Source organism: Vulpes vulpes, chromosome 1 (assembly GCF_048418805.1).
Source record: "Vulpes vulpes isolate BD-2025 chromosome 1, VulVul3, whole genome shotgun sequence".
Classification (NCBI taxonomy): Eukaryota; Metazoa; Chordata; class Mammalia; order Carnivora; family Canidae; genus Vulpes; species Vulpes vulpes.
In genome coordinates, this window is record NC_132780.1 from 146,169,391 (window position 1) to 146,313,569 (window position 144,179).

At 37.2% G+C, this 144,179-nt stretch overlaps 4 protein-coding genes and 1 pseudogene across 4 annotated transcripts; 3 read left to right on the top strand and 2 right to left on the bottom strand.

The window, feature by feature from the left end:
* Positions 1-5,155: 5,155 nt before the first annotated feature.
* Positions 5,156-18,242, top strand: GLYATL3 (glycine-N-acyltransferase like 3). Its single transcript, XM_025991217.2, has 5 exons — positions 5,156-5,354; positions 9,459-9,566; positions 10,487-10,613; positions 14,737-14,863; positions 16,644-18,242. The coding sequence occupies exons 1-5, from the start codon at positions 5,244-5,246 to the stop codon at positions 17,056-17,058; spliced, it is 888 nt and encodes a 295-aa protein (XP_025847002.2). The 5' UTR covers positions 5,156-5,243; the 3' UTR covers positions 17,059-18,242.
* Positions 18,243-32,578: 14,336 nt separating this feature from the next.
* C1H6orf141 (chromosome 1 C6orf141 homolog) lies at positions 32,579-78,854 on the top strand. The gene is made up of 5 exons (XM_072733676.1): positions 32,579-35,095; positions 72,368-72,439; positions 74,266-74,328; positions 74,587-74,711; positions 75,805-78,854. The coding sequence occupies exon 1, from the start codon at positions 32,616-32,618 to the stop codon at positions 33,162-33,164; it is 549 nt and encodes a 182-aa protein (XP_072589777.1). The 5' UTR covers positions 32,579-32,615; the 3' UTR covers positions 33,165-35,095; positions 72,368-72,439; positions 74,266-74,328; positions 74,587-74,711; positions 75,805-78,854.
* Positions 43,073-59,903, bottom strand: LOC112914181 (cytochrome P450 2K6-like). Its single transcript, XM_025991188.2, has 9 exons — positions 59,796-59,903; positions 57,703-57,865; positions 53,591-53,740; positions 51,958-52,118; positions 50,030-50,203; positions 49,237-49,378; positions 48,679-48,863; positions 46,627-46,768; positions 43,073-43,310 (listed from the first exon to the last, which is right to left on the bottom strand). Exons 1-9 carry the CDS (start codon positions 59,901-59,903, stop codon positions 43,123-43,125), a joined length of 1,413 nt encoding a protein of 470 aa, XP_025846973.2. The 3' UTR covers positions 43,073-43,122.
* Positions 69,461-89,202, bottom strand: RHAG (Rh associated glycoprotein). The gene is made up of 10 exons (XM_072733672.1): positions 89,046-89,202; positions 80,354-80,537; positions 79,588-79,738; positions 77,411-77,558; positions 77,140-77,306; positions 75,342-75,479; positions 74,654-74,775; positions 70,784-70,857; positions 70,376-70,449; positions 69,461-69,660 (listed from the first exon to the last, which is right to left on the bottom strand). The coding sequence occupies exons 1-10, from the start codon at positions 89,200-89,202 to the stop codon at positions 69,652-69,654; spliced, it is 1,224 nt and encodes a 407-aa protein (XP_072589773.1). The 3' UTR covers positions 69,461-69,651.
* Positions 89,203-115,720: 26,518 nt separating this feature from the next.
* Positions 115,721-116,436, top strand: LOC112914183 (mediator of RNA polymerase II transcription subunit 7-like; annotated as a pseudogene).
* Positions 116,437-144,179: the final 27,743 nt, after the last annotated feature.

Here is a 144,179-nt window from a genome sequence, read left to right on the forward strand (position 1 = left end):
CACAATATTTTCTTCAAAGGCTAAGTTTGTTATACTCTTTGTGAAGAATTTAAGAGTTAATTACAGACCCAAATAAAATTAAAATTCAACTGCACATGATCCCAACAATTCAGATGGCTATCCTCCTATGTAGTAGCTTCACTCACCTATGTTCTCATACAAGTCATGCCAACTATAGTATAACTTCTCACCACAACAAGTGGAGAGTGCCACTTGCCACAAACTTTCAAGTCTAAAACATACAAATTTTGGAAGATATATAGTATAAATACATAGTGTAAAAGAAAGAAGGTAAGTTATGACTTGGGAGGCAAATAGGTGTCTTGTACAGACAAATGGAAGAACTTAGTGTGCTGTCAGTATTTGAAATTCTTATTTTATAGGAACCCTTCCATTTTCCCCAATTTTAATTTGGGCATGTGTTTAACAAAACTGGTTTTGCTTAAATATTAGACACCTAAACTGGAACCTAAAATTAAAGAATTTACTTTCCTTTATTTGTTTGGATAGAATTTCCTGGCATTCTCCACCAAAACTAAATGCAGGTGCGCCTTTCAAACTTATTATGTAAATCAGGTTGGCTTAGTTTACAAACATAAGTCTTCTAAATCCTCTCATGTTTCATTCATTGTCAAGAAATACTTCACTTTGAGGAAGGGAGAAGAAAGAAGCAAAGGCAGAGAGAAATTTAGAATAAATAAAATTTAAAAAAAATAAGATTTGCTGCCACAGAATGTATTTCTTTGCTACTAAACCCCACCTTGAAGTTGGCTTTGAGATTCTCTCTGCCCCTCCCCCCACTCACTCTCAAATAAATAAATTTCTTGAAGATTTTATTTATTTATTTATTTATTTAAATAAATAAATATTTATTTATTCATTCCTGAGAAACAGGCAGAGACATAGAGGGAGAAGCAGGCTCCCCAAAGGGAGCCTAATGCGGGACTCCATATCAGGACTCTGGGATCACGACTTGAACCAAAGGCAGATAGTCAACCACTGAGCCACCCAGGTGCCCCTAAATAAATATATATTGTTTTTAATTATCAATATACTAGGATCAAAAAAACCAGTCTGCTTTTGACATTCAGTAATTGGCATCTAATACCTTTTCTCCAGTCACTTTCAGCTATCAGCTACCCACTGTGTTACTTAAACAAGCACCTTCAAGTAAAGAATGCCCCAGGGACACCTGGGTGGCTCAGTTGATTAAGGATCAGACTACTGATTTCAACTCCGGTCATAATCTCAGGGTCATGAGTTCAAGCCCAGCCTGGGCTCTGCCTTCAGCAGGGATTCTGCTTGAGGTTCTCTCCTGTCCCTCCCCTACTGCCCCCCCTCAAATAAATAAATATTTTTAAAAGGGGGGGAATGCATTGAGTTTCCCCATCATTCGATCTTGACTTTAAGAGACATAAAGATGACAAACAGTATCCTCCCATGTGACCACATTCAAATTGAAGCACTCTTCATATGTCATTGAGACATTCATACTGTTTATTATCCCAAAGTTCAGGTATTGTGTTGGGGGCCAAGATGCCTATGTAAGTGTTGGCTTATCGTTTAAAATTGCAGCCATTTGAGGGAAGCAAATAAACTGATGTTACATTTAAAAGAATAGAGTAAGAGAATTAAAATGATCAAAAATACTCTCAATTCCACAAGTATACTTTATTCTTTAGACATTACTCCTTTGTCAGCTTTGGAAATTTAGGATAGCAAAATCATTTCCTTCAAAATAGATAAAAAAGATATAAGAAGTCAGTACCTCTTTGTCATTTCTTTATTGTACCCCATCCACCTGTGTCCCATTCCTTTCTGTTCTCTTTCATGAGATCTTAACAGATAGTTGGTTTGGGGTCCAGAAAATGTCCATCTTTAAATCAAGGTTAGTATTCACTGTTTTTTACACCATAAGTCTAAATGTGATAGAAAGAAGAGGTGGAGTGAAAATACTAGTGCTGTATGCATGATGATTTTCACCTGACACCATAAACTCCTCCCTACTACAGGTGTGGACACTTTTTTTCCCCTTTCCTTTTTCCACTAAGGACTAATTAGGGACGTAGGCTTGAAGAATAAAGTCACCATTTATGAAGAAGGAACCACTACCCTGATACAAACTGAACTTTCAACAGCAGGTAAGCATTTATTCATTAAAATAACATTTCAAATCATTGATTATAATTGCAAGAAGAAATGAGAGAAATAGGGGAGATGAATTTCAGTATTACACAGGAAGAATATATCATCAGGTTTATAGGAAAAGATGTTTGCTTTTTGTTTTACTGTTTTAAATTTTAATATGAGGAAAAGAAGCATTACAGAATATAAAATTATTTGCACTGATAGGGGCACAACTAGAGAAACCGATAAAAGAGGCATCTCTAAAGAGAAAGCCTATCAGCTGAAAAATAATTACTAGCATTGGATCAGAGGTGCTTTAAAAAACTCGATTTCCTCATTAACAAATGTTCACCATTGTACTGTAAGTGCTATATTATCTTTATAAAAACAGAGATTTTATACTTTATTTATTTATAAGAAAGGCCTCCCAGGAGACTGTTGTTTTCACTGTCCAATTAATGTTAAAATATTTTAGGTGCCTGTTGTGTGCTGAGGGACATTTCAGTGCCCCAAATAAACTTAATCCCTAAAACTTAAATGAGTATAATTACATTCTTTGACAAAGATTTCAGTTAGTCTGTTGTTGATAACAGTTGAGCCAGAGGAATTACAAGTCTTCATCTTCCAATTCTAGAACAGATATGAATTATGGGGAATTTATAATTGATTGGTGGTATTATGACCCTCTGATCTTATAGCTTTCAGAATTAATGGTTGTCATTAAGACTTTTTAATGTAATTCAAAAATCTGTAAAATATATTTTCTGTCTCTATGAGAATTCCTGCATTCTGTTTTGTGGCCTTCAAAAAATATATATTTCATAAAAGAAAGGTCCTTATGAAATTCATCATTGTTTACTGAAAGATCATTGTCCAATGGTGTTCATTAATTATAATGCCCTCTCTGTTTGAACCCATGGGAGAAATGATTCTCTGATTTTAATGTCATCAGTGTTTGTCTCCTTGCATAATTCGTGAATTGAAAGAGCTTCTTAATCTAGAAAGGAATATTGAAGCCAGATCAAGGAGGGTTTTGATTTTTTAGAAGTTAGAGAATTTCATTTAGCGATAGTACAAGTGAAAAGTCAAGCAAATGCTATATGGTAAAGAGCATAAGAATAATGTTTTAAAGATTTATTTATTGTACTTAAAAACATTTTTTTAAGATTTTATTTATTTCTGACAGAGCGAGAGAGAGCACGAGCAGAGGGGGCGTGAGGGTGGTGGAGTGGGAGAAGCAGACTCCCAGCCGAGTTGGGAGCTGGACATGGGGGTCCATCCCAGGACCCTGAGATCATGACCTAAGCCGAAATCAAGAGCCGTGCCCCAAGAGCATAAGACTAATTGTATGGACAAGCTGAACCATGTAACTAATCATGTTTGTTTCTCTTGTTGTTGGCTGCTAGAAAGCTTATAGTACAAAATGTGCTCTACCTACTGCTAATACACTTGATTCTCATTGTGGTAGTTATGTTGCATAATGCCACAGGGATCACCGTTGGTAGGGAAAACATAAGATTAGGTTTCTGCAAGTCTTTAATCACAACATTTTCATCAGAATATCAACACATAACCTTGTTTATTTGTATTTCTGTTTAAAGACACATTATTTAATACATACTGTTGATTTTTTTATCATTGAATTCAGAGGCAAGGGCATTATAATTCACATTTGAAGGAAGTTTATGTAACACATGTATCTTCTTGGTAAGACACATCACAGTCTGCACATAAGAACGCTAGACAGCTGTTGAGTACTATGCTTGGGGCCATTTTAAAATAGTGAAATCACCAACAGAAATCAAATAAATATTTAGAGTACAAGAGCTGGAACAGGAAGTCAGCTTCTGCAACTTCAACTGATAATGTTGGCACTGGAGATTCACATACATCCATAAATAACTGAAAGCACTGTGAGTATTGATTTAAAGGGCTCCAGGTAAATTTTAGCAAGTAGGTGAATTCACAAATATGGAATCCACAAATAAAGAGTATTAACTTGGGCAGCCCAGGTGGCTCAGCGATTTAGCACCGCCGTCAGCCCAGGGCGTGATCCTGGAGACCCTGCATGGAGTCATACATCAGGCTCCCTGCATGGAGCCTGCTTCTCCCTCTGCCTGTGTCTCTGCTTCTCTCTTTCTCTCTCTCTGTCTCTCATGAATACATAAATAAATCTTTAAAAAAATAAAGAGTATTAACTTTATATGTAAGACTATAGTCCATTTGCTTTACCTGCTGGCATGTACGTTTATTTCTACCTTGCCTGAATTTTAATTTAAACTTAATTTTTCTTAATATATTTTACCCTGTTGCAAATATAGAGGGAAAAAATATGTTTTAAATCAGTCAAGACTTGATTGGAACTTTGGGGGAAAAATGTTTTCTTAGGAACAAAAAGCAGGAGATACATAGCCCCCAAATCTAGAAAATATAATTATATATCAACGGTTGAATTATATACATTTTATTAAGTCCCTTTTTCATTCCTTGGTTTTATCTAACTAAAATGAGCCTCAGCCTTTGCTCACATCTGATTTTTCATCTTCAATCTAGGTGTTTCTCTGCAAGTTGTTCACCTGACCCACTCACGTCGTTTTCTGGTCTTTGCCCCACATTGTGAAAAGGAGTATCTCTACCTAACCCTAAGACTCTTACTCTGAGTTTCCTATCATCCATTCAGCAACTACTTAGAATGCCTTTTACTATGTGCCAGGCCCTGTAGATGCTGGGGATACAGTGGAGCACAAAGCAGATGTATCCTTCCTTCTTTTACCTCCCAATCTGAGACATACTTAATGAAAACACAAATAAATGTGTCATTACAACTACTACTATGTCCTAAAGGAAGAGTTTAGCGTACAGTGAATGTGTATCATAGAAAGACTTAACCCAGTATGGATACTCACTTCTATCCAGGATTCGGTCATTAACATTCCTTATTTCCACATGTTCTCTGCTTTACCCACTCCAGTGCCTCTCTTCTTCCTTCTTCTCCCCTCTTCAGAGGGAGCAGCTGCATTTCAAATTGCATCCAGTGAAAACAGGACTTCAAGGATATTCCTCAGGAGATTCAAATGTTAACAAGCAAAAACTAAACATATACTTTCAGGTTTTTAATGAGGTGTGGAATTGCTAGAGCTCTGGAGAAGATGCAAGTGCTAAACTGTTCTACCAAATTACTGATACTGGAAAAAATGTTGAAGAGTCACTTTCCTGAATCACTAAAGGTATTCTACATTTAAGAGCTTTCTTTAATTTCTTTCTTTTATTAATCTATGAAGTAATATTAGACTTGTGGCTGTTTCCCAATTTTTTTCGATGTCAGGACTTTCTTGGAGCACTTATTAAACAGTTTCCCAGTCCCCTCCTGCTAGACTGATTCCATCCATGCATTGTAGATACAGCCCTGATTTTTTGTCACTTTAAATTACTTTTAGGAAAACTTGGGTGGTGATGGACTAGATTATTTCTAAGGTAAACTCGAGTTTTAAATTTTTTTTTTAATGGCAGAAGGGTATGGATTAAGTGTCATTGCTCATAAGAACATAACCTAGGTTTATGATGGAGCTCAGGGGTCATTATAAAATTTTTCTGACTATTTTCAACATCTTAATTATTGAAGTTTTTTTCAATGGTTTTGTTGGTCATTAAGCCTCTATCTGTCGAAGTTGGCTCAATGTCCATGAGGGCCTGCTGACAACTCAGAGCTACTGTGGAAGAGGAAATTGATCAGAGATTACAAATTAATGTGAGATTAAAAATATTTTAAGCACTTGGAGAAAAAATGCAGAATGCAAAGAAATTGTCTTTAAAGGCTGAGATTCTTGATCAAAGAGATAGCCGTACAACAGTGATTTTTAAATATGAGTGGCAGGTCGAAAATAGTTCAGTATTAAGAGTATTTGACTGCAAATGTGAGTGGCCTGCTATTAATCCAGAAGAGATATAATGAATCATAATTGCTAAAGACGGAGACCAGAAACCTGTGTTTTTGGCACACACCCTGCATAATCCTTATTTACACTAAACTTTAACAAGTGATCTAGAGCACTGTACTGGGTTGATTAAATCTAATCATCTTGCCTTATGGATCATGTTTAACCTATGTGTGCTAGAGAAAAACTGATTGATAATCTGGAATTGTATGGCTAAAAGAATACCAAATGGACAATCTGGCTGGAAATTTCCCATTTTTGAATGCATACACTGTGGCAAATCAATGTTTGGCCCACTCTTTTGCCAGAAAGAACTAAAAAGCTTTTGGTGACCTTCACAGGTAACCTTCTAAGATATAATCATCAAGATAAATGATGGGCACCTACATTATAAATATTATATTTGGATAGTAATTTAGCAGACAGATAATTTTAATTTGTTTTATCCTTCCAACAACTTTGTAAGATGTCCATTAACCCATTTTAGAAATGAATAAGTTGGAATCCAAAAAAGAAAAAAGCAAGTAAAGAATTGGTTAAATCTCAGTTTCTTTGTTTTCATATTTACTACTTTTCACATAACAGCTTAGCTACCAGATGCCCAGGTGTAGATATTGACTTTTTTTTGACACCTCCCATACTGTTTGCCATGGGGCTTTGCTCATAATATTTCTCAATAAACTGTTGTTGGTCACTGGCAATGTTATAAAATAATTACTTATTAACCCTCACCTGTTCCAATCTTATTTTTTAAGGATCTCTGTATTCAAATTAGTTGAGTTGATCCAAATAGTATGTATCATGTTTTTAAAAATATCTTTCACATTATCTCAGTTGAGCTTTATAAAACCTATTAATCCCTGTGTAATATTAATACCTCTAAATAGGCAGGTATTAACATAATTTTACAGGTGATATTACTAAATCTCCTCCCGTATGTAAGTGCAAGAGTTCAGATTTAAATCCAAGTTATCAGATTACAAACTGCATGGTTGGTTGGTTGGGGTTTTTTTTGTTTTTTGTTTTTTTTTTAAAGGTTTGCTTCTCATAACACCATTTGAAATAAGAGATAAATAAACGTGTAGGCTAGGCACAAATCAATGGCTTACTTGTATAATCTTCTCTTTAATAGCTGCTTAGCTTATCTTTGAGTCTCTTTGTCTTACTTCAATTATTGCATTGTTGTATAATGCCTAGCTTGGGTTCTCTGACCATACTTTCAAAATACCTCTTCTATTTACACTATGCCCTTTAGAGAATAAAAACGATAAAGAATAAAATGTTTTGTTGGTCACACTGCCTCCATTTTTTGAGGCTATGGGTATGTATTTTATAATCTTTTTTTTTTCTTTTTTAAAATTTTTAAGTTCCAGTTAACTTACAATCTAATATTAGTTTCAGGTATACAATTTAGTGATTCAACACTTCCATACAACACCCGGTGCTCATTACAAGTGCACTCCTTAATCCCCATCACCTATTTCACCATCCCCCCACCTACCTCATGTTAGTATTTCAGTAATTAAATATCTCTCCAAATTTCTTTCACAAACTCCAACTGCTCATTCCTCCAGCAAGCATCCTTACTTCCCCTAGCTACTTCCCATCTCCTCACAGCACTCACCTTTTGAATAAATAGCTGTCAAAAGCATTTGTTTTGTTATTCTCAACTAATGCCAAATCTTTCAGTCAGCTGAAAATCTCTTACAAACAGGTCATGTTTTTTTTTTCTTTCACAATCAGAATATTGGAAAGAACATTTTTAAACCTTCTAAACATTCCACTCATATACTAAGCTCCATCTTTGAAAAGAGATATATGGTTTCCTTATGGGAATAAACATTTTAATAAACTTATGATTATGTATAATTAAGCCCCAGAATTTAAAGAGCCCCAGAATTTAAAGAGAAAAAGCATGACCCTTCCATGTTAATTTGATTCTCAGATTTTCACTAAGTATTAGCCCAAATAAATTTGAAAAGATACGTTCTATGAAAGATTTGAGTGAGGTCCCAGACTGGGCCAGACAGAAGAGAGTTGAATAATGTTCTAGGTATTGAGGTAAGTGATTTGAATCAAGATGTGATAAAAGAGGTAAGATGTAGGTTCCAATGCCCTTAATTTAGTTTTCACTGAAGTATAACACATTCTAAAGGTGCACACAACGTAATTATGTAACTCTCTGAATTTTCATAGACTAAATATCTGTACAACCTGCAATCCAATAAAGAAAGCATTACTTCAGACGTGGTTTCTCCCTATCCCACCCCCCAGTGCTCTTTTCCAAACATTATCTTTCCTTGCTCCCCAAAAGTAACCACCATCCTGACTTCTAAAGCCATAATTTGGTTTTATCTGTTTCTTAATATAATATAAATTGGAGCACATAGGATATCTTTTTGTATCTACATTCTTTTGCTCAACATTAAGTTTCTGTTTTATAATCCATAGTATGAATATACTGCAATGTATTCCTTTTGTCCACTGCTTATGGAGACTTACGCTGTTTTCACTTTCGATTTATTATGAAAATACTGCTAGGAACACTAGCCTGGAGCTCATCTCTCCTTGTTACAACCACAATTATCAGTACTCTGTAAGCACCCATAGCATATGAAAGTGGTTTTGTAGGGCAAGCATCTATGATTCTTAGTGGAGAAAAAAAATATGAAAGCCCATAGAACAGAATTCTATTTTTTTAAAGATTTTTGTTCATTTATTCACGAGAGACACACAGAGAGAGGCAGAGACAGGCAGAGGGAGAAATAGGCTCCCTGCAGGGGAGTCCCATGCGGGATTCAACTCAAGGGCCCTGGGATCACACCCTGAGCTGAAGGCAGATGCTTAACCACTGAGCCACCCAGGTGTTCCCAGAATCCTAACATTCAGTATTGTTTAGTCAACAACCAGTTGATCCACTGTGTCAGACTCCATGTATGTAATAATGAATAAGACATAAACAACCCTCAGGGAATGTTTATAGAGCCTCGCTCCATGAAATCTGAAAAGCAGGGGGCTTTTTTGGGAAGGGGGATTACCCTCAATGATTATTAGCCCTAAATCCATATATCAGATTCTGATTCATTCTGTAAGTATGTATTATTGATCTGTGTGCCATTTACTCAGCATGTTGTTTCGGTACCTCTCACTGCTGTACAGTAAAAACCTAAGTTTGGGGAGAATTTTCTTAGGCTTTCCTAGACTTTTACAGTTTTCATGTATAGTAATGAAAAAGCAAGAGAAAGGTTTGTATGTGTGCATGTTGTATATATAGGTGTATATAATTTCCCCTCTCATGGCCACAATTATACCATAGAAGAAGAAGTGGAAACGGTAATATGAAACTGAAAGAATTAGTAATGTGATTGGCTTGTCTCTCTGGGTTCTCTGGCTCAGGTTTATGGAGCAGTGATGAACATAAATCGTGGGAATCCCTTTCAAAAAGAAGTGGTAGTGGATTCATGGCCAGACTTCAAAGCTGTTATCACCCGGCGACAGAAAGAGGTACAGGTTTAAAAGGCTAAAACAAAACAAACCCCCAAAACCGGAGTTGGTATCAACTAAAAAGAAAAGATTAGGTAAAGGCAATATTACAATCATCACAGCCATATATATTAGCATAAGAAGCTACATATTTCACCATTAGTTCTTTTTTAAGACTTTATTTATTTGAGAGAGAGAACGTGTTCACAAGCAGTGGGAACGGGCAGACGGAGAAACAGACTCCTCGTTGAGTAGGGAGCCTGATGTGGGGCTTGATTTCAGGACCCTGAGATCATGATCTGAGCCAAAAACATGCTTAACCACTAAGCCACCCAGGTGCCCTTCACCATTAGTTTCTAATTTGATTGTCTTTGGAGTATCAGGCATATGAAAAACGTGTTCAATAGTGTTTCTTCAGTTTCACAATTTCTAGAAGAATGAAGCATACATACTTCTGCATACTCATTTTTCCTCTGGTTTGATGATTGCTGAGGACCAATGACTTTGGTCATGTGGGTAAATACATAAGAAGATTGAAAAGGATGACATCTACCCCATTCTTTGAGGACAAGGGGAAGCTCACATGATCAAATGTGCTACACTGACCACATAGGAAAGTTCTGAGAGTTCTATTTAAGGTGTCTCCATTAAGTTATACACTTTCCATTTTTATAAATAAATAAAATACCAGAAAAATATGAAATAAATATCTTAAAATTTCCCAAATACCAGAAATATAATCAAGCAAAAGTTCCAAAATTTCTGTTATTTCCCTCACTATAGTATATTAGCCACATTCCCATCTAGCCATTGTTAATAGGTGGCTAATTTTGGTAACAGGAATTATCTAGATATATGTAGTCAATGGTATCTAATCTATCTGGGATTTGAGTTACCTAGAGAATATATGTATGTTTTTATGATTATGTCTTCTGTCCCAGGCTGAGACAGACAACCTGGACCATTATACTAATGCCTATGCTGTGTTCTACAAGGATGTCAGGGCTTACCAACAGCTATTGGAAGAACATGATGTCATCAACTGGGATCAAGTTTTTCAAATACAAGGTGACATCAAGTGCAAGACATTAGGCAGTCTTTTTATTTTTCTCATTTTTGTCATACATGTCAGATAGATATATTTCACATATATGATAATATATATGATGTCCACACAAGTGGACAAATTCATATATATACATTTTATGTACTTAAAATTTACATATTGTTTTGTAAGAACACTTGTTTTACTCCTAATGAGGCTTGGCCTTTCAGGTAAGTAGAGGACGTTTAAATGGGGCTGCTTTCAAGTGATATTTCCCCCCCACTGTTACTGTAATATGGATATCACTAAGTATCACAGCATATGTTTCTTTATTACTCTTAATCATTTCCTGTCACAATCTTTTAAAGCGACTCTAACTTAACTATAAGCCAATAGGTAGGTCTTTTCTTCTTTCTGAAGCAGGTGATTCTGGAAAGAGATAATTAACTGATTTGCATATGATATATGACATGATTTAGTAAGATAAGAGTATATTTGAGATCCAAGGAGATAGCTGCATGGTTGTCAATGCTAGTGGAAGAATTTTGGCCAAGTCCGAATTAGATTTAGAGTTTCTGATAGTGTGCATGGACAATTTCAGCTTCAGTGTATCACTTTTTCAACTTTTCATAACAATTGGGGGGTGATACAGTCAATGAAGTTACTGTTTTTAACTTTTCCATTGAAAGTGAATTCCTTGGTCATTTGATAGCGAGGGAGGATTCCTCGTGCTAGAAATACAAAGTCTGATAATTTTTTTTCAGCAGCAAACAACTGAGGCCCTCTCACAAGGAAAAAGTTCCTAGCTACCTGTAAATAATGACCAATGCATATTCATAACCTAAAGATTTGGAATGTTTTATTACATCCATTTGGAAATGATCAAAAAGGTGTTATAGTAGAAGTTCTAAACTATCTCTCACTTGTACATATTTACCTCAGTTACACTGGTTAGACATGAGACATGGTTCTACCACTCATTTAGCCAAACTAGGAAAATGTTTTCACCATTATTACTTTAATGTGGAAATGAGTATATCTTTTCCTTGGTGTGAAAAATCATGGCAGTAATCGGATAGATGGTGGTGCTATAGGCCCACTCTCCTTAAATCACCTGCAGCCATCATTAGGAAGAGAACATCTCTATAATTGCCAGTATTTTTTCCCCCAGCAGGCTGAACTGCTAGTCATGAGTCAGGTATCGTCATTTAAATTGACACAGTCATCCTTCCTGAAGTTTAATGGGGACAGATGTAAGTTAATAGCACCTAAAATAGCTGGAGTGTTAAAGGCCTTTCATTTAGCATGTAATCAGTGTAGGGTATTACCTTTGGCCACTGATGTGGCCTCTTGGCTATGGGCTTCTATGGTAAGAACTACAGTTTCCTTGAAATACTGAGTAGCTTCAAAGAAATCATCAGTATCTTCACTATTTTTAACCAGAACACCTAAAGAATGCTATTTCCAAAACATACCCAAATCATGAACAACTCCAAAGACCTACTACCGCCATAGTAGTGGCCAATCTTTTATCTTGCGCCACACAGCTACTGGTTGGGCTGCCTGGATAGATTAAAAATTAGGCAATGGAGGGGCAGGTGGGTGGCTCAGTGGTTGAGCATCTGCCTTTGGCTCAGGTCATGATCCTGGAGCCCTGGGATCGAGTCCCGCATCAAGCTCCAGGGAGCCTGCTTCTCCCTCTGTCTATGTCTCTGCCTTTCTCTGTGTGACTCTGAAAAAGTAAGATTTTACTGAAAAAGTAAGTAAAATCTTAAAAAAAAAAAAATAGGCAATGGAGCAACTTCAGTGCCCGGTGTTCAGAGTAACAGCACACTCTACACAGGAATGCCTGTGTCATTTTTAATCTAAGAGCCACCCATAAACAATATTAAATCAGGGTTAACCCACTGACTACTAGGAGTCAAACTCTTTGTGTTGGCCATGGGAGGATAGGTAATGAAAAAGTATACAGTTACCCAGACAGGCCAGGCTCTTTTGTTCACTAGTAGTTGCATGGACATAAGAGAGCTCATTTACATGAGCACTAAACTAAAAGTTTCAGAAGCCTGCTTGCTGGTACTATGGTCCAATAAACTATGATTCAATAAATGGCCTGAGTTCTGTCTTTTCCAATTAGTAAGTCCTGTCTGAGGAGGTAGGGTAGACAAAGACAGGACAGTCGATGCAAGTTCCTTCTGTGAGCAAGGAGAAAATAATTTGTTAAAATGGTAATCTACACAAAGGACAGAAGGACATGGTCAGCAACACCATGGAGAGATAATCAGCAAAATCCAAACTATGGAAATTCTACCCAAAAAACTAGATTCTTCAACAAATAAATTGAAAGGATTTTTAAAGAGAGGCGGGGAGAAGATACAGATATTGAAAGAAAACCTGTAGATGAAAAGATTTACCAGACAAAAAGTGGACAAAATCTAGTAATAGTGCTTATGGACTCACACTTGCAAAATAAAACTTAAAACAAGGACATTATTTAGAGGACAGTGAGAGAATTGTGATTGGGAGAATGATAAGTAGAACGTGGTTAATACATTAATAAGGGCACGTAATGTCATGAGCACGTGTGTTATATAAGACTGTTGAATCACTGAACTCTACCTCTGAAGCTAATAATACACTTTATGTTAAGTAATTTAATTTAAATAAAAGTTTAAAAAAAGATGATTAATGAACTTTTATTTTGTGGCCTTAGTCGTAGTTACAATATATAATAATTAAGTTATGAATTTGTCTTATGCAGTTTTCTCTGCTACATCTTATAATTTTAAAAAGTTTTATTAAAGAAATGTTAGTCTGGGGAGCCCGGGTGGCTCAGTGGTTTAGCGCCTGCCTTCATCCCAGGGCTGACCCTGGAGACCCCCGGAACGAGTCCCACATCGGGCTCCCTGCATGGAGCCTGCTTCTCCCTCCACCTGTGCCTCTACCTCTCTCTTTGTCTCCTCTCTGTGTATTCCCATGAATAAATAATAAAATCTTTAAAAAAAAAAAAAAAGAAATGTTAGTCTGACTTTTAGAAAAAAGTATTTCAGTCTAATTTAGAAAAAAGAAATTTTATTTGAACTACTATCCATACCCTTGGTTAGGATGAACTATATTTTCTCATAGTCTCTTGAATTACTTCAATGTAATTCCAGGTTATAATATGGAATTCTAGCCACAGCATCTATAATTTTTAATAGCAATAACTTGAATACCTACTTATCTCTTCGTAGATTTAACTCCCTGAGGGAGGAACCAAAGTTTAAATATCAGATTGTGTTCAACATGTCTTCCTATTCATGTAGTCCTGTATTCTCAAGAGGAAGTGACTTACTGGAAGGAGGAAAAAGCCTTTAGATATGGATGGAAGTTGGAAAGTCAATTTCCAGAGGATAAAATTAATCAGGACCCAGAATGGAAAAGATAGAGCTGATAAGATTTTGGAGAAGCAGAGCAAGGCAGTTCTAAGTAACAGAAGCTAACATGCCAAGCAGTGAGCTCTATCAGAACAGAAACTGTAATTCTTGTGTTTCACTGTGATGCATTGCCCAGCATAGTGCTTTACATGCAAGTACTGAATGAAAATTTATGCATAACATAGTATAGCTATGATAAACAAGTAGGATCCAAGTGAGTTAAGTTTAGGATAAATCTCACCAACTAAATTTATACCTTGATATTTCTGTAATGGACATCTAGGCAAAAGGCTGGAAGACTCTAAGTCAGAATGCCATGCCAAATAAATCTGAGTTCTTTTATGCTTCTAGCTATATGGTAGATTATAGACTTTTAGAGTTATAAAATTTCTCTTACCTTTAGGAGTTTAAGATCAGTCTGAGAAGTCAGAAAAATCAAGAAAATCCCACAAGCAATTCCAAATTCCTAAGGGATATTCCCATCAGAAAGGTTCATGGAAGATCACGATTATGTGAAACAACGTGATGGGGATTTGAAAATCCCACACACTGTTTGAAAATCAGGCAGAGAGTAGCTGTAATAATTTATATATAAATATGTAATGGTTAGGATAATACAAGGTGGCAAACTGGTGGTATTGATGATACTTAGCATAAAAATACTGCAATGGATTTCCTTTTTTGTGTTTTCAAATAAAGTATATTTTTCATTATATCTTTCCATGTACAGGGCTGCAGAGTGAATTATATGATGTTTCCAAAGCTGTTGCCAACTCAAAGCAGTTAGGTGTAAAGCTTACTTCCTTCAAAGCTGTTCATTTTTCTCCTCATTCAACTCTGCCGGACACCAGTTCTCTGTATGTAGATCAAGTTTCTACGTGTGGGATGGGACTTAACTATATAGAAGTACAAATAGCAGTACCTGAAATACTTAGTATTATTAAGGAGTATTTGGGTACCCTGGAATAGGGACACACAGTCTAGATATGTCTGTGTGTCTATATGTCTCTGGGTCTGTGTGTCTGTTTTATTCTGCTGTGCTTGGCTGCTCATAAGTTCTTGAAATAATCAAATCAGCATCTTTGTGCATAATGATGAATGAATCCAGAAGTCCTATATTTTCACTCTATACACAGAAAAATTATTGCTTGGTATGCTCCTCCTCCAAATAATTCCAAATAACCTCTGTTGTCTGAGCCCAAAGTGTTTATTGTTTTTTTCATGGTTCAGGGATAAGGATAAGTAACTGACTTATATGGGTCTATTCTATGCCAAGCACTGAATGCTTTAAATATATTACCTCTCGAACTCTATTCATAACCCCATAAAGTATGGTATAATTCCCTGTTTGAACAGTCATTTCCCAAATTTGTATACTCTTTATTTTGGATACCCTGCCCTTCAGGTACAAGGTCTTAGTCACTGATATAACTACTCCTGAAATACAGGTCTTAGCAATATTCTTATTTGCAGTGACATTTCTACCTGCGGCTTCTTTGCCTCAGGCTTCTCAGCCTTTGTTTTAACTTCATTTTCAAAAATTAAATTAAAACTTCTTCTAAGCCAGTAATTGCTTATATTTATTTATTGTTTACCCCTGCTTAGTGATTAGATTATTGGTCCAATGCCAGAGCCCATAGTATGCCTAGAATGTGAGCTAACACTGCTGAACCACTTACAAAAAGAAAACACAGGGGCACCTGGGTGGCTCAGTAGTTGAGCATCAGCCTTCGGTTCAGGGCGTGTCCCAGAGTCCTGGAATCAAGTCCCACATTGGGCTTCCTGCAGGGAGCCTGCGTCTCCCTTCTGCCTATGTCTCTGCCTCTGTGTGTGTGTGTGTGTGTGTGTGTGTCTCATGAATAAATAAATAAAATCTTAAGAAAACACAAACTGTTACTTTATAAAGACCGTAGCACAAATGGCATTAGAAGTCATGGGAGATGGTCTTATGACATGGATCATTTCAAGAATAAAAGCAAATTCTGAAGCAAAACCAGTACCATAGGTTTTTAAGTAATCCATCTCAGGTCTTAGAAATTGCAGCAATTCGTATCTTTGTCTTTATCTCAATACTATGAGCTTTTAGACCTGTTTCCAGACCTTTAGGGGAAGGCCTAGAAAGATTAGTATTACTTGAGCATCTCTATATGCCTAGAAATGTTAAGCAATTTGTATTTCTTTTCTGACCATGGATGCATACAAATAGAAGTTCTATTCTAATACTTTTTTTTTTTTTTTTTTTTTTTTTTACCCAAGGAGAAGATTAGTGACCCAAGAATCTGGACTTACTCAAGGTTTCAGAGAGGGTGTCAACAGACTTAGACTTAACAAGTCTGAGAACTGTTTTACAGAAAAATGAAATACCCTAATCTATATGAAGGCAATAAGAAATGGGGGTAAAATTAGAAGGAAAGATTTAAATCCCATATAATGAGTATTTTGTCCTATCAGAAATGAAACCCTGAGAGATGTTCATAAGTGGGAAGTGATAGATTCTAATCCATTGAAAAAATTTTGGTATTTGCTAAGTACATCTCTGGGATTGTTTTTCAGTTTGAATCAGTATAAAAAGACAAGTAGCTGTTTGTAGTCATATGATCCCAAGTTTACATTTCTTCTCATTTTGTTTTCTTCTAGAATGAGTTCTCCCCCACAGCTAACATACCTGAGCGTTACTGATGCTGATCTACTCAACAGGACTTGGTCACGAGGAGGCAATGAACAGTGTCTCCAGTACATCAAAAACCTCATCTCTTGCTTCCCCAGTGTATGTGTCCGTGATGACAAGGGAAACCCAGTCTCTTGGTCTCTCACAGACCAGTTTGCCACTATGTGCCATGGCTATACCCTGCCAGAGTATCGCAGGAAAGGTTATAGCCGGCTGGTGGCCCTCACGCTGGCCAGGAAGTTGCAAAGCCGGGGATTCCCCTCTCAGGGCAATGTCCTGGATGACAACCTGGCATCCATAAGCCTCCTGAAGAGTGTCCATGCTGAGTTCTTGCCCTGTCGTTTTCACAGACTTATTCTTACCCCTGCAGCTTTCTCTGGCTAAGTTTAGCTCTAGCCTATTGAAACTTCAGGCATTTTCTTCCTTTCCCTGATGATACATATACTCCTTAACTGGCAACGAGGAGAATATTCAAACTGGAGTCAGAAGAATCTCAGGTTGCTGAAAGCAGCCTGGAAAATACATGCAGGATCAGCCTGAGAAGCCTTCGCTCTCTCTGTGTCAGGTTTCTATGGTAAATAACTAGAGGTCAGAGATATCAGTGGCTGAGAAGAAGATAATTATCTTCCTTTGGGATCCACCGCAAGAAAAAGGTTCTAAATCCAGCAGTTCTCAGCAAAGTTATAGAAATGAAAGCCTGAAAACAGTGACTTAAAAGAAGCATGTGGCTACTGCTTTATTATTGCTGCTTGGGCTTAGCTCTGTATTTTCACAACCACAGCTCCTCCCCACTACCATACATACACTCCCCTGTGCCTGCTGTTGCTACGTCTCTCTAAACTCTTCCTACCACTTTTGATCCAGGTGCTCTGTAGAATAATCCTCCTTTTTTCCCCTTTAATTATTGGTTTTCCATTTCTGCTTACAACTCTAGCCTATAGTTCTTTTCTGGGAATGTTCAAATGCGGTGGTTCTCACATTTTAGGGTACTTCTAAACCACCTGGAGGGCAGATCTGCAACACAGTGGTGGAGCCTCTTCCCCACAATCCCTGATTCAGTAAGTCTTAGGGTCTGAGAATTTGCATTTTTATATAATTCCCACTGCTCGGTGGTCTTGAATGGAGGAATGAAGATATGGGCATTTTAAAAGCTAGAAACAGATGATACCAGCATAGGACTGGACCTTACCTATCACCTATTCCAGTTCCTTGTTTATAATCTGCTTTCTCATAAGAAATTATATACATGTGAATGTGTGGTATGCAGATGCACATATAAATGTGCTTTCATAGATACACAAATATAAATACATTCATTTTGTATTTTATATATGCATATTATAAACTCATAGAATTTTGATAACATAATAAACTTTAATTCTTTGTATGTGAAAAATTTAAGGATCAGGGAAAATAAATGATTTTTTAAGACAATATAGATAATTGCTGTTAGATGTCAAGCCAGAATGCTGTCATTTTTATTTCAATCTATTTTTTTCACTAAATCATCTATCTTTTTTGTAAATTTAAATGCTTAAATGATTAAATAAATACTTTCATCAGTCTTATATCCTGAGGGTTTTTTGTGTTTTGTTTTGTTTTGTTTTGTTTTGTTTTAGTTTGGGTTTCGATTGCTTTTGTGTGCATATTTATCTTTCAAGGACTGCAAAGGAAGAGGAGATAAGCATCACAAGCTGTGTTCCTCCATTTGCAATAAAAGCAGGCACAAACACAATGGTCAGATTTGTCTAGTTTGTATAAAGTTGACTTCGCCATAGAAAAAAGTATTTTCTTATCTCAATAGAAGTCATAAAATCCCAGCTACAAAGATAAGGGAAGATCCAACTTTAGATGTTTATTCTGACAGAAGTAAATAAACTGAGAGAATCATTTTAATTAAAAAAAAAAAAACACACACACACACAAAAAAACAAGACTCCTTGAGAATGATATATGCTTAGGTCATCCTGAGCTACTGGTTACCTGGAAACTTATCCTTGTGCCAGAGGGAAGAACACCAAGTAATCCAAGTCCATAAAGCTCTTGGGAGAATATGGCCTAGTTTCTGCCCCAGGGATGCTCATTATCTTTAGCATTGATTAAACATGGTTATTCCTGCCTGGTAGGTGGCAATAATATTATAGCCTTACTTTTTTCTTAATAATAATATGCTAACCGCTTATTTAAAATTTAACTATGTGCTGGTAATTGTGCCAAAGAGTAGATATATATAACTTAATCCTTGTGAAGGATAGGAATTATCTTATCTCGAGAATTCTGGCTCAGAGGTGTCATGACTCACCAAAAGTTATGCAGGTTTTAAGTGGCCACATCATGGTCAGAACCAGGTTTTTCAGATTCTGAAGCCAGTGCTGTTACTCATTACACTAATTGGTCTCTTAAGCAGCTTGAAACTCTGGGGGCAGTTATTCCTTTATCTCATTGCTTTCTGAATGTTTCACCGCCACCACTACCCCAAAGTGGGCTGGATATTTTGAAAGAGACTTTTTTTCTATCCAATTTCACTGTAACTTTACATATATATATATTATTTTTTACTTTTATCTTCCAGATAACCATGTTGGATATAATTGTTCAAATTTCAACCGTTTCTGACCCTTTTAAAGAAAGTGTGGAGCAATTTCTGGAAAAAGGAAAGAACTGCAAGAAGAGAGGGGGAGGGATTGGGTCCTTAATGCTGCCTTAAGGAACTTATTCAGTATAATATACAAACTGTTGAAGAGTTTGAAGCAGAATATTCACTTGTTTGGAAATTAGTTTGGAGACTATGACAATTGTCTAAGCAAGAGATGATCCTGTTTAGCCTGGATTTGAATGCTGATAATGATATTGGTGAGAAGTGAACCATTACTAGAGGTGAACATTACTAGAAGTGAACATTACTAGAGGTATTTAGGAGGAAAAGCTGTCAGGATTTCATGGCTGAATGGTATACTGAAAGAGAAATCTCAAGAATGACTTCTAGGTTTCTATATTATGAACCCCATGGCTGGTGGTATTTTTTCACTGAGATGAACACTGAAACAGCACCAGGTATGGAGCAATTGGAAGTAGAAGGGATTGTTTGTTCTGTTTGGGGATGTGGTGTTTTGAGACCTATTAAGTGATGGAGTCAACTTGGATATCTGAGTCTCAGAGAAATTGTCTGTGATAGAAGTTTAAATTCAGAAGTCGTAGGAATATAGATGGTAACAGAAGCCATGTATTTGTCTGGGATTGCCTAAGATTTCCTTGAGGACATCAATGATTTAAGGTCGAGTGAAGGGGAAGACTCTGGAACAGGAAGAGTAGCAGAAGATCAGGAGGAAAGGGAAGAGATAATGTCATGGAACAGAAAGGAGAAAAATGTGAAAATGAGGATGGTCAATGGCGACAAATTACAGTAAGAGGCCAAGAATATGTAAGGAATAGAAACTTTACATTGTACTATCAAATATTTTAAATACATATCCAAAAAGAAGCCAGAAGGAAGAATACATGTTGTACGATTCTGCTTATATAAAGTTCAAAAGAGGCAAAACAAATTTAGAGAAATCAGGAAGCAGTTACCCTTCGGGATAGTAGCCAGAGGAGGATGGAAGTGCTTCTAGTTTTTGGTAATATTCTGATTCTTGACCTGGGTAGATTATATAAGTATGTTCACTTTGGGAAATCCTAGTAAGTTATAGAATTATGATTTATGCACTCTTCTGTAAGTACCTTACACTGCAATATGAAATATCTATCAATGGAAAAAAGGCCTGGAATCTGGGGGAAGCATAGTCCCTTGACCTAAGAACTCCACTTCTAAAAATGTATCTTACTAGTATAATAGCAAGTATACAGAGATTTCTATAAAAGGATTTCATTACACATTGTTCATAAAGATTAAAAAATAAACTAAATATTTAAGTAACTCACTGATTAAATGCAGGGCAACCATTCAATGAATCTCTAAAGAACACCAGAACACTGCCTGCTGATATGGAAAAGATACACATGCTAATACTAAATGCAAAGCAATGCAAAGCAACTACAGTGAAGTCTGTATCACCTATTTAAAATTCAACTGCAAAGAGAGTAAGCATATAGGTAAATAGTTCTGAACGCAGTATAAAGGCTTTCATTGGGAAGAGAGGAGTCTTTGGTAAATGGCAGCAAGGATTTCATTTTCTGCCTATAGCGAATCATAATAAGGGAGTCGGCATAAGTAATATGCTCAGCTCACCTGAGACAGGTACTTGTCTTGCTTTGCAAGTGTCTGTGTATTTCTGCATGAATGAATATTCACTCTGCCTAAGCCCAATGAGGGGGAAATATAGAAGAACAACTGAAATTCAATGTGCTCAAATTTGGGGAGCAAAATAAGGCAATGCAATTTGGGGGGACATGTACACATCCACTATAACAATCTCATTTAATATGATGAGTTTCAATTATTCAATTTGCATTTTAAATCACTAATTTTTGTTGGGTGCTTTGAATTTTGAGAAAGTACATGAAGTAACTGAATTAAATGTCCTTAGGTTGTCTATGACTAAACTTTGATATCAAAAGTTTGATATCCACTATCACTACCCTCAGTAAACACTAGGGACAGAGAAAAAAATAAAACTGAATGTAAGATGGGATAGCACAGCTTCAACTACAAAAATGACTCCTTTCTTTCAGGCTGGCATGTTTGCATTAAGATTATTTCAGTGTGGAAAATGAAAATAGTAGAAGTATCAAATATAGATGGAAGGGTTTTGCTATCTCAGTACAGCTAGAATTAACAGCATTATTCTCTTTTCCTGAGTCTCTAATAGCCCACATTTCTCAACCTCTCATAGAAACCTTAGCTCTAACTGTAAAACCCAATTGCTGATATCCCTCTGCTTTTTCTCATCGAGGCCCTTACTACACCTGAAGAATGAGAGAAAAGAGGGAAAGTTATCGCTCTAGGCTTCTGTTCTTTTTTTCAACCCCTCCTACATCTGCAGCGCTGCTATCACGGATGTCATCAGACCTGTTCCAATTTCGTTCACTTCTTAAGTGAACTTTTTGTTTCTCTTAAATGAATCTTTTTTTCACTTCCTCTTATTCCTGCCCTTGTGTGGGAAAAGTTTACAGAAAAAGAACAGCTAACATCTGGGTATTCTTCTTACTGATTTATGTTCAGCTTTCTCTTTTGCTTACAGAGTGACATTTTTCCAAGGCAAAATATGCTCTAGGTTTTAAACACAGTTAAAAAGCATTGCTTGTAATGTAATAGGAATATCAGACATTGGGTTAGTACCATGCAGTGATTTCAGTGAACACTAGATGTCAGAGTTTAGTTCTAGATGATTTCCCAGAGAGCAAGCCCTTGAATTGTTTCTAGTTGTTTCATTAGAATTTTTGCTGCATTTGCTCTATTTCATCTCAGTAGGTTCCCTGCGACAATTTTTCTAGGGCTTATGTGTAAAACAAATACATAAGAAGAGCAATACAAATCCCGAAAAGACAGAGTTAAAGGGTAGATTAACCCCACCAATATTATAACACTATAAAGATTATATAGTATAGTAATGGTATGTGATTACATAGAACAGTAAGGCGAAAAAAAATAAAGGTCCAGAAATAACCACACATACCTAGGAAAGTTTAAAACAAGACCAAAAATAGCATTTCAAATCACTGAGGTAAAGATGGAATTTTAAATAAATGACAATTTATTTAAAGGAACAACTGGATAGCAATTTGAAAAAAATCTAAAATAAAACTGGATTCATACCTCACACCTTATACCAGAATAAATTCCAAACCAATCTGAAATAAATAAATAAATAAATAAATAAATGGACTTTTAAAAAGAAAAGTCATACAAATACTAGAAGAAAATATGGTTTAGCTTTTTTATGACCTGGATGTGAGAAAAACCTTGTGAAATTCAGAAACTCCAATTCAGAAGTAATAAAAGAAAAATTTTTTAATCTGAAAAATAGTCAAAATACAAATGACAAACTAGGGAGACTATTTACAACTTATATCACACAAGCAGGAAAGAATAAGAAAAGTAGTATATATCAACAAAGACCTCTGCTTATTTTGCCAACAGAAACATAGGAAAATTAAACCAGAAATTTTTTTTTAATTGACCTATAACTTATGGAATGGAGACAAGGCTTCTCTGAATATAGCCCATGTATATACTTTTGCCTTTTTAAACAATGTATAAACCTGAGATGTGTAAAAAAAAAAATCTAGCTCAGAGAGAGATCAACTGTGATAAAAGATTATTAGTGAATCGAGATGAAGAGTAAAGCTGCTGTTTATTAAACTGTTCTTTCAACTATTTTTGTGTTAGAATCAAAACTACTGGTAAAAAGTGGCAGATTTACCAGAGCTCAAACTGTACAAATGACAAACACAAGTCACCACAAATTTAAATATAATATTTTAATGTAAAATATTACACTGAAGATGTTATATTATTCTCATTTTTTCTTGAGGAAGGATTTCTTCTTTACCTTCTCATTGGTACATCCATGACTAGTAATTATTAAGAAATATTGAATTTGCAATGTTTTAGTCTACTCAAAAACCTTGAACCCAGACATAGTTGACAATTTAGGTCAGCAGTAGATGATAGAAACCTGAGAGGCGAAGAATGTGGAAGTAGAAATAGAGTCCTCAATGAGGAAAGAAAGAGGAAGCAGGGCTCCAAGGAGGGGGAAGGAGAGAAGGATAAATGTGATAGAAATAGAAAACTAGTTAATTCAACAATGGTATCAGGCACCATTCTTGTAGTGGGGATATAGCAATGATAGTTAAATTTCAGTGAACAAAATAAAGGAAAATCCCTACCTGCATTCATTCTTGAGGAAATAGTGGTAGGCTCTGTTCCAGGGACTTTACATATGCTAATCAAATCCCAGCAACAACCCCAGGGGGTTGGTGCTATTCCTATCTCACTTTTCAGGTAAGAAAGGCAAAAGAAGGGTAAGTATGCTGCCTAAAGCCCTGCAGCTAATATGTGGTAGGGATAGGAACTAATCCAAAGAGGTAACTCCACCACTCACACTCTTCAATTCTGCTCTATATCACATTAGAAAGTCAAGAAGGAGCTGCATAAAAGACAAAAACAAGCAAACAAACAAAAGGAAATAAAAAAGGAAGAGAAAGTTCAGAGAAAAGGTAGAAAAGACTCAAAGCATGGTCAGAGGAAAGGATAGCTGTCAGGAGTATTAAACTGAAAAAGGGTCAGGGCACCTGGGTGGCACAGCTGGTTGAGGTTGAGCAGCTGACTCTTGGTTTCAGCTCAGGTCAGGATCTCAGGGTCATGACCTCAGGGTCCCGAGATGGAGCCCCACATCAGGCTCCATAGTCAGCATGGAATATGCTTGGGGATCTCTCTACTTCTCCCTCTGCATCCCATGAGTGCTCTTTCTCTCAAATAAATAAATCTTTATAAATAAATTAATTACTTTAATGTAAAAAAAAAAACTGAAGGAGGGCTAAAATTCATGTCTTCTTAATGAATTTATGACACTGAAAATAAAACATGAGATTATCCTTAATGTAAGAGCTGAAGAAGAGCTACTTCACCATTTTATGCAAGCCTTACCCTTGAGAGGTGAACTATGAAGTATGTATAACAGAAAAAGAGAAATTATTACTAACAGTTTTTTTTAGTTCATGAACATTCCAGATCAATTTGTTTGCAGACCTGCTAAGCAAGAGACTCAATATTTTCTACCCACTCATTGCTTTGTTGATATAACGTAGCACATTATGACAGCTAGATATTTGAAGAATAAAATCTTTCTGGATGTAAAATACTTAGGATTTCCACAGCTGTCATACCCTTACCCAGATCACATGTACATTAGTTAATATAATAATGTAATGGGAAGAAAAACTCCCTTCCCCTTAAGTTTTGATTTTTACCTAATCAAGATTGGGTGTTAAGATCATGGCCTTTAATCTAGTAACCCAAGTGATAATTTTATTTGAAATAATTCATAAATATTAATTCACACATGTTGAGTCAAAGATTAAATTATCTCTGGAAGAAACTACTTGTTACTATCTAACAGGTCAACTTTTGTTTATGCTCAAGATGGATATATGCCAAAGAACATGAGTTCTTCATTATCATCATTAAATGCTGACTCATTCACTAATGATTCAATTTCCTGTTTAATAAGTTACTTACTCATACTCAATGAGAGGGCTAAGTCTTATATCTTGATCTCTGACAGGAGAGAATGACGATGAATATACTTTAAAACTGTGGTTGATGCAGGCAGATGACACTGAATTGCAATTTCAAAATCTCTTTTAAACAGCTACTGCTCAGAGCTACATGAGTCAGCTTGCAGTTAACTGACAAACCTGGTATGCTTCATCTTTTAACTCCAAATTTCAAAGTACCTGGCCAACAACATCATTTAGGGGTCAACACCTCTCTACAGAGTGAAAAGATGATATGCATAAATGTTTTATTTAAGTATATACATAATATAAAATTTTAAAATATATATAGCAAATTAGTCTCTGGGTTACATATTAAGCAAATTTAAGTCTCTTTCTTCTTTTTCCAGGAACACAAATATTGATAACTCAAAATTTAAAACAAATATCTCATTTTTAAAACTTTGCCTCAGTTTCCATTTTATCTCAGCCCCCTGGGCTAAGCGGCTTGATATTCACACAATTGCCACATTTTCATTCTGTCTCTTTCCCATCCCCACGACCCCCCATTTATTTTTTTTTTCGACCCCCCATTTATAACTACCAACATTTGCTCCTCTATTCCAGGATAACAAGTCTGGTTCTCATTCCCTAGCTCCAGTCCTTGACTTTTGCATCTTTTCCTGCAGACCTCATTAAAAACTTTGCTGTAGGTTCCCAGTTCTAAAAAACAAAAATGAACTTTAAAAATTTAAATTAAAAATATTTTTCAGACCTAAATCCGATATCTGAAACCATACAAATCCTGGAAGAGAGCATAGGCAATAATTTCTCTGAAATTGGCCATAGTAACATTTTTCTAGATATGTCTTCTGAGGCAACGGAAACAAAAGCAAAAATAAACTATTGGGACCATATCAAAATAAAAAGCTTTTGCACAGCGAAGGAAAGAATCAACAAAACTAAAGGACAATCTACTGAATGGGAGATTATTTGCACACGATATATCTGATAAAAAGGTTAGTATCCAAAATATATACAGAAATTATACAACTTAATGTTAAAAAAAAAAATCCAATTAAAAATAGGCAGAAGACATGAACAGTCATTTCTCCAAAGAAGACATACAGATGGTCAACAGACACATGAAAAGATGTTCCACATCACTCTTCATCAGGGAAATGCAAAGCAACCAGAATGAGATACCACTTCACACTGTCAAAATGGTTAAAATCAACAACACAAGAAACAAGTGTTTGGTGAGGATGTGGAGAAAAGGTAACTCTCATCTACTGTCAGTGGGAATGCAACCTGGTACAGCAACTGCAAAAGACAGTATGGATGATCCTCAAAAATTTAAAAATAGAATTACCATATGATTCAGTAATTCCATTAATGGGTATTTACACAAAGAATACAAAAACACTAATTGGAAAACATATATTCTCCCCTATGTTTATTGCAGCATTATTTACAATAGCCAAGATCTGGATACAGCCCAAGTGTTCATCCATATTTGAATGGATGAACTTGTGGTATATATAGATGATAGACTATTACTCAGCCATAAAAAAAAAAAAAAAATGAGATCTTGCCATTTGCAGCAACATGGATGGATCTAAAGAGTATAATGCTAAGCAAAATATGTCAGTCAGAGAAAGACAAATACCATATTTCATTCATATGTAGAATTTAAGAAACAAATGACCAAAAAAAAAAAAAAGAGAGAGAGAGAGAAACCAAGAAATAGACTCTTAACTATAGAGAACAAACTGATGGTTATCAGAGGAAGGGTGGGTGGGGGATGGGTGAAATAAGTGATGGGGATTAAAGAACACATTTATCTTAACGAGCACTGAATAATGTACAGAATTATTGGACCACTATATTGTACACCAAAAGTAATACATTATGTTAACTATACCGGAATTAATTTTTTAAAATATATTTCTCAGGCTTCATAATTTTCAGAATGTTACCAGAAGAATCCTTTGATTTGACCTCCACAACAGCCTTGAGAAGCAGTGGGATGAAGCTTATTTATACCTTCAAATGAGAACATAGGATTGGAGACATTGGGAGACTCACCAAAGTCTCCTGACTCAGTCCAGTGTGATCTTCTTTGCATTGTCTAAGTTCACCAGGTCATGAAAATTTAAGCTTTCAAAGGAAGTAGCATTGAAGTCTCTTTTTAAAAAAAGGCTGATAGTTTTCAGGGTCCAGGCTGGATTTTATTTATATAGAATAACCTCACATTATTCTCAAACCTATGCTTTGTGTTCATTTGAGCAGCTTGCTTGTTCGTTCTTTTTTTATTCACTCAACTGTATACAGTGATAGGCCAGGTAGGATTATGAAGATCTTTTATGCCACGCCTAAGAGTCTGACTTCATTTTTGTAGCTTCAGGGATTGGAGAGGAAGAAACAGAAAGAAAAAAAGTGGCATCTGCAACACTAGGTTAAATATTAGGTATGAGGGGCCAGGGGGTAGCTTCTGAGGGAAAATGAAGATAATAGAATCACCAGTCTTACTAATCTTTGAAATAAGGAACAGAGAGGGACGCCTGGGTGGCTCAGCGGTTGGGCCTCTGCCTCCAGCTCAGGGTGGGATCCTGGAGTCCTGGGATCAAGTCCCACATCGGGCTCCCTGCATGGAGCCTGCCTTTCTCTGTGTCTCTCATAAATAAATAAATAAATAAATAAATAAATAAATAAATAAAGAACAGAGAAAAGGAGCTGATTTAAGAGAATAAACGAGGGGTTCAATTTTAGATATTTTGGAACCATGGAATATTCAGAAGGTACATCCAATAGAAAACTGAAGAGAAACATATTTCACTCGGTTAGACTGTGTTAAGAAACAAACCCCCATTTTTTTCTTATATATAACAAAAGTTTGTTTCTTGCTTAGAATACATATCAGCTGAATCTCTGTCACGTTGGTTGTCTTCATTCTTTGATCATACCTGAGACAGCAGCCCTCATCAGGGGCATGCCCAGAGCCAGCCTTGCAGTGACTCCAAGTTTTTGCTCAGATGCATCCGACACCACATCAGCTTATATTCCATACAAGTCACATGGCCTAAGTCAGCATCAGTGGGGTAGGAAAGAGTACTCCCACAGAGGGAGCATTGCAAGTCCTATGGCAAATAAGCCAGGAAATAAGATCCTCTTTCAGGAAAAAGAAGTAAATAATTTGAGGCAATAATACAATCTACCACAAGTTTGGAAGTGTCATGGCGTATAAAAGAGATATAAATTTGAGAATCGCTAGTGTACAAGTTGCAGTTGAAGCCATGGGAATAAAGTCACAGAGTATTTTAGACTTGTGAGAAATGTCAAGAAGAAAACTATTCTCTACATACACGGCCATATATACCATTGCACCATTGCTCATAATGTTGTCTTATCCAGAGTGCCCTAGTGGTCACTCTCACATCCAAATTCTGTTTATAATAGTGTGGTAGATGTTAGTGCGATATTTTTTTTTACCTCTTCTTAACAACACCCTGACTTCTTTATAGGAGTATTAGCTCTCCCTACTGTACAGTTTTGTTAGGTGGTAAGACTAGCTGTTTGCTTTTCCACTGTAGGAGCTGAAAGGGCCCCCAAAATCTTCTTTGACTGTATCTTTCCTTTTACTGTCCTACATTGTCAAGGGGTAAGTTGCATAAACTCAGCCAGTTGGATGCTTGTGAGAATTTGACTCCTGAATAAATGCCACAAGGACAATTGAGAGAGTTGTCCATTCAATCCAGCAATGGAATCTGCTCTTACAGTGTCAACTTCCTATCCCTCTGCAACAGCTTGGATCCATATCCATTTCAAAGTGGGTTCTCCTGCTTTCCCAGCAAATCTGTGAGCTCTTCGTAATAACAGTATCCTTGTGATAAAGCTTATTACCTTTAAATCATTTAAAGTTGGTATATTAGTTCAGATTACCATAACAAAATACCATAGACTGAGTGGCTTAACTACAGAAATTTAATTTCTCAGTCCTGGAGGCTGAAAGTCCAAGATTGGGGTGCCAGCATGGTCAGGTTCTGAGTCAGAGCTCTCTTCCTGACTTGCAGATGGCCACGTCTTGCTGTGTCCTCACATGCGAAGTGGGGAGGGTGGCAGTCCTATCAGACCCCACCCTTATGACTTTATTTAACTCTACTTACTTCCTAAAGACCCTATCTCCTGACACAGACACATTAGGGGTCAGGCCTGAGAATGAGGGCATACTTTCTAAAGGCAGAGGTACTAGAATATTGACAGTGATACTAAATCATTAGTATTTAAAATAACTTCTGAATCCAATCAGCCAAATGAGAGCAGCTGGTCCCTGGGAGACTGGGCTATTAGTGACAAGCTTTTGACCTTACTAGGATATAGAATCTGAATCACTTTTCAGACCCCAGGTAAATAAATTGTTTCACTACCCCTTAATGGCTGCATATTTGCAAGTGTTGTAGGCAATTCAGAGAGGAAGTAAATGGGTTCACTTTAGTCTTTTAGGCACTTTGAGATTTTAAAGCAGACCAAGCACCACTATCCTGGAGGCACAATGGCTGTTTCTCTGTTTTATAAACTTGGATTTGATCTCTTTGAAGTTTATTTTATTCTGCACTTCCGGTGCATTTCTTTTATGCATTAATATACAACTTTTTGACATCTAGAAATTCAGGTGCTACATGATGGGTGAGCAGTTTCATTTCTTAGCACATAGGTTTTCCTCATTCCACAGTCTCACTCGAGTCCTTCACCCAATCTCCAGAGGCAAAATAATCATAATCATAATAAAATAAAAATTTAAAGTAATAAATTTTATGGTTTACATTACACTTCCCTCAGAATACAGACACCTTTTTTGAAATTCTCTCAATATTTCTGCAAGGAAGGAAAATGCAGTGTTACTGCCACTTTGAAAGCAGTAAAAAAAAAAAAAAAAAAAAAAAAAAGGCTAGAGTTTATCTATGTAGATTTTTGGTAATATTTCTCCTAATACTGTCCATGGACCACTAGCATCAGAATTACTGGGGGGCTTGCTCAAAATCCATATTCTGAGTGCAACCCCAATTCTATAAGAACAGACTCTTTTAGCAGTTTAAGGCATCGATCCTCAGGTGATTTTAGTGTACATTAAAGCTATTTTATCCTACTTTTGGACATAGGGTTTGAAAAATGAAAACCTCAAGAGGACGAGCAATTTGGTTCATTCCCCCAGATGTCCCCATCACCTAGAACATTGGCTGACATTTACCACATACTCAGATATTACTGGTTAAGTAAATGAACAGAAAAGAACATGAAGTCATAAGCTTAAAATAGGAATAACTAGAAATAAGAGGAAGCATTGAAACATGTTAGAATTCTGGCTCCATTGTTTATCAGTGCTTGACCTTGGACAAAAACTTAACCTCTCTGTTCCTCAAAGTTCTCAAGGAGACCATAGTAATAGTATTACTGGCTTAGCTTGTTGTGAAGAAAAAAATGAATTTAAATATACAGAGTGTTTAGAACAATTATCGTCTAAAACACTAAAAAATTTTGTTATTTAGCAGTAATCAGCCCGAGGTCAGGCATCTCACCTCAGCCAGATCTGACCTGGATTTTCTCACTCCTTCAACACTAATACATATTTGTGTGGGTTTTTTTTTTTTTTTTTTTTTTTATTATTCATTCATGAGACACAGAGAGAGAGGCAGAGACATAGGCAGAGGGAGAAGCAGGCTCCATGCAGGGAGCCTGATGTGGGACTCAATCCCGGGACTCCAGGATCATGCCCTGAGCTGAAGGCAGACACTCAACCACCGAGCCACCCAGCTGTCCTTAATATATATTTGAATGACTTGGCGTACATCAGAAGGTCTCCTCTTTCCAAAATAACACTTTCACCACACTATTTGGTCTTTCATATATGGGTAGAAATTTCCACCATTGCAGTCATTTTTCTAAAGTAGATAGGGAAACAGCGACTGTTTTCTAGTAAAACAAGCACCTGTTACTAAGGATGGGGTGGCAAACACAAACGAAGCTCTCCTTTTTTTTTTTTTTTTAATTTTTATCTATTTATGATAGTCACACACAGAGAGAGAGAGAGGCAGAGACATAAGCAGGCTCCATGCACTGGGAGCCCGACATGGGACTCGATCTCGGGTCTCCAGGATCGCGCCCTGGGCCAAAGGCAGGCGCCAAACCACTGCGCCACCCAGGGATCCCTCCTTTTTTTTTCCATTAGCTACTTTTCTCCTTTCACCCCGGCCAAAGATTAGTTGTGTCAGTGTGCCCACCAAGGAGTAGATTCTGGAGGTCCACACAGAGATACACGCTCCTCCAGCCTCAAATTTGGAATACATACTTTTTTTTTTTTTAAAGAGAAAGGGGGTGAAGGAGTGAAGGGGCAAATTTTTTTTAAGATTTTATTTACGTATTCATGAGACACACACACACACACACACACACACACATAGGCAGAGGGAGAAGCAGGCTTCCTGCCTGGAGCCCGATGGGTGATTGATCCAGGACCCCAGGATCAGGACCTGAGCCCAAGACAGAGGCACAACCACTGAGCCACCAAGTGGCCCTGAGGGGGTACATTTAAAAAAAAACTAGGTGAATACAGAATTTTAAATCCTGAAGACATTCATTTAACAACCTCTTTTTGTTTTGTTTCTGTTCAATCTAAAGCACTAAACCCCTTCCTGGGGTCAGCATTGATTTTAAACCAATATGAAGACAGAAACGACCACCGTCCCACAGATCCTGGCATCTCAAAGGGAGAACAAACAAACTAAAAGCTGTTTTCTCAAAGTCTGCTCCCTAGATCTACATTGGATAATTTTGGCAGCACGGTGGGGGTAGATGTGGACCGGACACGAAACCCTTTTCACAAGAACTGATTAAATCAGATAATTAAAACAAAACCAGAAAACTTCCTTGTTCCTTCACCCGGGAGGCGCACCCCAGGAAAGGAGAGGGCACTTCAGGGGGGACGCTTGTGTGAGGGCGGCTTTTGCCGGGGGATGGGGGCATGTGGGGGGACAGGTGGTAACTAGAGCTGAGATGTAAGAGGGCACATAGCATGAGAAACAGGACAAAAGCAGCAAGCCTAGGGGCGAGGGTGAGAAGGAGAAACAGGAGTGATGGGGGGGGGAGAGGACACTTTAAATGGCTAGAAAGGGGCAGCCCGGCGGGGAGGGGGGGCAGCGGTTTAGCGCCTGCCGTTGGCCCAGGGCATGATCCTGGAGACCCCAGATCCCAGATCGAGTCCCTCATGGGACTCCCTGCAGGGAGCCTGCTTCTCCCTCTGCCTGTGTCTCTGCCTCTCTCGCTGTGTCTCTCATGAATAAATAAATCTTTTAAACAAAATAAAAATAAGTAAGTCAAAGGCCAGGAAGAGGGACACCTGGCTCAGCAGTTGAGGATCCGCTTTAGGCTCAGGTCCTGATTCTCCGTCTGGGGATCGAGTCCCCCATAGGGGTCCCCGCAGGGGGCCTGCTTCTCCCTCTGCCTGTGTCCCTGCCTCTCTGGGTGTCTCTCATGAATAAATAAATAAATAAAATCTTAAAAAAGAAAAATAAATAAAAAGGCAAAAAAAAAAAAAAAAAGAAGAAGAAGAAGAAGAAGGCGGAGGTGGAGGGCCCCGGGGCGCCCGGGGCAGGGGGCGGGGCCGGCAGGGCGCCGGCGGGGTGGGGCGGGGTCGGCAGGGCGCCCGGGAGCCACACCCCCCGCCCCCGGGTCGGGCGCTTTCCCGAGCTCAGCGGGCGTCTGCTGCGTGGACCGCTGGAAGGAGCCGGATGAGCGAGCCGCCTGCCGGGCAGGGGGCCCCGTGGCCCCGCCGCGCCGCGAATGCCGCCGCCGCTCCGTGCATCCCGGGGCGCGACGGGTCGTCTCCGGGCGCGGGGGGTCCGGCGGGGGCGGGGGCGGGCGGAGGCCTGGGCGGCTTCCCCGGCGGCTCCCCCGAGACCCTCCCGGCCGCAGGCGGGCTGGACTGTGAGCCCTGGATCCGAGAGAAGGTGCTGTTTCTCCTGCACCCAGAGAGGTGGCTGGGGACTCCAGGGGACTCTGCAGGGGGAGGACTGGCGGGTGGGGAGGACCTTTCCCCGGCGGCCGCAGCCGCCCGGGACCCCGCCTGCCCCTCTCTCTCTCCGCGAGCAGAGCGGGTTTCCCGCGGCCGCGTAGGCGCGCCCCGCCCCGGAGCGCCCCCCAGGCCGGTGCTCGTGAGGATCGTGGACTACGAGGCGACCGAGGAAGTCCTGTGGGCCGCGCGGACCAAGGGCCTCACGGCCGCCCGCACCCGGGAGCGCTGCGTGACCGCGATCACTTTCCGCACCGGCAGGGAGTGAGGCGCAGGGCTGCGGGGGCGCGGGCTGCCGGGGCGCGGGGCTGCGGGGCGGCGCCCGGCCACGCGCGCAGAGGTCCCCTCCCAGCCCCTGGACTGGACTGGCCGAGGATCGGAGGCCGGAAAGAGGAACCGGAGGAGTGTTGCGGGCTGCTGGGCTGCTGGACGAGCGAGGATCCTGGGGAGGACGCTGCTCCTGGAGCACCAGCCGGTGTCGGGAACAGCGAGGACCTTTTACGAGGCCGGGGCAGCGCTGCAGGGGGCGGATGACCCCCCACACCGAGGCAGAACTGTGAGCCGCACCGTACCTCCTTGTGCCTTGAATACGCTGTGACGGCCTGGGGCCCTGAGTCATGGGAAGAGGGGAAGGAAAGGGGTTTTCACGTTGGTAGAATGTGGGCCTTTTGAAATACGAAAAATCTATTGTTGATTCTCACTTTGAAGTACATCTCAGTGCATCTCTTTCCTGCCTCCCCCGCGCTCTTTAAGACCTAAAATCAGGAAGTCAAGTTTGAGGGCTGCTCTCTGCAAAGGGGGTGGGCTTGTTTTAAAGCTGAAAAAGAAAGTAAAAAGAAATGAGAAAATTAAGGCATCAAGTAAAGAAAACCTTTCCTTTTTACTTTCCCCTGATGTGCACATTTTCCTTTTTTTTTTTTAATTAAGTTTTAGAAAGAAAAAAAAAGTGGAAAAAGAAGAGGGAGAGAACAGAAGACCCAGCTTAGAAGGTTAAATGCCTTAATTTAAAGGGGCTTCACCACCCCCAAAGTATATAGTTTAGTAAAAATGCTTTTTACCTGGTTTTTATTTATTTTAATGTTTTAAATATGGCAGATAAATCTGATCTAAAGGTAGATAATGTAGAGTTTGCCATAAAATATTTGTATATGTTATTGCTGTTTCTTATTAGTAACATTTGTATTCAAAACTGGATTGAAAATACAAGTCTCTTCTGGTGCTATTGAAATAAATCTATTTGTTCCTCTTTTTTATTAAACATCACTTTTATTAATTCTTGAGTAGTGTGGTCTGATTTGGAGATAATGTGAGGAGCAAACCATTCCCTATAGAGACGAACTGCTTGACCTAAGCACTGTTGAAGAAGTATTTGGTTACTTTGAGAATTAACAAAACAAATGGATGCTGGCTTTTGAAGAGTAGACTGTTGAACAGTGCCTGCCCCCTACCTCACTCCTCCCTCTTGGATCTTTATTTTCAGTTGAGAGCTTGAAATGCCCTCAAATATCATCTGATCCATCTCTTACCTCCTGGCAGACAGATAGGTAAGATACATACCTATTTTACAGATGAGCCAACCTAGGTATAGAGGTCATGTGGCTTGGGTAAGTCACATAGGTAGTAATTGCATAGGCTTACTGAGTAGAAAAGAATACTATATTCTTCCTCCTAAAGGTTTGAGAATGGCCTTTAGTGGGACTTGCTTGTAAGTCAAAAGATGACAGAGTGTCCTGGATTGTCTGACTCATGTTTATGGGAAGTGCTAGAATTATCTTGATGCCCCCTTAGTCCTGCAGGGCCTGTTGGCTAGAGGATCACCACCAGCAGTTCTTAGGACTAAGAGATCCACACCTGAGGGAGGAATGCAGCACCTGACCTCATCTGTGTTCAAAGCTACTTGGGAGTAGAAAAGGTAATACAGGTCCCATAAAGTGAATTATCTTTACTTCCAACAACCCTGTCCGCCCCTATGTGAGGTTAAACTTCTTGGCAGACCGTTTTCAGGCCTGACTTAATGAATTAGTTCTGAGTCATAGTATATGCCCCAGGTGATTGAGCATTGAATATATAGTCAGCAAGAAAAGCTGCCCTAACATCAACCAAAACATCATTTGGTTGCCTTCTTTATGGAGGCCAACTCTAAGTTCAGCTTCTTGGGTTCAGAACTGCCGCACTTCTTACTTCTAACGGTGACTCTGGGTAAGTGATTAATCTATGTGTTTCTGTGTCCTTATTTGTTAAGTAGGGTTAATATATAGTATTAACCTCATAAGGTTTTTTTCCTAGGGTTAAGTTAAATGAAAAATACTTAATGCTTTGCATATCATAAATGCTCAAAAGTTAGCTGTTACTATGAGTGTTGTGATTGTTCACTTTCATCTGAAGCAGGCTTTTAGTCTTTTATTTAATAAAAAAAAAAAAAAAAAAAAAAGCTGAAGGCATACAGCACAAGGAATCCATACAACCCAAACTGGTGATTTTTATTGACTCTCTTCTGCATTCCTGAAAGAAAAAACTTCTCTCTAGCTTTTCCCAGAATGTATTTAATGGATCAATAAATACATCCTTAAATTTGTTAGAAATAACCTCCACAGCTTGTGATAAATATGTATCCTAAGATTCAAAGGCCAAAGGTGTACATTGTTTGACAGGGTCTTTGAGGAGGTTCACTCTGCTTAGTTCCCCTTGGGCAGTAGGAGTTTTGAATACTTTCTTTAGGTATCAGGTTAGTTTTCCCTCTGGCATTTGTAAATCTGATGCCCTACTGTCTCAGAAAAACAGAGTAGACACAGTTTTTATTTTATCACCTTTCTGTCAAAAATGTATTTACTCAAATCAGCTTAATAACTCTTTTAGTTCAAATATGTTTAGGTTGATTTTATCTCAAAAATTGTTTTTAAAGCACTCACCAGCCTCCTCGTTAACTGCCTGCAAATGCCCTTACAGATTTCCTTCAAACCGATGTCTCCCAGATATGAAGTAACATGTTGAAGTGCTATTGAGTTTGCTTCACAGTTTTTCCTGATCCCTATTGTGTGAGGAGCCTGAGGGGTCTTTTCCCATTCACAGTGTCCTGGGAGTGAATCCAAAGTGAAACCCGATTGTCCTGTGTTAAGAAATCTCCAAGAATGTCTGGGTCTTTGCTCTTTGGTCTTACTGCTGCTTTGTGGGGGAAAATAGGATCATCTCCAATTGTCCTAGGTGGATTATTTCATAGCAAGGACTTCTGGAAGCCATCTGGCCACTCAAGTGACCATAATGCAAATATCACAACCACCATTAGACAAGTGTTGGCCTCTCTGAAAACTTTTTTCCACACCTTTGAGATTTATTACATTTGACTTGCTGCTCTTATTCTTGTTGGTTATCCCCAATATGTAATGTGCCTTTTCGCTTATAAAAAAGGAGAAAGACAAATCTTCCTGTTAAAAGATAAAGCTGGCTGTATCTGGGTGGTTCTGTGGTTGAGCATTTGCCTTTGGCGGAGGTTGGGGTCCTGGTATTGAGTCCCACATCCTGCATGGAGCCTGCTTCTCCCCTTTGGCTGTGTCTCTGCCTCTCTCTCTCTCTGTCTCTCATGAATAAATAAAATCTTTTAAACAATAATACTAAACATAAAGAAAGAAAAGAAAAAGTTATACTCCTTATAGGAAAGTTTGAGGAATATTTTGTGAGAAAAAAAGAAAATTAGGTGTAAAAGAAGAATTCACCCACGATTTCTTAATATTTGGTACGTTTCCAGTCTTGTTTTATGTATTTCATTCCATTTTTTATGTGTATATACATGCCTATACATATACACACACTTTTCTTGGCATAAGCTATATATAAAACCTGAGTATTGTCAGTTACATAAAGTAAGGTACACTGATGCTATTCAAGGTGAACCAGGAACAAGGGCATCTGTAAGAATTTTTTTTTTTTTAATGCAGACTCTCAGGCTGCAGTCCAACCAAATCTATTGAAACATAATTTGCATTCCGACAAGATCCCTGGGTGGTTCACAGTACAGTCTGAGCAGCATGGATACATCAATGCCATATTTAGTTCTATCTATATCCTACTTGGTCACTTACAAACACTAGAAAGTTTTCATTTTCTCTCTGTTCTCCAGTAATAAATCATTAACAACGTCCTGGAAAGAATACATTGTAGAACAGCGAAAGCATTTAGAGATTACAAAAGACTGAAATATAGATTGATTTGTGAATTGGCAAGGAGATCTCTAAAAATCTTTGTGATTTTTCTTGGAGTCTTCACTGTTCTAAAGTTTTTCCGTAATGAAACATTGATTGTTGGAGCTCAGATTATTTCTGAAGTGTTCTATTATTATGTCAGAATGTGAGACAATGCTTACCTAAAAACCCCTTAAGGGAAGAAGGGCAGGAAGTCATTAAAGAAAGCACAGTTGCTTCATTTCTGCCGGCTGAGTCAGGACTTGTCAGCCTCCAGCACTCCCCTAATGAATTGTGAGGGGGTGGGGAGAAAGGTGGAGCCTGACTGTGAATAAACTGCCTCAGATGAGAAAACAAAGGCCCTGTGACTCTGGAACACCCTGATATGTTTATAACTCTAGTCGTACTTTGCTCTTTAATTAGGGAGAGCAAATCTTTCTAACTTGCTGGATGAAGAGGAGAGTAGACACAGTGCAGTTTACTTTGGAAAGAGTAAGAAATGACAATCAGTTCTTGGCACTGTGCTGCCAATGTTTACTGACAAACGGTAGACTTGGTCAGCTTCCAAGGCGTGGAATTAACTTTAAATTCAAATTCAGATTCTAAGTGTTTAAGATCGAATGAATACTTTTGGGGAGACAGCAGCCTTCACAAACTTGGACAGGCATAGGAAGGGAGTCAGTCAGCATCACATGGCACCTGGCAGGGAAAACAAGGCAGGCAGGGCAGTGGGAAAGCTTGATAGCCACCAGGATGACCTTAACATTATCCTCAGTTTGACAAGTTTTTTTTTCCCCCCTGAGGTAGCTTCTGACCTCTTTTCTTGGAGCATTTACTTTAGAAACTTTGCTTGTAAAGTCATTCCTTGCCTGTTTGACATAGAATTCTTTCAACTTCTTGTCTGTTTCCCATCAGAGGAATGTCTTTCTTAAGGATCTGGGAGCCATCTCTTGGAAATGTAGTCAATAAAGAGTGGGCTCCTGACTTCCAGTCTCCGGGAGAAGGTGAGAGCCTACCTTAATATCAATTAGCAAACAAGCTGGTTGAAGAATTGAATAGGCCAGCCTCCCCACCATGTCCTCCTGTGTTTTTCCACTAACCTACCCCAGTGCTTAAAAACTCTCCCACCTTTTATTTCAGAGGAGTTGAGTTCAGTCTCTCCTATTGCAGTAAATTCTTTTTTTTTTTTTTTTTTTTTTTTTTAAGATTGTATTTATTTATGAGAGACACACAGAGAGAGGCAGAGACACAGGCAGAGGGAGAAGCAGGACTCTGGGATCATGCCCTGAGCCAAAGGCAGACACTCGACCACTGAGCCATCCATTGCAATAAATTCTTAAATTTATTTATAAAGTCTTTAATAAATTCTTCCTTGCCTATTCAATTCTGTCTGGTACAATTTTCCTTTGACAGTAGTGAAAAAAGAATGGGTTCATATATGCTCTGATTGGAAGCTATTATCATGGAGAAGCTAGAGGTGGGCTATCTAGAGAAGCTTCTTCTGTGATCGGCTTAGGGCTTTCTCTAGTGTTTCGAGAAGCTGGCAGTCACTGACCAAGTTCTGATCTTTCTGGACTGATTGCAGCGGAGGCTGTGGGTTCCAAGCTACTTGCTCCACAAATTGTAGGACAGAGTTCTACAACCAGATAATATCAGCCCCAGAGGATTTTTTTCTAAGAGTAAGTTAAAAATACTTGGAAAAGCAATAATATTCAAAAATAGCTATATTATATTATTATCCGTGCTGTTGTTTAGTTCACTTTTTTTTTTTAAAGATTTTATTTATTTATTCATGATAGACATAGAGTGAGAGGCAGAGACACAGGTAGAGGGAGAAACAGGCTCCATGCCAGGAGCCCGACGCGGTACTCGATCCCCGGACTCCAGGATCGCGCCCAGGGCCAAAGGCAGGCGCTAAACCTCTGAGCCACCCAGGGACCCCCGGCTTCAGTCTTTAATAGCAAAGCACAGAACATGTACAACAGAAGAAATTCTATCAAAAGCAAACCAATAGCTTTTATAAAGATGCTTTTCTGTCTTTTTTCCATATATATCATACATGGCCTGGCCATTGTCCATTTTTATGTTGTCTTTCGTTAATTTTAGGAGCATCTTGAAGACAGAATTAGAAAGCAGAAGTCCTAGTCACAGAATTCTGGAAGATCCAGTCACAGAATTCTTTTTTGGAGATTAATCACATTATATTTATTTCTTAGAAACCTTCAGAGTGCAACACTGCAAGTAGTTTCCTTATGGAGGTGAAATATGCCCTAATTGTTGGGACCCCAAATACTATACAATGGATTAATGCCACCTTACTAAAGTAAGGGCTGTGTAGGATCTACCTAGGCATGGATATTACCCACTGGTCACTGAGGTTTTCGGGTGCATAAGCCTAATCTTAAAGCTGGTTTGTTATATAGCATGCCCCTGGTCCAAAACCCTGAGTATGAAAGCTGGTTCTAACCCCACTGGATTTTCCTTAAGCATGTGTCCATCTTCCAAAAAAAAAATCTGCGACTTTGAGGCTATTTGGGGATTTTTTTTTCTTAAGGATTTTTATTTTGTTTAGTATTTTAGAGAGAGAGAGAATGAGTGGAGGGAGAGGCAGTGGGACAGACTCTCCAGCAGACTCCCTGCAGAGCCCAGAGCCTAATGCTTGATCTTATGACCCTGACATCATGACCTGAGCCAAAATCAAGAGTCATATGCTCAACCAACGGAGCCACCCAGGCATCCCAACTTTGAGGTTATGTTGAAAACTGACTAGGTCTGTGGAAATATGGGTATAATTGAATTCCCAAATTCAACTTACTTAGGAGAAAGGTAGGGGGAGTATAATGGGTACCAGATAATTTCTACCAAACCAAGAGAACTTCCAGGATGGGCTTCTGTATATACTCAACTTCTGTAAAGATTGATTCTGTGACAGTTGGTCTCCATGTCCCGGAGCATGCCTGTGGACTTCCCAGGCTAGCCTCGATATTAATCCAGATCCCTGAGGTTATAAGTTTCAGGATACACAGTCCTTCTTTTCTTTTCTTTTTTTTGTTTTGTTTTCTTTCCTTTCTTTTCTTTCCTTACTTTTTTTTTTAATTGAAGTATAATTAGCATAAAGTATTACATCAGGTTATGCAATCTTTCATCCCCAAATAACTGAGTGGGAAAATGTACAAATGTAGTAGTGAAATAATCTTATAATCAAAGTGTTGGAGTGGAAGAAAGGAAATTCTGTGACCTGTATTGAATGGCATGCCAAGGACTAGGCAATGGTCAGAGTTTGTCGCAAGAGGAAAATTTAAGCTGTGTGTCACCTTTAAAGATCTTAAAACAGTGATAAAGCTGGACTAGAAGTTTGCTTTTATCATCCCCAGTGGTTTAGTGATAGAATACTCCTTTCTGAAAAAAATCTATTGTTGATCTAAGTTCTAAAAACGTCCTGTTACTGTTTGAATTTTAATAATACAGATGTAAGCCTGAAATAAACAGGTTAAAATTTTTCTTTTCTATTTTTTATAGGGAAGATTTTTATTATTATTATTATTATTTTAATTTTAGAGAAGGGGGTGGGGTAGGGGCAGAGGGAGAGAGAGAGAGAGAATCCCAGGCAGGCTCCACACTCATTGCAGAGCCCAATGGGAGGCTCAAGCTCACACCCGTGAGATCATAACCTGAGCTCAAGAGTGGACAGTAAACCAGACTGAGCCACCCAGGTGCCCCTATGGGGAAGATAATTTAACGATCTCTTCAGTGTTGTCTCCCTAATATCTCTCTCACACACATGCACAATCAACTACATGTATTCATTTTGAGAATAGATTACTAAGAGTTTAGTATCATTTGAACTCACTCAGGATATGTTGTGTCTCCAACCTCTATCTATTCCTGCATTTCAGGAATCAATATAAGCATTAATACAGGTATTATAGTGATTAAGAAAAGAACTTGAGTTCCTTTAATTCTGACATTGTAGGTGACATGTGTAAAATTTAAAATTAGGAAACAGCAAAATATAATATTTTTTGTTTGAAAAGTCAAATTTAGTTCACACATTAACTGTTTTACTGGATTCGGATAGTATATTTAACATTAAATTTATTTTTTATTCATCAAAAGTGAATCAAGAAAATAAAACATTACATGAATAGTATAATTTAGTAGTTCTCTTTCTGTTGCAGACACTTCAATTTTATTAAAATTTACTTTCTAGTTACTGGACAATTATTTACCGAAATTATTATTATATCAGATGAACCAAAGAATTAAAGTTAGTTGTTTTACTTTATGATTATTACTGAATATTCTTTTCTCGTTCTGTTTTTAAAAATCATCTTTTTGGTACCAGGTTCACCAAGTATGCCACTGCAAGCATGTAGTCATGAAGTCTCAAACACGGGGGATGAAGAGTGTTGGAATTAAAACTTGAGATTTCCTGCTCTCTAATGAAAACTGTTTCTGTTCCCCTAATGAGAAAAAGCAGCCCACAAATTCATTTTGACTTTGGACTGACAATTAATTGATATATGATGCAATACCAATTAGGTTCTAAGTGCAGCTCAGAAAGTGCAGCTACCTGCATTTGAATATGTTCAACAATAAATTAAAATTAGCAGGTCCTGTTTCTTTATCTTTGATGGTTTTGTTTAGTTCAACAAAGTCAGGGAACCTCAGTATCCCCCACCTGACTTATTCTAAAAAGGCTCGGTGGAAAATGTTGCATTGGGGATGACCAGGAAGGACTTAACATTCCTTTCAGTTTGACTACACTTTAGACAGGCTTCTTTCTGCCTCTAAGCCCTGACTTCCATTTTTTTAGGGCATTTACTTAAGAAAACTTTCACTTATACATTCTTTCTCTGCCCCTCTGACTTGTAAATCTTAAAAAAAAAATACATCTCTTGCCAGTTTTACAACCCAAGAATGTCTTTCTCAAGGACATGTGACCCATCCCTTTGAAAAGCAGTCATCAAGGAAGACAGCACCCCTATCTACTTGTCTCTGTGGAAGGGTAGGAGCCTAAGTTCAATGGATGCTAATTAGCAAACACAAATGGTCTAATCCTTAAGGAAAAAATGTGCACATTGAGATCTAATTCAGTGTAGAGGTTATATGCCATTGATCAGCCTCCCTACTAACATCGCTAGTGCTTTTCTATGAACTCAACATTCAAAACCCTTCCCCCTGTGTTTCAGCAGAGGTGAGTTCAGATTAAGTTCTGGCATCTTTCCTCTATTACAAGAGCCTTAAAGTCTTGCTTTGATAGAGTCACTTTATCCAGTGCCAGTTTTGCTATGACAGGGATGAGATAAGATCAGGAGAGGAACATCTATGTTTATGATGGGGAGATACATTTGACTTCATAAAGGCTGAAGATGCTTTGCATCTCAGGGGAACTGACCGTGATTTTGTTATTCTACAGCTTGTGTGTCTTGCCTATGCCTTCCCTGGGGCTTCAGAGCACCAGGCACACGGTTGTGGTTGTGAGGTCCACAAGTTCCAGTTATTTGAGGAGCAGGAGCTTTCACTCTCTGACCTCAGCAAACTGGCAATACTTATATGCAATTATTCGTTGTTAACCACCCTTTTTTGATTATTCAGAAAATGAAACTCATGTCTTACATGTCTTCTATATAGTGTGATCCTCACTTAAAAGTTGAATTTTCAAAAAAAAAAGAAAAGTTGAATTTTTTTCATTGCAGTTTTGAAGTTGTTCATGAGTGTGTTAGAACAAACCATTAAATAGTCATCCTGCCCAAACCAATTAAAACTACTGATTGGTGATACTCAGATGCTTTGGAGGAAAAGGATAGTTTGGATTTGAAAGAAAGACCTTAGAGCAGGAGTGAAAGTTCTAGTTGTCACATGTTCTGTCTTAGAAAATGACAGTAGAGAGGCTTCCACTACACTGATTAGCCAAGGAACTCAGTCTGACCTGACTTGAGAACTCTCTGCAATGATGTGGCTGAAGTGCTTGAGCTGGCAAAATGCAGAAAAGGGGAGCTGGTGCTAAGGACCAAATCAAGAGCTGAGGCTGAGCTTGCAGTGCAGAGCCTAGGCCCGGAGCAGGGCACATATCTTATGAGGCATTGGTCGAGTGGTGAAGCCAATGTCGGGAGTTAGGTCCAGGTCCAGATGGGAGACCCCAGGGGGTGGCTGGAAGGTGAACTTCTGCATGAGGCTGGTGAAGAACAAGAAAAGTTCCATCTTGGCCAGTGACTCACCAGCACACATCCGGCGACCTGGAATGATGGATATGATGGACGGTTATAAGATGTGTGAACAGAAAAACCTAAAATGCAACCTGGACAAAGACGAAAGCTGTCCACATGGGATTTCTCCTATTTTAGAATGTGTGAATTAGTCACTTTAACCTCTTCTGAGTCCTGTGGGCTCTGCAGAAGCCCTAGAAATGCAAAAATTAAGTACATATGCTAACTATCCCTGTGAGCTCCCACAAGGGAAACAAGCAACAAACATTAACATTTTAACCTGAAAAATGTTAGGACAGGTAAAACCAAGTGTGTCATGAGAACAGATAGTAAAGGTGCCCAATGTGATTTGAAGGGTCAGGGAGACCTCTTCCTTTGTATGAGAGCTTTCTATCTCAGCTCCTGTGTAAACGGTGAGAAGTCATCCAGGCAAAATTGTGGTGAGATGTAGAAGGGGTCATGATGTATTTTGGGGCTAAAAAAAACTTGATTCTGACCAGAACATGGATCATGAGTTAGGGAGTCCAAGACCTGAGGCCAGAGGATAAGTAGACACTAGGTTATGCTGAAGTATTTTAAGAACAGAGATTTGGTTAGTATTACTTTTAGAACATGACTTATTTGGGAAAATGTCAAGATTTTGAAAAATGGAGTCAGTTAAAGTTGAGGAAATCTTCAGGACGCCTGGGTGGCTCAGTGGTTGAGCATCTGCCTTTGGCTCAGGGTGTGATCCTGGGTTCCTAGGATCGAGTCCCACATCAGACTCTCTGTGAGGAGCCTGCTCCTCCTTCTCCCTATGTCTCTGCCTCTCTCTGTGTCTCTCATGAATAAATAAATAAAATCTTAAAGAAAATTGAGGAAGTCTTCTAGGTAAGTCTTTATTGACATAAGCGGGGACTTAATGGTTATATGTATTTCTTAAGATACACTGAATTGAGAATGGTGCATTTTTTTCTGGCTCAAATTTTTTTAAAGTTTTTTTTTTTTTTTAAGATTTTATTTGTTTATTCATGAGAGACCTAGAGAGAGAGGCAGAGACATAGGTAGAGGGAGAATCAGGCTCCATGCAGGGAGCCCGAAGAGGAACCTGATCCCAGGACCTGAGCTAAAGGCAGATTCTCAACCACTGAGCCACCCAGGGGCCCCTCTGGCTCAAATTTAATGAGTTTTGTGGTTACATTGTAGGACAAAGATAATATATTTGATTGAGATATGGCATTATGAAAAGTTTCTGCTTCCAGTCCTGTAGAAGACCCAGCCAGATCTTTTCATTCCTCTTTCCAGGGTCTGTAAATCCTAAGCCTGCTGCTTTGCTTTCCTGCCAATGAAATATTGTAGACAGTCCAGTTAGATTTCTTTTGTTGTTGTTTGTTTATTTAATTTGGAAGATAACTCTCAAGTATACTGAGTCACAAAAGACTTCAAAGTTAAGAAAAGTATTTAAATGTGGTTATTTTTCAACTCATGGAAAGTAGCACTTTGGTTTATGTAGGACATCAGGGAAACAGATTAACTCCACAAATGGGGTGGTGGGGGGCAGTTTTTCACTATGCCTAGTAGCAAGGCAGGATTTTTAGGAGTGAAAGGCAATGTCTACTACCTCTCTCTGTCTGAAAATATTTATTAAATAAAAGCTAACAATTCAATGTTTAATTTAGCTTGTCTTTGAGACTACTGCTCCCAAAGGGCTTACTGCCCAGTAGGTGAGCCCAACAAGGAAAGAGGTAAATATTATACAGATTCACAAGCTTCAACAGAGTGTTATGGGAGACCATGGAAGGAAGACCTAATCTAGTTTTGGGGATTAGACCTTCCCACCTGCCCAGAATGAAATGTATGATTGAGTAGTGTCATCTAAATGAACGATAAATAATGCAATTTAGGGTGAGAATTATCTAACCTATATTTAGGTTTATTTGGTTTAAGGTAAGAGTCTAGCTGCCTAGCAAGAGAAAGCACGAATCAGTTTAGTTTACTTTTATGGGTACCTTGATGAAAACATAGCAAATTATCTTATCTTTTTAAAAAATGCTCTATGCAGAATTAGGAGTGATCATGACCAAAGATCAAATAAGCTCTCCAGAGAGCAAAATCTCTTTCTTAATGCAGTAAGTAAGAAGTGAGAAGAACTGGGGAAGAATGACTTCAACACAATTAAAGGAATGAAGACTTCACACTCAACACTGGTTTTATGATATTTTTTCTTGTGATAGTTTTGTGGTGGTTATATTTTAAGAATATTTCCATTTGTTTATCTATGATAAAAAAGAGTATCACTGCTTCTAGATTTCCTACAGCAGGAAACACACACACACACAGTATAGCTGGAGATTTTTAGAATTTCCGAGGTAAGGTTTGGTAAAATTGTTCGAAGATGGGCCACTGTTCAAAAAATCTGGACTGTTTGCTGCTTGTCTCATTTCCTTTAACTCTGGTTCCAGATGCAATACTACATTTTTATTTCAAGTAGGAGTCATTAATACATGTACTGTTTTCTTGTATATCAACCTATGTGTGTGTTTGTGTGTAAAAATTAGGAGAATGCATTGTACTTTGTGTCTCTCTCTATCCCTTAGTTAGCAGTAGGTAAGGAAAGTCTATCCTTTGGGTGACTGCTGTTTACCTATCACTGAATGGGTACCTGGAGTGAATGCTAACCTACTCTTTGTGTAAGTAGAAAGGCACAACATAACAAACTGCTTATGGTACAGTTTTGCTAAGATGCTTTCCTAGGAATGGAGAATTCACTTTAGGTTCTCAGGAATCCATACAATTATAGAGTAAATCCATTTAGTTCCCTGGATTCCAAAATGTACTCTAGTGGAAAGCTCTTCTCTCTTCCCTATCTCTAAGCCCCCTCCCTCTCTACCCTACCCAAGAAATCCTAAGAAAAACACTGGCATTTGTATATATTAAAGCAAAGCTTTTTAGAGGTGCCTGGGTCACTTAGTTGGTTAGCGCACCAACTCTTGGTCCTCAGGGTCCTGAGTTAAAGCCTCGAGTTGGGCTTCATGCTGAGAGTGGAGCCTACTTAAAAAAATAAATAAGGCAAAGCTTTTCTGGTTACAGTGAAGGTGGCTGCTCATTGTCACCTGTTTAACTTTCTCCGCAAATTCCATAGCTTCATCTGTAAGGAATCTTCAAGGTTTCCCTAAGAAAATGCCATTGCAGTGCCTAATGTCTTACAGCCAATTTACAGCCTGGGAGGAAAGGCCTCTTCCACTCTCACATCTTTCTGACATTTAGTGCCACATGGAAACAATTACAAAACCCAAGCACAGTCCTCAGACAAGGCCCAATCTCTCTAGATTTTTCAAAGCACCTTTCTCAAAATAGGATATCTTACCCAGTGAAAAGGGCATGAACGCTTCTTTCTTGATAAACTTTCCAGTAGAACTGAGGAAATGGTTGGGATTAAATGTGTCTGGCTTTTCCCACTGTGTTTGGTCCCGAAGTACAGAGGTCAGCAAAGTGATGACCTCAGTGCCCTAGAAATAGAAGCGCTATTAATGACAGACATTACATTCCTTCTGAAAAAAGTGGATCTTTAAAAAAGTGTGAAGGTCTGGGTTGCTCATTTTCCAGAAACAGTATGTTCTTGAAGAATATGGAAGGAGAGGAAGTAGAGGGGCGGCAGGCAGGACTTGAGATTGAGTGTGAAACATGCACTTACTCAACCACATTTTTGTTCAGTACCTACTAAAAAACACAAGCCTTGGTCTCAGGACTGGAAATTGTTTCTTACTTAGTCATGTGTTTGCTATGTGATAATGGCATGTTTTTAGCTTTTGCTATATCCCAGTTTCTAAACTTATATAAAGGGAGTTAAATAATTCTTATGTGGTGGTTTGTGAGCCTCAGAGGCAGTGATATGCAAGACAGAACCTGGTGCGGTTCCTGGCAGGTCTGAGGCTCAGGGAAGTTTTGCTCCTTTGCCTCCAGGGACGTAAGAGTGGACAAGCTAGATCTCACAAGCCCATCAAAACAAATCCTCAAAAGTCAGCTACCCCCCTTCCACAGCTTGCTACATGCTCTGAGACAACTGAGGACATCAAGGAAAGGACCTCTAATTGTGATACAGGAAAGAGTATTCTGAAGACTAAAAATAAAATAAGAGTAGGAAGAAAAGACTGCCTCTCAGTTAAGGACAGTGTTTACTATTTCACCATAGTTAATCATAGCTTCCTGTCCAAGAAATCTTTGGGATACTATCATTGTGGTTAGCTGGCTTAGCACGTGAATCGGTATAGTTTTTGAGTCATGAAAAGCAAACAACTGCTTTAAAGTGTTTTATTTTAAAATTACCTTTGTTGCTTTCTTTTTTATTTGTTAAGTATATGTAACGTGGACATTGTGGATTTTTCCTCCTCCTAAGAACTGTGCTAGATATTTCCATTGGAGCTCAGTGAAACCATGGGACCCAGCCGCCAGTAGCATGGTAGGCGTGTTAGACCCCTTGTACCTGTGAAGCTCTGATACAGTGCTCTACGTAGCTTGTAGCCAGATAGATAATTAGAACTAAAATCCTGCCATTATTTGCCATATTTTATTTCTAAAATCCTGCCATATTTGTTTTCATGAGCTAATAATCTGATAAATTCAGAACTAAAATCCTGCCATTATTTGCCATATTTTATTTCTAAAATCCTGCCATATTTGTTTTCATGAGCTAATAATCTGATAAATTTAGTCGAACAGTGTGTTTCATGCATGCTGAGAAGAGAAACTCCAAACATGAATGTTGCCCCCTTGTTTGCAGGGTACGCACAGGGGGTAGCAAGTGATAGTGTGGGCAGGGGGTCCACATAACCAGTGGCCCCTGTGCATTCATGTAGAGATGGCTCAGAAGCAGTGACCAGACTAAACTTTAAGGAAAAGAATTAGTGCTGTGGGCAGACACTGGTCCTCTGCAAATTCCCGCCTTCAGTATACTTTTAGCAAAGATCTATTCTTTCCACTGGCAAAGCAAAGAATGCATCTAGATGCTGTAAGGTTGAGAAGCAGAGGGCCTGAGCATGTTTCTGTGTGAGGAGGGAAGTGGGGCTGGAGGTGCTGCTCTCAGGGGCCCTGTGTGGAGTGAACCGCTCTCTAAATGGTGGCACCCCTTTCCGGGGATCTGGCGGTGATCTGGCCCCCCTACCTACCCATCTTGCTCTGTGAACCCCAATTTCCTCAACTACCATGTAAAAAATAATAATACCTTTTAAGGTTGCGCAGAGTAATTAGCACCTGTTCTGTCTACACACAAACTGACATGCTCAGTTCACCTTTATTGGCTGGTAGGAAGGGAGCAGGAGGCTGAGATCGCCTTTGGCAGTTTATTGCAGTGCGTCTGTGATTTTTGAGCAGCTGACATTTTTTTTCCCTCTTCCCTCACTTCCCCTTCTTAAACCCTTACCTTGGGGATATAGTAATTTTTAAACATAACGTTTGTGGTTGTTGCATGAGGTAAGCCCGTGGGCAGGATATTAGCAAATCTCTGTACTTCGTGAATGACAGCATCTGTGTATGGCATTTGAGTTCGATGTGTAATCCGAGGCTGAGCTGACCCCACAACTTTGGTGATCTCATCACAGACCTTTTCTGGATAAAATACAGAATGATTAGAGTGGGGGTAGGGTGGGGGATATTGGAACAGTCTTCTCAATTTTCCTTCCATGTGAAAATCAAACCTAAGCGCTGAGTTCTGACTCATCTTTTCTCTGATCTGCTTCCACTCTTAGACCTCTATTCCTGAGGCTCCTCTGGGGACCTACATGGAGTGACACCTGCAGACCATCTCCAGAAGCTTGAAGAGCAAAATCTCCTTTCTTATGTCAAAAGGAAACTAAAGATACACACTGTCCTTGAGGGTATAAATTAAAGGTATCCAGTGTGGCCATAGAATTCTGCTTTTCCACCCAAGAGATTTCTGAGTCCTTCCTTCAGGCAATGCTCTGAATCTTAGGAGACCTACTCTGGACCTCAGGATATCGCATCATGAGCAGAAGTGCCCAGCACAGCGTGGTGGCCGTGGTCTCTGTACCAGCCGCAAAGAGGTTACTAACAAGTGCCACCAGATTTTCATCACTGAAATAGGTTGTAGATGTATCTTTCTCCTGAAAAGGGAAAAGGAATCATTAGTGATGAAATATTTTTATACTGGTCAGTCATGGCAAATAACCCAACATGAATTTAAAAAACTAAGCCTGGCATTCTTTCAATAGAGTGGATTTTTTTTTATTATGAAGATGTGCAGAATTTTGGGGTAAAGTACATTCCAAGTGCTAATCATGATAAATAATTCTAACAATGGGAAAGGCTCTTTGACATTTGGAAATTAGTTTTTAACTGAGTGATTAGAATATGCCCAACATTGTTTCTTTTTTAAAAATTGCATTAAATCTTTGTGTTAATGAAACACATTTCCTTTTTTTTTTTTTTAATGAAACACATTTCCAATGCAATAAAAGGAATACTGTACTAATTCTAAAAGCTAACATTGGAGGTCATATATATGTCTTGTTTTTTTTTTTTGTTTTTTTGTTTTTGTTTTCTTTAAAGAGAGTGATGTGAAAAGCAGTAGAAAATACTCAAGAATGGAAAATGTAGTAAATACCATTCTTTGTAGAGTACATATTTGCCATCATTAACTTAATTGAATCCAGTGATCTTTCTGCTTTGAAAGAAATATTTTTCCTCAAGATGCTATTAATTAAGCAAAATAATAAACAATAGGCTAAGGTAACCCCTGAGCAAAACACTATTACCTCCTGCTGTCTGACCAAAAAGGCATCAATGAAACTTCTTGGATCATTTTTGTCAAATTTATGCTGATGATCTAGGAAAGTCATCCTTATAAAAGCAAATAATTCATCTCTATTCCTGAGTACTGTCTTATGACTTTTTAGGAGGAACCCCAAAACTGGAAACATATTGAAAAGCTGAAAGAATAGAAAACAACATAGTTAAATATATATGTGTAATGCCTGCAATCCTGGGAATGACACCATTATTTCTAGAAGCATTATAGAAATAATATCTCATTTAGACTTCCATTATTTTTAAAGATTTTATTTATCTATTCATGAGAGACACAGAGAAAGAGAGAGAGAGAGAGAGACAGAGACAAAGGCAGAAGGAGAAGCAGGCTCCCTGCAGGGAGCCCAATGTGGGACTCAATCCGGAATCACTCCCTGAGCAGAAGGCAGACACTCAACCACTGAGCCACCCAGGCATCCCTAACTAAAATCTTAAAAAAAAAAAAAAATTTTTTTTTAAAGATTGAACTATTTATTTACTTATTTTTAATTTATTTAAGTTCAAATAATTAACATAGTGTGCATTATTAGTTTCAGAGGTAGAGTTCAGCAATTCATTGGTCTTATATAATACCTAGTGCTCATTACATCATCTGCCCTCCTTAATGACCATCACGCAGTTAACCCATCCTTCCACCCACTTCCCCTCCAGCCACCTTCAGTTTGTTTCCTGTTATTAAGAGTCTCTTATGGTTTGTCTCCTTCTCTGGTTTTGTCTTTAGTTTTCCCTCCCTTCCCCTACGCTCCTCTGTTTTGTTTCTTAAATTCCACATGAGTGAAATCATATGATAATTGTCATTCTCTGATTGAGTTAAAAATAAAATTAGACATAGTCACCTGTTCCAGTCTTCTCTCATACCTGTATTTAGAGTAAATCTGTACTTATCATAAGAGAACCCAAATTCGGGCAGCCCGGGTGGCTCAGGGGTTTAGCGCCACCTTTGGCCCAAGGCGTGATCCTAGGGACTCGGGGTCGAGTCCCACATCGGGCTCCCTGCATGGAGTCTGCTCCTCCCTCTGCGTGTGTCTCTACCTCTCTGTCTCTCTGTTTCTCATGAGTAAATAAATAAAATCTTAATAAAAAAAATAGAACCCAAATTAACAATAACTACCAATAACATTGTTAGTTGTCAGTTGTGCTATTGAAAATGGGAACTATTTGACAAGGCTCTTAGTCCCAACATTCTAGAAGATAGTAACTTTATTGCTCATGAATATAAAAAAATTGGATTGTAGCACTATTTTGAACTTCCATGAATCAGAATAAATGTTAAAGTTTTATTTAATACTTTTTCTAGTACTTGATACTTCTTTAAATTCACTCTTCTAAGTGAATTCTACTGAGTATTTCTTATTCATTCGTGGTTTACCCCATAGTCGATTCATAACTAGTGGTATAGGTAAAAAATGAATGGCCAAGATTGTAAAAATTTACTGAACTCATATATTGCACTATTTATTGATATGATTCACAATCCATGCATCATAAGGTATTTGATGCAGTAATTTGGTTTTTTTTTTTTTTTTAAATTTTTATTTATTTATGATAGTCACAGAGAGAGAGAGAGAGGCAGAGACACAGGCAGAGGGAGAAGCAGGCTCCATGCACCGGGAGCCCGACGTGGGATTCGATCCCAGGTCTCCAGGATCGCGCCCTGGGCCAAAGGCAGGCGCCAAACCGCTGCGCCACCCAGGGATCCCTGATGCAGTAATTTGTGATGGAAGAATTATCAGATGTGTTAACCAACCAGGCTTGTAACATCTCTGTATTCAGAATGTTCCAGAAAGTGTACATTTTTGAAATGGCAAATACTTTTTCATGGTCTCTTGAATAATACTCTAGAGGAAGTAAAATTGAATAGGGAAGATACAGTTACCGCAATCCTAGGACCTCCAATGAGCTTCACATTTTCACCAATCAAGGTTAAGAGTCTCAGGAATTGGGTGTCTTGGTAATCAAACCGTTTTCCGAGCAACACTGACACGATGACATTAGCAACAGAAGCATTCATTACTGTTTTGACCTCAAAGGGTTTTCCTACAAGAGAATTCATTAATCAGATTAGGAATGCTCACATAAACAGTATTAAACCAGTCCTGGAATGATTGGGACAGACTGTCAAGAAAAGATTTCATGGAGGAATGGATTATCGGTGACCATGCCTTTTAAGAAGAGGTGAGAGTAGATGGGCCTTGAAAAATATCCAGAATTTGATTAAAATACTGAAAGTATATGTTAGCAAAAATCTACATGTGTCTCATTTAAAGGAATTAAAATGTGCCAGGTGAGGGACATTTCCGTGTGTGTGTAGCAAATGTTAAAGCATAACATCTGAGAAAATATCAACCTAGATGGCTTCAATCAAATTCAAAAATTTAAAATAGGATATTTATAATATTAAGATGATTTTACTTGAAAGAACTTCATCCAGAGCCTCTTATTTTTAGCCTCTTCTGTTACTGGGACCTGTTTTCCTCAGCATCATTGAAAACTATTTAGATTATTAAATATGTATCAGTGGAAGTACACTTATTTTTGGCCACTGGAATGCTAAGACTTACTCTTAACATCAGCACCTATCTTAAATGTGGAGGCTAAAGACCTGGGGTAATTTCTATAGAGAATATATTTACTTCTTAATATATACATGTGAGGTATGTGAGATGCTATGTTCACAAAGTCCTGAGAAATTGTTAGAAGCTTAACCATGGAGAAGGAATAGATGTTTTCCTATAGATACTCTCTCCAAAGTGCTGACAGGCTTTCTATGTATACAGGGACTGCTAATTTAGCACGTGGAGCCCTGACCCTTGTCTCTTTTCTGTATTCATCTCAGGCTTGTCTACCTTTGACCATTTTTCTTCATATTACTACCTGCGTCAGTGAAGATAATATTCAAAGGAGCATATTTTTAGTAAGGAATGAACTCAGTTTATTAAAGAAATGAGAAAACTTTTAACATGAAGATAATTAAATATTAAAATAACATGGAATTAACTCTCTATCATTTAAAGAGATCAGATACCATATCTATTATGGAAGAACTGTTCCAAATTAAAGGAGGCAAAAGAGACGTGACAACTGAATGTAATGCATGTGTCAAGATTTTCTCCTGCTATTTAAGACATTAATGGCACAACAGCAAAATCTGGCAAACTAAGTTCTGTGGATTACTGAGTCAATACTAATTTCCTGAGTTTTGAAAAATGTACTTTGGGGATGGGAGAGAATATTTTTGTTTATTTTTAAGAAATACATTGAGGTGTTTAGGAATAAAGGGAGAGCATGTCTCCAAAGTACTTTCAAACAGGTTAGAAAAAGAGAGAAAGAGAGATGGCAAATGTAAAATGTTGACATTTGGGGTATGTTACAGAAGAGTATGATTTGGGGAATTATTTGTAAATTCTTGGAATTTTCCTGTGAGACTGAAATTATGTGTAAATAATAAAATATAGCTTTTGGGTTCTTTCTCATGAAAAATAAGACATGGTTTAATTCATTCTACGCACCTCTGTGAGACTCAAAGCTCCATATGAGATGTTGGCATTCCTCTATAATGGTATCTTCTATGATCCGCTTGCCCATTCCAAAATTCCGTAAGGTGGCCAAACTGAATCTTCTCATAGTTTTCCAGGTTTCACCGTGAGAGAAAACAATTCCTTATAATGAGGAGAGTGTTTTAAAATTATTTCCTCAAAGCTTTTATCATTTAATTTGCGAGGACAAATAAAAAGTAAAAGAAGCTTTATCCTTCCTGTTGAAAATAAGAGACTCCCCTCTCAAAGCATTTACTTTAGAAGACTTGTAAGTAATATATAATCATATCATATATATGTATGACTTATACATAAGTCATTCTGACTTATTTCAGATATGTCAGACTTATTTCAGGACTCATTTCAGTCCTTCTGAAAATTAGAATAGGTCTTTGGTCAGCTTTATGACCTAGCAATGGCTTTCTCAGGGACTTTGGGGCCACCTGTTTTTCAGAATACAGACATCCAGGAAGAAAGTGCCCCTTTCAGGGCAGCCCGGGTGGCTCAGTGGTCTAGCACCGCCTCCAGCTCAGGGTGTGATCCTGGAGACCTGGGATATCGAGTCCCACGTCAGGCTCCCTGCATGGAGCCTGCTTCTCCCTCTGCCTGTGTCTCTGCCTCTCTCTCTCTCTGTGTATCTCATGAACAAATAAAAGAAAAAAAAAGAAAAAAAAAAGATAATTTTAAAAAGAAAAAAGAAAAAAAGAAAGTGCCCATTTCTCCCAGATTCTGTGGGAGGGCCGAGCCTTACTTTGGTGAGTACCTTGCCCCAAGTTCAAAACTACCTCTTATCATGAAGATATAGGAATCCTATTATTCTTTTTTATCCAATTAACACAGATGGTCACTCCAATTACCGGGTGAATCAAGGATGCACTATGTATAACAAATGGTGCTGCCAAGCTCTCTTGGTTATTGAGGACTAGTTATTGTTTCTCTTAAGGACATTTTTGTAATGGGTTGTATCTGCTTGGTTATATAAAAGAGTGGCATTTCTTTATGTTTTTGCAATTTCTTAGTAGATTGTGAAAGATATCACATTTTGGTTTGATGCTTATTCAATAATAAAATTATCTTCTTTTTCTATTACCTTTGTGGAGAGGAGGATTTCTGGGCTGGGAGAAGATTTTGGTTTTAGTTCTATATCTCTGACAAATTTATTAAGCAATTCTTGAGTTTCTACTATATGCTTACATCATGTAGGTGTGGTTAATGGATACATGAACGATAAAAACAAAGTCTCTTTTGATAGGGAAGAATGTAGACTATAGACACAAGAGTACCCAAGAAAAAAGTTACAGTAAATAACTACCAAGAGGTGTAACCAAGCTTCCACATTAGTGCTATATGTACTAATTTCTAGGCACACATATTGTTGTAGCATATAGTAGGTGCTCCATAAATATTTATTGAATAAAACTGCTAGATGAATTTGTGTGTGGCTACAGGAAATAATAATAATCAAATAAGGTTTAGAAGAGTTGGGACATATACTAACTTACAGAAAAATAAGGAGAGAGAAGGTTGCCAAAGTGGCCCACCTCTTTCCATGGTGGGATTTGTGGTAGTAGTGGCATTCTTCTTGTGTTTCAGTCCCTAGTCCCCGCCCTTCCTCCATTTGATTTGAGGTACAAGAGACAGGGGAGGACTTTCTGAGTTTGACTGATAACCAGAAATAGGAAACTAGAATAAATAAGGCAACCAAGGTGTTGGAAACGGGGCAGCGCCATCCTTGTTAGTGTCAACATGAAATCCAGAACAAGATAGATGTCTCCTGCATGGTTGTGGCCACTTTGTGTGAGGTTAAGCCTTCCTTTCAAAGGAAGGTTAGATTCTGCCCACATTCAGTTCTTATATTAATATAATATTATTTGTCTATGGATCCTGTGTGCATAAAACTCTTTTACAACAAATATGTGATTCTTTGAACTATCTCATTTTTATATTTAAAAATTCATATTTGAGAACACAGTAGTATAATATGAAGGGCCCACAGAAATCATTGTATCTTTCAGGGAATAGCAATAGCTCAGCCATGTAATTGTGGAGAACATTAATTTAGCATTATAAGGAATGGAACTTCTCTTAAATGCTGGGACCGAAGTTTGAAATATATTTAGGTTACATGGCAAAATAACTTATTAAGGTGAAGTTATACTCCAAAATGGTTTAATGGTAACAAAAATATTAAATTGTTTTTCTGTTTATACAAAATTGGTTTAAAGAATGCCTGTACCAATTTGGGTGGATTACTAGACAGGGTGTGGAGCAGAGAAGTAATCATTTTCTCTTTGAACAAAGAGTAGTTTTCCTCTGAGCAGTTTCTACACTTAAGAAAAAAGACTACTTGATTCCTAAAATGAATTATTTGCTAAGGAAAAAAAAATATTAGATTTGACATTGATACAAATTAAAACAATTTTGTGTACAATCATAAAATCAGTGAGTAATATATGAAGTATTGTGAAAAAGAACAGAGATGCCAGAGGCAATAGACAAAAAGTGTCCCAAATTTCTAGAAGGAATAAAAGAAGATTCTAGAAAGAATAAAAGTGTCCCAAATTTCTCCCAGGAGCTAAAGATAAGGGACTGAATGAACCGTTACTCCTCAATGCTAATTTTGTGAGATGTTAGTCGGAATTCTAAGAAAAAAATTCCAACAATGGATGTGGTATATATATATATATATATATATCCCCCCAAAAAATCACACATAATGGAATATTACTCAGCTATCAAAAAGAATGAAATCTTGCCATTTGCAACAACATCGATGGAGCTAGAGGATATTTTGCTAAGTGAAATAAGTCAGTCAAGGAAAGACAACTGCCATATGACTTCATTCATATGTGGAATTTAAGAACCAAAACGGATGAACATATGGAAAACGGGGAAAAAGAAAAAAAAAGAGGGGAAAAAAACCACTAGTTTGTTTGGGACTCCTAATAGTAGAAAACAGAGGGTTGATGGAGGGAGGTGGGTGGGGGATGGGTTAAATGACTGATGGGAATTAAGGAGGACACTTGTTATGATGAGCACAGGGTGTTGTAGGTAAGTGATGAGTCACTAAATTCTACTCCTGAAACCAATATTGCACTATATGTTAACTAATAAATTTCATGTAAAAAATCTTCTAAGCACTAAAAAGTGTGAAAACTGAATTAAATAAAATTAAACAGACTTTGATGTTTTCTCAGAGGTCTTAATATCCTAATAGGTACCCCCTGAGTCCAAGAGAGGCCCGTAATATGTAGTATTTCTCAAATTCACTTCACTGACACTGCTTTTTTGGATAGAACATTTACTAATATCTCAGAGAATAAGGCTTTTGAGAAGGATAGTGTGAGAAATGCTTTTTTTTTTTTTTTTAATTAATTTTTATTGGTGTTCAATTTACCAACATACAGAAAAACACCCAGTGCTCATCCCGTCAAGTGTCCACCTCAGTGCGAGAAATGCTTTTTTTAAAAGGTTGTTAAAGAATTAAAATGCCTTAGTAGTATTTATTAGACTAGTACTAAACTAGTAGTCTAGTAAATACTACTAGTTGACTAAAAATAATTAATGTTAAGATGAAACTATTCCCATTTTTAGAGTAATTAACATTAAAGGGTTGATGTAATAACTTAAAGAGTTATTATATTAGTGGAATGACATAAAAGTATAGCATTTGGATTTCCTCAGGACATTTATCCAAGACTCACATAAGCAAAATGCAACAATTTTATCTGGTGAAAATATGGTTCAGTATTATTTATAACACTATTGTTACTGTATTGTTTGATGGATCAAAGTCAATCATTAGACTGTGACCTCTTAAGCCGATGGCCTCTGTTCTCTTTATATTCTCCAGCACTGTACTTTTCACACAGTTGCTGGCTAATAATAATTTGTTTAACAGAATTAACATATACAATGAGAATAAAATCATAAATCATAAATTTTCTCCTAAGTAACTACTATTTGTGTAATGTATATTGATGAAGGAAAAATTAAATCATGAAAGGAATTTTTAAAGATAATACAGTGCAATTGATTTAGTAATTTTGACCATAAGGATACATTTTAAGCTTAGAATTTATTACCTTTTCCTTCAAAAAGTCTTTCAAATATGGGCACTTGAGATCGTTCCCCAAATTGATCGCCATAATTGACAAGGGCCTCTTTTACTGTCTCATATCCAGAGAGTACCACCACCTTCTTTGGACCCATTTGGATGCTGTAAATGGAGCCATATTTCTGGGAGAGCTTGGGTGTGTAATAAAAAGAGAAGCGATTAAAACATGATACTGTAATAAAAAATGAACTGGATCTTGATCTTTGATAATTTAATTCTGACAAACGAGTCAGTTTTATATTCTTGTGAAATGAGAATACTGGACTAAGGATGCTCCTTGGTTGCTACACTTGTTTAAGCCATAATTATTATGATCATCTACTGATTGTCCTCATGCTCCATTTTGATTTCACAGTTGCAGTGCTCTGACATCATGGAATTGATTCATAGTATCTCTCTCTTATACCTTTGTTTGGTCTCAGAAAATGCCCACATAGGACTCTAAGAAGACAAAAACACTTCTTGACTACCACCCTGAGTACCTAACCATCATATTCATGCTCTATCCTTTGTGGGATACTATGACCATAGTAGGTCCAAGTTAGTTCCCCACTACTGTGTGACACTTCTTACTACAAAATAACATTCAATTTTCTCTGATAATTAAAAATAAACAAGATGATCATTTATTGCCTCCTAAATATGTTGCCAGTATCTCTTTCTAATGCACATTACAAGCCAGAAAAGTAGATATTATCATCATTTCCATCATATAGGCAAGACACTGTGGCTTCAAGAATTCACAGAATAAATAGCAATACTCAAAAAAGAATATACATGCAGGCTTGTTGGCTGCATAGCTTGTGGTCTTTATCCAACTAAGGTTTAGGTAAAGAATGAGAAAGAAACTTTTAATATTTCTTTCTTTAGGAAACTGAACTTTGGAAAATAACAGGATTGCAACCCTCATGAACCGTTGGTAGGAATGTAAATTGGTGCAGTCACTATGGAAACCAGTGTTTCGGGAATCCCTGGGTGGCTCAGCGGTTTAGCGCCTGCCTTCGGCCCAGGGTGTGATCTTGGAGCCCCAGGATCGAGTCACGTTGGGCTCCCTGCATGGAGCCTGCTTCTCCCTCTGCCTGTGTCTCTGCCTCTCTCTCTCTCTCTCTCTCTCTCTCTGTCTTTCATGAATAAATAAATAAAATCTTAAAAAAAAAAAAGAAACCAGTGGTTCCTCAAAAAATTAAAAATAGAAATACCATGTGATCCAGTAATTCCACTACCTGGTATTTACCCAAAGGAATAAAACACTACTTTGAAGGTATATGCACCCCTATGTTTATTGCAGCATTATACAATAACCAAAATATAGAAGCAACCCAAGTGTCCACCAACAGACAAATGGATAAGGAAGATATTACACACACACACACACACACACACACACGCACACACACACAAGAATGAATTCTTGCCATTTGCAATGACATGGCTGGACCTAGAGGGTATTATGTTAGGTGAAATAAATTAGACTGAGAAAGACAAATACCTTATGATTTCACTTGTATGTGGAATTTAAAAAACAAAACAAATGAGGAAAGGGGCAAAAAAACAAAACAAACAAAAACAAAACTAAATTCTTATACAAATGCCATAGCTAATTAATGACAGGTAGTTCTAGGTCTCAATTTGCTAGGGCCATACTCTTGATTGTGCCTTTTGTACACATTGTTTTGAATAAAAATAAACATTTTCTAGAGTAAGACTATAATCATAATTCAGTTCCTTCATAGTGAAATATGTAAGATATGGAATACAGATATAGAGTATGGAATATGTAGACCAAAGTGGTTGAAATAAAGGATATAAATCATAAATATTTCTGGATAAAAATATCACTTAATAACAAATAGAAATATATTTACTAATATTTTTATATATCCAAATTGAAAAGAAACAAAAAATTAAATTTACAACAGCTCAGTTAACTTTGAATCCTAGCTAGTTACTTCATTGCACATCTGTGACCCAGTTGTAAATATGTGCATGCTAATACACCTATAAAAGGGTAAGAATAATGTGAAAATTAAAATATGAAATGAACATTCATTTATTTTTTACCTCCAGCATAGTTTGATATGGCCTCTTCAGATTGAGAATATGCAGATTTCCAATAATTGGCAAAGGTCTGGGTCCTGGAGGAAAATGTTGCTTGGAAGCCTTAGTCATGAAGATTTTTATATTTAAAAGAAAAATAAGAAGCAGGCTCAGAATTGGAAGTATGATAGAAAAGTCAAACCCACTCATTATCTCTACGTAGATGTAATTATTGAGGTAATAGAAATCTCTGCAATTGCAACCAAGCAGAATCAGCAACTTCCAAAGCAAATCAAAAACATGGAGGCATTGCTCATAATATTTGTCCTATATTATAGTCAACCATCTATTTTATAATTAAAGTGAGTTCAGCCCTACATGATATGCTTGCCTTATCTCAGCTCCTCCTCCCTTCTCTCTTTTCACTTCTCAGTTCAATCTGTTTTATCCAATAAAGCCTGGGCAAAGGATTTCCTCTTCATGTAAAACAAGAATTTGTCTTGAAATTTCAGAGAAACACAGTATGTTTAATCCTTGATGTGAAATCTACATTTCACAGTAAAAAAAGTTGTATTGTTTGCTAAGATAACCCCATGATCTGTGTGTGGCTGCTCAAATGACAGTGTCACACCAAGAATTTCAAGATTCCTATACAATGGTAAGTTCTTAAAAGAGTTTCATAGGAGTCCCAGTGCCAATGGAAAGAGCATTGGTTTTTAACTTGAGGTCTTTGAGCCTTAGTTGCATTTGAAATTGAGAGAAATACATAAATTATTCATTTGTTACAATGAGTTAAAAATGGACACATATACAACTGTTAACAAAGACTTAAAATTCACTGCCTGGCATACTTCATTTTTTCCCTCTTTCACTCCTGAAAAGTTTTCTCATTTGTTTATGTCTATATTCTTTTCTGTATTTTTTTATATTGCTGTCATCAAATTTTCCATCTTTCTGTGCTACTGACTTTTGCATCTGAGATATAGCCCATTCTAGTCAATTTGCTCAAGAAAGAAATACGTATCTTTCCTTTTTGTGCTAGAATGACTGTGAATAATGAACTAGTTTAATAGATTAAATTGAACAATTTTTAAATATATTGCCTTCTTGATAACAGTATTTCCTCAAGTTTCCTACAAGTTGCCATCATGTTTCATATTTACTTTTTTAGTTTATCATTTGTTGTACTCAAGGAATTTAAATTTGAAATCAAGGACTCTATTTCCCCCCACTGTGGGATCTCCAATGTTTAGAACAATTCCTGGCACTTAACAAGTTTAAATTAGTGAATAAATCAGGGTGCAAATAAGTGATTGAAGTCCTCCAAATATTTTATTTCTGGAGAGTCATTCCTAGTAACTTGGAATTTGGGGAACAGAGTGACTATATGTACCAAATTCTGTGATTTTGTAGATAGGTAAACAAACCAAGAGAATTCAGATTCAGCAAGGGTCATGAAGCTTCTTCCCAAGAGAGCCACAAGTAGGACTTAAGTCTGCTTCTTTGCAATACTCTTTATACCACATGGCTTAATCCCATGATACTAAATGTTCTGTATACAACTATGTGACTTCTCTGCTTGACATGGCTATTGGTTGCTGGAACACAATACCAATTAGCCCTATCTGGAAGGCAGTAATGAAAACCTTCTTCAACCATGTCTTGAACTTGTGAATAATCTAAAAGGGGCAGCTATAGACACAAAACGAAGGGCAGTATTCCTTTGCATGGAAAGCAACTGTTAGTATCAAAGCCACCTGTTCAATGGCATCCATGCTTAACAGTGTTACTGTCAAATAGGGTCTTTTTCTAAAACAAGGAGTAAAGGGAGAGACAAAAAGTCCGATCAGACCAAACAGGGTGTGTCAATAATTAAAACGTAGTGGATCGTTTTAAGTTGCTATACAATAATAGGCAATGCAGTATATAATAATAGATCCTAGTGTTGTTATTATTATTCCAGTATTTCAAATTAGGAAATTGAAGCTTTAAGAAGTGATCTGGGGCGCCCGGGTGGCTCAGTTTGTTGAGCGTCCAACTCTTGGTTTTGGCTCATGTCATGATCTTGAGGTCATGAGATCCAGCCCTGCATCAGGCTCCACACTCAGTGGGGAATATGCCTGAGATTCTCTCTCTCCTTCTTCCTCTGCCACTTTTTCTAATTGTGCTCTCTCTCTCAGATAAATACATAAATCTTAAAAAACAAACAAAAAGTTAAGTGATCTGCCTGAGGTCCCATAGTTAATAAGTAAGAGAATTCGTTTTGCTGATTCCAAAGCTCTTATTTCAGGAGAAAGAGTGTATAGGTTATTACCATGCTTTTATAATGATGTGGAACTGAGGGTCATTCCTTAATTTTGATAACATGCAATATAAGTGTTTATTATTATTACTATTATTATTATTACTAAGAGTTTACATGTACCCCAATATTATATTATGGTATTTAATTTCTGGGTCTAAGGAGGGTCTGAAGCACATAATACAGCTCTTGATGCATAATGCATGGCATAATGAAAAAAAAAGTGTGGCCTTCAACACCAGCATATATAAATTTGGATTCAGATTCTGCTTTTTATTCTGTTGCTTGTGCCAAGCTACTTACACTCTATGATTCAATATGAAGTATTATTAATATAAAGGATTTATCAAAATTAAAATAAATAGATGAAAATAAATAAATAAAATAAATGTATGAAAACAATCTGATTTATTGGCCAGTTACCTACCAAACATGATTGGGCATGTTTTCTACATTTATATATGGCACTGGATTACCAAAATTCCTAATTAAAAGATGAGGGCCATTTCACTCCCAAAATTTGTTTCATTCTAGTGAGTTGTAAATTAAAATTATACTGTAAATAGTTGATTCTTTATAAAATGTACATTATTATTAATCTGCACACTTGCCTCTCTCACTATATCCAAGATGATAAGCATGATCACCTTAATATTTCACTTAGGAAGTCACTTCTGTGGACCATCTATAGGACACCAAAATATCAAACATCTTCAGGATTTTTTCTTGGTAATCAAACAAAATTAGAATTTAGGCTATCTGCTAATCTGTAAATTTGGGGAAAATATAACAGTATTCATGAGGGTGGCAACCTGCTCAATGAATTAGGACCCTTAAATATATTTGGTTAGTTTTGACAAAATCCCTAGATGAATAAAGTATAGTCTTATATCCTCCCCTGCCTCATGGGAGGCATCTCAAGATTTACAACAAATAGCTTAAAGATTATTGGTGGAAACAAATGCTGGTAAAGCCTGAAAACAGGTAAATTTTCACCAACTGTCTGTAATTACAGTCAATAATTATAAACTAATGTCTCAGTTTATTTTATTTTATTATTTATTTATTTAATTTTTAAATATTATTTATTTATTCATGAGAAACCCAGAGAGAGAGGCAGAGACATAGGCAGAGGGAGAAGCAGGCTCCCTGCAGTGAACCTGGCGTGGGACCAGATCCCAGGACCTCGAGATCATGACCTGAGCCAAAGGCAGATACTCAACCACTGAGCCACCCAGGTGCTCCTAATCTCTCCATTTAAAATGTGAACCAAAAATACAAAAACTTCTCAGTAAAACTTAAGGTTTTTAATCAAATCAATCTAAATAGCATTATTTACCACTTTAAGTGATTTTGGAATGAATAAGGCATAAACATACCCAAAACATTGTTTTCAGTGCCTCAGAGTTGGGCTAGGCTGACGGGCTTTTCCTCAGGAAGAGTTTCCCTGAGACTTCCAGGTTGTGAAGGGGTGAGATGGAGTCAGGCAGGGGCACCATTTTGCTGACAACTGCATAGTGACTCAAAAAGAATTGCCTCCTAATGCAGTAAAAGAGAAAAAGGAAGAAAAATAAGGTAAAAAATGAGGAAAGAAACAAAAGAAAGAAAAAAATTGAAGGGGGATGAAAGCAGGGCATGATCGCATAGTAGCTCAGAGAATATTCTTCCACCTGAGGCCAGCCTATTCTCAGGAGGGGTTGTATGCTGGCTCCAGCTGGAGCTAAGAGAGAAGCTTAACCAAGTTTGACTAACAAGCATTTTGTTCTGATTGATCAGTGGTGTAAATAGTTGAGGTTATAATTTAATGAGGCAAATATGGGATTTTGGAGGGTCTGTATTTGGCTTTGTCATAGGTAAACAAGGAGATTTTGTAAGTCTTATCGAGTCTTATGAGGAAGGGTGGTTTTTTCCAGTGAGCTCTTTCATTTTCTGGAGCATAAAGGGTAAGGACCCTTTAACATTCACTATTCCTAGAGCATAGAGCTCAGATAAAATTCCACATTATCAATTCCCTGTTATCTAATGTTTGGCATGTTATTGAAAAACTTTAAAACCAGAAAAAGGAATTAGTCAATAAAGATCCACATGTATGCACTTATTTACCAACTTTCTGTTGTAAGGCCAAGACCTTTTTTGGGGGTGGAGGCAGTCTGCAGATTGAAATTTCTAATCTATTTTCTGGCATAAACTACACAAAACTTAGTTGTCTAGGATATTCAGCTTCAGGTTCTTTAAATAACATAAAGAAGCTTGACAAGCAATCGAAATAATTGAGTCTTTCTGGATTTTTGTGTTGTTTATTTTCCAGTCTGTATTGTCTTATTTATACCTAATACAAAATCTGTTTTTGCTGTCATTGTTTTAGTAACTTGTCTTTATAGTCTTTTTAATATATCCAACATAGAAGTTAACATTTTGACTAATTGTGCTTATAAAACATAAATGAGCATTGAATTTGGGAAAGGTTCCATATAGACAAGTTACTAAAATTGCATCATTCAAAGAAGTATTAAGTAAACTGATAACATACAATTGTTTGAGATCTGGATTTTGCTGTCAGCTTCTGGGAGGTAATCTCTAAGCCCTTGGAATGTCCTGCCTGATAGGAGTGTATTCATTTACCTGGGGACCTTGGGCCACCCAAACAGTCTCTGCTAACTATGATTTACAGTGTGGTCTTGGGCCATGTGGTAACAGCTCAATCTCTGGAAGGGTAGAGACTAAGATAAGCCATGTGTTGGTCAGTCATGTCTGTGTGACCAAGCACAAACAAAAACTCTAGAAACCAAAGTTTGGTGATCTTCCTGGTTGGCAGTACCAGGAATGTTCACTTAACTCCACTGAGAGAGGACAACTGGAAGCTTATGTCGAAAACTTTCCTGGACTTGCCCTGTGTGATTATTTTCTAGCCCTATGTTATAGTAAACAGCAACTGTGAGCATAAGTGCTTTTTCTGGAATTCTGACTCTTTTTAACAAATTATTGAACCTGAGGGTATTCTTGAGGACTCCCAAACTTTGTACTTTTTAGTAAATTCAATGTAGAAATTACCACTCACATTAAGTACACTCAAACATGAGTGAATATTGAATTAGTTGTTTTAGAAAGGCTTCATATTGGCAAGTTGCTAAAACTGGATCAAACAACTATAAAGTAGGTTGGTAACATATAATCGTTTGAGAAATATGGTTATAGTAACAGACTAGTCAGCTTGTTTAATTCCATGAGTTGAGTAACAGATATCAGTAAAAGAGAACTTCTACAGTATATTGATTAAAAAACTGAAGAGAAGGCCATTGTACCTGAGTCCACTCCCTTTAGAGACATGAATTTTAAGCCAATCATTATATGTACTATGATGATATCTAAAAGGGATTTTGTACTGAGGAAATTTTGAAGATATCAAAAGGGCTTGCTGAGAATGATTGAAATATTTACAATTTGCCTGACATACTTATGGCCAATAAACTCAAAAGAGGATATTGTGGAATCTGATATAAATTCTCATTTCTAGCTCAATAAAGAATTGGTGATAATTATTAGAAAGTGCCTCTAAGAGAATAGTTTTTTTTTTAATTTTTATTTATTTATGATAGTCACACACAGAGAGAGAGACAGAGAAATAGGCAGAGGGAGAAGCAGGCTCCATGCACCGGGAGCCCGACGTGGGATTCGATCCCAGGTCTCCAGGATCGTGCCCTGGGCCAAAGGCAGGCGCTAAACCACTGCACCACCCAGGGATCCCTAAGAGAATAGTTTTGAACTGAACTAGATTCTTCTTAGATCAGATCCTAGAGATACTTCTGTGGTTCCTTATTGTCTGATCTTACCCATATTCATATTTTTCTTTAAGGTACTTTGCCTTGAGATTTTTAATTTTCCCCCATGAATTTATTCAAAGAATAAGTGGAGAGGTTTTCATCAATTGGTTTATATATATTTTGGCTTCCTATGTTATTAACTGAGTGCTAGCTACCTGTTCTGTTGGTGAAAATTGGAAGTGATAGCATCATAGTGCAGCTCACTGCTTGTGTGATCTGGACTCTGTTTCCTTACATTCCCTTCCCAACAGCGTTTTCTCTGTAAGAGAAGTGTGTTCCATGTCATCATTGAAGGCTTGTAAAACTCATGTTGGACTAAAAAGTCACTTTATGTTTGAAATCAAAGATAAAATAAAATGTCTTTAATGCATAGCAAACTAAACATCCATCACATATTGAAGCAGCAGCTTATAAAGTGATATTTTTTAATCACTTCACGCTCCATTTTGCTTCATTTTAGAAATTTGGAAGGAGAATTACTGATAATTTAGCCTCACTCAATGTAGATGTAATCCCTGGCTCCTTCTATACTTTTCTAAAATGGAATAGAGTTGGGTGCCTGGATGGCTCAGTCAGTTCTACCTTTGGCTTAGGTCATGATCTCAGGTTCCTGGGATCAAATCCCACGTAGGGCTCTCTACTCAGTGGAGAGTATGCTTCTCTTTCTCCCTCTACCCCTTCCTGATGCTCGTGCTCTCTCTCTCTCAAATAAATAAAACCTTACAGTAAACAAACAAACAAATAAATAAAATGAAATAGAGCCAATCCCATAATGCAAGTCCAAAAGACAGTTATTGCAGGGTGATATGTCACTATTTTTTATTCATCTGACAAAAATTCCAACTCTTTTTATTCCTCTTTCCCTTTCTATTTCTTCTTTTAATGAACAATTCAGTTCTACAGGTATAGGTGGGACTGAACAAGGTATGGTATGTGGTAGTTCAGATGAGGGGTGATGGTGACTTGGACCAAGTTCGTAGTGGTAGAGGCAGTAAAAAATTATTTTATTCTGGATATAGGCTTTCTTTCTGGATAGATTTCAAAGTGTTGACAGATTGCCTTATTGCTGTTATATTTGAAGGCAGGCTTTAATAACCAGGTCTTGCCAATATAAATTCTAATATTCAATGTGGAACATCCTGAGGTATCAGGGAAATGCAAATCAAAACCAAAATGAAATAGCAAAACAGTCACCAGTTTGGCAAAAATGAAGTCTCACAGTCCCAAATGTTAGTGAAAGTACTGAGCAGAAGACAGGCTTGTATGCTGCTGTTGGGAATGGACCTGGGCACAGCCACACTGGAAAACTGAGCACATCTCTACTCTGTAAGCCGGCGTCCCCTACCTTGCAACCTAGTGTACCAAGTGACATGTACAAGAATGTGTATCACCAGCATTATCTGCAACAGCCTTATATTTGAAATAACCTGTTTGTGTATCAACAGTAGAATGGATGAAGTGTGTCACAGTCACACAATGGCATACTAAATAGCATTGTGAATGATGAACCCCAGCACAGGGCAGCAAGCCTGAATGAATCACCTGATTAGAGACTGTTGTCCTAGACATCAGTAGGACATTTCCTGGGAAAGATTGATCTCTATATTCAGAAGTGTCAGGGCTGTGAAGGCTCTTGTGGGGAGGGTCAGTTCCCTCTTGATGCTGAAAAAAAAAAAAAAAAAAAAATCCATGCACCGGGAGCCCGACGTGGGATTCGATCCCGGGTCTCCAGAATCGCGCCCTAGGCCAAAGGCAGGCGCCAAACCGCTGCGCCACCCAGGGATCCCCAATAAAAACAAATTTAAAAAATAAATTATATATATGAGTGAAAAAAAAAAGTCACCCTTGCGGTAAGGGTGACTCAGTGGCTCAGACAGGTACACGTTGTTGGAGCTTGAACAATGTAAGAATGGTGTCCATGTAAGAAACTGCTCATGGCAGAGAATAAGAGTCAAGACGAGTGAAGAGAGTGACCACATGGAAAAGTGGTCCAGTGGGTTGTCATAACCTAACAGAGGGTAATAAGCTGATGTCTACACAGGGAGAACCCTGATGATGAAGTGTGGGTGGTGAGGAGACCATCTGCATGGAGGATGAGGTAGTGGTAGTGATGAGAGATGTGTTACCTACTGGGGCTTGATAAATTAAGTGCTCAGATTAAGGATAAGAAGAGTTAGGTCTATCACTGAGCCTCCCAAAATAGAAGACAGGAAAATTATAATGAATCCTGGACATCTGGGTAGTGAAGATGATTGTGATGATAAGCAAGACTGGGGATAGTGGATTTAATAAAATAAGCACACTGCAAAATCCATGTGAAAGAGACTCTGATGTACATTTGATGAAAACACCTAATTGTCTAGTGAAATACTTAAGATCTATAAATAAATTATACTTTTTCTCCAGAGGAATAAAATATTAAATAAGATATTAAATAATTCACTGTTGTAATTTTAAAAATCTAGCGTCTAGTAGTAAAAGGCTCTGTTAATTTTACCAGGGCTTATTTCCTCACAGATACAAAGATATATCCTGACAAGATCCCAGGACTCCAGAAACAGAAGGAAAATGTTAAAAGGTTCTAGAGAGAGAGAAAAAAATCATATTTCTTTAGAAATGGTTTTATATGATTATGTCAGTTACCTTTTCTAAAACTTAGTTTCTTAAAACTTGCCCCATAATAGGAGACATTAACCTGATTATTTTGTAGTTAATACATAGTAACAATTTATTGGAATTGAATATGGACTAAATATGAGTGTGTGTGTGTGTGTGTGTGTGTGTGCTTGTTAATAAAATGAATTCCAACCACCAAAGAAAGAAGAGCCAAAGACAAATGCTTTAATTTATAATAAAATAACATTTAATTTATTGGAATTTTATACAAAATAGACTTTGGTCAGATAGCACTTGAGCTTTTGTTGGAAATATTAAACATGCAAAAAAGAATTAAGCATAAGAATATTCAAGCAAAGACATATTACTAACGACTTTTTAAATCAATAAAGCGCCACCAAAAATAATTATATTCTTCCTCTACACAATATATTTCTTTCATATTTCTTTTTTTTAAAGATTTTTAAGATTTTATTTTATTTATTTATTCATGAGAGACACAGAGAGAGGGAGGCAGAGACACAGGCAGAGGGAGAAGCAGGCTCCATGCAGGGAGCCCGACTTGGGACTCGATCCCGGGTCTCCAGGATCGCGCCCTGGGCGGAAGGTGGCGTCAAACCGCTGGGCCACCGGGCCTGCCCTTCTTTCATATTTCTTATATTGATTTCTTAGGTATTGTTTTATTGGTTTTAGTTTTATAATCTTTGGGATTGAAGACATAGTATGTATATTAAGAAACTGACATAATCAGATGTGTTGATTTCTTTGTAAATTTACCTCTATGGGGAAAAAAAAAAGGAATATATATGGAATATTCACCCTGGACCTACCCACAGGCGAAAGTAGTCTGGGAGTCCTAAAAAGAATCCATTTGACTGTTTTATAAGCCATATTCCTACAACTAAACAATCATTGAGTGTAAAGAAATAGCACCAGATTGTGGTAAGATTTTTCACATTGGACATTTGAGGCTCAGGACCCATCCATTCTGTTCCATGTTCTAAGTTGGATGATGCTTTTTAAAAATTTTAAACATGATTCTAGATAATGGGAAAGGAAGCCGAGGCACAGCAATGATATTCAGTCTTCAGGTTCTGGCTGGTTGTAGCCATCACATTCATGCATTGTCCGGTTCTTTCTCCTATGGGACCTTTAAAGAAAACAAGTTTAGGGCACTTTGTAGTTTCTTTCGCTTGGTCATGTCAGAGGTTAGGATAGAAGCAAAGATATTTTCTATAATTATTATCCATGTTCAGAAAGAACTAAAAATAAAAATTGTTTGTGTTGGGGAAGAATGAAAGAACAAAAACATTTACCCCACTCACCCTGACTACCTTCTCTTTCCTAAGTTGTTCTCTCTGAAAATCCCATTGAACACATCAAAATATCTATCACTCTTAAGCTCCGTAAGAAATAATCTGGGAAAAATGGCAAGGGAGTAAAGAGGTACACACTGGAGGTTAGAAAGAAGATGATGTTACTCATAAAACCTTTTGTGAGATTCTTCACTAAGGTTCTTAAGCTTTCCATATTCTACTGTTTTGACTACTCAGGTATATGGTATAAAACCTCATGCCAATGCCTGGGATTCCTATTATTTTTATGAGTAGCTTTTTATTGTTCTCAGAGGGGCAAAGGACATTTGCCTACTAAATTCTGTCTTTTCTTCATGTCCTTTCTGCTTTGGAAAAGACAGTAGCTTTTGATTTTATTTGTCTGGACACATTGTCTCAATTTCTCTCTATAAATATGCAGTTTATCCAAGTTTGTCACAAGGATGCCGAACAGACAATTAGGCTTGGGTGAGCAAAACTTTCCCTGGTATAGTCATCATTTACATCCTTAGAAAACTGTACATACAGTACCTCCCAATAAACAGAATCATCAAAGAAGTTGTCCTTAGATGGCTGTCCACGGACAATGAACCTGAGAATTAAACCTGTGAGGGTAGGGAGAAAATAAGTCATGTTATGATGCTGAAGAGGAAAACTTACTTGCATAGTAGTAAAAATACTGCTATAAGGTGCACCTGGCTGGCTTCAGTCAGAAAGTAGGCAACTCCTGATCTTGGGGTTTTGAGTTCAAACTCCACATTGGGTGGAGATTAATTAAAAATAAAATATTTAAAAAGTATATATTGCTATAAAATCATCCCCTTGAGCTTACATGATAACTACTATCAGAAGTTTATAATATTTTCAAATTCACCAGTCGATATGTTTATCATCTATTATGCTGATAGCATGCATGGAACTGTTTACTTTTCATCCTACCTGTGATCAGCCCTCCAGCAATTGCTGATCCAATGGAAGAACCTAGGGCAGCTGCCTGCATTGTCATGCTAGACCTGAGAAGCCAAAAGAAAAGACCAGTGTTGGTTTTCCAGGATTACCAGCAGACAAATCTCATGTCCTGGGGGAGTGGACGCTTGCCATCTTCAGGCCAGAGAGCAGCATTACATCAGCAAACAAACATTCGTTACGATTTTTCTTTTATTTTGTATTTTTATTTTCTTTGAAATTCTTGAGCAATATTTAAAGGTCCTTATAAGCACTCAAGCAAAATTGTCTTTTTCTTCAGAAATGAAGAAAAGGTCTTCCTTAGAAAGAGTTTAGTATTTTCTAAAAATATGGTACCAGATTCTGATCCCTGATTCATTCAACAAATATTTATTCAGGACTCACTCTGTGCCACTTTCCCTTTTAAGCACTACAGATGGAGTAATGTACAAAATAAACACTAGTGGCCATCTTTCCTCACCCCATACCAAAAGGAACAATTGCACTTCAATTTAAAAAATCAGCAAGATCAGAAAAGCTAATTTTAGCATATATTGTAGAGACAACTCATTAAAATCTCTGTAAGTCATCTTAGACATAGTTCCCTTAAAATAAAATTAGTAAAAAAAGTGCCTCATAATTTTGGGGAATGGAAGAATCATTAAAAGCTAATGAAATGCATAAGGTTGTTCTATGAGTCACAAAAGGACTAGGAATGTGAATACCTCTGTAGCATGGCAACTCACTCTTAGCAGGCAATTCATAAATAGATGGACTGAATGAGTAATTATGAGGAAGCAAACAACTGGAAAATGAGAGTGTTTTGGTGTTTCATCTTCATCATCCAAGAGAGAGTATGTATTTAACTCAGATTTCTGTTTTTTTCTTTTTATTTGAAGGTTTTTTTTCTACTATGTGAAAAAATTGTGCTGATAATACATGATCATTGTAAAAATATGAGAAACAATTAATCCAGAAAATTAAGGGAAAAAGTTTAATTTCCCTCAAATCCTACTCAGTACAAGAATGTAAAAGAGAGACATATGTTTTTATAAAAAGGCAATCACGTTATAATACTGATTTTCCCATTAATCCTTTTAGTCAAAGTGTCCTTTGATGTCAGTAAATGTAGATCTAGATCATAATTTTAATTACTACTGAGTTAGGGACAAATAGGGCTAGGCAGGGCTAGGTTGGGGGTCACAGAATCAGGCTCACAGAAATCCCCAAAATGCTGAGGTCTAAGGAAACCAGAGATAAGAGAGCCAGCCAGACCACCCTGCCCTAGGTGTATGGGTGGGAGGATGTCTTTTTTATGACAATCATCTGCGACCAGCAAAGAAGAGTCAAGAATAGACTCCAAAGAAGTAAGCCATTAAAGATGTTATCACCAGCCCTAACTCAAACCAAGACAGCACAAGAATTGCAAGGTCACAAGTTTCCTAGTCAGTTCTCAATAAAAAATTGCCACTATAAGCCCTCAGTGGCAACCCTGTAGGGACCCCTCTCACTTCTGAGAGCTTTCTCTGTATCTTTGCTTAATAAACTTCTATTGCTTTACTTGCTCTCCTTTGCTAGGTTCATTCTTCGATTCTGTGAGACAAGAACCAAGCTGTCCCGTATCACTACCAAGTACTATACTGTAAAAAGGTACTGTAATTATAGTTCTAAAGGTTGGATTCTTAGTTGTTTCCAATGTTTCATATTTTTTTAAAAAATGCTGAGAACACATCCTCTTATGAGCATGCTTATGAATTTGCCCAATAATTTCCCTAAAATAAAACCGATTTGGAATTGGAATTATTAACAAGAGTTTACACACTTTTTAAAGGGCTTTTTGAAATAGAAAAATATATATTCATCTTCCCATTTCTCTATTTTAGCTACCATTCAGTAGTACTATTCACTTAATTTTTACTAACTTGATAACCGAAAAATTGGTAACTTGTGTTAATTTGCACTTCTTTGATTACCAGTGAGGTCAACTACTTAAAATATATTTATTCATTTGATATTTTTCTTTTTAAAACTGCCTGTTAATTTTATCAGATTTTGCCAAAATCTTTTCCACAGTATTAAAAGATATTTTGATAAAAAGAGTTCCATGATAAAACAGGCTTGGAAAATATGAGGTTTAACAAAATTAACAGCCTTATTAAAATTACGCTGCCATAATGTGCCCAGATATCCTTTAAGAATATTTACTTTTCCTGTTCTATGCTTACCAAGAAGCCTGATTTGCATTTTAATATTCTGAGTAGAAACACCTGGGTAAATAGTCTTGGCTGTTGGCCAAAATATTTTGTCTGGTGTGTGAAACATACGTGAATTTCATCCATGTGAATAGGTCTTCCAAAGCTCATCATCCACCCCCACCTCCAAGTCCCCCTGAGCGTGTTGAGGAGTGGCTGCTCAAGGACTAGACTCTCAACCACAGAACCTACCCAAAATCTGGCCACCCAATGAGACCCAGACCCAGCCTATGAAAGCCAGATAATCTTGTTTTATTACATACATCCATGGAACTGTGCAGGCATGATGCTCAAGAATTCCTTTATTTCTAATCATGAGGCACATCTTAAAAGTGTTTTTGCAGAGTGTTTATACACTATAGCCCTTAGGAGCTCATGGACTCGTGCATTTATCATGCTTGATTTGCATTCAAATATGCTAGTGTTTGGTCTCAACAGCATGTTAGGTCCTGGAGAGAATTACCAGAAAATGTGGTTATTTCTGGGGTTGTTCTCCAATTTTGTGAAGGAGGCAAAAAAAAAAAAAAAAAAAGAAAACAAACAGAAGATATGAGTAGTCTCTCCAGATGAAAGTAGAAGCAAGCTAGCTATTCAGTAGAAAATGTTTAAACTAAACAAATTTTTCAAATATTTATCATTACTGGTCTCAACAGAATTAAATTTTAATCTATTAGAACTAAAGAGATTTTTCTCTTCAGATTATTCAACTCCAGCCAGTAGTTGCTTTGAGACATTTTCAAACATATTCATCCTTACTTCATGCTTTCAATTGGCTTTAAAAATTGAGTGTTTTGGTTCCTCTTAATGTCTGAGTGATCTGGACTGGACTGAGTGATCTTCCTAGCTGTCTTGCATGGATGACATTTATATCAAATTGTTCTAATCTTGTTACCTAAAAATGACAACAGATGGCCTTTGACATTACTTTTGTTGTCCTGGATTTAACTGATAACTGTTTTTTTTTTTTCCTCTAGCCATTTAAACAGTTATGCCCCCTTTGGGAAGAATCTAGGTCTATTAGAGCTTGAAGGGATTTTAGAGATTAAATAATATAATTCTCTCATTTTATAGAAGAGGAACTGAGAACCACAGAAGCTAAGTGAATTTTCAAAGGCCTCATTATTAACCATTACCAAAGCTGGAGCATATGCCAGTCTTCCTGATTCTCCAGATCCAGCTGCTTTTCACATTATGCTAACTCATTATTCTATGTGTTGATTATAGGAAATGACCACTCAGCTCATCACGGATGCCCCATCCTCCATTTTGGTGAGACCAACTAAAAGAGTAAGCCTACTATAATTTGGTTGTGATTATCAAGTTGCCCTATCTGCAAGGAGACACTTGCCTATGGTAGAAAAATTTAAAATTTAAATTAACACTGTTAATTAAAACAAATGAAAACCAATCACCATTAATAACATTAGTTCTGACACATCTTCCTATACAGTTCTATTATCTCAGTTGTGTCTCTTTGGCTCCAGTAAGGACAATACTTATGAACTGTGGCTTGGATTGCTAAAGAAAAGGCTCTCTCATCACCAGGTTCCTCAGGAATGAGATAAAACATCATCAAACCTCAGGGTGCAGGAAAACCCATTCTTTAACTCACGCTGTAGATACTCCCAAGACTATCGCCACAATGCTTGAGAGGCCTCCTACCACACCAGGTAAGCCATGCAGGTTATGAACACCACATGTATCATGGATCCTCAGTTTAGCAGTAAGACACGGCTAAAATTGTAAAAAGAAGAAGGTTTATTATTTTGACATATAGAGTTCTATAACTGAAGTCAATGACTATGCCCCTTTTACCATCCAGATCTAAAACCCCTTAAGTCAAAGAATCTGAATATGTTAGTACAAAACTACTCTTGTTAGTTTTTAGTAGATGGTTTTGAAGTTTAAGTGATTTCAAATTATCCTCCTTCTTACCTACTGATGATGATAAGGAGTTTAAGGGGTTAAAAGGGCACAAAATCCTCAATTATACAAATAAACATCACCAACAATAAAACCTTTAGTGGAACTGTCCTAAGGAAGTAACACCAGTACTTAACATTTAATTCACACTAATTGTTTAATAATTTATCAGATTCTTTCCCGTTACACAAAAGAAGTCAAGGAAGAGTGGAAACCACTACACAATGAAATGTGAGTGGTATTTCTGACAGGAAGGGAAATGATCCTCAAACAAGGAGGGGTGATGATAAAAGGAATTTTCATGGCTTTTCTCTGTTGGTGGCATGCCTGAAGATGATGGTACAGATTCAAAGTTTGAGAGCACTTGTCATACTTACGGTCAGGAACCGGAACCCCAACACGGAGACCATTCCCGCAATGCTCCCAATGATCAAAGAACCATAGGGGTGAATCTTCATGTCTGCACAAGTGCCCACAGCCACTCCTCCAGCCAAGGTTGCATTTTGAATGTGAACCTGTGTGGAGCACAGAAACACGAATGAAGTGAGCTGAATGAGGCAGGCTTCGGAAGCAGTGAAGCAATCTACATAGGGTTCCATGGACCCCATGGCACATTCTTCAGTTCAAAGAGCTATAGATTATTTTTTAAAAAGATGACAGAAGGCCTTTCTTCCAAGCAGGTGACATTTGATATCTTCCTTGCTGGAGTTCTTGGTAATGACTAAGTGATTGGGTTAGTGAGACCAGTTTGGGGAGGGATGTCAGGAAAACCAAAGAAGTGGTAGTGGAAGACCGGGGTATGTACAGTTATCCTAACTGTGGTATGTCTATTTTTTTCAGTTGGAGAATGCGTTTGTGGTATTCATGAACCAAAAGAGGTCTGTGGCTACTGTGTGCTTTGTGGAGTCCATGATATCCCAATATTTAAAGATGGAATGTAGAGACACCAAAATGTGCACATTATCCATGAGAGACAACAGCTTTCCCAAGTTTCATTATTGAGAACATTTGAAGACGGTGGAAAGAGTAACCAATTTCCATTTACCAGAATTCCTCACAGGAATCATGTTTTGGCTGTTCTGCCTGAGGGGGAAAGTTCATCCCTACTTTTAATTAGGACTGAGTTGTACATGTACAATTTTTTTCTTTTTGTGTTTCCAATTTTCTTTCATTAAGCAATTTGTACATTGAAATCCATGTCCTTAGCTATGCTTGAAGAAATTACAATATCCTTTTCCTCCCTCAGGCTGGAAAAGAAGAGCAGCTGATGTGTGGATTATTCCTTCACTGACATTTCTCTGCTTCATAGGCAAGAAACTCAAAAGACCAGCTTGGGGAGGTTTTTAAAAAATGTGTTTGAAATAACTTTAGACATGTAATAGTTGTAAAAATCCTGCAGTTTCCATATATCCCTGACCCAGTTTTTCCCAATGTTAACATTTTATGCAATCATAGAACCAGGAAATTAGCATTGATAGAATGAATTCTAGTAAAAGTCTTATTTGACTTTTACCAGCATTCCCAGTAATGCCCTTTTTCTTTTCCAAGGTCCTATTCAGGATGTCATGTTGCTTTTTTTAAATTATTATTTATGATAGTCACAGAGAGAGAGAGAGAGAGAGAGAAGCATAGACACAGGCAGAGGGAGAAGCAGGCTCCATGCACCGGGAGCCCGACGTGGGATTCAATCCCCGGTCTCCAGGATCGCGCCCTGGGCCAAAGGCAGGCGCCGAACCGCTGCACCACCCAGGGATCCCCTGTCATGTTGCTTTTAGTTGTCATTTCTTTGAGAGGAATATTTGCAGTCAGGAAAACAGAATTAACGCACCTTCCCCCCATTCTCTTTCTCTACACTTGGCAAGTTTTGTTTCTAAGGAGGATTTTCTAATACCTTGGAGACAGTCAGCTCTATCATTAAAGAAATAGGGCTCAAATCTTTGATTTTTGCATGACTATATCCCTTAATAGACTGTAAATTCCTTGGGACACTTTTTGATTTGCCACAATACAAATTTGATGAAGAAACAAATGAACATAATTTTCAAAATATTCTGCGAGGTTTGCGGTGTTGTGATTTGTTGTGGCAGCTCAGCAGTGGTGCAGAAATGACCAACTCATCTAAGCAACCACCAGTGTCACTTAGCGAAGCTTCCATGGTGGTTAATATGTACTTACCATATCGAGCTTGCCTCTGTGCCCAACAAGGCTGGACATTGCATAGGCTGTGAGCACGCAGGCAACAAGAGAGAGGTATGTATTTATGATGGCCAGGTACTGTTCCTCGGCAGTTTCAGCGATGGCTGAATTAAAGCTGGGCCAAAACATCCATAGGAAAAGAGTCCCTGCAGTAAAACACAGAAAAGGAAATTAGTTCTGGATGTGGAAGACAGTCCAGCAGAGGCAGTTTGCCTTAGGTACTGAATCAGGCAAGTTCATCTCTACTCACCGATCATTGCAAACAAATCTGAGTGGTACTCAGACTCTTCCTTCTCATGACCCTTTCTCAAGCCTGTCCGGTACAGGACACCTGCTACTGCCAAGCCAAAGTAGGCCCCAAAAGCATGGATGGTCATTGATGCTCCAATGTCAGAGGCCTGAGGGGCAAAGCATTCATGTTATTAGAGGTGAAACTTAGTCCCACTATGGAGCAAAAGTCAATGAAAGGACTGCTTCTTTGGTTAAATGATTGCTCCATAGTGAGACTCAGTTTCACTTCTCATAATGTTAAAAAGAAAGGAAGGATGTGCCAAAAAGAATAAAACAGGATAGTGAAATTAAAAAACATACAGACTTTGGAGACATGCAGAACTGACTTCCAATGCTCTATCAGGTACTTCCTTGCAATGTGACTTTAGGTAAATTACTATGCTTCTCTGGATATCTGCTTCTGTAAAGTGGGAAATATTACCCAGCTAATATAGTTGTGAGGAGACTTAGTGGGGCCATGTTTGTAAAGTGCTAGGTATTCGTGACCTTCCATTCATTATAAGTTACTTTTCCAGGTTAGGGAAATTCTTACTGAAATATTATGTACTGCGCTTGTTTCAAAAGGAAGATGCTTTTTGCATTCATTTGACATTACAGCTAAAACTCACTTAATTGCAATTCAAAGACTTGAAGCTTTCAAAAGCCCCAGTCTTTCCTATATTTTATTTTTTTCATTGTGTTATGTGATGATGTGAAAACCAGCCGAGGTCCAAGATTCATTTGAAGCAATGTATTTAGGTCCCTTCTTAGGACACTATGAATTTGATCCAGTTTTTTACATTTGTCTGCCACTAGAGGGAAAGTTAGGAGTACCAAATGTGAGGCATAGTTCCTAGTGTACTTATTAAGGTAGGAAAATGATACAAACTTATTAATTTACTTAGGATTTTCATACTTGATACATTCTTTTGTACCATTCAGATCCAGCTAAACTGTCACTTCCTCAGAGAGGCCTTCCTTGATTCCACAATCTAAATTAGGTCTTCCAGTTATGCTCTCCCATAGTCCCCTCTACTTATTTTTCATAGCAGGTATTGCAATTTATAATAATATTTGTGTGTGCATGTACATGCAGGTGGCTCTGGTGGGTGGGTGATATATGATTCCCTATTCAATGTCTATCTCTCTCACTGGACTGTAAATTCTATAGATACAGGGACATGAGCTATTTTGTCAGTCAAAATCACCATCACATGATACCTAGAAAATTTTCGAAAACATTTTATGTTGAGAGTAGAGGTGGGTGAGGGGATGGGAGAAATAGGTGATGGGGATTAAGGAGTGCACTTGCTGTGATGAATACCAGGTGTTGAATGGAAGTGTTGAACACTATATTGCTCTCCTGAAACTAATATTACACTGTATGTTAACTAACTGGAATTTAAATAAACATTTAAAAAGAATTTGCTGTGACATTAAATGTTCAATAGAAATGAGCAAAATACTGGGGTATGCTTGGAAATATTCTATCGATTATCCTTAGGGAAAAAATTGATCTAGACTTTAACAAAAGTCTTAGAAAGGGCTAGTCAGGGGCGCGTAGGTGATTCAGTTGGCTAAGTGTCCGCCTTTGGCTCAGGTCATGATCCTGGGGTCCTGGGATGGATGGAGTCCCTTGGCTACCTGCTCAGTGGGGCACCTGCTTCTCTCACTCCCCCTGCCCTTCCCTTCCCTGCCCTCCACCCCATGCTTGCCTTCTGTTTCTATCATGCTCTTAGTCTCTCTTTCTCTCAAATAAAATATTTTTTTTTTAAAAGTAGAGGCTAGTCGTGTAGTAGTTGAAATATAATAGATATTGATCATTAATAGGAAATATAATGTAATGAGTTATGGAGTTAGAAAAATCTAGGCTTGAATCCAGATTTGGACCAGTCATTCAGCATCTGTGATCATTAGTTGTAATTTATATAACAGTAACAACATAATATCCAGGTTATAGTGTGGCAGTGACAATGAAATGAGGCAATGTTGATAAGACTCCTGGTTTACCAAAGACACTCAAACAAGTGATGAGTGTAATTACACTTGCTATGCTATTATGCTCATCAATGTTTGTCCCTATGTAGAGTGGGCATCCTTTAGGTATAACCAGAACTGATGTCCAAAGCTAGGAAGTAAAGATCCTCTAATCTTTACCTGAAATATCTCAGCAACCACATATTCATTGCCAGCAAAGACCACGATTTCTATCATTGTCATGATCAGCATTTGGGTTGGACTTATTTTTCCCAGGACAGCTCCAAAAGAAATCAGGACTGTGGCTGTACTGAAGTCTGCATTTATCATGCTGAGGAAAAAAAGAATACATAAAAGAATAATGCACATCCAACATAAAACTGTGAGCTGGGATGAATTACAGCATCACTTTATCCAGCGTGTAAGGTCCCCTCCCCACAGCTCCCCATCAGGTGTTCACCCCATGTACCCTTTCACACATTCTCACTTCTTTACCCTACCTCTTGTCCATCTGCCATAAGCTCTAGCTGCTCCAACATTTCCTTTTTTGATCAACCTGTTCTTGATCTCATTTAGGTTTTTCTTTATTTTTTTTCAGTCTGATAAATGGATTATTTTCTACAGTGTTTACATTTCAAAATGTAAATATAGACATATAGAAAAATAGCTAATGGAGGATTTTTGTTCCCTGTAGCTGAGATGGAAGGAATAATCTTTCCATGAAAGGGGATTTTTTGTGTCCTTAGAGTCAAACGAGAGAGATACAGACATGGATGTATGACCTAGCTCAGTAGAGCAAGGTGTTGATGCACATCCTGGGATCCCAACAATCTTCTGTGGTCTAAGGGAGACAGTGTGCCTGCCAATTCGGAGGCTGACTGACAAGACACCAAGCAGAGAAACATCTGCTCTGAAGACACAGTGGTTGAAAATAAGGGATGCTCACTTTTTGATTCCAATGTAAATTGTCTGTCCGCGGCGGTGCACCGTCCCCTGCACAAAAGTGCCCCATTGGAGGCCCAAAGCAGCAATGAGTAGATTGATGCCCACACTACTGAAGCCATATTTTTTCAGGAAGGTCATGAGGAAGCCAAATCCGACAAATATCATTACATGCACATCTTGGAATACTGAAAAAAAAAAAAAAAAGAGGAAAAAATTGTATGTTGGGGGAGAACTAAGCAAGTATTGCATCATAGTATATCCCATTTTTAAATGTTACATCTTTTATATAAAACACTGCAAAGGGAGAGCATTAACTGGGCAGCCAGCTGCCTACCAGCCATGAGACTTTGGGCAAATTATTCAGTATTTGACCCTTTTCTTAGAATACTCTAAGAGTTTTCCATTATTTTCTACCTGTGGAAGACATTGTAAAGCACAGTGCAAACATCATCCACTCTTGCAGACTTTCCCAGTTCTCCCAGGGAAAATTAACATTTTCTTTTGTCTTTCACACATCATTCTGCATATTACTTCAACTTTAGCATTTGCCACACTATATTATCATTTACAATTTTTACATGGAAATTATCATAAAAATGGGTCAGTTATTGGCAACTTTTTGTGGTTCAACCTAATAGATACACAAAGCAAACTGAAATAGAATTGGGCATAAATATAAAACCAGAGAGGAAAAAGAAAATATTTAATGTCAAATTACTATGAACCACTGTGGCCAGGGGTTTAAGTGGAAATAGTCATGAGGGAGGACATGCCTCAAAAATATCAGAGGAAACTCAGAGAAATAGAATCCAACTGATTTCTAAAGGTGGGGTTAAGATTTGAATCCAGGCTTGACACCAATTCTTCCATGCATTGAGCATGGTAGGGATGGTTGTAAGTATAACCAAGACAGAATGTTGGCCTCCCAGGTGCTCAAAGACCTGTAATAGTAATACAGGTAATAGTGATAGTAATAGTAATCTCTTGGTTCTTTTTACCTCTGTTCTACCTTGGGCTCAAGAGACAGTGTGTTCGAGGTTGGGAGATTATGCCACTTAGCTCTCTCTACTGTAGGAGATGCTGTGATACACTTTCCAGAAACCCCTTTTAGAAATTAAGAACTTACTCTTTCCATTCCCCTGGCTGTAGGGAGTGCTGCTAGTTGATAGCCCTGAGCTCTCAATTCTTTCAGGGAAATGCTCTTACCTTTTCTGGGTCAGCCTGCACCCAATGACTGATTGACAGGAGCATCCCCTGGCCTCAGGGGAGGACCACCTGCAGCTAAATAATTCCAGTCTCAGGATACCCTGTGGGGTCTCTCCCTGAAAAACCTCCCACTACAGGTGTTGATCCTTAAGGAACTCTCTACTAAAACTCCTTTCAGGCTAATGTCTATCTTAAAGTCTGATTCCCAGGGAGGCCAACCTGTAGCACCTTCTCTATGGGCTACATTCCTCTCTGCAGAACTTTCTTGACCTTCTCTCCCTGCCACAACTTGCATACCACATTAATTTTAAACTTTGCAAATTAGATTTAATGAAATAATCTGTGACAGTGACCCCACTCAGAAGTGGATGAAGATGTTGACTTTCCAAAGGCCCCCAGCATTTCAAAAGCTCTTTGAAGGCATATGAAGGGCTTCTTGGGGGGCATGGGGATTTATCCTAAGGTATTACTCTACGAAGAATAACAAGACAGACAGATATGCTTAGTTTCATAGATTGAGTCAGTAGGATCCCTCGGTGGTCTAGAAGCCAATCTAACTTGTGGATGAAGGCAGCAAATATAAGAATAAAGGGAATGAGAACAGCCTACTGTGATTCAGGCACATACTAGGGTCATTTACTCTTCTGACTCTATCCATACAATGAGGTTTTTGGTCATGTTATTGTTCATTGGAGCAGTGTGAGGAGGACAAAAAAAGGAATAGTATATTTCTAAAAATTGTCTCTTCTCAGCAACTTTGAGGAAAGCCTCAGAGAGGAGAATGCTGTGCTTTCTTTCTTCCAGTTAGATAATGCAGACTGGCCAACAATCTCACTTAATGCCAGCGTTCTGGAGGGCCACCCCCATCTCATATCTATTCAGGGAACTTCAGGATTGGGATTCTATGTGACCTGTTGATTGGCAACTGTCAATTAACGTGAACCTGTTTGTTTTTTGAAATATAAGTACCATACATATTATCTGTGTGCTGATGGTTTTCTCCCCCTCAGATTGTTACTGCTTTTCGCCACAAGGGGGCTTAAGAACCTCATCTACTATTTAAGTCTCTAAGGTGACTACAAAGTTGTGAATCATAATGATTTTGTATAAAAAGTGAGGATAAGAAAGATCTATAAACAATTAGGTTTCTGTATTGCCTTTTATCCTGCTCTCAAAATTTGTGGGTGGGAACTAGACAGAGGATCGTGAGTTTAGTTCTATGGTGTGAAGGGAAGAGGATCGAACTTTTGTGAAGTCTTCTAAAAGGTTTCAAGAATTGCCAAGACTTGTCTATATCAGATATTTTCAATAGAGTGTGATTTTAGCCTCCAGAGCAAATGTAACAATAGCTGGTATTTTTGTTCTGTTTTACTTCCACCTTTATCTTGTGGTAGGGTATCTTGTAAGGCGTGGTAACTCAACATGTTTAAGATGCAACTGATGGCTCCAACTCACTTTCCACCACTACTACCATCAAAAGAATGAAACAGACCCACCCGTCCTTTCCCTCTCTCTCCTGTAATGCCAGCTACCTCTCCAACCCAAACCCAACGGGTCTTCCCCTGGCAAACTTCTATACCCCCTTCAAGAACCACAATTTCTGCACACTGTTAAGGGTCACAGTTGTAACACTGTGCATATCCCTCTTACTTTATTTCACTTGTTTATGTGCTTGTCTGTTTTGTTACTCTGTGTGCTTGCTTGTCTAAATGCTTGTCATTTATTCAAATAGCCTATGGAGTGAGCACTGCCAGTAAGGCACCCTTCCAGGAGAAAGTGAATCCAAGCATAAAGGTGAGAACGAGAGGTGGCTTGTCGCTCATAGGCTCCATCAGAAAGTCTGGCATCTGTAGCTTTTCAGGAGATGCCTCAGTTATGCATAAATAAATGGATCACTGGTGAGGGCCACTGGGAATTCATCTAACTGGGACTATCAGTCTTTTATTTAGAAAAATTGTTTTTCTGGTGATGAAAATTTCAAGTCATGAAAATTGTTCAGCTGGTCAATTAGAAATTGGTTGACTTTCTTCTTTTGTTTTGCTTTTTATTTATTTTTTATTTTTTTATTTTTTGCTATGGGCAGATGGCCGGGACTTTATTACATAGAATGGGTTGCCAGCCACCTGCCCTTTTTTTTTTTTTTGGTTGTTGTTGCTTTGCTTTTTAATGGTTAAAGGCTGGCAAGGTGTTTGCCAAGCACATAGCTTTTTGCTCTTAGAGAGTTCTAGTCCTTTGAATCAGTTGGGATTATATTCTGAACTCTTATGAGAGAAAAGTATTCTTAGGGTGGTATCCTTCCTCTCCCACCTCCCAAATATTTTAATTTCACATATTTCAAATATTTAGGAAAATAGTACAATGAATATATGTACTATTCACCAGATTTGTCAATTGTTGATATTTTCCATATTTACTCTCTCTCTCCAGATGTATATGTATATACTCTTCTAAATCATTTGGAAGTAGGATGACATTTTGCTCCCAACCACTTTAGTGTGAGTTTCCTAATGAAAAAGATATTCTCCTAAATAATCATAATATCATCATAACATCCAAGAAATATGACATTGATACAATAATATTGTCTAATATAGAATCTATGTTGAAATTTTTCCAACTGTTCACAAATTATTCTTTTTTTAGGATTTTCAACCCATTATCCATTCAACTTTCATATATTTTTTTGTTTGCCATGTGTCTTTTATTTAGATGGGTTCTCCCACACGGTTTTGTCCTTAATGTGAAATGTCCCACAATTTTGATTTGTTTGACTGTTTCACCATAGTTAGAATGAGACTGAATATTCTGGGAAGAATATTATATGGGTGGTGCTATGCATTTCCCACTTCACCTCACGAGGTGGCATGTAAGTTGTTTTTCATATTATGGGTGATGGTAAATTTGATCATGTGGTTGAGACTGTTCTGTTAAGTCTCTTCACCATAAATGTAACTTTTGCCTGATAAACTATAAGCAGTTTGTTGGGGCAATTCTTTCAGAAATGTGTTCTCTAGTAACTTTACCTAATGGTTTTTGCTTTCATTAAAGAACCTTGCTGGAATCAGTTATTACATTTTTAAGTTCAAAATTATAGTTTTCTGTATATATTATTTCTTTTATGTTAATTAGTTGGCATTCTTCTAAAAGGAAGAGCTTTTTCTCTCTCCCTTTGGGACCCCTCTTTGGGGAATATTTCTATGGTTTCACCTAATCCTTTATCTTTCTTTCTTTTTTTTGAGATTTTATTTATTTATTCATGAGAGACACACAGAGAGAAGTAGAGACACAGGCAGAGGGAGAAGCAGGCTGTCTATGGAGAGCTCAATGCAGGACTTGTTCCCAGGTCCCGTGATCGTGACCTGAGCCGAAGGTAGAAACTCAACCACTGAGCCACCCAGGCATCCTTGAATCCTTTATCTTTCTTTCCATGAATTACTATTACCATGTCATTATTATTTTTAACTCTCCATTTATCCCCAATTTGTCTAGTTGGTGCTGCTTCAATCAGGATCCTGTGATCTTTCAGCATATTCCCATTAGTCTTTACACCTTGGCTTACCTAGTGCTTTCTTTACCCTGACCTGGAACCAACAATTTCTCCAATGAGCCTGTGAGTGGGGAATGGTATTCAGAAACTAGGATTTGGGTTCTATTTGTGCCCGTTGCTTCCAGCCCTTTCCAGTACACAAAAAACTATTCAGTCAAAGGCAACATGCAGTGTTCTACTAGAGGCTGATATCTTCTTGTTAGGTTATAAACCACAGACAGTATGTTATTTCAGGAATAGAAACAATTCCAGGTAACATTTAGAATAACAGCAAACAATTCCCTATGGTTCATTTACACTACACAAATTAGTTACTCTTTGCCTGTAACTTGTTTCTAGATCTGCTAAATCTTTGGGTAATAAATGAGCTGAACAACATCTGAGTAAATATAGAAACACATTCTTAAATGTAGCTCTTTAAAAATAGATCATTGTACTTAATCCATTGCTGGTATTGAAATTCATAACATAATGTCTAAGGGCCATGTACAACCTTTGCCAGTTTACCTTCATCTTCAGTGGTCCCAAAGTTGATTGGTACACATCCGGGGGTCTTGGAGACACTTTCAAGGAGTCTGAGAGGTGAAAACTATTTTCATGATAATTTTATGGTGTTTACTTGCTTTTTTTTTTTTTTTTTTTTTTTTTTTGCTGTGTTGGTATTTCCAGAGATGAGGAAATAAAGGTTTGAAAAACTATGGGCACTTTAGTAGGATGAAAGCAGTAGCACCAAACTGTGCTGATGGTTGTGGTATTCTTTTTATTTTTTATTAAAATTCAATTTAATTAACATATAGTGTATTATTAGTTTCAGGGTAGAGTTTAGTGATTCATCAGTTGCATGGAACACCCAGTGCTCCTTCCATCATGTGCCCTCTTACTGCCCATCCCTCAATTACTCCATTCCCTTACCCCTCCCCTCCAGCAACTCTTAGTTTGTTTCCTAGAGTTAAGAGGTTCTTATGTGGTATTCTTAACTGACTGAGCCATCCAGACACCTCTCTTATGTGGTATTCTTAATGACCACTCACTTGAAGGGGGGAAAAAAAGCAGGCTTTAATTAAGAATTCTTTGATGAAGTAGGAAAAATTATTAATTTAACTACTGACTTTCTTATACTATACATGTCCTTTTGATATTCTGTTTGAATTAGTCTGTGGAAATGCATTTATACATAAAGCACTGCTAACACATGATGTGCATCTCAGAAACAAAGCACGTTTGTTATTGTTTGAGTACCAGCTGAATGAGTAGTTTTTTTTATTGAACTCTATTTTTATTTAAAATAAAGACTGACATAAGCTATAGTTTTTCAGACAGGTATTGACACAGTCTGAGAAATGAATGAAGTGAGGCTGTCATTTCAAGGAAAAGAATTGACAGTATTTGTTGCCAGTAATAGCATTTGACTTAAAAAAAATTATAATTTTAGAAAGCTTGTGTCTGTCCCTATGAGCTTATTAGCTTCCTGATACTTCTCAAGGGCTTCCTGAAGTTATTGGTGGTATTAAGAAGTATCCTTTTTAATTATTATATTATGAATATTATGTCAATGTTTAGAATATTATATGTTTGATTATTATATTATGAATAACTTTCAATCAATATTTTTCAAATGACCAATGCATTGTATAACAAGATCACACATAGGTAAAAACTACTCAAAGTGCAAGACCCATGGCTTTGCATGTAATAGACTACAACAACATCATGGATGTGGCTTTCATATCCCATAGCTATTAGAGATGTGTGTCTGTAGAATATCTAATAAAATGTTGACAGGCCTCAACAAAGGGCCTTCTCTCTAAACTCTCTTTTTTTCTACTCTGTCTACAAATTAGCAAGAATTGGCCAAGTGTCACTGTCATGCTTCACTCCTCGTCAAAATATTTTTCTCAGCAGAGTAACTGATACTTGGCTAGGTACCATGAGGGCCAAAACTCCACAGAGTGTAGCTTATTTCTCAAATGACTATCTATGGGGGATCCCTGGGTGGCTCAATGGTTTGGCGCCTTCCTTTGGCCCAGGGCGCAATCCTGGAGACCCAGGATCGAGTCCCACGTCGGGCTCCTTGCATGCTTCTCCCTCTGCCTGTCTCTCTCTCTCTCTCTCTCTCCCTCTGTATCTCTCATGAATAAAATGAATAAAATCTTTTAAAAAATGACTATCTAAGGAGCCATTCATGACATGAAACATGATATTCCGATGTGCACATACTTCAACGGTTGTGCCCTGGGATGGTCCATGTGACAGCATACATTACTCTGCTATTCAGAAAAGCATAGCAGAAGCAAGCAAGAGGGATGAATAAACCTATATCTCACTGGTTTTATTTGAAATATAAATTAATACTCTGCCTTGCTTCTTTGTGGAAAACTCATAATTTTTAGCACACTGCAATTGAGAACTGTTGTAACACACCATGAGCTTCTTAAGCAGGAGCAGAGCCCTCCCTGTACTAACTTAAATCCTGCTCTTGGTACAACACATGGTGCTAGACAGGCACCCCCAAGTGTTTGACTTGAACATTTCTTCTTCCTCTTCTTCTTTTTTTTTTAAAGATTTTATTTATTTATTCATGAAAGACACACACAGAGAGAGGCAGAGACACAGGCAGAGGGAGAAGCAGGCTCCATGCAGGGAGCCTGATGCGGGACTCAATTCTGGGACTCCAGGATCACGCCCTGGGCTGAAGGCAGGTGCTAAACTGCTGAGCCATCCGGGCTGCCCCAAACATTTCTTCTTAATAAGAGAATATTTAGTAATCTTTTTTAAATGGTTTAAGCTGTCACATAAGTTTTGTGTAAGTCAATTTGAAATGTAGGGAAAAATGTAGAAAATGTAGGAAAATATACTTGTATAATCATAATCCTGTAGCTTCTGGGCTATTCTACAAGATGTTTTAGCCAGGGATAATATGGCTGAGTCATTTGATGGCTCCAGGGTCAGATCATCTGCATGAAAATATTCCCCATTATATAACCCCATCAAAAAATGTAGGAATGAGAGAACAAATGTCATATGTTTTTTTAAAAGCTTAGACATACACCATAGAACTGTAATAAACATTGCTACTATTTTAAACGATTTAGTAAAGTTAATATTTAGTAAGTTAATTAATAATAAAATCATGTGTGCCTTATTTAAAAAAAATCTATATACTAAGGATATATTATCACCTCCCACCCTGGTGTTAATGATGTAATGAATATGCCTGGCTCCAAATAGATACTCAGTTAATGGTAATTATTATTGTTTTATTAACTATTTCATTGCCTTCCCTGTCAAACTCAAAATTAAATCCTTTCTTTTCTTCAGTTAACCATTCCCAGGGAAGGAATCTGCTTTAGGTGCTCACACTTTTCTTCCATTGCAGAGGAACAAATTGCGTTCCTTTTCGAATGCTATAAAATGCAGAGTACATCCATTTACTTCCAATATCATCCTTAATATCACTTCTTATGCCTTAGGGCCGCCACATGAAATCCAGGCTCCCTTCTCAATATTTCACTTTGTTTCTACTCTTTCTTTGAAAATTACCTTTGATTCTTTGTTATTGTTGTTGTTTGAGAGGTGATATTTTTTTACTTTGCAGAAAGAGGAGTCGATTTAAGGGAAAATTAATGTCATTTAGCAGAGGTAGGCAACACAAAAGATTAATCAATTGTTTTAATTTTTGGCTTCTTATGCTGATATTTTAATAGACATAGATTCTATCCAAACACATTAACTACAGAGACCAGATGTCATAGACCAGATACCTCAGCATAAACATATAATACCCATAGCACTCATAAGTATCTCAAATTCTATAAGGTGCTCCTCCAGTGTGGAGCTCAGATGGTTACAGAATTCAAAGATTTCACAGTCTCCGTCTCCCAAATGGGTTCGCATTCTGAAAAACCCAAAATGTATAATAAGAAGTAGATGGCTTACTCACGAGGATATAACTCAAGAGATCTGTCCACTTTTGTTGAGTTGGTGCTGTTGGGCTGCTGGATAGCATTCTGCTCTGTTTCATACTTGACAAAGAATCCAAATAAAACAATCAAGGAAGCCTCCAGCAAAATGGCTATGGTAGGGAATATGAACCTCATGTTTGTGGCAAAGTACAGAGGCACACTGAGGGCTTCACAGGCTGTGGAAGGTTGATAAGAACAGGGGGACTGCTCTGTGTGTGGAATTGGGTTGCATGTTCAACTCACTCCAATGACATTGCAAGAAAAAAATGGGTAAAATTGATGAAACACCCCACCTCTTGGGGAGAGTTATGTTCTATAGTAGAATCATTCTAACAGCCAGTTTGAAGAATATACAATGTAGATTTGAAGAAGCCAGGCTATAGAAATGATCTATTGCACGAAAGTGTCTAGAATCTTATTTAACATAGTTCAACAGACACTTCTTGAGTGCTTACTGTATGGCAGGCACTGAGCTAGGCTCTATGGAAGACTTGAAACTAAATAAAATATAGAATGAATCTATTAATTTCCTTAAGGAAGTTAAGAATCTAGCTAGGAAGAAAGAAACAAACATAAATGATTGTTTAAAAGCAAATTGGTAATATAATAGTGGTTATAAAAGTATTAGAGAACATACATAAGGCAGCAATTTATTTTGTCTCAGGCTAAGAACACTAGCACATAAAACAATATTGATGGAGACATTAAAAAATAGGCTTTATTAGTAAGACTGTGGGACTAGCATCAGGCTTAGAAGAACACAGCATATTTGAGGAATAGCAATTAGTTATGCAAAGCTAGAATATAGCACAGATGGGGAAGGAAGAAGAAAATGTCTGGAGATAAAGCTGTAATGGTAGCTGGGCTGGATTGTAAAATGCCTTGTATTCAAAATTAAAGATACTAGATGTTGAATAGTAGGCAATGGGCAATGAGGAAAATACAGCACTATAAGAAGTGGTTTTGCTTACTTAGGATAATGTTTTTCTTGAATTCATACTCTGCTTTACACAAATATAAGTATATGAGTGTACAAATACGTTGAGATATATTTTTTAGTGGTAAAATAGAAGAGAGTGCATGTAAACAGGGACATAGTTAATCCACACTCCTGACAAATAGTCACCTGTAAATAAGATGCCAAACAATTAAAAACTACCATGACAGCTCTTGCTTCCATCCTATAATTATTCTCATAGCAGAATAAAGAGCTTTGAGAACATATAGCTAGCAATTAAATAAAATTATTTTAGTAAGACTCATTTTCAAAAGGTTTTATTCAGAATATAAGTACATATGACCGCTGGGCCATATTCTATATCACAACAAATGTTTATGAAAGAAAACAGCAAGTTTGTTTTGTTCTGTTTTGCTTTCCTCTTTCTGCTGTATTTGTCCACAACAGAACATATTAGGACTAAGTGACCTTTGACATTTTCTGAATCTACAATTCAAAGATTTTGGAAATGGCTACTTCCATTGTTCCTTACAGGATGGCACAGCAGGAGTGGGTTCATATGCTTAGCTAGGGGAATACATGTGTCCATTCCACACTTTGATTTCTGGTTTTGCAGTAGCCCAAAGATTGTTCCTGAGAATTCCAGCAAATCATAAATGCCAAGTGTTTATGTTGACAAACTATATACTAGACTGTAAAAAAAAAAAGCAACAAAGTATATATTGCAAGAAGATCTAAACAATATCATATATCAATGTAGCTTTAAGCTCTTTAAAAATGATAAAATATAGTATGTTGGCATATTGACCATTGAGGGCTCAGATCTGCTGCTTGCCTTCTGAACCTTGGCATTGAAATAAGCTGATACATGTACAATCCGGGAAAATAGTTATTTTTTTCTCATAACTCTTCACTCAAACTGTTCTAAATGGAACACCCTTTTCACACATTCCCCCTCCCCACCCCCACCCCATATCCCATACCCTACACACATCAGCCCTTCAGTTCTTAGATAAAAAGTATCTTCCTCAGCAAAGCCTTCACTGACTTCCCATTTGAACCCAGGTTCTTGAAAGTATCTCTCATTGAATTGTGATCTTCTCTTTCATAGCACTTCTTACGGTGGATTGTGTGTACTGTTTCTGTGGTGTTTATTATTTTTATGACATTTAAAAATGGCTACTTTGGGGTACCAGGGTGGCTCCGTAGTTGAGCATCTGCCTTTGGCTCAGGTCCTGATCCCGGGGTCCTGGGATGGAGTCCTCCATCGGGCTCCCTGCAGAAGGCCTGCTTCTCCTTCTGCCTGTGTCTCTGCCTCTCTCTCTCTGTGTCTTTCATGAATAAATAAGTTAAAAAATCTTTTTAAAAAAATGGCTATTTCCCTCACTGTCTTGTTGCTCCCTGAGGACAATCCTGAATCCATTAACAATCACTCCCTTATCCCCATGCTCCCTTTCCAGCCCCAAGCAACCACTAATCTTCTTCTTACCTTTATTTATTTCCCTATGCTGGGCTTTCACATGAGTGGAATCATACAACATGAAGTCTTTTGTGACTGGCTTCTTCTACTTAGCACTTTTTTTAAAGGTTCATTCATGCTATAGTATATTTCAGTACTTCATTCCTTCCTATGAACAATTAATATTCTACTGTATGGCCATACCATTTTTTTGTTTATCTGTTTGTCCATTGACAGATATTTTGATTGTTTCTAACTTTTGTCTATTATGAATAATGATGCTTTGAATAGTCCCGAACAATTTTTGGTGTAGACATGTTTTCTTTTTTTTTTTTTAATAAAAGATTTTATTTATTTATTTGAGAGGGAGAGAGAGAGAGAGAGAGAGAGAGAGAGAGAGAGAGGCAGAGACTCAGGCAGAGGGAGAAGCAGGCTTTATGCAGGGGGCTTAACATGGGACTCGATTCCAGGTGTCCAGGATCAGGCCCTGGACTGAAGGCGGCACTAAACCGCTGAGCCACCCTGGCTGCCCTGTTTTCTTTTTTATTTGTTTTTATTTAACTTCAGTTTGCCAACATATAGTATACACCCAGTGCTCATCCTATCAAGTGCCCTCCTCAGTGTCTGTCACCCAGTCACTCCAACCTCCTGCCCACCTCCCCTTCTGCAACCCTTTGTTTCCCAGAGTTAAGAGTCTCTCACGGTTTGTTTCCATCTCTAATTTTTCCCACTCTCTTCCCCTACTTTCCCTTATAATCCCTTTAACTATTTCTTATATTCCATGTATGAGGGAAACCATATGATGGTTGTCCTCTGACTGAGTTATTTCACACAGCATAATACCCCTCAGTTCCATCCATGTCGAAGCAAATGGTGGGTATTTGTCCTTTCTGAAGGCTGAGTAATATTCCATTGTGTATATAGACCACATCTTCTTTCTCCATTCATCTGTCGAAGTATATCATGGCTCGTTCCACAGTTTGGCTATTGTGGATATGCTGCTGTGAACATTGGGGTGCAGGTGTCCTGGCATTTCACTACATCAGTATCTTTGGGATAAATACCCAGTAGTGCAAATTCTGGGTCGTGGGGTAGCTCTATTTTTAACTTCTTGAGGAAACTCCACACTGTTTTCCAGAGTGGCTGTACCAGTTTGCATTCCTACCAACAGTGCAAGAGGGTTCCCCCTTCTCCACAGCCTCTCCAACATTTGTTGTTTCCTGTCTTGTTAATTTTCACCATTTTCACTGGTGTGAGGTGGTATCTCCTTGTGGTTTTGATTTGTATTTCTCTGATAGCAAGTGGTGTAGAGCATTTTCTCATGTGCTTGTTGTCCATGTGTATGTCTTCTTTGGTGAAATTCCTGTTCACGTCTCCTATCCATTTCATGATTGGATTTTCTGTTTCTTGGGTGCTGAGTTTGATAAGCTCTTTATAGACCTTGGATACTAGCGCTTTATTTGATGTGTCATTTGCAAATATCTTTTCCCATTCTGTAGGTTGTCTTTTAGTTTTGTTGACTGTTTCTTTTGCTGTGCAGAAGCTTTTTATCCTGATTAAGTCCCAATAATTCATTTTTGCTTCTGTTTCCCTTGCCTACGTAGATGTATCTTGCAAGAAGTTGCTGTGGTCAAGTTCAAAAAGGGTGTTGCCTGTGTTCTCTTCTAGGATTTTGATGGATTCTTGTCTCACATTTAGATCTTTCATCCATTTTGAGTTGTTCTTTGTGTCTGGTGTAAGAGAATGGTCCAGGTTCATTCTTCTGCTTGTGGCTGTCCAATTATCCCAGCAACATTTATTGAAGAGACTGTCCTTTTTCCAGTGGATAGTCTTTCCTGCTTTGTCGAATATTAGTTGACCATAAAGTTGAGGGTCCACTTCTGGATTCTCTATTCTGTTCCATTGATCTATGTGTCTGTTTTTGTGCCAGTACTATACTGTCTTGTTGATCACAGCTTTGTAGTACAACATGAAATCCGGCGTTGTGATGCCCCTGGCTCTGGTTTTCTTTTTCAACGTTCCTCTGGCTATTCAGGGTCTTTTCTGATTCCATCCAAATCTTTTGATTATCTGTTCCAACTGTGAAGAAAATTCATATTTTGATAGGGATTGCATTGAATGTGTAAATTTCCCTGGGTAGCATAGACATTTTCACAATATTCATTCTTTCAATCCATGAGCACAGAATATTTTTCCATCTCTTTGTGTCTTCCTCAATTTCTTTCAGAAGGGTTCTGTAGTTTTTAGGGTATAGATCCTTTTCCTCTTTGGTTAGGTTTATTCCTAAGTATCTTATGCTTTTGGGTGCAATTGTAAATGGGATTGATTCCTTAATTTCTCATTCTTCAGTTTCATTGTTAGTGTATAAGAATGCCACTGATTTCTGGGCATTGATTTTGTATCCTGCCACACTGCCGAATTGCTGTATGAGTTCTAGCAATCGTGGGGTGGAGTCTTTTGGGTTTTCTATGTACCGTATCATGTCATCTACCAAGAGGGAGAGTTTGAATTCTTCTTTGCAAATTTGAATGCCTTTTATTTCTTTTTGTTGTCTAATTGCTGAGGCTAGGACTTCTAATACTATGTTGAATAGCAGTGGTGAGAGTGGACATCCCTGTAGTGTTCTTGATCTTAGAGGAAAGGCTCTCCGTTTTTCCTCATTGAGAATGATATTCGCTATGGGGTTTCAATAAGTGGCTTTTTTAAAATAAAGATTTTATTTATTTATTCATGAGAGACACACACACACACACAGAGGCAGAGACACAGACAGAGGGAGAAGCAGGCTCCATGTAGGGAGCCCGACATGGGCTCCATCCTGGGTCTCCAGGATCACACCCTGGGCGGAAGGCGGCGCTAAGCCGCTGAGCACCGCACCCCCCCGGGCTGCCCAATAAGTGGGTTTTAAGATAGGAGCAATGTTCCCTCTATCCCTACACTTTGAAGAGTTTTAATCAGGAATGGGTGCTGTATTTTGTCAAATGCTTTCTCTGCATCTACTGAGAGGATCATATTGTTCTTCATTTTTCTCTTATTGATGTGATCTATCACATTGATTGATGAGTGTTGAACCACCCTTGCATCCCAGGGATAAAAACCACTTTGTCATGGTGAATAATTCTCTTAATGTACTGTTGGATCCTGTTGGCTAGTATCTTGTTGAAAATTTTTGCATCCATGTTCATCAGGTATATTGGTCTATAATTCTCTTTTTTGGTGAGGTCTTTGTCTGGTTTTGGGATCAAAGTAATGCTGGCCTCTTAAAATGAGTTTGGAAGTATTTCCTCTCTTTATATCCTTCGAAACACCTTTAGTAGAATAGGTATTATTTTCTTTATGTGTTTGATAGAATTCCCCTGGAAAGCCATCTGGCCCTTTTGTGTCTTGGGAGGTTTTTTGATGACTGTTTCAATTTCCTCCCTAGTTATTGGCCTGTTCAGGTTTTCTATTTCTTCCTGTCCCAGTTTTGGTAATGTGATTTTCCAGAAATGCATCCATTTCTTCTAGATTGCCTAATTTATTGCTGTATAGTTGCTCATAATATGTTTTTAAAATCGTTCGTATTTCCTTGATATTGGTTGTGATCTCTCTTCTTTCCTTCATGATTTTATTAATTTGAGTCTTTTCTCTCTCTTTTTAAAAAATAAGGCTGGCTAATGGTTTATCTAACTTATTAATTCTTTCAAAGAACCAACTCCTAGTTTTGTTGATGTGTTCTACAGTTCTTCTGGCCTCTTTGAGTTCTGCTCAAATCTTTAATATCTGTTGTCTTCTCCTTTTGTAGGCTTTACTCTCTGTTCTTTCTCCAATTCCTTTAGGTGCAAGGTTAGCTTGTGTATTTGAGTTTTTTCCAAAATTTAGGGATGCTTTTATTGCCATGTATTTCCCTCGTAGGACTGCTTTTGCTGTATCCCAAATATTTTGAACCATTGTATCTTCATTTTCATTAGTTTCCATGAATCTTTTTAATTCTTCTCGAATTTCCTGGTTGACCCATTCATCTTTTAGCAAGATGCTCTTTAACCTCCATGTGTTTGAGTTTCTTCCAAATTTCTTCTTGTGATTGGGTTCTAGTTTCAAAGCATTGTGGCCTGAAAATATGCAGGGGACAATCCCAATCTTTTGATATCTGTTGAGATCTGACTTGTGACCCAGTATGCAGTCTATTCTGGGGAAAGTTCCGTGTGCACTTGAGAAGAATGTGTATTCAGTTGAGTTCAGATGGAAAGTTCTGTATATATCTCTGAAATATATTTGGTCCAGTGTATCAATTAAGGCCCTTGTTTTTTTGGTGATGTGCTTAGAAAATCTGTCATTTGCAGAAAGTGCCATGTTTAAGTCTCCTACTATTAGTATATTATTATCTAAGTATGTCTTTACTTTGATTATTAATTTATTGATATACTTGGCAGCTCCCACCTTAGGGGCATAAATATTCATGATTGTTAGGTCCTCTTGTTGGATAGATCCTTTGAATATAATATAGTGTCCCTCTTCATCTTGTACTACAGTATTGGCTATAAACCTTAACTTATCTGATATGAGGATTGATACCCTTGCTTTCTTTTGAGGACCATTTGAATGGTAAATGGTTCCCCACCTTTCATTTTCAGGCAGGACTTATCCTTAGGTCTCAAATGAGTCTCTTGCAGACAAAATATAGATGAGTTTTGCTTTTTTTATCCAGTCCAATACCCTGCGTCTTTTGATGGAGTCATTTAGCCCTTTCATGTTCAGAGCAACTATTGAAAGATATGAATTTAGTGTCATTGTAATACCTATTCAGTCCCTGTTTTTGTGGATTGTTTCTTTGGGCTCCCTCTTTCTTTTACAGGGTCTCCCTACCCTTAAGATTTCTTGCTGAGCCAGTTTGGTAGTCACATATTCTTTCAGTTTCTGCCTATTCTGGATGATCTTTATCTTTCCTTCTATTCTGATTGACAGCTTTGCTGCATAAAGTATTCCTGGCTGCATGTTCTTCTCATTTAGTACCCTGAATATATCCTGCCAGCCGTTTCTGGCTTGCCAGTTCTTTGTGGAGAGGTCTGCTTTTAATCTGATATATCTCCCCATATAAGTTAAGAATATCTTGTCTCAAACTGCTTTAAGAATTTTCTCTTTATCTTTGAAAATTTCAAGTTTCACTATTAAATGTCGAGGTGTTGAATGGTTTTTATTAATATGGGGGGGGGGGGGGTCCTCTCTATCTCTTGGATGTGAATGCCTGTTTCCTTCCCCAGTTTAGGGAAGTTCTCAGCTATGATTTGTTCAAATATACTCTGTGGTCCTCTCTCTCTCAGCCTCTTCTGGAATCCCAATTAGACATATATTCTTCCTTCTCAAGCTATCATTTATTTCCCTAAGCCTTCTCTCATGGGCTTTTTTTTTTCTTTTTTCCTCAGCTTCCTTTCTTACCATCAACTTGTCTTCTATGTCACTCTCTCTTCCACCTCATTTACCCTAGCACTGAGGACATCCTGTTTGGATTGCATCTCATGTAATCTATTTTAGATTTTGGCCTGATTATATTTCAATTCTGCAGTAACTAAGTCTCTAGAGTCCTTTATGCTTTTTTTTCCAGAGCTTCCAGTAGCTTTATAATTGTACTTCTGAATTGAATTTCTGACATCGTATTTAAATCCAAATTCTGTAACCCTGGCAGAGAGTATGGTTTCTGGTTCTTTCTTTTGTGGTTAATTTTCCTTCTAGTCATTTTGGCCAGTGCAGAGTTGCTGTATGAGTGGGCTGAGTCAAAAATATCAACCACAACCTAAGTAAAATACACCCTAGATGATTCCAAAGAGTTCAGAGACCAGAAAACAAAAGGAAAAGAACAGAACAAAATAAGACAAAAGGACCACTAGAGTGAAAAACAAATTTTAAAACAAAGTAGTAAAAATAAAAAGCCAGAAACCAAAAAGAAAAAGAAAAAAAATGAAAGAAAAGAGAAAAAAGTGGGGGATGGTGGTGATGAGGAAGTGGTAGTAGAGAGAGAATGTAGTCTACCTGAGGGGTCCTAGAGGGTGATCCTCTTGGTTCTGAGTGTATTTTGTTCTGTATGTTAGAAGATGCTCAATCCCAAATTTATATAAACCAGCAATCCTTATATAAAACCCCAACATTGACCACAAAAACAAACAAGATAAAAGACGGGGGCAGAATGGAAAGGAAGAGAGGATATAATCTCACAGAAGGAACCAATACAGTATTCCGTTTGGTTCTGGTGTATGTTGGTTGTATTTTTGAATGTACTAACATCCACTATTGTAAAACAAAACAAGGCAGAAAAAAAAAAAAACAAAAACAAATACCCATATCTTGTATATCTACCAAAATTATAATGAATACGTTGAATGGAATCCAGAAGGGAAAAATGTATCTAAGACATGTAATTGTAGAGATATGAGAGGAAAAAAGCTTAAAAAGGAAGAGCTGGTAAAATATTGTAATGAAGGTGGGAAAAGATAAAATATTAGAAATTTTTAGTTTGATATAAAAATGAGTCATAAGGAAAAAGAAAAAAAAAGAAAAAAAAAGGACTCTAGTTCTATTTACTATTTTCCCTCAGGCATGGCCTTTCCAGTGCTGCTTGGTCAATAAACTTGCTCTTCCCCTGTTCTTCCAGCAGTTCTTTTGTGAGAGGGGCTTGCTGTGCTGATTCTCAAGTGTCTGTGCCTGTGTGGAGATGCCCCATCCCTCACCAGGTGCTGGGCTCAATATGAATGGTTTATCCTGTGAGGCCTTTTCTCCCTAGAGGCCTCACCTCTCCTAGGCACAGGTGAAACAAAGAGGAAAAACAAAAATAGTTGTGGCCAGATTTCTAGCTCTGGAGGCAAGCTCCCTGCAAGTAACCAACCACTGTCTCCCATTCTGCACTGGCCTAGATGCTCCTGGGGGCAAGTACAGGTGCAGTGATCTGCACAGCTTGTGGGGTGCTCAGCGGCAGGAGAGTTCTTGCTTCCCTGTACCCTCCCTGCTTCCACCTGTCCCAGGGGGAATGAAGGATCGTTTTGACCGCTTGGGCTAGACATGTTTTCATTTCATTTCATGTTTTTCATTTCATTGAGGGGTGAAATTTCTAGGTCGTATGATAATTCCATGATTAATTGTTTGAGGAACTGCCAGACCATTTTCCAAAAGGATGACACCACTTTATATTTCCACCAGCAGTGTATGAGTGTTCTGATTTATCCACATCCTCAGCAACGCTTGCTGCGACCTGACTTTTTGATCTAGCCATTCTAGTGGGGCAAAGTGGTATGCATTGTGATTTTGATTCGCATCTCCCTGATGATGACTGATGTTGAACAAGTGCCTTTTTGACCATTTGTAATTTGTACCTCAAGTAACATCTATTCATATTCTCTGCTCATGAGGTAATTTTTAAAATATTGTTAAATTGCTCTGACCCAGTTATTGACAAGATTATGTCAGTAACTCATATATCATAAAGTGAATCTCTTACACTGTTTCTGTCATCCTTTCTTTTTTTTTTTTTTTCATCCTTTGGGAGGCAGTGAGGATTCCTATCCATCTAAAGCAGTTGTTTTTTAAAGACCAGGCAAGAGAGTATATATGAAGGTACTTTATAAATCATAAAAAGATGATAAATCCAGGCTATTAAAGAGCTATCAAAGTGATACATATATGAGGCAGGGTTTTTTTCCTTGGAAAAATTTGAAACTTCGGTATTAAAGTACAATAAATTGTAAAAATGAAGACACACTATTTAAATAACAAAATCATCAAGATGGTTAAATCCTATCAACACTAGGAATCAGAAAATATTTTTAAGTGTTTTATTTTGAATTATTTTATGTTTACAAGAGTTTCAAAGATAACAGAATTCCTTATTATCTTTCATAAAATTTCTTTGTAATGTTAATATCTAGCATAATCATAGTACAATGACCAAAAGATCAAAACCAAGGAATGAACACTAGCACATATTAAATAAACTCCATACATTTACATTAGTATCCTGCCCTGTTTCTTTTCCAGGGTTCAATCCAGGACCTGTGTTGCATTTAGTTACCAAGTCTTCTGGGTGTCTTGTACTTTGTAACAGTTTCTTAGTCTCTCCTTGTCTCGCATGACCTTGATCAAGGTTTTGAGAGGTGCTGATCAGATATTTTGTAGAAAGCATCTCAATCTGACTTTGTCTGATGTTTGTACACAATTAGTCTGGAGTTATGGATTGTAGGGTTAAATATTACAGAGATGAAATGCCCTTCTCCTATTATATCAGAGCTAAAATGATATCAATATTTTTTTTACAGATGATGGTACCTTTGGTTACTCGGTTAAGGTAGAGAAGAGTTTTAATGCTTAAAAATATTTACTCTCCTCAGTCTTGCCAAGAAAGGCTTATATCCCAAGTATGCTTCCCTAAATTCACGAATGAGTGCAGTAGCTGCTATCCCACTGTACAAAATTAAAATAAGGAACAAAAGAGAAGGAGGAGATGGTAGGGGAGGAAGGCAGGGGACAGACACTTGCATTTGGTTTCCAAGGAGGTCCCACCTTGTTAGCATGCTGGCCGTTGGGCCCAAGGGAGTGTACAGCTCAAATGAAAGGGAAGTCACTCAAACCAGGCATGGTCTTGAGCAAGCTGTTTCTCAAAGATAAGGTTGGAACCAAAGGTCTTCCTGGAAAATAAAACAGGTCTTTAGTTTTTTTTTTTCCCTTCCAGAACTTGGTCTCTCTCCCCACCACATTTTATCAATGTGCGTCAGCTTGCTGAACTTCAGGCACTAATGTGGCTTTATAGCAAACATTTGATGGCCTTTTTCACACCTACTGGCACCTGATACCCGCCAGGCTCTCCAAACATGCTACATATAATCCTTGAAACAGTCCAGCAAGGTAGGTTTGTTTCTTCTTATCATTGTACAAATAGGAAAACCAAGAAACTGAAAGACTTCCAAAGTCATATCATTTGGAAAATTCCAAGACTCAAATTAAGGTGCAAATCTGTCTGACTCTGAAACTGTTGTTCCTTTTCTTCGGCTAACCCATATTGGTTCCCTTCTATCTACCCTTGCAGGTATTACTCACATCCTAGAAAAAATGCTCCCCTTCAGAGAAGTATAAACAATTGTATATGTATGTATGCATATATATGTATATTTATGTTCATTTGTAGTTTTTAAATTATAAAAGCTATAAACAAATTTGTTCTTTTAAAAATAATTCATATCACATGGAACTATATAAGTGAAAATGAACATCTACCCATTCACTTCCACTTCCATAGCAATACTTTGGTGTTTATCTTTCTAGTCTCCTTCTATACATTTATATATAAATAGATTTTCGTATACATATATCTTATTTTTTAAATGTCAACATCACAATATAATACTCTTTTGTTAAAAATGTAACCATAAGTTCTGGAGTATGTTTTATCTCTTTGTTTTTTAAATTAAATTTATTATTATTATTTTTAAAGATTTTATTTTTTCATGGGAGACACACAGAGAGAGGCAGAGACAAGGGAGAGGGAAAAGCAGCCTCCCTGCAGGGAGCCTGATTTGGGACTCAATCCAGAACACTAGGATCATGCCCAGGGCTGAAGGGAGACACGCAACCGCTGAGCCACCCAGGCGCCCCTATTTAACTTTTTTTTTAATTGAAGCATAGTTGACACACAATGGTACTTAGTTTCAGGTGTGTAACATAGTGATGCAACAACTCTGTATGTTAAGTGTAGCTCCCATCTGTCACTACACAACAGTATTATAATACCATTGACTATTTTCTCCTCTCTTTTTCTTAAGATGGTAAAAAATATTTCATGGTATAGATGAACCATATGTTTTGATATTTTAATAGAGGATCACTAAAGATTCTTATTAGAAGATTACAACTATAAAACTATACATCGAAACTTCAGCATTATAATCAGCTGGGGAAGGAAATGCTTGAAAGCATTTTGGAGCACATAGTATATATATCAGTTCTTAGTACCTCAGACCTTGAATCCTGCATGCCTGGCTTCTTATCCCAGCTGCAATGTTTACTTGGCATATAAACTTGGGTAAGTCTAATTCTGTGGTTGGTTTTGTTCTCTGAAAAATGGGGATAATAATCACTTCACAGAGTTGTCATGAAGTTATAGTGAGGATTCTAAAAGTAGTGCTTAGGAAAGACTTAGAACAAAGTGTGTGGGGCACCTGGGTGGCTCAGCCAGTTAAGTGTCCAGACTTGATTTTGACTGAGGTCATGATTTCAGGGTTGTGAGACAGAATCTGCATTGGGCTCTACACTGGGCATGGAGCCTATTTTAAGATTCTCTCTCTCCCTCTGCCTCTGCCCCTCCCTTCACTACCCTCTCTATAAACAAACAAACAAACAAACAAACCTGGGACATAATGTGGGCGCAATAAATGTCACTTTTGCTCTGATGGTCAGTTTTGGTCATGCACATCCAAAACTCTATTTCAAGGGAATTTTTAAATAAAGACTTCCCACTGTGGAAACTCAAGCTGGAATGGATATTTCCAACTCTCCCAACCCTACTTTGGCAGTTTAAGCCTATACCCAGAGCTTTATCAATTAGATCCTCATATCTGGAATCTAGATAATTTGGGGACAGTTATACAAAATGCACAGAAATTGACATCCTAGAGGCAATTTGTGAACAACAATAATGGTTGTTTTCTAACTAGAATAACTGGAATATTCCTGTGCTGTCCTCTGCCTGTGAAACAGCTGGCCTTGATGGGGCTTGTTTTCTGATCTTTAGTCTCCAATCATCAATTAGTTCTGTGAGCCACTTAGTACTCTTCCAACAAATCCCATTCTCTCCTTAAAAGAGATTTAGTTTCTGTAGTTTGCAACTAAGAAACCTCTTGGTTCCACATCATTTCTCTTCACTGTTCACTCAAAACATTTATTGAAGACTTCTTATGTATTGACAGTAAAGCTAGAGCAGGTGATATTGCTCCTCCTTAATAAATTCAAGAACATATCTAGGAACTAAACATTCACATAATATACCCTGACCAAGCTGCAACGGGTATTTGGATCTGTCAGTGGCTTTAGGGCATTTTTACAAGTCTGAATCATGAGATTGTTAATCTATAAACACACACATTTCTAAGGGGGGAAAAAGTCACTTTAAGCTAACCAAGAAATTAAGTGGCTACTTATAAAGTTTCTAAGTTTTTTGAATTCAATATTTTTTCTCAACCATTTTGCATGTGGAAACATCATATCAGCAGATGTTGCCTGGGTATAATAATTTGGCAATTTCTGTTCATATTTGGATTTCTATGGGAACTCCCTATCAAATTGGCATTTGGATTATTCTTCTGGCTTAAGGCAGTCTCTCTATTTACAATGCCTTCTACCTGATGCCATACCATCAGCCTAAGACTCTGTCCCTCTGATCCAATTCAAACCCAACTTCACATCTCCTAAAAGGAAGCCTCAAGTTAAATGTCCTTATAGGATTTTATTTTTTATTTCAGCTCCCAGCTTTAAAGACTAGCTCACTTAACACCTGGCCTAGGAACTACTTGACCCATTTATTAGGATGCTTTGTGGACTAGAATTCTTAACTATCCATGACTTCTTAATTCTTGGCTCTGCTGTATTTTGATTCTTTTTCATATCAGTGAATCTGTAAATGCTGCTGCTATGGAGATGATGCCACACACTGACCAACAGAAAATCACTGCACTGAGGGTATCCTGAGACCAGCCTCTAATTTACAGCCCCTATACTTCTGCCCATCAGGAGCTAGCTAGCCAGTTTAATAAAAGATGTTTTAAGCAACATGTTTCCTGATGCTGAATATACATGATAAATTTTAAGACATTTATTTATTTGAGAGAGAGAGAGAGAGAGAGAACATGAGCAGGGAGGACAGAGGTAGAGAACCTCAAGCAGACACCCCACTGAGCACAGATCCTGATGTGGGGCTGGATTCTACAACCCATGAGATGATGGCCTGAGCCAAAAGCAAGAGTCAGAAACCCAACAGACTGAGCCACCCAGGCACCCCAAGATAAACATAGTTTTTAAAGAATATTGTGGCTTATGATGACTACTTCTTATGAGGGAGCCATTGGATAGAGGCAAGCAACAGGAAGAAATGAGGATGTTACAAATATATAATATAAAAAAGGAGACTCATGTGCATTCAATTAATCCAAAAGATTGCTCCTTTTATTGACTTTTCACTATTAGGATCATATTTTCTTTTGGGAGGTTTATTGCTCCTTGAGAGTTTTGGGACACTCTAAAATTGTGTATAATAATAAATATGTTTCTTTTATTTTTTCATTTTCCAAATTTCCTAAGACTAATATGCATTATTTATAAGATCAGAAGGGATATAAAAGGTAGTTAAAATCTTTGCAAATTGTAGCAAAAAGGATTTTTTTCTCATCAGTGGAAAAGATAAAAGGCCTTAGCACTTATCTTGAAGTCAAGTAAAAATATTTGAAACCTTGATGTACCTTATCTAGCTCAAACATACTTCTAACTTTGGAACAATTCTGTGCCTTAAAGTGTACTTTGACTCATTACCTAATTTCTAGTCCTGTAACAAAATTCACCTTTTACACAGATACGTAAACACATGAAGTTAGTCTTTAATATTTAGACAGAGAAGTACAGAAAGAAATTGTTTTCAGTTCATTAATATATTGTGACAGACCTCTCCCATTTCAATGTAACTGAATCATCATTAATAAAAAGTTAGATAGCATTGTCTCAGAAAAATAGATATATATCATGTTCTCTACTGTTATGTAGGCCAATGGAATATCAATCTAATGGAAAGGTTTTTTTTTTTTTTGAATTTTGAGCAAATCTCTGCTTGGCTTGTAGCTTTTATTAAAGGGAGAGTCAAGTATTTGGGGAAAAAAATAAAAGAATAATGTGGAAAAGTGAAATGTTCCTAAATAATTTGTAAGCCAGGTAAAAATCAGCCAGTGAACACAGATTTGGCATATAAAGAAGAGTCTATTCCTATATGTACTATTTGTGAATATTTTACAAGTCCGTTTGGGGGACTTACGACTAGCAAATGGATATTCATGAACTGATCCTTTCTCAACCAAGGAAGATCTACAATTATCTCTGATTTTTTAAAAACAATTTTATTTATTTATTTATTATTTATTTATTTATTTATTTATTTATTTATTCATTCATTCATTCATTCATTCGAGACATAGAGAGAGAGAGAGGCAGAGACACAGGCAGAGGGAGAAGCAGGCTCCATGCAGGGAGCCCGATGTGGGACTCGATTCCGGGATGGCGGGATCACGCCCTGAGATGAAGACAGATGCTCAACCTCTGAGCCCCCAGGCTTCCCTTATCTCCGATTTAAATAGAAATTTAAGAGGCTAAATATATTGTTATCATACAATCCAGGAATTTTACTTCTGGGCATAAATCCAAAAGAAATGAAAACAGAGACTAGAAGAAATACTTGTATATTAATGTTCATAGCAGCATTACTCACAGTATCAAAAGATAGAAACAACCAAATTCCACTCAGGATGAATGGATAAACAAAAATGAATATAATCTTAAGAAAGAATGAAATCTGACAGAAGCTTCAACATGGATGAACCTTGATGTCCATAAGAATTTTAATTTTGATATGCACCACAAAGAATTGTCTTAGCTATTTATTACTTTGAATATTTAATGACCATAATTTTGCCCTTTAAAAATAAAATATATCTTTAAATAAATAATCTTCCTAAGATAGAATGAGAAATAGCAAAAATATTCAACACACAATTTGAAGAAAATAATTTTTTTGAAGAGAATAAATTTTATATTCATCTCCAAATTTGGCATTTGAATTTTGCATCAAGATTGCTTTCCTAATTAAAAAAAAATTCCTGTACTATTTCAATTTCAAATATTTTAAGAATCCTCTTGGGATGGCTTTATAATTTACCACTCATCTGTGATGCATCATTATGACAACTCATTAAAAATATGTTTCCCTTCCAATAAGAGAAATGCTCAGTTCTGGCTATTTTTTTCTTTCTTCTCTATGTTCTTTTTAGTCACCTTCCTTCCTCCTTTTACTTCTTTCTGTAATTGTCTTTAAATTAAAGCATAGTTTGCATAGCCAAAAATCACATTTAACTAAACTGAATAATTGTTTTGGGGGACATTGTAATATTGGAATTTTGAAGTGGAGCAGATCACCATTTTTGAAAGTCAGATATTTTTTATATGGTTACTGTGCTGTGCATTTCCCTCATAAATGCTGTATCAAAAACATTCAATGAACATTCAGAAATTATACGGTCATAATTCTGAACACATTTATTAAATCTAGCTGCTTTTAAATAATATATTCTAATTTCAGTGTTAATACTGTACATGACCCGAAAGGTGTATTTGTTACCATAAATATAATAGAAAATTACAATTAACTCTAAAATATGTCAACCTCTCTGTAAAGGTTTATTGTTGTTACTTCTTTGAAAAAATATGTTTGTTTTTGTTTTTCTCCCAAGGTTATTTGTTTACTTGACAGAATTGTTTTTGTCCATAAGAATTTTAATTTTGATGTGTACCACAAAGAACTGTCTTAGCTATTTATAACTTTGAATATTTAATGACCTTAATTTTACCCTTTAAAGATAAAATATAACTTTAAATAAATAATCTTCCTAGGATACAATAAGAAATAGCAAAAAAATATTCAATACAAAATTTAAAGAAAATAAATTTTATTTTTTGAAAAGAATAAATTTTATATTCATCCCCAAACCTCCATGTATCACCACTAAATTATTTAAATGACACATTTGATGGAATATTTGACAATATTATCCTTTCTCTGTTTCCAATATTGGCTCTTATTTATAGAAATGCTACTCATTTTACTTTTCTGTCAATACAAAATTCCAGCATTAAAATGGCATTGAATTCTTTTCAAAATGTTATTAAGTCCTTTGCAATTTGAGAATCTTCTCTTCTGTTACTACCGTTCATTTTATTTTATTTTTTTAAAGATTTTATTTATTTCTTCATCAGAGACAAAGAGAGAGAGAAAGTACAGACATAGGCAGAGGTAGAGGCAGGCTGGGTCTCCAGGATCATGCACTGGGCTGAAGGCAGATGCTAAACTGCTGAGCCACCCAGGCTGCTCTGTTACTGCTGTTTATAATGATAATGTGGGAGGAGCAAAGGCTGTGGTTACATCTTGCCTTTTCTCATTTTTCCTACCTGTTTGGTGAGGGCACGGTAGGGCATGAGTGAAGGGAGGGACAGTGGTTGGAGGGAAAGATGCTTAATGGTTCTGAGTCCCTCTGGAGGTAGTAGAGAGTTACGCTCATCCTGGGATTGAGAAAGAGTTGATCTTTTTCTGATCTCTCCCATCTCAGATGATTTTTGAACTTTTAATCTTTGGCTATAAACATGATGGCAGATCGACTTGGTAGTGTTTAGTATTTCCAGGGACAGTCTTTAATAATATTCTGGTAAAGCTAACCATTCTGTCCTTTGCTGGACCATTTAAAGGAAAAAAAATGCTCAATTAAAATTCCCAAGCCCTACAAATACTAACTTTCCTCTTTTCTTTGCTGGAATCTGAGGATTGTGAGAGAATATGCTTTGTTATGGGGCTATTTAGCTCTGAATTTTAGAATATAAAGATGAAGCTAAATTCTACAAGTTCTGGTTACCTTTGACTTTTCCTGTGATGCAGGATGAATACTCAACCCCAGGTGTCTTATAAATGTGGGCCATTGCATTTATAGGGGAATGCTACTAGAAAAATGATTCGAAGATTATGTCTTATATAAGGTAGCTGACTATGAAATTTTTGCACACATATGCATAGAGAATTTAACTCCATGGGGAAAAGCAAATGTCTGTTCATTTTATTACTGATCCTTCTCACCATTCAGTGCAAGTCATTTCTCTAATTTGTGCCACAATTTTCCCTTCTGACAAATCATGCTAATTGCATAAAGGGGAGAGATCTCTGGAATTAGGATTCTTTAAAAATATTGACTTTTGGAAAACTTGAACGAGTTAGATAATTATCTGAGCTTCTAATTTATCATTGATAAATTGATACTTACATTGTAAAGATAAAATAAAATAAAGGAGGTCTATTTATAGTGATTGGTGCAAAATAGGTTGTCACTAGGCATTAGTTTTCATTATTACCTGCTCTACACATTTTTAGTGTCCTTGGGAAAACACATAAGAGACTGTTACTAAAATATAGTAATCTGCTTTGGAGATCCAGAATTAATATTGCATTGATGTATCAATGGATAATGGAGACTGGGATCTATTTTTATTAATTCATTCATTTATGGATGCTGTCACTATTTTGATTGGAAAAAAACCAACTGAACCAAAAATTGGTCAGTGTAGCATTTTTCAGCTACATTCATCTTGAAACAAAAAACAAACAAAAATCATGTAGAAGGGTGACTAAGTTGAACAATAATTTAGCTACTTACTGCTTATCATACAACTTCATTAAGTGGTATCAAAATATGAATCATTAGTTGTTTGCCACCATTCTGTGTGAGGATCTGTCCTTAGTATTAAATATACTCATCAAACTATATACAATCTGGTGGCTTTAGGATCTCTTGATTGAGAAGATCCATAATAAAAAAGCTAGTGAAGTTTCTATTCCACTTTTCTATGCATTTGTATTTTAATTATTTTATCATAGGAATATATGCACAAGTCCTATATTTCAGTTCATATTTACTAAAGTTAAGGCTTATTATTGAATTTATCTAAAGGCAATTTAAAGGCAAAATGAAGCAAGGACTGTTTTTGTTAGTTTTTGAGCAAATATACACTTACTTCTTCCATAATCTTTAGAAAATCATGGAGGAAAAAGATTTGAAGTTAAAATGCAATAAATTCATTCATTAATTCACTCATTTCATTCCCTTATTCATTCTTTCAAAAACTGCTCATAAGCCAAAGGGCTCAGGATACAGTATGAGATAAGACAGAGATGCTCTCTTCATGATACTTTGGTGGGAAAGACAATTAACAAATAAAACATTTTATCATATTATGTTAGCAATAATAGTAATAGCAAGTAAGTGTGTGTGTGTGTGTGTGTGTGTCGGGAGGAAGGGAAGGAGAAAGAGAGAAGAAAGAGAAAGAGAGAGAGGGATGGTGGGGTTGGGAGGAGAGATAGGGAAAATCTGATGAGACAACCAACATTTGAGCAAGTTTAAGTGTTCTACACCCAATTCAAATATGGTGGTCGGTTTTTCACACCAATAAGCAATTCTTGAATATCAATTGGGTATCCTACAACTCAATTCAGTTCTGCCACTATCTAGGGGAGATAGCACCACATTCTACAAATTAAGGTCTCAGTGCCACTAGACTGACTCCCTTTCACTTTGAATGCTGATTGTGAGCCCAGGTTATCACCTGTTTCTAACCACCGGTTATAGATTGAAGGCTCCAAGGGCTCTCTCCTTGGAGGGACTTAACTTGCTAGAGCAGCTCACAGAATTCAGAGAAATATTTTACTCACTTGATCACTGGTTTATTATAGAAGGATCTGTAAGTCAGGAACAGCCATATGGAAGAGCTGCATAGAGCAAAGTATGGGGAAAGGACAAGGAGATTCCATGCTCTCTGTGTGTGCCACATGCTCAACAATCTAGAAGCTCTCTGAACCCTGTCCTTTTGGGGTTTTATAAAGCCTTCATTACATAGGGATGAATGATTAAATCAATGGTCATTCACTAGTTCCTATTGCCTCCTAGAGGTTGGGAGTGCGATAGGAAATTTCAACCCTCTAATAGCAGTCCCTATTCTAAGGTGCGTCCAAAAGCCACCTTATTAACATAACAAGTTACGTTTATTTCTCTCATCACTTAGGAAATTTCAAGGATTTTAGGAGGTCTCTGCCAGGAAGGGGTTGAATACCAAATACATATTTCTTACTATAAATCATAATACCACAGTCCATCCCATGGTCTTTAAGAAAAGATCCCTTATAGCAAAACAGTAATAGAAGTTAAAAGACACTGGCACATTACTAGAATCTCCTTGAGTCATTAATAACTATTCCAGTTCACCATCATATCATATGAAAATGCCTCCTAGGGGAGGGCTACTCAGGTTTGCAGACTTCCATTTGATCTTGTCAGCTTCCAAAAGCAAAAGTGGCCTCAGTAATAATACGACTTACCCTTTTAGGCTACTGGTATAATAAATTAAGGGACAATATCATCTCTTGTTCTAAACCTCTTTTGAGGTGTTAATGTAAATATTGAATTTCCCTTATGACATAACCCATATACTCATGTCTTCCTTATGAATCATTCCTATTACCAGCATTTGTGGTTGTAGCCCTGATCCTGTGACCACTACATCAAGGCAGGGGTGGGGAGAAGGTTGAGATGACGTGGGGAAGATAATTTTAAAAGTAAAATTGTTATACCAGAGTCCTCCCTCTTTGGCAAGATTTGCATTGTCATACTAACATCCTTCTCCACTTCCTCTTCCCCAGATCCACCAGAAAAAAGCAGAAATCTAACAGGGCAGTTTTGTAGAGAGTACATATTGTGAAGGTGTGTAAATCAGTCCTTTACTGGTATCTCTTGTTTTATATTATTTTATTTTTTAAAAAAGATTTTTTTATTCACGAGAGATACACAGAGAGAGATAGAGACATAGGTAGAGGGAGAAGCAGGCTCCCTGTGGGGAGCTTGATGCTGGACATGATCCCAGGACCCCGGAATCACACCCTGAGCCAAAGGCAGACGCTCCACCACTGAATTACCCAGGTGACCCTGTCTCTCTTATTTTAGATGATCAATGATTTAGTTGCTCATTCCAATTCTCTAACTACTCCTCTGAGCGGAATATCTCTCTATCCATTGTTGGATTTTATGGGCTGTAAATGAAATGGCAGTTGGCCATCAAAACTAGTGCAATATCTTTTGTTCAGTTCTTTTATAATGCTCTGAGCATTTGCATCTATCCACTGGGTAAGCAAAGCCTAGCCGAGAGTCAGTCAGTGTCTATTCCTGTCAAGATCCATTTGTAGCCCGAAGGCTATCAATATCAGTCTGACTTGTCAGCTACAATCAGGACCTCCTCACAAGGGAATCTGCCACATAACCATCTGCAGTCTCTGTCTCCTTGTTGGCAGACAGAAGAGTTCCTCTTGGCATTACGTACCTCAGAGTGCGACTAGATTCAGCTCGTCTCTGTACTTACCCTCATATCCACTTATTTCATAGACCCACGTGGCCACCTCAGGGGAACATAGGGGATATCCGCTGTCAATTCCGGTCACCTTGGCTAAGCCATTGACTACTGCCCATGAGTCAGTAAAAAACCCAAACATAGGGGCTTTTCTCACTGTTCAGTTCTTCCATCACTGCTAGGAAAACCAAAGATTTCACTGCTAGGATCAACAAGCAGATCTTTCTTATCTTCTTCAATCACAGTGGTGAACTTACAAACAGGATCCTGTTGTTCATTCACTTTGGAACTGCCATCCCTCCACAAACCAAGCGACTCTTTGTCAATTGGTCAAGAGCTGTTTATAGGCATTGGCTAAAGGACCATGGAATCTAGTAGCTCCTCACACAGTTCCAGAGTCCATCCCAGAGGAAAAGAGGCTCCCTTCCTAGAGTATCTCTCTTGCATTCTCCCAATACCAAGATCCTGTATAAACTTTTTCCACATTGTTATGACACTTTTCTGGACACCACTATCCCCATTAGAGCATTTCTCTGACATCATTGATCGATTTCAGGTTTCAAAATCACTCTATGTTCTTCAGTCATTGGGGATGACTTCAAAGCCCCTATGGCCATGGCTGGAACGTGCTCATGGGCTTTGTTCTAAACTGCATTCTAGACTCCACATAAGCCATCACATAGAAAATTTGTCTTCACCTTTGCTCCTACTATTATTCCACACTGTGTGGGCTTGAATCATCTTACTAATTCTCATTTAGCATGTCCAGTAAACATTGCTTGTAGGGCTGATTTACAGGCCTGCTGTTTTACAATACCAGATGGGGATGTATTCTCCAATCAGATACAGTGTTCATTCCCATAATATAATCAGGTAAAAAAGATACAATCACTTCACGTAAAGCCAGTTCAAACATGTCAATTCTCCTACAAATTTTTGCCTGAATTCCATCGACTCTTATGTTCCTAGCTATGGCCTCTTCAGGACTTCAACAGGTTTTGGTTTTACAACACTAGTCAGGGAATTGTTGCCCAGTATGGTACGATATCCATTCCCATAAGACAGTCAGGTAGAGGAGACACAACTTTTTAATGAAAATCTTGCTGAAATATTCCAATTTTCATAATCCTATCAATCATTACATTCTGATGTTCTATCTAATTGTAGTTCTGGACAGGGCCTCACCAATGGGCTTTTGGACTACACTTCATGGGACTCCTGTATCCAGGAGTCCTGGGAGCTCTTCTCCACTTCCTGACCATTTTACCTACTCTTGTGCAAAAGGCTCTGAATCCCCTGTGTGGGGTTGAGCCAAGTGACTCTGGCCTTTTTTAATCAATCCTTAATTTAATTAACCTATGTATTCACTGCCCCAAGTGATTACTGGTTGAGTTTCTCATAGTAATTTCCACCTTCAAACTTTTAAAATTTCTTCAAACATAATAAATAAAACTGACTTATTCGGTGCCCTTTGAGTTAGACCAGTGGGGAGTCGCTTTGGCAGCACTGTATTAAAACCTTTGTTTTAACCCTATTTAATTATCCCTGATTGGCAATGCTACCTCCACTCCCCAGAACGCAATCTTCCTTTGCCTGGTAAACAACCTCTCTCACACCTTTCAGTATTAAATATGGTTTTCTTTGTGAAATCTCTCCAGAATTCCCTTTTTTTTAAAATAATAAATTTATTTTTTATTAGTGTTCAATTTGTCAACATACAGAATAACTCTCCAGAATTCCTAGATAAAGTCATTTACCCTTCTCTATATTTCTAAGCACACTCACTCCCACTCCCTACCACCCTTCTGTTTTTATTTCACAGTTTAGCATCATTTACTGATAACAACCCTGGCTTCCTTATAGGACATGAACAATATGAGGGCAGGAATTATATTTCATTTATCCTGTGTCCACAGCATGTACCATACTGTCTGCCTTATAGCATCGGTTCAGTTAACATTTAATGACATGAAGAGAGAAGGGAAGGACAAAATAAAATGCAAATAAATATAAAATGTAGGAAGAACACAGTACCAAAAATGTTAGTGTGAGTGAATATTATTGGATTCTTTATTGAGACGATTAGGTTAGACTGTAGAGACGTTTTATGTTTTGTCTCCCAAATACAAAACCCCTAATAGAGATCAGAGGGATAGATTTATACATAATTGAAAGGATACAGAGACTACAGGTGAAAACAAACGAAACAAAACAAAACAAATTTACATATAAGCAGTTCTCTTTTTATAATTTTGTCCAGGGTTGACTGTTGCTTTTAAGGTTGTTCTGGGCAACGTTGTTCAGAGTCAGTTTTCATCTTAGTAGATGATGAGAGCATAACATATGTCAAGACGAAGAGCAAGCAGCCTCAGTGTCCCACTTTGGCATATTGACTATTCTGAATTATAAGATACTTGAGAAACAGCCGGTGCAAGAAGAGCACTCTGACAGCCTCTTTGTCTTCCAAAAGCAGGCGATGTCTCCCATGTCAAAGGCACTATTCCTGTATCAGGAGATAAAAAGAAATCCTTATTACCACAAAATGGGGATTTAGAGTCATGAAAGCTGTATTAGCAAACCATGTACTTGTATTAATTTACTACCACCACTTAAATGCTGTTTAGATGTTTTTACTGATCAAAATTCCCAAACAAAAGTTATCTTTGTTCCATCAATTTCTCACAGATGTATTGTTTCTTTGTCTAAAATGTATATAGATTGCTTGCCTTCGTAATTTCCTTAGGTCTCAGCCTCATTAATGGGCCTGTGTGTGCACATAATTAAATTTTGTTTTTAATTTCTGTTAATCTGTCTCATGTCAATTCTTAGTGTAGCCAGAAGAACCTGGAGTGTATAAGAATAGTTTTCTTCCCCAACATGTGATGATTATATTGATTTTGAAGTCCAAAGCCTTTTATTTAAGTATGGAAACACTGAGGCACAAAGAGTTAAGTGATATACCTATGTCCCTTATTCTTAAAATAATTTGATTCTGTGCAAAATTGGGAGACTCCTGACCTCTGTTTTCTTTGGTAGTTCTTTCTAGGAAAAAAAATTATAAAGTCCTAACTTCCTAACATGATATACAGAGAAGTTTAAAGCATGGTTGTTTCCTAGGGTTGAATTTACCTCAATCTGGATGCCAAATTGTACATCTGGAGTTGAGGCTTGCAATCTTTAAGCAATGTGTCCTATTTGTTTATTTTCACACTTGTGTAATGCTTTGGCAAGAAAGTTGCAGCCAGAGGGTTTGCATTATTGGAAGAAAAAAGAAGTTGAGAAATTGAAGCAAAAAGTCTAGGAGAAAGTAAAAAAAAAAAAAAATCTTGATTTTTTTTTTTTTTAAAGCTTGAATTAAGGCAACAGCGAATTTGTGAGACTATGAATTTGCTATACTGTTTGTATAAGTCTTTATCGTCTTTTGTAAATTGCCTGCTAGTTAATTGCCTAAAGTTAAAAAGCAATTAAACAAAAAGAATAGTAAACAAGAAGATATCTGGATAAATTGGTAATAATCCCAAGCTTTGCCTTGGGCTGATGGAGGGTAAAAATGAAAGCAATAGAATTACATACACATAGAGATAAAGATAGATGAGGGACAAAAGGAGAATACCAGGATGACTTAGATCAGACACTCGCTTGCCTCTCATGTCAGCATCAACCCAACAATGGCAATGCCATCTGTTTTTCTGTGTACACTTACAGTGTCTCCTTATCGCAAGATTATAAGCCTCCTAGCTGGTGTGCCCCATTCCCTGTGATCATAAATTACTATTCCTTAGTCTCCTCTGAAGCTTCCAGTTCTGCAGCTCAACTAAATGCAGTAAGAGATGATGCTTGGTAATAACAACAAGATTTATTAAGGTACTTTCATGTGGACAGAAAGAGACTTCTATAATCAGCAGTTATTACTGATAAATTAATCCACGAATGAATTGATGAATATGATATCAGTATGTGCTTGACATTGTTCAAGAGATTACGTAGAAACCATGTGGGTCTTGTACCATTCTCAACTCCTAGACTGTTGCTTGGCATGGAGTAAGGAAGCCATAAATATTGGTGGAATGACTAAATTTGGACACAAAAGTTTGAGACCCTATTGTTAACAAAAGTGTCATTAAGGAACAAAGGAAAGGAAGAACACTTGAGGAAAATTAACTAAAGCAAAAAAGAAGAAAAGCCAAAAAGAAGGCAAATACATACCGAGAAAATGATATTTTTGGAAGAATGCATTGTCTACTCTTGAATACATATCACTTTCCTATTTCCAAGACTATCTGCCCTGATACACTCTATATCTTGTTAATAATTCAAATAATTATTGAAACTACTAAAATAATTCCAACTTAATAATTCAACTACTTTAAAATATGATAATTCAGATATTTATTGGCTAAACATTTTTAATAAGCTTTTTCAAATTTACCTCTCATTCTTGACCTCATGAAGCTTTATTGTTTGGATATTTAGAATTCCAGAAGAAAATATTCTGCTATAATTTGAATAAAACACCTAACTGGTTTCAGTTGCAATAAAATTGTTTTACTGTGGGCTTTGATCACTATGCTCAGACCTAAGTTAGAGGAGGAAAGCATGGTAGATGAAGAAAAGAAGAAAGAGGGGTTTGATTTATTCTATAAAATATGAGAAACTGTTGAAAGTGGAATAATGTGATATTAACTAAGTTAAGGTATGACTCCATATGCAGAATGAATCAGGAGGTAGAGTACAAGAATGAAAGCAGAGAGACAGTTAGAGGTTTATTGCAGTGACAGGCCAAGAGATGATAGTGGTTTAGTGTAGGTTTATGGCAGCAAGGATGGAAGAAAATGGATTAAACTGGGAATTATATTGCAGGGAAAGTCAACATGATTTACTGATAGACTGAATGTGGCATGTGAGTAAAAGAAAGGAAGTTTTAAAAAGCATCAGTGGCTTCTTCTTGGAGGAGGAGGCCAGAGATCAGATGTTGGCAGTGGTGACCAAGGCGGCTACCAGAGTAAAGAGAAAGCTGGAGTTCTGGCTTTTCCACGATGGGCGAGCCACAGCAAGTGAGCGACCTTCTACTGTCTCTGATGCAGTACATCAAGGAATATACAGATGGAAACACTCAGCAAGGCCTGTCAAGCCTACACTTCCAATAAGAAAGAATTACATGATGTTTGGTATCAGTTCCAATGTGGTGATCTTATCATCTGCCCTGCAGACAGGACATCAAACAGCTTCATCCTATGCTGTTTGTCATGAGAATGAACTGAGAAAACTCAATATGTCTATCCTTGTTAACTTCCTAGACCTTTCAGATATTTTGATAAGGAGCCCCGGAAATATAAAATGAGAAGAGAAAGATAGAAGATCTTAAGCTGCTTTTTGTAGATATGCACCACATGGAGAGATCTTGAATATGACAGTGAAGGTACAGAAATGTTAACACCTTGAAATAGTTATGATGTGTCAAAAGCATGTGCAACAGGTCATTGAGATGATTCACAATCCTTTGGCTTCTTTTCCTGATGATTTGCCCCATTCAGAAGCAGGCAGGCATGAAGAGTAAAAACTGAAGCGATGGATGGCTGGTGATAGAACTGGTCAGAATCAACTACAGAGAGAAAATTCAGCTCCCATGAATTTTGGAATGAATTTGTCATTCTGTTAAATATTCTGATGAATTTATCATCAGAAAGACCAGATGATAGAGAAAGATGCTGCCTTGTGTGTCCTGATTGATGCAATTAATGAAAGACAGTGAAGGATGTTTCTTTTTCTTGTTTTTCTTTCTCCCTTTGAGTAAGTAGCATTGTATATTAGTTCATTTGCGTTGGGACAGCTTAAAAGAGTTATCACTAGAAGTCAAGTAAATGGCTTGACTCTCCAACTTCATGAATTATGAGATGTCACAGGCAGTAATTTCATTTCATGGCAAACAGGCAAATGAATGAGTACGCTTGCATTAAGTGTAATCACTTTAAAAGGCAAGAAATTTGCAGCTATCATGTGGAACGTTTCTGTTTTTGGAGTTGCAGTAGAAGAGTGAAGATGCTCTCAACAATAGCAAGCTTTCATCCTTGAAAAGTAGATTTGTCATCTGCTTTCAGAATGAGAGATAAAGAACATCAAGCTATATAAATGTGAAATTATGAAATCTTTATATTTATTTCACTTAAAAATTTGCGGCTTCCCTAAAAAAGCAGTATCGTATATTTAAAGAGAGAAACTCTGTGATCTTAAAACAGCAACTTTATTTTCTTTCATGAGTGCCCCTGCAAACACACTACTTCATCCTCTTGTCCCTATCCTGAATAGGTCTCATAATTTTTTTCTTGTCACTCAGATAAAAAGTCCTTTGGTTACTCTTAGTTACATTCACTTTAGTAATTAGCTATACATTCCCTTTAATTTTTTATTTATTTATGATAGGTACACAGTGAGAGAGAGAGAGAGAGGCAGAGACGTAGGCAGAGGGAGAAAACAGCCTCCATGCTCCGGGAGCCCGACGTGGGATTCGATCCTGGGTCTCCAGGATCGTGCCCTGGGCCAAAGGCAGGCGCTAAACCGCTGCACCACCCTGGGATCCCTATACATTCCCTTTAAAGCTGGACTCAGACTCCTTAAGGCTAGAAGCCTGCAATGGGAAGGGGGTTTGGTAGCAGAGACTGCTAGATGTCCACTGGAGATTCTTACTCTCCAGCATACATTGCTGAGGTGGGGCTGTCCTGTCAGGGACTACATGGCCCCACTCTCCTTGCATCTAGGTAAGGAGACCTTGCATGACTAAATTCTTAGCAATGGGTGTAGGAATCCAGGCTTGCCCCATAAAAATTTCTTGCATAATCCTCTGATCTGTTCTCTCATGTGCTGATTGGATGTCCACATCCAGAATAACTAAAGAAGCCACCTGAAGGTGGCAAAGTTTCAGTGTTTGGATGCTTGAATGACTGAAGACTAAGCCCTCTGTTCATTAACTTCATTTATCCCCTATCCAAACCCATCTGATTTGACTTTATGTGAGCAAGAAATCAACTTGTTTTGAGCACTGAGATTTTATCTCTGCACTTTCTTCTCTTCACTCTCACCCACTCCCAGGTCTTGATGGGGAGCCTGCCTTTTGTTTGAGGATCTCTGCCATCTTTCTTTTAAACTAGGTCAGTGGTTCTCCAAGTATAGTCCTGAACTAGCAGCATTAGCATCTCCCGGAGATTCATTAGAAATACAAATTCTCAGATCTCACCTCAGACCTACTGAGCCAAACCTTAGGGGTGAAGCCCAGCAAGCTGTGGTTTTAGCAAGTCCTCGCTCAGGTGATTCCCCTGCATTTTTAAGATTAAGACTTGCTGATAAAGATAATGCTTTCCCTCAGATGTCCAGTTTTGATTCTTCCCTCAGTCTCTGGTTTTCAGTATACCACTCTTTTGGGATTTACTCTGTTAAGGTCTCCAGCCCTAGAGCTGAACAAGTCAGCTTAAAAAGGCCACAGGACAGTTTCCTTAGAAACATTCATTTATCCTTTTCCTGTGCAAATCACAGAAGTTGCCCTCTTTATTAGCCAGGCCGCTAGCTAGCCAGTCATATCTTTTTTTTTTTTTTTTTCTGGCATGTAACTAGTATACACCTTTGAGCTCAAGAAACTCCAGAGGACAAGTCCAGTCTTTCTTAAGATTGAACCAAAGGAGGAGGGAAGCCACCTCATCCTGTTGTGGGCATGGGTTGGGAGGGGGAGGGCATGGTGGATGTTATATAACACTTTAGCAAGTATCCAGAGAAACATCTTTCCTTCTTTGGCCTCAACCTTTTATTAACTTTGAGGAAGGTATTGGGCTAAGAGGCAAAAAAACCAACGTTTGGCTGCTTTGCAAATCCTTGTGCAGTAAAAAAATGCAGTGAGTCATATTATAACATTGTTATAGGAGTCAAAGTATCACCTGTATATGAATTTATGAGTTTGTGGTGGGGATGGATTCCTCATGGAATTTTATATTCTGAAAAAACAAAAGAAAAAAGAAAAATAAAAAGAATAAAGGATCACTCTGAGCTTTCTATGTGAGAAGTCAGGTGAAAAATGAAGCAGTTAATTATGGGGATAAATTGGGAATGAGATATCAATAATTTTATCCTCCTATGTTTAATCACATTTACTATATGGTACTAGGATAGAATCTAGTTTTCTAGTCTCCAAAGATCTCACCTCCCATGATTGAGAAAGACGAGTACCTTGGGGTCTCTACCCAACTGAAGACTGAACTTGTAGGCCATTGGAAAGACAGGTAATAATTAGCACAAAGTTGAGAAATATATAGTCCTAGTTCTACTATAAAAAGTATGAGTGCATTTTGGTCCCACTGCATAATATTTTCTCCGTAGATTTTATTTTAGCGTATCGTCTTCACTCAGGTTCTTTGGCAAGCAGAGCCTGAGGCAAGAGCTTACGTGTTAAGTTTATTACAGAGCACAATTTCATGGAAGCAGGAATGAGGGGGATAGGAGAGACAAGGAAAGAGGGAAGGCACATGTGAACAAGTGCCTCACTAAGCTGGCGAGAGTTCTGTTGCAAGTGCAGTTGGTTGGTCTTGAGTGATATCTGCAAAGAGATACTGTATGAATCACCCCATCAGAAGAGCACACCCAAGGGAAAGAAGAGAATATTTATCCTCCAGCTTTCTTCTTCCTGTCACTTTCTCCCTTGGTTTAAATCTTCTTCAAATATCTTCTGTGTTTTAGCAGCAAGGCTTCTTTTCTTTTCCTTTTAAAGATTTATTTATTTAAAGGTTTACTTTTAGAGGGAGAGAGAGAGAGAGAGAGAGAGAGAGCGAGCACAATGGGGAGGGGAAGAGGGAGAGGGAGAGGGAGAAGGAGAGAATCCCAAGGAGACTCGGGCTGAATGGGGAGCCAACTCAGGATTCGATTTCATGACCCTGAGATCATGCCTGAGCTAAAAGCAAGAGTCAGACGCCTAACTGAATGAGCTACCCAGGGTCCTAAGAGGCCAGGCTTTCTATATTTGAAGACAAAGTACTACGTATTGGGAAAAATCAAGCTATGGTACGTAATCTTTGAGCAGGAGTGACCTTTCCTTATGACAAATTATAACATATAGAAGATTTCTCTCCTTTTTCATACTTTTGCTTCAAGACAAATCCTTAAATGCCAGTAAGTATTTACAATTTGCAGACTATGATAATATAAATGGTAGAAGAGCTTTCCTTACTTATGCTATTGTTTTTTTTTTTTTCAACAGTCCCACTAGGGTAGGGTTATTATTGTGATCCATCTTTTTCCCTGAAGATGAAATTGAAGCTAATAGAAATTAGTCTGAAATCACATGATTTATAATTTAGAGCAAGATTTCTGACCCTATGTGTCTGATTTTATGGTCTATGCTATTTGTAACTCTTACTTTAGGTTCCAGTATTATTTTATTTCATTTTTTAATTTGTTAAGTATAGACAATACTACTTAAAATACTGAGACAGTTTCTTGAAAAGCATCATGTGCAATAGATATGTTTTTATAAGTAGTATAGGGATACCATAGCACTCCCATAAAAAATCTTGTGGTGAGTAGGTGACAGAGGAGACATGAGGCTTTATGGTCCAGGTTAGGTGTGTTGAGAAACTTAAAAAATAGAAAAGGAAATCATATCGTGCAACACTAAGCAATCAGCTGAAAACTAGGACTGAAATGGCATCAAAAACTATTCTTCACAAATGGCTGCTGGATGACCTATAGACCCAATGAGAATAAGAAAAAAAAAGCAAAGCTAAGGTTTGTTTTCCCCTAGAATAGAAAATAGGAAGGAATGGGGGAAATGAAACTGAGAGGTAAACTTTAATATCTTAGACAACCAAACTGTTCTTCGGGTGCTTGGGATGTGCCACTTAGCCCTGAGAGATAGGTGCAGACTGTTCAAAGCCACGTAACTAGTAAGTGGAAGAATTGAGATCCAAATCAAACATTTTTTACCCTAAGTCCAATACTTTCTCCAATCATCCTCACATATTTTTTCTTTCTTTCTTTCTTTCTTTCTTTCTTTCTTTCTTTCTTTCTTTCTTTCTTTCTTTTTTCTTTTCTTTTCTTTTCTTTTCTTCTTTTCTTTTTCTTTCTTTCTTTCTTTCTTTCTTTCTTTCTTTCTTTCTTTCTTCTTTCTTTCTTTCTTTCTTTCTTTCTTTCTTTTTCTTTCTTTTTCTTTCTCTCTTTCTTTCTTCTTTTTTTTTTAGAGGGAGAGAAAGTAGGTGAGGGAGAGAAAGAATCCCAAGCAGGTTTCATGCCCAATGCAGAACCTGACATGGGGCTTGATCCCACAACCCAGAGATCATGACCTGGGCAAAAAATCAAGAGTCAGATGCTTAACTGATTGAGTCACCCAGGTGCCCCACCATCTTCACATATTTCTGTGGATATTTTCTTATGGACAATAACTTGTTTACATGAATTTTCATATTTTGTATTTTATTTCAACTATAATCTAAAAATAATGTATCTGTTAGATAACCTAATGTCTACCTTAAAAACTAGTATTATGGGTTTCTACTTTAGCACCTGAGAGGGCTAAAAGAAATTTGAAGTAACATAGAAATATCAGATTTAATGAAGGCAAGGTCTACCTTTTAGTCTGAGACAGAGCACCCAAGAAAGGAACAGAGATAAAGAGATAAAGTAGTGCAACAGAGAGCAAACAATATGGATTTAGATCTGAGAGTCAATAAATTGATAATAGCCACACATCTTACGAGAGAGGTCTACCCTGATTACACCATATAAGATAACAATCCTGCCCTCTTCAAATGTCAGTGCTTTGAACACCTCATTGTCACTTGGAATACTACAAAGATTTTTGTTGATCTGTTTAATACCAGTTTCTTGACACTGGAATACTGATGCAATATTTATCATTGCAGATATGGCACATGCAGGTCTTCAACAAATATCGATTAGACAAATGATTATTGAAGTCGAACTTTTCACATTTTATTGTTTTAAAATCTTTCTTTTATGAATTGTCTATTCATATCTTTGGATACTCTTAATTGATCAGCTTTTATTATTTGCTTGAACAATTTACATATTAAAGATATCTAACCTTTTTAGTATTTGCAGGGAAAATATTTTTTGCAGTTTATATGTTTTTTTCTTTTTGTTTGTTTTGCTGTTTTAGTAATTACACCTTGAACTTTCACATGGTAAATATACTGTTCTTCTGTTTGTTATGTTTTTATTATTTTTAAAAATGATTTTATTTATTTATTCATGAAAGACACAGAGAGAGTGAGAGGCAGAGACACAGGCAGAGGAAGAAGCAGGAGCCATGCAGGAAGCCTGATGTGGGACTTGAACCCGGGTCTCCAGGATCACCCCCTGGGCTGAAGGTGGCACTAAACCGCTGGACCACTGGGGCTGCCCTGTTTTGTTATTTTTTCCATTAACTTTACACTCATTAACATATTCCTGATTTTATGGCACATATTCAAAATGTATATATTTGTTTTTTGGATTATGACATTTAAATTCTTTCTCTAGAATTTATTTTAGTATAAAATATGAAAAGTATGTGACAATCCTTTGTTAAAATTATATTTCTTCCTCATATATTGAATTCATAAATTCAATTAATATTTTGATGGGTATTTATTCATCTCCCAATTAATTAATTAATTAATTAACACAACATTATGTTAGTTTCAGGTGCACAACATAATAATTTGATCATCGTATGTGGCAAAATGATTATCACAATAAGTTTGTCATCATAGATAGTTACAAATTTTTTTTCTTGTAATAAGAATTTTCAAGATCCACAGTCCTAGCTACTTTCAAATAAGCAATACGGTATTAATAGCTACGGTAATCATTCTGTGCATTGTATCCCTATTCATGACCTATTCATTTTACAATTAGAAATTTGTACCTTTGATCCATTTCACCAATTTTGCCCACACCTACCTCTGCCTTGGGCAATCACCAGTTTGCTCTCTATTTACATGAGCTCATTAAAAACAATTTTTTAAAGATTCTACATAAGAGTGAGATAATATGGTATTTGTGTTTTTTGGTCTGACTTATTTCACTTTGTATAATACCCTCAAAGTCCATTCATGAATGTTGAGAATGGCAAGATTTCTTTCTTTTTTAAGGCTAAATAGTATTCCATTGTGTATATTTGCTATATTTTCTTTATCCATTCATTCATCAGTGGACACTTCAGTTGTTTCCATACCTTGGTTGCTGTAAATAATGCTATATAAACATAAAGGTGGATATATCTTTTCAAGTTAGTGTTTTAATTTTTTTAAATTAATACCCAGAAGTGGAATTGTTAGATCATAAGGTAGTTCTAACTTAAAAATAGAGGAACCTCCCTACTGTTTTCCAGAGTGACCACACTGACCTACATTCTCAATGGTGCACAAAGTTCCCCTTTTTTTTTCATATCCTCACCAACTTATTTTTCTTTCTGATAATAAATTCTAAAGATGTGAGATTATATCTCATTGTGGTTTTGTGGTTTTGATTTGCACTCCCCTGATGATTAATGTTGTTGGGCATCTTTTCATGTATCTATTGGCCAACTCAGACATATTAAGTGCTTCTTATTTGCTGGAAAAAATCAGGGATAATGAGCAAGACATCCTTTTGCCCCCTTTGTTTTTTTTTTTTAATTATTTATTCTAGGGGGGAGGGGCAGAAAGGAGAGAGAGAGAAACCCAAGCTGACTCTGTGTTGAGTGAGGAGCCTAATGTGGTGCCTGATCTCACAACCCTGAGATCATGACCTGAGCCAAAACCAAGAGTAAGTTGCTTAACTAACTACACCACTCACTTGCCCCTTGTGTGTCCCTTTTAAGGTTACAGATTAGTGGGTAAAATAGTGAAATTCACAGGTAACAGTAAAATTATTTGCTAATAAAGAATATTAAATACCATTAAATGTCTTTTAGAATTATATCTGTATTTTCCTTTGACCCATTATGTGATGTTAATTTTTTTAAATAATAAACTATCTTTTTTTTCTTCTGGTGTAAATGCGTCCTTTTCAGTGTTGTAATTGCTTAATATATTCTTTGCTTTGACTTGGTAGTATTTTATTTAAGATTTAATATGTGTGCGTTTACGCTCCTGGAAAGAATTTTGTGTGATGGAAGGAGACAGGGAAAAAAGTAACAAAAGTCAGAGGGAATAAAATAAGGTGCTTGGGAACTGAACTAGTCAAGTGGTTTAACAAGCTGCAGCATGATGTAGTATTTGCATGTATGTGTATAATGATGATGGGACACAGAATGATGGGAGATACTGTTTCAGTAAGATGGTCAGGGGCTAGATCACAGACTTCTATATCATTTTAAGGAGGTTTTAGTGATTTTGTCAGAGAAGAAATATAATAAGTTGTATGTCTTGTGAAAATCACTTTAGCAGAATTGTGAGGGACAAATAAGATTCAAGTTATTTAATATTTCAATAGTCTAGATTAGAAAATATGAATTCTTGAACTGTCTGCTTTTGGGGATGAAAGTCAGGGGATGGAAAAAAGACAATAAGGACATTCAGCAGAACATGGGCATTGCTAAATATGGAAGATGAATGACAATGAGAGGAAGGTAACCAGGGGAACCAGAAGGTTTTCATTTGCCTACTGCTTGCCACTGAGATAAGCAATACAGATGAAAAGGAGTATTAACAAAGGAAGGGAGACAATGAGCTTGAGTCTGAGATACCTATGAAATATGCAGGTGGAACTGTCCAGTGGGCATTACAAGTTTGCATTTCAGGGAGGGATGCAAACTCGAAGTCATAAAGCAATTAGCTGAGGTTATATAGGTGGTGAAGGTAGCTCCAACACAATATATATTTTGAAAAGGGGCAGGGAACTGTTTTTACAGGATAAAGCAGAAGTAGAAAAATTAGATACACCTAAGAAAACAAGAGAGACTGATGTCCTGAAAGCGAAAGGTGTAGCAGAGGTTTAAGAAGAAAATAAGTGATCAGTAATCTTATAGAACTTTATGCATGTGAAGGAAATAAGTATCAAATTAAGGAAACTGAAATTCAACAATAAATTTAACTTGTAATGGTAGAATTTGTTAATTTCATTTATTTACCAATGTTCGATCAATTAAAAAATCACAATAAGCCTGACTCAAAATTGTTATGTTGCTTTTGGCAAATGTAGCTTAATAACCTTTAATGACAAAATGCCAGATTTCTCCTGGGTTCTTTCTTGATCCTTTTTTTTTTTTAAATTGGAGTTCAATTTGCCAACATATAGCATAACACCCAGTGCTCATCCCGCCAAGTGCCCCCCTCAGTGCCTGTCACCCAGTCACTCCAACCCCCCGCCCACCTCCCCTTCCACTACCCCTTGTTCATTTCCCAGAGTTAGGTGTCTCTCGTGTTTTGTCACCCTCACTGATATTTTCACTCATTTTCTCTCCTTTCTCTTTATTCCCTTTCGCTATTATTTATATTCCCCAAATGAATGAGACCATACAATGTTTGCCCTTTTCCGATTGACTTATTTCACTCAGCATAATACCCTCAAGGTCCATCCACCTCGAAGCAAATGGTGGGTATTTGTCATTTCTAATGGTTGAGGAATATTCCATTGTTGTTTTTTTTTTATTTTTATTTATTTATGATAGTCACACACACACACACACAGAGGCAGAGACAGGCAGAGGGAGAAACAGTCTCCATGCACCGGGAGCCCGACGTGGAACTCGATCCCGGGTCTCCAGGATCGCACTCCAGGCAGGCGCCAAACCTCTGCACCACCCAGGGATCCCAGAATATCCCATTGTTTACGTAAACCACATCTTCTTTATCCATTCATCTTTCGATGGACACCGAGGCTCCTTCCACAGTTTGGCTATTGTGGACATTGCTGCTATAAATATTGGGGTGCGGGTGTCCCCACGTTTCACTGCATCTATATCTTTGGGGTAAATCCCCAGCAGTGCAATTGCTGGGTCGTAGGGCAGGTCTATTTTTAACTCTTTGAGGAACCTCCACATAGTTTTCCAGAGTGGCTGTACCAGTTCACATTCCCACCAACAGTGCAAGAGGGCTCCCCTTTCTCCACATCCTCTCTAACATTTATTGTTTCCTGTCTTGTTAATGTTCACCATTCTCGGTGGTGTGAGGTGGTATCTCATTGTGGTTTTGATTTGTATTTCCCTGATGGCCAGTGGTGCGGAGCATTTCCTCCTGTGCTTGTTGGCCATGTCGATGTCTTCCTCTGTGAAATTTCTGTTCATGTCTTTTGCCCATTTCATGATTGGATTGTTTGTTTCTTTGGTGTTGAGTTTAATAAGTTCTTTATAGATCTTGGATACTAGCCCTTTAATTGATGTGTCATTTACAAATATCTTTTCCCATTCTGTAGGCTGTCTTTTAGTTTTGTTGACTGTTTCTTTTGCTGTGCAGAAGCTTTTTATCTTGAAGTCCCAATAATTCATTTTTGCTTTTGTTTCTCTTGCCTTCGTGGATGTATCTTGCAAGAAGTTACTGTGGCCAAGTTCACAAGGGTGTTGCCTGTGTTCTCCTCTATGATTTTGATGGAATCTTGTCTCACATTTAGATCTTTCATCCATTTTGAGTTTATCTTTGTGTATGGTGAAAGAGAGTGGTCCAGTTTCATTCTTCTGCATATGGATGTCCAATTTTCCCAGCACCATTTATTGAAGAGACTGTCTTTTTTCCAGTGGATAGTCTTTCCTCCTTTGTCGAATATTAGTTGAACATAGAGTTGGGGGTCCTCTTCTGTGTTCTCTATTCTGTTCCATTGATCTATGTGTCTGTTTTTGTGCCAGTACCACACTGTTTTGATGACCACAACTTTGTAGTACAACCTGAAATCTGGCATTGTGATGCCCCCAGCTATGGTTTTCTTTTTTAATATTTCCCTGGCTATTTGGGGTCTTTTCTGATTCCACACAAATCTTAAGATGATTTATTCCAATTCTCTGAAGAAAGTCCATGGTATTTTGATAGGGATTGTATTAAATATGTAAATTGCCCTGGGTAACATTGACATTTTCACAATATTCATTCTTCCAATCCATGAGCATGGAATATTTTTCCATCTCTTTGTGTCTTCCTCACTTTCTTTCAGAAGGGTTCTGTAGTTTTTAGGGTATAGATCCTTTACCTCTTTGGTTAGGTTTATTCCTAGGTATCTTATGCTTTTGGGTGCAATTGTAAATGGGATTGACTCATTAACTTCTCTTTTAGTGTATAGAAATGCCACTGATTTCTGGGCATTGATATTGTATCCTGCCACACTGATGAATGCTATATGAGTTCTAGCAATCTTGGGGTGGAGTCTTTTGGGTTTTCTATGTACAGTATCGTGTTATCTTCAAAGAGGGAGAGTTTGACTTCTTCTTTGCCAATTTGAATGTCTTTAATTTCTTTTTGTTGCCTGATTGCTAAGGTTAGGACTTCTAATAGTATGTTGAATAGCAGTGGTGAGAGTGGACATCCCTGTCGTGTTCCTGATCTTAAGGGAAAGGCTCCCAGTGTTTCCCCATTGAGAATGATATTTGCTGTGGGCTTTGTGTAGATGGCTTTACAGATGCTGAGGAATGTTCCCTCTATCCCTACACTCTGAAGAGTTTTGATCAGGAATGGATGCTGTATTTTGTCCAATGCTTTCTCTGCATCTGTTGAGAGGATCATATGGTTCTTGTTTTTTCTCTTGCTGATATGATCAATCACATTGATTGCTTTAGGAGTGTTGAACCAGCCTTGCATCCTGGGGATAAATCCCACTTGGTCATGGTGAATAATCTTTTTAATGTACTTTGGATCCTATTGGCTCGTATCTTGTTGAGAATTTTTGCATCTGTGTTCATCAAGGATATTGGTCTATAATTCTCCTTTTTGGTGGGGTCTTTGGTTTTGGAATTAAGGTGATGCTGGCCTCATGGAATGAGTCTGGAAGTACTCTGTCTCTTTTTATCTTCTGGAATAGCTTTAGTAGAATAGGTATTGTTTCTTCTTTAAACGTTTGATAAAATTCCCCTGGGAAGCCATCTGGCCCTGGACTCTGTATTTTGGGAGGTTTTGATGAGTGCTTCAATTTCCTCCCTGGTTATTGGCCTGTTTAGGTTTTCTATTTCATCCTGTTCCAGTTTTGGTAGTTTGTGGTTTTCCAAATTGCATCCATTTCTTCTAGTTTGCCTAATTTATTGGCATATAGCTGCTCATAATAAGGTTTTTTTTTTCATAATAAGTTTTAAAAATCGTTTGTATATTCTTGGTCTTGGTGGTGATCTCTCCTTTCTCATTCATGATTTTATTAATTTGAGTCTTTTCTCTCTTCTTTTTAATAAGGCTGGTTAATGTTTATCTATCTTATTAATTCTTTCAAAGAATTAATTCTTTCAAAGAACCAACTCCTGATTTTGTCGATCTGTTCCACAGTTCTTCTGGTCTCAATTTCATTGAGTTCTGCTTGAATCTTCATTAACTGTCTTCTTCTGCTGGGTGAAGGTTTTATTTGCTGTTCCTTCTCCAGCTTCTTTAGGTGCAAGGTTAGCTTTTGTATTTGAATTCAGTTTTTGGTTGGATGCTTGTATTGTGACGTATTTCACCCTCAGGACTGCTTTTGCTGTATCCCAAAGATTTTGAATGGTTGTATCTTCATTCTCATTAGTTTCTATGAGTCTTTTTAATTATTCTCTAACTTTCTGGTTGACCCTTTCATCTTTTAGCAGAATGGTCTTCAACCTCCATGTGTTTGAAACTCTTCCAAACTTCTTCTTGTGGTTTATTTCTAGTTTCAAAGCATTATGGTCTGAAAATATGCAGGGGATGATCTCAATCTTTTGGTATCGGTAAAGACCTGTTTTGTGACCCAGTATGTGGTCTATTCTGGAGAAAGTTCCATGTGCACTTGAGAAGAATGTCTATTCAGTTGTGTTCAGATGTAAAGTTCTGTAAATATCTGTGAAATCCATCTGGTCCAGTGTATCATTTAAAGCTCTTGTTTCTTTGGAGATGTTGTGCTTAGAAGATCTATCATTTTTAGAAAGCGCCATGTTCAATTCTCCAAGTATAAGTGTATTATTATCTAAGTATGTCTTAACTTTGGTTATTAATTGATTGATATACTTGTCAGCTCCTGCATTTGGGCCATAAATATTCATGATTGTTAGGTCCTCTGTTGGATAGATTCTTTAAGTATGATATAGTGTCCCTCTTCATCTCTTACTATAGTCTTTGGGATAAACTTTAATTTTTCTGATATGAGGATGACTACCCCTGCTTTCTTTTGAGGACCATTTGAATGGTAAAATGTTCTCCAACCTTTTATTTTCAGGCTGTAGTCTTTTTTGATCCTAACATTTGTTCTATTACAAGGATTGCCCTCTGCTGGATAATAGCTGTAACATCAATCATATGTTGGCTTTTTAAGAATCAAATATGTGCATTTTAAAAATCATCAAATCACTCTCCTCAAATTTGCATTAATTTATACTTCCACAAGAATGATTTTTTCGTTGACCTTAAGTGCTATTAAACTTTAAATCCTCATGAATGTGACACATACAAATGATAACTTTTCATTCCGTATATTTATAATTAAGTACAAGGCTGAACTCTTTACATACTGTATCAGCAATTGTATTTATTTTGTTATTATCTGATAAAGACTTTTGCCCATATTTCTATTGGATTTTTTTTGTTTGTATTGTTTTTGGAGTAAGTCTTGGCATACAGTAGAAATTATCCCTTTGATGGTTATATTATTTTATTAGATATCCCATATCTTTTTTACATCATTTTTTTATTACTGAGTTATGTGATTAATGTTTATGTTGCTAAGTGTGTCATTCCATTTCTTTATATTTCTGGGTTTTATTACATAATTTAAGGGTTTTCTCCATATTGATATTATTAAAATATTCTTTCATGTTTTCTTTTAATAAATTTATGATTTTGTTTTGGTTTAATTCTTTTAGCCATCTGGAAATTTTTTACATTGGGCTGGGATGAGGTAGGAATTTATATATATTTTCTTTTCAAATGCATATTAAGTATTTCTATTTACTGAATAGTAATGACATGTATATAGGCACACATATGCATATGTATGTTTGTATAAAGATTCTCATTACAAGAGAAAAGGCTGAGGGAAAAGGCTTTTACTATATAATAATTTTCAAAAATTTATATTAAATAAAAAATAAGTATTTCTTTTTTTAAATCACATATTATGCACAAATTGTTTTAAAACCAGTATCTCATCTAAACTTTATAGTAACCCAGAAAGCTGGAGCTTATAATACAGAAGAGAAAATTAAGCCTCATAGAATCTAAGTAATTTGCTTCTGGTCATAAAACTATTAGGGAAGAGGGAATTATTCCTTAATTGGATGCAATTAGAAGTTCAAAGAGGAATATTATCTTTTTTCATTTCTATGTTACCCTTGTCCACAAGGCTCCGGGCAGGACCCCTTAAAATATGTCACATATTTGTGACACAATGACATATTGATTATATTTAATTAAAGTTACTTAAGAAACAGCCAGTGCAAGAAGACCTCATTCCTCTTTGTTTTCCTGAAAGCAGGAAATACATCTCCCATGTAAAGGGTACCTGCTTTGTACTAGAAGGTAAAGAGACATCCTTTTCACCAAATAAAGGGAATTCAGGACCAAGAAGGCTAAATCTACAAATCTTTTTACTCTTGCTAACTTACTACTTCAGCCCAAATCCTGTTTAGAATTCTTTACTAATTAAAGCTCCCAAACATAAGTTAACTTTTTTTTCTGTTAATTCCTCACAGATTTATGTTTCTTTGTCTAAAAATGTACAAAAGCTGCATGACTTGGTCATTCCTATATGGCTCAATTGTAATATTGGCCCTTTGTGTGGACGTAATTAACTTTTTAAAAAAAAGTCCTGTTAACCTGTCATGTCATTTTAATTTTTAGACCAGCTAAAAGAACTTTGAAGTATATGGAAAAAATTTTCCTCCTCAACACTCTTAATTTAAATCTCACTTCTCTCTATACACAAGGATAACCTGTTGATGTATCAGCTTTTGGTATTAGCAATGCTAAAACTGCTAATATTGGAGATGGAGTCAGATTTTTGTAGTATTTAAAATCATGGGCTCTAGAGTTAAACAAACCTAGCCTGGGAATATTACTGGTCTCAGTTTCCTCATCTTTAAAATGATTAATAGCAATACCTGCTTATAGGATTTTTTGGTTAAATAAATAATTTGTAAAAAGACTTTGCCATAGTACCTCCATATAATAAGTGCTTAATAAGTGTTATTATAATTGTTATTACTTTTATAGTTTTTATTACTTTGCCTAATTCTATGCCTTGGGTGTTCTGGTCTAATTGTTCTGTGATTATGCCAATTATCAGTATTTTCAAAAAGGTCCCAGGTGATTTTAATGTGCAATCAAGATTGAAGAACACTGATGAAAATAACTTTTTGATTCAAAACAGCTATCTAGTTAGTCTGGATAACTAGCTTATGTTATTATCCTAGGTTATGAGCAGCCAGGAGATTACAACATTTAGATAATGCTTGCTATTGCTCTTAATCAACTTCATCCAGCCTATGCATTTTTACTCTCTGCTTTCTAGAGAAAGTTATTTTTAGTTACCCTGGAAAGATCCAAGGTTCAACTGGTCAGGGCTTCTCAAAAATATATATCTGTAATGTCTTATAATACCGAAGTGGTTTGGTGGCATGGAGTTGGATGAACAAGATCTAAATACCATGTTTTCTATTTTTAATCAAGAAGCTATGTCCAGGACAATAGTTATCAATGAAAATCTACCACCCATGCTATATTTTAAAGGTCCATCTAATGGGCTGATTCACTACTTAATTTATAAAAGATAAATGACAACCTTTACACAGAGCTTTGTTTTAATGTATGGTTCCCTTGGTACTACAGTGGAAAGCAAGTTTTTAAGTGTTAATAAAATTTATACCAATTGGTAAAACTGAGCAAGAAAGAACTTTTAGTATTCTCTTGTAAATATTGGCTGCCATGAAATACTTGTAATACTGACAAATTCCTACAATATATATGACTATATTGTAATTAGTAATACCATAGGTATATTAGTAAAAATGTTGTCTCGGTTGGTTATGTTTTTTTTATTATATTATTGTCATCCTTATTGTCTAATGATAAACTACTGATAATATTGCTTCATTTTGCTTTTTTTACTGTACTCTGTTGGGGATACTTAGTTAATATAACAGAATATGTTGTTAGTTTTTACATTTTTGGACTATAATTTTCTATTATCTAGAATTAGACATAAATGTATTGTGGTTCAAATATTTCAAAGAAGATACAGAAATAATATGCACAATATTTATTTGAACTATGATTATCACTACTGGTGATTTATTTTTTCATAGGTAAGTAGTGGAGAGTTAACATGGTGGATTGAACATCAGGTTTTTATTGCCACCCCATTCCCTAAACCCGTCAATATTTGGGTACAAATATAAAAAGGAGAGAACATCAAAACTTCAGAATCTGGAGACTCACTGGATAAGAAGTTGCTGAGTTAGCAGAACACAAATAAGTGGAACACTATAGCGAAGAAGCTCAGAAGCATCTGATGCATGATATAGAACTGAAGGAAGTCTCAGGAAATGGTGACACCAGTACTTCTGAAATAGCAGTGTGGATTGGAAAAAAAAAATGAGATTCTGTTGAAAGTCTACTATTTAGAGAAATCTATCTTCCATTATAATCACCCAGGTAGCTACCTTTTTCTCCTCTTAATAGAAGACTAAAACTTTAGTCTTTGGACTGGTTAATCCAAGGAGTAATCATGCTTCAGGGAAACCAAGCATAGCTGAAGGAGGGATGCCATACTAAATACACAAGGGCTACTTTTATGCCTGCACCTCTGTTTCCCGTCTGTGGTCAACCTCTGGAATTCTGGAAGGTGGTTTGTGTTTCACAGTCAGAGGTTTGAAATATTTCTTTCTGGATAAATTAGGCAGCTAAAAAGAACATATCTATATAAATTAACAGATGACAATGTTCTAATTATATAGTTAAGTTCTTGCAAAATTACCCCAATATGATACTTTCCAGTCATGCGTATACACAGCAAACTTTTGGTCTACACTTTAGTGTCTTATTCTTATATGTGAATATACAATCAGAATCACCAAGAATTGGATGAAATCTTCTAATACCATTTGAAGTCAAAGTATCCATCGATTGATGAATGGATAAAGGAGATGTGGTTTATCTATGCATTGTAATATTCTTCAGCCATAAAAAAAATGAAATCTTACCATTTGAAAAGACATGGATGGACCTAGAGAGTATAATATGAACTGAAGTAAGTCAGTCAGAGAAAGACAAATACCATATGATTTTACTGATATGTCCAATTTAATAAACAAAACAAACAAGAAAAGGTAAAAAATAAGAGAGAGAGCAAGAAACAGACTCTTAATTATAGGGAACAAACTGATGGTTACTAGAAGGGAGATGATGGGGGAATGGGTTAAATAGGTGATGGGGATTAAGAGTGCACTTGTCATCATGACCACAGGGTGATGTATGGAAGTGTTGAATCACTATATTGTATACCTGAAACTAATAAAACACTGTATGTTAATTAATTGGAATTAAAATAAATCTTAAATAAACAAAATAATATATATAAAGGAAAGGAAATCAGAGGAAATAGGGACAATATAAGGATCAGAAGAAAAATTTAAAACTGTTATAATTACTATACTTTGAGAGATAGGAGATGATATAATGAAACAAGAACAGACTACTAAATGTCCATCCAAAAAAAAAAAAATGTCCATCCACAGATAATGGATAAATACACACACACACACACACACACACACACACACACACCCTCAATGGAATATTATTCAGTTTTAAAAAAGAAAATTCTGACAACATGAACAAACCTCAAGGATGTCACTCTAAGTGGAATAAGCTAGATTTAGAAAGAGATACTGTATGATCTCACTGATATGTGATATCTAAAATAGTCAAACACTCAGAAACAGGGTATAGAATGGTGGTTGCCAAAGGCTGAAGGGAAGGCAAAATGAGTAAGATGTTGGTCAAGGATTATAGTTTGTTATGCAAATTGAATAACATAATATATCTAATACATAGTTGTGAATACAGTTAACAAAACTATATCGTATAACTGAAATTTACTAGCAGAGTAGATTTTAAGTGTTCTCACCACACACACACACACAGTAACTATGTGAAGTGACGAATATGTTAATTAGCTTGATTGTTGCGATTATTTTACAGTGTGTATGTGTATGAAAACATCAAATTGTACACCGTAAGTACACATAATTTTCATTACTCAATTATACCTCAAAGTTGGTGGGAAGAACAAGATAATAGCAAGAATATTGAGGGAACAAAAAAATAATTTTAGAAAATAAAAAATGATAGTAGAATCTTCAAAAATATAAGCAGAAGCTTCAGAAGATAAAGTTGAAGGAAGCTCTCTGGAAGTAGAACAGCATTGACAACAAAGGAAATGAAAATGAAAGAAAGAATAAAGGAAATAAGAGGAAATATCAAGGGGTTCAATGTTTAAATATCCCCCCCACACACAAAAAAAACAGAAAATTGAGAGGAAATTTTCAAAAATAATTTTAAAACTTCCAGAATTAAAGGGTTGAGGTTGAGACTAAGAAACTCTACCAGGAGGTGTGCCTGGGTGGCTCAGTCAGTTAAAGTTCTGCCTTTTGCTCAGGTTATTATCCCGGAGTCCTGGGATCAAGTGCTGCTTGGGTTACCTGCTCATGGGGTAGTCTGCTTCTCTTTTCCCCATGCCCTTCCTCCTTGCTCCTGCTCTCTTAAATAAATAAATAAAATCTTAAAAAAAAAAGAAAAGAAAGAAACTCTACTGAATGGCTGCTCAGTGATTGAAGAAAACAGAACCTCCGGTGTACAACATCATCATGAAAAGTGAAAAAAGCTACCAATATCCATTTTTTATGAAAAGTTAAACTTTTAATACTTTTGAAAGAAAAATAGATGAGTATCTTACAAAATCGGTGTAAAAAACATTTCTTAGGTAAAACAAAAACAACAAAAAAATCAACACATTAGAATGTATCAAAATTTAAATTATTTGCATAAAAATCCATCATTTGAATACTAAAAAAAGTAAGCCATGAACAAGGAAAAAGTATTTTCAAAGCATATACCTTACAAAGAATTACTATATAGAATATATAAAGAACTTCTATAAATGATTAAAAAAATACATGCCCCCCCCCCCACACTGCCACTATAAGTAAATAATGAAAGAAGGCAGTAATACTAAGGAGGAATTGCCAAATGGCCAAGTAACATGTGAAAATATTTGCCACTTACTAATAATTAAAGGAATAAATGTTTAAACATAATAGGGTATCATTTGCAAATTTTTAAAAATGCAAGTGTTTTAAGGATATGGAGAAACTGGGAGTGTGTAAACCAATCCTGCCAGTTTGAAGAGTAATTAGGCAATCTCCAGTAAAGATGAAAATACAAATTATCTTTGTCCCAGAAACATTAGTCCCAGGAAATGCTGGTGCATGCTTACAAGGACATGTGTAAAAATATTCACTATAACAATGTTTGTAATGGTGAAAAATTGGAAGCAGTCTAAAAATAAAAATAAAGGGCCATGAATAAGAGAGTGAATATATAGTGTTGGAGAATGGATTAGTTCACAGTTATTGAATTTACTATTTTTATTGCCTGATTTTCTTTATTCAGATATCCAATTAATTTGGTGAAAGAATATATGCTCAATTGAAGATTTTTTCAAAACTTGTGCAATCATCTAAGAGAAGGCAATGGCATTTTTATAGTCACTTAGCTCCACTTTTAAGGGGAAATATCACCATTTTAAAGAGTGTTTTATTTATCTCTTAAAGGCATTTGCAGGAAGCCCTGCAGCCCTCTCTCCTGTCTTCTGTACCACACCCATGTTTTCTGACTAAATAGGCATAATTTGCATACTTATCCACATGCCTGCAGGAATTGGCTAAGATGAAATAAAAGGCAAATAAAATGCTGCTTCTTGAGTTAAAGTATTAGTTATTCAAAACTATATTATTTAGGGAAAACCTATTTATTTTTTATACATTCTATTATTCAAAGCTCACTATATACATACTACTATGTTTAAAACGTAATTATCTTAAACCACTTAATAGACATATTGATGTAGCAGATACAGAGTTTACACACCCACAGCTCATAAGAATCAAGTAAATCCTCCTATTCTATTCCAGGGCCCTGTAGACATCACCACATAAAGACTGCAGAACGGATATTAATTACTGCAAAGTCCATTATCACAATGATGAGGGCAAGGCTCCACATGGTTTTCCTCTTTCATATGGGGTCTTCATGATTTTCCCAATGCTTCCAGTGGCAATGGAATATTTGAAGGGCAGAATTAGTGATAACACTAAGGAACACAGCGTTGTTCCATGTGAATAGAACACATAACAAGAGTTACAGAAGGTCAGAAAAAGGAGGGAAAGATTTCTGAAGATTGGAACCACAAAGACCATTTCAAGATAAATCATCAGGATTTAAGTAAATACAGAAAAAGGAGATGGTGTTTCACTGCTAGTAAGTTTCCTAAGAATTTAGGGGATTGGTAACTCACAGAATATTGCTTATTCTTTATTGAATAGCTTTTCTTTCATTGAGAATCCATTATGTCCTATGAACTAGGCTAGCACTTATCATAGCTTATTATATTTACCCCTTAGAAAATCCCTGCAAGAAATGTATTGCTGCTACCTCTTTATAGATAAGGAAAAAGGAGTTCTATGTCGTTCAGTCATTGGTGAACTGAAGGCCGCACAACTAGTAAGGGACACAGCTGATATTTGTACTTGTACCTCATGGACCACTACACACATTCTCCATAGGAACAGTAAAACTTTAATCTGTGATAATTCGTATCGCTGATGAGCATCTTTCATTACAAGGAAGTTAGTTTAAAAAGTTTTTCACAACCAGAGGGTATTATGCTGAGTGAAGTAAGTCAGTTGGAGAAGGACAATCATCACATGGTAATATAAGAAATATTGGAAATATAAGAAATAGTGAAAGAGATTATAAAGAAAAGGAGGGGAACTGAGTGGGAAAAATTAGAGAGGGAGACAAACCATGAGAGACTCCTACTGGGAAACAAACAAAGGTTGTGGAAAGGAAGGTGGGAAGAGGGTTGGGGTAACTGTGTGACAGGCACTGAGGAGGGCACTTGATCAGATGAGCTCTAGGTATTGTACTATATGCTGGCAAATTGAACTTCAATAAAAAGAAATGAAAAAAAAATTCACAAAAAGCTAGAACAAGACCTATAAACACAGGGAACAAACTGATAGTTGCCAGAGGGAAGGGTGGTGGTGGGGGATGGATAAACTGGGGGAAGGGGTATGGGAGATACAGGCTTCTGGTTATGGAATCAATAAGTCACAGAAATAAAGGGCACAGGATACGGAGTATAATCAATGAAATTATAATAGCTTTGTATAGTGAACAGATGCTACACTTCTGAGCATTGCATAATATACAGAGAAGTTGAATCACTATGTTGTATACCTAAAAATAATGTTAACACTGTGTCCATAATATTCAAGTCAGATGAAATTATTAAAAAAATTTACATAGACAAAGAAAACCCCTTGTTTTTCCAAATTTCTCGGTCATGATAATCTTTAATATACTACTGCAAAAAGCAAGTTGCATATCTGCAATGCTGTATAGCAAAGTAGTAATAGTGAATACCTCTAAAGAATGATGGATTTATAATTTCATTACACTTGTAGTTCAGATAATTCTCTACTGTTATTATTATTATGTTATTAAACAATTGTCAAGTGGAACTTTAATAAAAATTCCTTCTTTTATTTTAAAAACTATTTCTTGAACATTTTTCTTTTCCCATTAAATTTTGTGCTAATTCTTTTTTGTGACCATTAACTATTAAAGTTGGCTATCATTGTCCTGTTAGAGAGGGCTGCTGTCTGAAAAGTCAGATAGCCAGCCTCCTTCAATTAATTACAATTAATGAACTACAATGTGCTTGTGGATATTATTACCCTAATAGCTTTGTTTGATTGATTGATTGATTGATTGATTTATGATAGTCACAGAGAGAGAGAGAGGCAGAGACACAGGCAGAGGGAGAAGCAGGCTCCATGCACCAGGAGCCCGATGTGGGACTCGATCCCGGGTCTCCAGGATCGCACCCTGGGCCAAAGGCAGGCGCTTAACCGCTGCGCCACCCAGGGATCCCCCCCTAGTAGCTTTGTTTTGATGTACTCTAGTTTATCTACAACACCTATTAAAAAAGTGTTATGCCAGATATAAACACACTATTCTATACATGATCTGTCTTTTGGGTTATTTAGCATATTTGGCTATGGCAATTCTGAGAAAATTTAAAAAACCCTAATAATTAATATACTCCCATCGATTAGTAAATATGAGAATAAAATTAAAGGTTACAAAAGGTTTTCCTCCTATGATGGATAGGTCTTTTTATTCTGAGATAAGAAGATGGAAAAAATAAGATGCTTTATATCCAAAGGGATATACTTTTTTCCAAGATCCACTGAGGAATTTCACCTACCAGCGCAGCTGGTAAGATACAGGCAAACCTCCAGAAAAGCTGTGAACCCCTCTTGCTGATGCTGGGCAAAAAATCGGGGTGATTTTTATGCTGGGGCAGGCGCTGAGAGAACCTGAGGCCCAAGACAGAACTTGCAGAAGTCCAGCCTTCCTCCAGGAAACTTCACCACACCAATGGAAGGGACGAAATAGAAATTTGGTCCCTCAAGGAAATACCATATGGGGCTGACCTATCTAGCAAAGACGATCTCTCCTATAGGAGAAAAACAAAGTAATAAGTGACAATGTGCTAACCCCAGCTGGGTAGAAGGAGGCTGGAGAAATCAATATATCCCACCAACACCTGGAATACCAAGTTGGGAGCTCTAGCCTGGATGAGGGTGGCAGGGGTGGCGTGAGAGTGGGGGTGGAGAGGGGCTAGTAGGGAAAAGGCAGATAAGAATTTAAAATTGTGTTAAAGGGATTGCATTCAGCAGAATCATAAACCTCTGGGAATGGTGATATCCCTGGCAGGTCCAAGTGCACCCTCAATGTACTGGGTGCTAAACCTATACTTAGCCTCCATTCTGCTGCTGACTCCTTGTGAGTGCGCCTGAGTGAGCTTGTGAGAAGGAACACAAAAAGAAAACAGGCCCCAGTTGGTGGACAAAGGACAAAGGACAAACTTGAGCTATACCGCCACCTTCTGGGAAGCAAAAGAGAGGTTTCTAAAAGCCAGCTGGATGCATTCTATGAACAGGAGTAGATACAAAAGATTAGATTAGAAATTTCCCCACAAGAGGAAACAAAAGAGTGAAGCAGTGATACACTTTCATAGGGGAGCACAAACAGAAAATCCTGAGGTAATAACAACTCTATAGAAATAACACTTCATTTGCTAAAGGCAAGGGGCAAAGAGTTAAGGAGATGTCTGCTACTTCAAATGCAAAAGCAGAAATGCATAACTATACATAATATGAAAAATCAAGATAATACAGTATCACCAAAAATGGTAATTCAGCAACAAAGCTCAAAGACATGGAATATTGTGATCTAACTGATAAAGAATTAGAACTGTTATGAAGAAGCTCAGCAAGTTACAAGAGAACTCAGGAAGACAATTAAATAAATCAGGAATAAAATACATGAACAGAATGAACTCTTTACCAAAGAGATTAAAATCACAAAGAACAAACAAAATAGAAATTCTGGAGTTGGAAAAATCAATGAATGAAATGAAGAATGCAACAGAGAACGTGTGCAGCAGGGCAGGCCAGGTGGAAGAAAGAACACATGACTTGGAAGTTAGGAATTTTGAAATAACAGAGAAAAGAGGGATCCCTGGGTGGCACAGCGGTTTGGCGCCTGCCTTTGGCCCAGGGCGCGATCCCGGAGACCCGGGATCGAATCCCACGTTGGGCTCCCAGTGCATGGAGCCTGCTTCTCCCTCTGCCTGTGTCTCTGCCTCTCTCTCTCTCTCTCTCTCTCTCTGTGACTATCATAAATAAATTAAAAAAAATATTAAAAAAAAACAGAGAAAAGAAAAGGAAACTTAGATTAAAACTAGTGAAGAAAGCCTACAGGAGCTAGTGGATTCCATCAGAGAGATAAATATCTGGGGTCCCTGGGTGGCTCAGTTGGTTGAGCATCTGACTCTTGATTTTGGTTCAGGTCACAACCTCAGGTTCATTAGAATGAGCCCTGTGTCAGGCTCCATGCTCAGCTGGGAGTCTGCTTGTGATTGTCTCCCTCTCCCTCTGCCCCCCGGTCCATCCCCTCACCCCCTCTCTTAAATGAATAAATAAATCTTAAAAAAAAAGAAAATTTAAATATCAGAATGATGACGATTCCAGAAGAAGAGAGGGAGAAGGAGGCAGAGTATATTTAAAGAAGTATTAGCTACGAACTTCCCCAGCCAGGGAAAGAATTGGATGTACAAGTCCACGAAGCTAATAGGACACCCTCAATGCAAAAAGACCTTCTCCAAGATACCATTTTATAATAAAATGGTAAAAAATTAATGATAAAGAATCTTAAGGCAGCTGGCAGGGAAAACGGGACCCCCCCGCCCCCCACCCCCAACCATTAGACTGTTACCTGATTTCCCAGAAGAAGCTCTACAGGCCAGGAGAGAATGAAGTGGCATGTTTAAAGTGTTGAAAGATATATATTCCAGACAATAATACTTTTTCTGGCAAAATTCTCCTGCACATATGAGGGAGAATTAAAGTCTTTCTCAGCAAAAGCTAAGAAAGTTCACCACCACTAGATCTGCACACAAGAAATGCTGGAAATTTTTCAAGTTGAAGTGAAAAGATGTTAATCAGTGACATAAAACATAGGAAAGTGCACAATGCATTACAATCTACAGTCAGATTTAGAAGAATGTAACTTTGTATTAGGATAGTGTATTAACCACTCAACTACGATAAAATAAAGGAAATTGTCAACTTTTGATGTTTATGGGCTCTGCTCCTGGGAGCCCAAGGAAGCTATATTTCAGCATTTACCAAGGTCACAATGACTCAATAAAACCTTGAAGCACGGGCTCTTTTTCTGTCCTGAGCACATATTATACTCTATGTTTCACTTAAACATAAAAAAGAGCATTCCAAACATAAAGAGAAGAAAAAGAGGGGGGGGGGAACCACCACAAGATTAGTTTTAGTCTTGCGAATACTAGCGGCTTAAGATAAAGTCTGCAACTTTCTGAAATGTCCTTTGTCTAAGGATTTGTAACTTTCTATATAAAAATATGTGTATAACCCTTCCTCAAATCTTCCTTCCCTGGAGTACTGTTTTGTGAGGGTTATGTGTCCTAGGTAGCTGTCCTAACTTGAGGTTGAATAAAACTTTTTTTAGAAATTCTAAAACATTTAATTTGTGTCATTTCTTAGCATAGTTGGTGGGATATAAAAGCAAGTCCCTGAGAACACCTCAGGGTCACCTGGAGCTTAGCACTCAGTACCAGCTCCTCTGACTTTTCAGCACCTCACGATGTATCTGGTACTTCTGCTATCTGGACCTCTGCCATCTGAGCTGATGGTCCTGACTTTTACTGGAACAGTGAGGTTCCTGCTAATGTTCTCTAGGTGGAAATAGCCTAGAAGTTTGGAATTGATGAGTTGGTTGTTTTAATTTGGCATTACACTAATTGATGTTTTAATATAATAAGGCTTGAGTCAAATGTTGGGCTAGAAATATGAGAGATTAAATCACCCAGCTGCAAGAAAAGTGACACTTGCTCCTTCCAGCTGAACTGCACTTTCAGGTCATTAAAAGCTAGAGGATGTATCTGAGGGTATCCCTGGAGACACATAGTGGTCTCATAAGAATTTTCCATCTCATGAGGTGATGAATGATTGGCTCATCTGGGGATGCACACATAAGGATGGATCTTCCAGTGCTCTGAGCCCCCTGGATGGCCTTAGACCTCACTGGGAGAAACTGAAGCACATAAGAATTTGTACCACGGCCATTATTTGGAAGTGACACTCACTCACAAACAACACCCTCTTGATTCACTAGATACCATCCTTAAATTTTATTCAAACTTATAACTGAAATGAAAAACAAATAGGAGATCCCATTTTAAAACCTGAACAGGTCCAGGGAAACTAACAATCACCCCTAGCAAACTCTAGCAGACTTTCTGTACAATACATACGGAGTTTATACTGGCAAGTGCTTACTTAAGTGAGAAAATTAAGTATAACTTGAATCTCAGATGGACCAAATGGGGTTCTTTTGACATGCCTGAATTAGTTTTCTTGCACACACAATTAGAGGAAGTTGGCTATAAGTCTAAGCAACCAGAAACTAGGAATCTATTTAGTTCAGTCAATGGAGCTCCCAACTTTTGAGAAAAACCAGTTCTCATAGAAGCACTCTGGGCTTCATTTGGTTTATTTGTTGCTATAGCCTTTGGTATCTTTGCACGAAACTGGCCATGTTCTAATTGGAAAATAGAAAATAACTAATGGATCCATAAATTATGATGCTATCTTGCAATTAGGTTTAATGAAAGAGAGATTTTGGAAATTGGGTCACAAATATTAGTGAAACAAAGGCTAGATTTAGCATATATCTTGTTTGTGTTTATGCATCCATAATGTGAACTATTTTCTTCAGCTCCAGATAGCATTGCTAAAATTAATTTGTAAAGGAGCTCTACTTAATTGGTTTAAAGACAAGCACTTGCAAAAAATTGGGCATTCTAAAACTCAGAAAGATAAGAACTAACCTAAATGTTTTTCAAGTTCATGTGCTCTGGGATAATCTTTGATAAACTGAAATTCAAGGTTATTGGTCTAATTAAACTAGACATCTCTTTAGAGTTATCAACATTAAATATAAAACTTTTATTTTACCAAGGTTTACTAAAGGTCAAATAAGCTTGTGTTATTTCTGTTGCAATTTATCAACAACATTGACTTAAAATAATGGTTGATTTTGTCTATCTCATGCAGTATTCACAGATAGTTGTTAAGAGCAAATAGCTTGAATTAAAAAAAAAAGGATTATAAGTAAACTTTTAAATAGCTTCCAAAATCTTTGGTAACCTGGATCTTTGAAGTTTTCCTAAGTGTAATAAATTGGGTTAAATTCATTGGATATCTAAGTCTTTCCAAATAAGATAAAGTACTGAAACATTAATTACTAAACATAAGTTTGTCTGCTTTTGCATTATTACAGAGTAACTAAAGATAAATTTGGTTCTTTTTTTTATTTAATGATTTTATTTATGTATTCATGAGAGATACAGAGAGAGAGGCAGAGACACAGGCAGAGGGAGAAGGAGGCTCCATGCAGGGAGCCCAACAGGGGATTTGATCCCTGGTCTCCAGGAACACATCCTGGGCTGAAGGCAGCTCTAAACTGCTAAGCCACTGGGGCCACCTGATACATTTTGTTCTGCTAGTAAACATGTTTCATGCTTTATTGAAAGTTGTACTATGAAAAAAACACATGTTTCTAGAGATATATTCATAAATTTGCCCATCTAAAGAAGTCTGGTATAATAGATAGTTCACAGTTGTTACTAGTTAGTTTTCTTTGGAGATTAAGTTTTTGAATTATTAAAATTTTGATAAATGTGATTGAGAATACTGGAAATGATAATAAAAGCAAATTTGTATATAGGAAAGTAGATATGTGAGAAAGGTATAGGGAATGAGAATAGATTGTTGTTGATGTAAAAAATAATTTTGTTTTGAAATGAGACATTGTTTAGAGAGGGAAAATTTAGTACAAAAATCTAAATGAAAAAGAAAAGTTGTAAAAGATTTGTGAAAGAGAATTTTTGGGAAAGAATTTTATGCATGGTCAGGACAGCTAAGACTGGGATAAATAAATTTTAAAAGTACACAAATATAAGATTGGAAATTGCTTTTTCTCTTTGTTAAAAAAAGACAAAGTTTCTTGGATTGTTGGCCTACCCTTAATAAGAAATTATAAACAAAGTTTTTTTCTTTATTTGTCCAGAAAAACAAGGCTTCTATATTTATTTTTATTGGGTGCTTAGGAAAACTAAATCTTCTCAAAATTAAAGGAGATAAGTTTTGCTAAGAACTAGATAACCTTCTGTATAATTTCTTATGGCCATGTTGGTTAAATGGATAATGAAGTTCTAAGTTTTGTAATGATCTGTAACCCTATTTAGGCATGTGCTTTAGAACTGTCTGAAGTTCTTAAAAACTTCCCAAATATTCAAATTTAAATGAAGTCTTTTTGACTAATTAGGCTTATTTATTTAGTATGTTAAACTGCATGAGAAGTGTTGTCAGGTAAGGGATGATAAACGTTCTTAGGTTACATTGTATGAGTGAATGCTATAACTGTTCTAGAAATCATGTAAAATTTCCAAGGTCTTAAT

Bases quoted from the DNA above. Each gene is read 5' to 3' on its own strand.
- GLYATL3 (XM_025991217.2), top strand. From the start codon at position 5,244: ATGAGGTGTGGAATTGCTAGAGCTCTGGAGAAGATGCAAGTGCTAAAC. The intron at 10,614-14,736 runs GTGACATCAAGT...TTCCATGTACAG, and splicing joins TCAAGTTTTTCAAATACAAG to GGCTGCAGAGTGAATTATAT. The intron at 14,864-16,643 runs GTATGTAGATCA...GTTTTCTTCTAG, and splicing joins CTGCCGGACACCAGTTCTCT to AATGAGTTCTCCCCCACAGC.
- C1H6orf141 (XM_072733676.1), top strand. From the start codon at position 32,616: ATGAGCGAGCCGCCTGCCGGGCAGGGGGCCCCGTGGCCCCGCCGCGCC.
- LOC112914181 (XM_025991188.2), bottom strand. From the start codon at position 59,903: ATGACTAAGGCTTCCAAGCAACATTTTCCTCCAGGACCCAGACCTTTG. The intron at 52,119-53,590 runs GTGCGTAGAATG...ATTCTCTTGTAG, and splicing joins GAGCTTTGAGTCTCACAGAG to GAAAACCCTTTGAGGTCAAA. The intron at 50,204-51,957 runs GTAACTGTATCT...CTATTCTTTCAG, and splicing joins TTGGAGGTCCTAGGATTGCG to CTTTTCAATATGTTTCCAGT.
- RHAG (XM_072733672.1), bottom strand. From the start codon at position 89,202: ATGAGGTTCATATTCCCTACCATAGCCATTTTGCTGGAGGCTTCCTTG. The intron at 74,776-75,341 runs GTAAGTATGACA...TTACAATTTTAG, and splicing joins TGGGGTTCCGGTTCCTGACC to CCGTGTCTTACTGCTAAACT. The intron at 70,450-70,783 runs GTAGGATGAAAA...CTACCCTCACAG, and splicing joins TGCTGGAGGGCTGATCACAG to GTTTAATTCTCAGGTTCATT.